We start from the raw sequence: 132,944 nt of genomic DNA, 5'->3' as shown, positions 1-132,944 counted from the left end.
TATATATATATATGTATATATATATATATATATATATATATATATATATATATATATATATATATATATATATATATATATATATATTTACAAATAGTGGTTCGTGAATCGTCGAGAGTAATCGAAGTTCAATTGAATATATGAAACAGTTCAAAATTTTTGAGACTCAACATTATAGACTTTGCTTATCTTGTCGAAATCATATAAAGATTAAGTTTAAATTTGGTCGAAAATTTCTGGATCGTCACAAACACCCCTCCCAATGTTATATTTTTGGAATAACTTTGATCAAAATGAATGTAATAACTAAAATAAGAACTTAATTATAATTACTATCAATGTAATAAGTTAATAATACAATACTTTAGATAGTAATTAGTGGTGATGTAATCATACGTTACACCAGATTCCTATCAAGCAAACAGCAAATGATGCTTAGCTAAAGTATACACAAAAGTCTACCACTCTACACCAAGACAGCCAACACATAACTTTTCTTGATATACTAACAACCACAAAAATTGCAATCATAAATCTAAGAACAAAAGTAAAATGTCATCAAGCCTCTTTTGATATGTTGTACATAAAACAAATGCAACAGAAAATAAAAACTAATCAGAAAGAAACATTCGAATCATTACCTCACCTTAAAAAAATACATGAATGTTGATAAGAGAGCATACATCTTACAAACTTCATGAAGTCCCTGCATTCATCTTCTTAACATTTAATATATGATACGATTCATCTATGAAATAACATTCATTATATGTAATAGTATTAAAAATTCAGTCTAACAAAAAAACATAATTCTAAATCACAAAAAATAACAATAATTTTTTTTCTTTATTTATATTCTACAACTATTATATTAATTTTAACTCATTTTTATTGATCCTGAAATTTCATAATCCGTAATACTCATTATAAATTATAAATACCTACAGTTTTCGTAAATAAAAAATCATCAACTGTATATTACCAATATTCACTATAAATTAACAGTAATAGTATACAAAAATTCAACTTATCGTTTTCGTATGAAGTTTTGTTACCTGAATCTTCATTTGATTTTGATTTTTCTATATTAGCCTCTGTTTCCCCTTTCCGACTGAATCTCCTTTCATATTCATGGTAATCGTAAAAGTTGTGTTGCGAAAATCGATTGTTGTTAGCTTAATCGTTGAGTTAGGAACTAATGATTCTGAAGTTTGATTCTTTGTTAAAGTTTTGAGATGTTGAATTAAGAAAGTAGACCTAATTTTTCCGGCGATCGAACATGAATTTTCCGTTTCTATTCTCTTTAAATTAAAATGGTACAGTAATACGTAATTCCTGGTGAAGATTGTTAATTGACGTAAATACCCCTCCGCGTTTTAACTTCCCCTTCCCCTCAAAACTTTACTTCCCTCTGGATTAGGCCCCTACATCATTAAACATGATATTATTTGCTCTTCTTCTCCGACATTCTACATTCTTCCCATCTTTCACCTCCATACCATTGTCACTGCCCCATCCCTATCGCCTTTTACGCCTATCACAACCACCGTCATTGTTGCCGCCTCCATTGTTAAATTCATTAGGTTTTTTTTTTCACCCACCTGCTGCAAACAATATCCACTCAAATCTCTCCTCTCTCAGCTCTCAAAAATAATATCATGTAGAACTATAAACTATCTCAAAATCTACTTCATTCAAGTTTTTTTATTGATTTTTTCATCTAATATCTCGAGATCCATTTCATTCAACTTTGTGATTGATTTTTCCATCCAATTTCAGAGATAAGAAATTTTAGAGTTTCGAACGAGGTTTTTTATGTATCAATCGTAATACAGAAAAATCATAGAGCGAAATCGCTACCAGGATTCAAACGAGGTTTCCATATATCAATCGGTGCTTCAAGGGTACGTAAAAAAATCGAAACCCTAAATTTGATTTGGTCCATTTTTCATTAACAGTTTCATATAAACTCTACCAATTTCAATTTTTACTGAACTGATTATCTACAGATATATTTATGTGCGTGATTTTTAATGTATATTTTTTTCAACCATGTGATTTGAAAAGGAGTAGTTGATGACGAATTCAAGCATCTGCAACAGAAGTCTCCAATCGGAAAATTTATGCTATCATATGGAGTACACAATTCCGGTACAAGGTATTTTCACCATTTAAACGTTTTGGTTACATATGAGCATTCACTTTAGTATCTTTAGTTTGCGTTATCGGGTGCTATTTTGCGTTTTGTTAAAATAATGTGTTAATATATATAGGCATGTTTAATCTATGTAGAAGTGGGTGATATTGTCAATGATTTGGATACGGAGGATGATGAACATGTCGAAACAACAGGTAACTAAGCAGACTCTATTTCTTTTTTTAGTATCATAATATGTGTATGTTAAAATTTGTTAGTAAGCTTATAGGTTAATAATTATTTGTTATATTTCACGTTTATATTTTATAGCAATATATGTAGGTACATGGAAGCTACTAGAGTACTAGCCACATTTGTTAATATTGGAGATAGCCTTTTTCAACTTTAATGGTGAGCTCATAACCTTTTGCATCGCAAAAACGTCTGCTTCATTTAACATTCATTGCATATGGAGCTCCTACTTTTAGTGAATGTAATGTAAATATATATAATCAAGTTATGTATAAATGTTAGTTATCACTATTATACTCTTTGGATTTATATATGTTGAAGTTTATGCAGCTTATGATCTATGTGTGATTCTATATGTGGAATTGTAGACATAGCAGCAAACGCTATCACTGCTGATGTTTTCTGTTTGATAAGGTTTTGAAAACGAGTTTTGGGAGCTGGTCTTGCAATGGGCAAGAAATGGGTTGTCTCTTACCATAACAATCTGCGGCCATCATGATTCAAATGGAGGTGCAAACTTCTGGTAACCCTTTTATAATTCCCCTTATAATCAAATCGTGTTTAAGGTATATAGACAGTGAACGTAATTCACTGCATCAACACGCGACTACCACTTCACTGTATCAACGCGTAACAACTTCATTATGTTCAGCTTGAGCACAAAGGTACACAGCTGTTTTTATTATTATTTTTTTTAAATACATTTACTCTAACGGGTTGTGTGTATGCGTATGTTCTTTTTGTGCTTTCAATTTTTTTTATATATTGCTACTTCTTTCTATCTTATATTGTTTTAGTTTTGTTGTACAACACAATAATGATTCGTACACCATTATTATGTCGTACGAAACATGGATTGAAATAGGTTGTTTTGGGTTAGTCAAATGGGTCAACAGTTGCTTAAAGTGTATAGAAATGCTTACGACCTCAACGGTATAATAATACTATGATATTTCTAATCAAATCTGATATATTGATTGTTTTCGTAAACTTATATTTACAAGTTCATATGTAGAGCTAATTTAGCATGTTCAAATACGGTATGATTGAGTCGTTTTGCCTTTGCGTATGATGATTTTTATATATTGGGTAGGCATTGTATGTAAGCGACCAACTACCTCTGTTAGCACAACTGACTGCCTCTGTTTCTACGTTTTCTTTGGGGAGTAGGTCCAACCCCTTCAACAACACCATCTGAACAACCTGAACGATTAGCAAGATGGAAATACACTCCCCGATTAGCAACAATGAAAAAACACTCTCGGACAACGAACAACAAAGATTCTTATACCCATCAGAAGATAAACAAAAGTTAGCTTTCTATTCCGATTTCGATGTCAGATGAAGAAACAAGCTCCTCCAAGAAAAAGAAATAATGATGTGGGAAAGTAATGCAGCAACGTATTTACCCTGAACAGGTTTAGTCTACGCTTTTGATCAACGTACCACCCGTAGTTAATCAGTTCTATAGATTTGGTAAGACGCTTTTATGTATTAACCACACCCTAGCGGAACTCAACGGCAGGTATACGCACAACTATCGATGACTCAAGTCATCCCGACGCAACGCGAGGGCCTTTTACTAGTTTTTATCGTTTTGATGAAGTTTCTCAAAATTTTATTAAGTTATAATTATTTTACCCTACAAAATTTTACCGTAATTAGTTTTAACGAGGTTAAAAATACTTGCTTTATTGCAGTATGATTTTGGTCCGTTAACGTTCGGTTAGTTGAGCATCAAAAGAAAAAGGTTAACAACATCAATGCGATTTGGTAAGGTCTTTGGGGGAGTTTACCTAACCTTCAACGGTACTGCCAATATCGTCGGGTTTCCTCCTAACGTGTGTGCGGGTGACAAATGAGAGTATCCGATGTCAATATCGCCGTTCATAAAAATGAATGTTTAAAAAATATAGGAATGAAAAAGGAAGTTCAAAAAATGAAGTTGTTGACTGGTTAACGGCTAGTTAATTTAACGTTTAGAAAAATGTTAACAGTTGGTTAACTGAGCATTTAACAAAATGATTAAACTCTTAATTAGTTGAACAATTAAGATATAAAGAAATAAAAAGGAAGGTGAAAAATGTAAATGGAAAATAGTAGTTGAAAATAATGATAAAAAAATATATCAAATTATCTTCGAAGTTGAGGGTAATTACATGAATAATATTGTGAATAGTATCCTATCATCATCATTCATCATGATCATGATAATAATAATTATAATTGGATAATGATAGTTTTTATTAATATATATATATATATATTACTGCGTAAGGCCATTTCCTATCTTTTCACTAACTGAACTTCTCTCTTCCACATCAGCGTCACATAAGCACAACTTCATTTAACTTTTCTTTAACTAACCACTTCCTATCTTACACTATCACCTCAAACTTTAACTCATTTTTACTATTATTTAAATTACATATTTACAAATATAAATAAAAATAATACTTAACTAAATATAAAAAGAACATTACATTAATTTAAATTCAACATTACATTAATTTAAAAAAAATATTACAATAATTAAAAAAAATTACATTAATAATTTAAATAAAACATTACTGTTGTAATTTAGTAGTTTATAACTACCTTTGGCTTATTTACTAATTAGAGACTTATACATGTAAGTAAGAAAAGAGAGAGTTTATAGATATGAAATATATATCAAAGTGTGTATATTGAAGGCTAACATAGAGGCCTTATTTATAGTGTAAAATATTACTATGCAAGCTATACAAAGTTGACTAAAATTTATCATCCATATGACTTTTTGTACTCATATTATAACACTCCCCCTTGGATGATCAATTTTATTAGAGTGCAACTAGTACTGTCTCATTAAAAACCTTGCTAAAGAAAAACCCAGTGGGATAAAAACTTTAGTCAAGGGAAAAAGAGTGCAGTATAGAGTTGACTCCCCCTCAAGTAGACATCGCTGAGTCGTCACATATTTTGAACTTGCTTCATGCCAATATTGTGAACGTGTGTTCTGAAAACAGTGGCTGACAGTGCTTTGGTATAAAGATCAGCAGAGTTGTTAATTGAACGTATCTCATTTTAATCTGGTTGTCTTATATGAGAAGAATATGAGGTTTTCATCTGAAACTTTATCATCTAAATCTTTTATGTACAAGTTTAGCCCTTGTGACTTGTCTACAGTCTCCTTCATGGTTTGCTTAAACCCTTGTTTCAATTCCTATTCCCTTTTAGTCTTTTCTGAGCCTTACCAACATACCATTCTTTTCCATCAAACTTATGACCGTTTAGACCGTCTATGGCTTTGGCGCCTCGTCAGCATTTATATTTTGTTCTGTCACTTTTGATATTCTTCTTTCATTTGTATTATGCAAGCTGCATTATCTTCATATACAGTTGTTGGTGAAGATAGTTGTTGGTCTTTTATAGCATTCTAGTCCATAAGAATCAATAATGATTTGTGTCATTGATCTCAACCAAACACATTTTCGAGTAGTTTCATATAATGCAATCACTTCGTCATGATTTGATGATGTTGCAACAAGTGTTTATTTTAAGAACGCCATGATTTTGTGGTACCTCCATTTAGGAATACATACTGAGTTTGAGATTTATCTTTATGAGGATTTAATGAATGACCTGCATATACATAATTAACCAAATCTTGTTTTTAAGCGTTAGAATAAAATAATTTTAAATCAGCAGTTCCTCAAGGGTATCAAAATATCTGCTTGATCCTATTTCAATGTCCTTTTGTAGAAGTTGAGCTGAATCTTGCCAACAAATTAACTGCAAGAGAAATGTCACGTCTTGTATAATTTATAAGATACATAAGAACCTCAATTGCACTAAAATATAGAACTTCCGATCTGCTAAGATTTTCATGATCTTCGCAGGGATGAAATAGATCAGTGTCAATATTGAGTGATCTAACAACAATGAGTTTGTTTTTTTTTTAAATGTTTTAAAATCTTTTCGGTATAAGTTGTTTGATGTACAAGTTAACCATTAGGCATATGCTCAATTTGCAATTCAAGGTAATACTTGGTTTTTTCAAGATCTTTCATTTCAAAATAATTCTTTAGAAGTTGAATGATTTCATAGATCTCTTTGTTTGTTCATATGATGTTAAGAACATTGACATAAATAACTACGATATATATCCGATCATTGTTTTTCATAATAAAAACACATGTGTAAATAAGTTTATATGTATACACTTTTCTTATCAAGTAATCACTTAATCAGTTATACCACATACGTCCCAATTGTATAGACCCATATAAAAATCTTTGTGATTTAATAGAATACATTCCCTTGGATTTTGCATTAGATGCTTATGATACCTTAAACCCTTCAGGTATATTCATGTATATCACTATCAAGTGATCCATACAGATAGGTAGTTACAACATCCATGAGATGCATTTAAGTAACTACCAGGTTGATTAAGTATCTAATAAGTAATTGTATTCATTACAGGAGGATAAGTTTTCCTCATAATTCATTTTCGGTCTTTGTGGGAAATTTTGAGTTACAAGTCTAGTTTTGCCTTGTAACTTCATTTCCACATTTCTTTTTCGGATAAAAATTCATTTGTATCCCATATGTTTCACATCTTTAAAAGTGATAACGATTAATCTGAAAACTTTTCTTTTATTGAGCGATTCTAATTCAGCTCGTATTTCTCCTTTCCATTGAGCTCAATCATGTCTATTTTGATATTCAATGACAGATTTTGGTTCTAGATCATCATCTTTATTCATGATGTCATTGTAATATTATATGAAAATATCTCATCAAGATTTTTCATTTCATTTCGGTTCCATAATATCGCATATTTTATCGCAATTTATGTATTTACATTTATCAATATCCTCTGCAGAAGAAATATTGATATTTGGTTCTTCTTGAACACTTTATTTTACCTCATTATCAGCTGATTTTCTTTTCGAGGATTTTTATCTTCGGAACTAATTGATCTTCCACATTTCATGCGTGACAAAGACTCAAGAGTGACATTATTGCCAGCTTTTGGAATTTTAATTCGAGCTGGAGCTTTTACTGTTATTATATATGATTTAGTCACTCTTTTTGTATCTTTAAATGCATCACGTAATTAATTTGTATGTTCTTGCATATGCAACATTTTTGAACTTTTGTTTCGCATTCTTTTATGCGAGTTCCATATACCTTAATTGATGTTCACATCATGAAGCATCTTTTCTTTATTTTTTATTTCTCTCCCTAATTTAGGGAACAATGTTTCATTAAAGTGACAATCAGCAAAACGTGCTGTAAAAACATCACCCTTCATGGGTTCAATATATCTTATGATTGAAGATGTTTCATATCCAACATATATTTCCATCCTTCTTTGAGGAATCATTTTAGTGCGTTGTGGTGGTGCAATTTGAAAATACACTCCACAACCAAATGTTCTAAGATGGAAAATATTTGGCTCTCGACCAAAATTAAGTTGGTAACGGAGAATATTTATGACTTGCACTTGGTTTAATGCGAAGTAATGTCGCATCATGTAAATTTACATGTCCCCATATAAATATTGAGAGTTTTGTACTCATTACCAATTGTCTAGTTATTAGCTGCAAGCGTTTATCTATTGATTCAGCTAAAACAATTTTGTGTATGCACATGACCAACTGGATGTTCAACAACAATCCCCGTAGACATATAATAATCATTAAATGCTTGAGATGTTAACTCACTAGCATTATCAAGTCTCATCCTTTTAATGGTGTAATCAGAATAACGCGTTCTCAATTTAATAATTTGTGCAAGAAACTTTGCAAATGCCATATCATGGCTTGATAACACACAAACATGAGACCATCCGCTAGATGCGTCTATTAGAACCATGAAATATCAAAATGGTCCATGATGGATGAATTGGTCCATATATATAACCTTGAATTCTTTCAAGAAACATTGGTGATTCTTTCTCAATATTTTTTTTCATTAATTACCATATGCGCTTTTCATCATATATCATTTTCACCATATACGCTTTTAATCATATGCGCTGCGCTTTTCATCATATGCACTTTTTATCATATGCGCTTTTAATCATAAGCGCTCTTAATCATATGCGCTTTTTATCATATGCGCTTTTTCGGTGCTACATAGGTATTTCTTATTTCCGGTTATCATTGACTGATAATCATATCCATTATGATATATTTCAGAGAAACTTAACAAATTTATTTTTGATTTGAGAGAAAACAAGACTTTATTTATCAGAAAATTCGTACCATTTGGTAATATGAATTTTACCTTTCTCGTTCATTTTATCAAGTTTGCAATACCTGATATAGTATTTATAATTCCTTCAGTTGATTTCAAATTAATGAAATATTTCTTAGATTTGATCATAGTATGTATGTTACCACTATCTGCAATACATAGGTTTTTACCATTTAATTAATGTTGTATTCCAGCAGGATTTATACTAAAACTTCAAATAAGATAAGCAAATAATGAGTTATATTTCAGCAAGATAATCAAATTATATTACCTGCAAACAAGTTACAATCTGAAGATAACACTTAATAAACATATATGTGTTATGTTCTAAAATTATTTATTTAGGAGTGACATATAACAGGCTAGGCATCTTAGAAAAATCAGATTATTTAAGTTTTAATTTAGCCCAGTGTCTATTTAATCAAGGTTATTCACAAGATTCATCATTCATCACATCATTAGTAGAGCTCTATCTTCATTAATCTCCTTATTTCTACACTTATCATGTATCATACACTTTTAACATTGTGACCATCATCACAAAGCACATTCATACAACAAGATAATAATTATCATCTATATATATATATGAGTCGTTAGATTGAAAACTTTGATTGAAACGAAAGATAAAGAATTACACCTATTTAAAATTTTATATTGTTAATCAAAATTTAAATTTAAATTAAATAATATTATAGGCGAGATTTCCGCAAAGAAACAAGGATGATTGTTTAGTGACCCCAGCTTTCCTTTTTGACAAATTCATTAACTTTACAAATATTCTCAACTTGTCAATTAATTTTTCCTAATCATAGTTACTACTGTACTAGTTATTAAATTAATAATCCAACTTAAATTATAAGTAAGATGAATTATGTAAAACTAATAATATGGATTTAATGGTTATAATAAACAAATTAATCAAATTTTAGGATAAGCCTAAATGAGTGTGCATGTTGGCATATTTGAAAAAGTCAAAAGCTCGTTTTAATAAAGTGATCCTCTAGTACCGTAATTTATGTAATTAAATGCATATGTAGTTTTGAATTATTGCAAATTATTCTGTTACCAATATTAACATTATTCAAATTATATCTTTTTTTTAAAAAAATACGTAATCTACCTATAATAATCTATAATACTCAAGGTTAGTACGTATTATTTTATTTTTGATAACAAAGGCGTTTATCAATTTAAAACAAATCATATGGAGTATTAAAATTTTTCATATTCATATTTTTTTTTTCTTGACAATGCTTCTGCATATTAAAGTATGATGTAAAGATAGTGCGGTTTGAAAATTGGTACATGTATGGCCCACGATCACCGAATTGTAAATAAAATAAGTCTTTTTCATATACATGCGTTGAATTTTGCCCGTTTAAGGAAATATTTTACTAAAAAAAAATTTGCTTCACAAAGGAAGTCTCGAATTCTGCTTCTTTGTTAATTGAAGCCCAAATATGTTGGTCTTTGTTCTCTTACTTCCATTCATTACCAAAACTGCTTAAATTCAAAATGAGTAACAACTTTTCTTTTTGATCTATCTATTTTAAGGACACTAATTTAAAGGTGGTAAATTTGGCACATTCGTCACTATTGTAATAGTCCCAAATAATCCTTTTTAGGAGGCCAATTAAATTTTCCAAAATCCGTTTTGTCCATCAGTCAATGTGGATCAAAAAAGGGATTTAGCTCGTAAAAGTCGGATTTAGTCAGTCAAATTGGTTAAAGTCAAAGTTGGTCAATATTTTTCATAAGGAATTGGTATATTGTAATTACAGAAATATAATTCAGGCGGTATAACCGACCATATATATAACTTAAATAACATAAATATAAATGTTAGTGAAGTTAATAAAAGTTAGATTACATAAATATAATTCAGGCGGTATAACCGACCATATATAACTTAAATAACATAAAAATAAATGTTAGTGAAGTTAATAAAAGTTAGTAAACATAAATGATAGTTAGGCGACAGTGTCGACCATATATAATTTAGGTGGCAGAGCCAACCATATAATAAGAACAATACAAATGCACTAAGAACTTAATAAAATTAGTAGTTCAAAATGTTAGTAGTCCAAAATTTGATATATTCGAGTCTGAAAATTATTAATAATTTCATACCTTGATTAGTGACTCGTGATCGTTTGAGATATCATTTGATTACACTAAGCTCATCGTGCTGATAACGTGTTGTAATTTAGTAGTTTATAACTACCTTTGGCTTATTTACTAATTAGAGACTTATACATGTAAGTAAGAAAAGAGAGAGTTTATAGATATGAAATATATATCAAAGTGTGTATATTGAAGGCTAACATAGAGGCCTTATTTATAGTGTAAAATATTACTATGCAAGCTATACAAAGTTGACTAAAATTTATCATCCATATGACTTTTTGTACTCATATTATAACAATTACATTAATTTTAAAAAGATTATCCATTTTGTTGAATTTTCTTGAAAATAATTTGAGTGGAAAGTGTATTGATTGTGTGGAAAGTGAATTTATTGCGTGGATTGTGTGATAAAAATAAATAAGATGTGTATGTATAGTGGTAATAGAAGTTTATTTTAAAAAAATAAAAATAAATAAATATAGCCGTTTTAACATGCAACGGTCACCAAATTCAATTCACAACATTTTTTTTTTATTAATACCAACGGTTGGAGAATAAAATAAAAGTGAAGCGGATCTCACATATCACTCGGCATCTTCCGTTGCAGGTTTCACTGAAGTGTAAGATAGCTAAATGCTACTTTTCTTGACCATCTCTTAGCCATCCAAAAAACTTCTCACTAACAAGAGATAGGCACTATTATCCGAGGTTCAAACCACTTCGTTCAGATGGATCTCGAAGCGAAACAAAAAGCTTTTCGTTGGTTTGACATCAATGGATACTCAACCCAGGATTTTATGTTGCTAGCTTAAATATTAGAAAAGGAATAGGCTAAGTGTCGCTGTCAGGTCGAGGCACTCTACGTGTATAGTCTCGGTTTTGGTCTCTTGTATATAGCTTTTTATTTCGATCATGGTCTGTAAATTGTAATTGTACACTCGGGTTTTTATAATATATATTTTTGCCTTACTTTTCAAAAAAAAAAAAAAAAAAAAAAAAGGCAATGGGCTAATATGGAGTAGTTAAAATTCTGTGAAATTTCCATTTCCATTTTCATTCCCAAAAATAAAATAAAAGGATTACACTATCTAATGACCGGTCAAAGAACCTCAACCTCAAGATACCTTCTTTTTCATTCAATTCAAAGCATAAAACCATAACAACCCTTCCATCACAATTTTCTGTCCCCCAATTTTAATTTTAGTTTCTTTCATTTACAAATCCTCAAGAAACATCCACCCACAAATTTCTCCTTTTCTTCATCGCTTCATATCCTCAGTAATTACTTTTGTTTCACAAACAATCATGGAAACCCTAATTTCTTCTGCAACAACCATGTATTCAACTCCTACATCCATTACCAATTTTCCTCCAAGATCCAAACACCCTTCTGGAAAAAGACTAACCAGATTCCCAGTTTCTTCCAAAAGTAAGAAAGCTTGCTATACTTTTTTGTTAGAAAAAAAAATATCGTTTTTTTTTTTTTTTTTAAAATAAGAAATAATAAAATAATATTTGTTCTTGTATGTGGTTTCAGGTAATGGTAACGAATCTGATAGGAGATCAGAGTCTAATGATATGAGTATTGTACCGATTTCAACCAATAGAACCTTCTCTAAGGTAAATCATCAATCATCTTACTTGCGAATTTACTTTTTTTTTTTTTTTTTTTTTTTTTTTTTTTTTTAAAGAGTCTTATTCGAATCATCATCAGGTATTTTAAAAAAATCTGAGTGGATTAATATTCTATTTACATGTATAAGTATGCTATTGTATTTTTAAAGAAATTGTTTATTCGAATCATCATTAGGTATTTTTAAAGTTTGAGTGGATTAATACTCTATTTACACATCTAAGTATGTTATTGTATTTAGCTTGTGTAATCTGTAAGCTTTCTGTGTTGTTTGGGTGGTTAGTTCATGGATTTTGTGAGTTTAGTTCTGTTTTATGAGTGTGTTTGGTTTATATTATTAGCAATGCTTGATTTACATTTTTATGCAAAACTGGATACGGTTTTGATATATTTAGGCAATATAATCATATCAAAGGAGAGTAAGGATATGGTTTAAGCATGCTAATAATTGAATTAAAATGTATAATTATGCTCCCAACCCTAACTTTTTGTACACGATTTTATGATTAACCAGTTCAGTTTCTCTGATTTGCAATAAAACACTTTAAAACGTACATCCAAATACCCTAAATCGACAAAAAAAAGAAAAGGGTGGAAGATGAGTGGTGTTGCACAGAAGCTAATTTGATTCGTATGTGGACTGTGATGTTTTTTCGGGGGTTAAAATATGCAGGATGATGCAATGGGACTAGTTTTGAGTGCTGCAAATGTTAGGGGTTGGACTACAGGGTCAGGTATGGAAGGGCCTTCGGTGCCTGCAGGTGGTAGTGAGGAGAAGATTTCAACGTTTCCGTGGTCTCTCTTCACCAAGTCTCCAAGGCGTCGTATGCGTGTTGCCTTCACTTGTAATGTGTGTGGTCAAAGGACAACTCGGGCTATTAATCCTCATGCTTATACTGATGGCACCGTCTTTGTTCAGGTACTCATACTTCTTTACCATTTTTTTCGGTTGAAGTGTTTGAATGCATTTAGATGTTACTAAAGGCTAGTTGTATGCAATTACCTGATTTGTATGTTTTTTTTTTTTCCAGTTGTTTAGAAGTATTATTTATATCCATGAAATCTGTAATCGTTAAAGTCACTAGTGGACTTTCATCTGTGTGTGAATGCTGTAAACGCCTAATTCTTTCATTTGGCTAAAATCATGTGTTGGCTTTTGGCCACTACATAACACTCTTTCCTAGTTTTGATGCTTGCGTCTTGTGCATAATCTTGGTGTTATTTATGGCTGCTTTTCATTTTGAATGCAGTGTTGTGGGTGCAATGTTTTTCACAAACTTGTCGACAATTTGAATCTATTTCACGAGATGAAGTGCTATGTGAATCCATCATTCAAATATCAGGATCCTAATGGGAATCTGGGCAGCCTTGGATTCAAATATCTAGACATGAATGAAGATGATGATAATGACAATATTTTCCCGCTCATATGAGTCAATCACAGTTATCTGCAGAAGGCGTTTGATGTTTCTGATCAGGAGAGCATGCTGCTGTTATTGCTGATGTAAATAGTTTTGGAACTTTTAAAGTACAATTAATAAAGTAGAATGTTATTCTGGTGATGGATTGTGTTGTGAGTTTAGGTAGGAACCAAATGTGATTATATCTAATACCAATATGTTATTATTAATAAAAAAATAATACAACAACAACGATACCCAATCTCGCGCTCGCTAGGTATGGGATGTGAGATCTAGACAACCATTGGTTGCACATGAATGCAGAAGTCATATATAGAGTATATGGTACATACTTCAATCAGTAATTAGATTTTAGCTCACAAATACATCAAATAATAGTATTTATGTTAAACAACTAGGCATAAATTCACGTAAAACTAATGTCAGTTAAAACACTATATAAATGCATAGTTAACGACACACAATATATTGTTTTATTCATTGCTCGAACAATCATAGGAAATTAACAGAAAGTTGCATATCACATAGATGAGTACAGAATATAAAAAAACAGTGATATACCATCAAATGGGTACGGAATCAACAAACAACATTTTGATATACTCTTTAGTGGTCGTACCAGAAAATGTGAGTCCGTCGTTATACCTATATCATTCGACACTTCTTTTGTCATGAGACATCCCTCATTTATATCTTTCCATGAATCCTCAACTATTTTATTGAGCTCGTTAATGGCTTCATTTTCCGGCACGCCATAAGTCTTCATATATGCATCAACACCAGTGGCAGTATGTCCTCTTTTACGCTCAAACTTTATAATAAACAAAATAATTTGATGTTAGAATATACATAATGTTTATGTTGTGGTACTAACAATAATCATGATATATGCTTATGCATCTCAATAAAATACCATTATACAGTTCTTATTTGTAAAGTGGGAACTTTACCTTGTAACTCATGATATCGTCTTGAAGTCTTCCAATCAACTCCGAAGCTTGCAAAATCTTTGGATGACTTTTATGCCAAGACAAAACGTTTTCGCTAACTATCTCACCCATACCAATTAAAGCGGATTTCGAAATAGCACTGTGACAAGATGTGATCAATCCGTTCTTCATATATTCCGAATATGATGGTACGTGTGCGCTGTTTACCCACACAGCCTCTTTGAGGTAACCTCTTGCATTGTTCTGAAACTATACTCCATTGCAGGAAAAACAAAATAAATTAATCGCACAAATTAAGATAATGATTTTCTAGAACAGAATGTATATATAGTACCGCTTCTTTTGAAGTGATAACCGCATTTGCTCGCCCTTCTTTAGCCATTTGTTCTTCAAGTTCAGCATACTCATCTAGTAGAATTTTGTAGAATGGCCTAATGTACTCTGGAATTTGCTTCATAGCAGAAATTTCCCATCTTAAAGTACATAGTAATAAAATATCACTAATTTGTTTGTTTTAACATATAGTAGGTTCCATTTTTCATTGAGTTTTTGTATATATGTCTTGATCATGATTCTTTTGAACGAAGTTATATTGTGAAAATCGACAAAGAAAAAAACTCATGATACAAATAGTAGCTCTGGTACCTATATAATGCATATGTAAAAAGACGATTCTCTTCAATAGTAGCATAAGAGTCATATGTGTCGTCTAAGATGACGAGAAACAATGTAATTTTAGTGGCGATGATTCATGCCAAAGAGTAACGAGGCTCAAAGTATAATCCTAAAATCTGAAAGGACCCGTCCTAATCCATCCGGACGAAGCCTTCAACAACTGATATCATCACGATGAACTGACGTCTAAATGCCATGAACGACTCCATGTAATATCTTTAAAATGAGCAAATGCACAGCGGAAGATTTCTTTCACACCTGAGAATAAACATGCTTTAAAGTGTCAACCAAAAGGTTGGTGAGTTCATAAGTTTATCATAAAACAATAAAATTCATCATTTTGATAGACCACAAGATTTAAATCCTGCATGGTACAAATGAGCCCGAACCCTATACCCACCTGTAATGTACATGCGATATCTTTTAAATACAGTACACTTTTCTCGTGTACGAAATCATCTTTTATATATCTTAGTAACCGTACACATATCTCGTGCACAAAAATAACATACACACAACCTGTGTATAAAATCATTCTCTCGATACATAACATTCATATCAATTGGTGGCAATTATCATGTCCACATAATTCGATGGTGGCAATTATCATGTCCACATAATTCAATAATAATTCGCAGAGCTTCTGTCTGCATAATAATTCATTCGAGGAATGTTTTGCTTGTGTCTATCTCGTCAAACATTTATAAAAGCATTTCATGTATTCGCAGTTCAAACTATCTTTCAAAAACATTTAAATAAGGCAGTTATAAAAACAGCGCATGTATTCTCAGTCCCAAAAATGTAAAGAGTAAAAGGGAGCAAATGAACTCACCTATTGTATTTTGTAGTAAAAGTACATATGGCGACATTAAACAAGTGTAGGGTTGGCCTCGGAATCACGAACCTATATCATTTATGTATATATTAACATACATTTCAATTAATCAACTGATTTTATTTATATTATATTCTGTATTAGGATAAATATGTTTTTATATAACTAATACTTTGGTTGGTAAAATAATATTGATAATAGAAGGTTGTAATATTTTTATAATAATAATAATAATACTAATAATAATAGAAAAAATATATAATAGTATTGATTGTAAAAATAATGATAATAATATATAAAAATCTTGATAAGGATAATATGAATAATAATAATAAGTTATTTTATTTGTATAATAAAAACAATAATATTGATAGTAATACCTAATACTACTAATGATTAATAATAATAATACTAATTATGGTGATAATAATAATAATGATAATAATCCTAATACTCATTTTAATGAATATGATAATAATAATAAGTATAATATTTATATTAATATAATAATAATAATGATAGTAATAATAATAATAATAATAATAATAATAATAATAATAATAATAATAATGAAAATGATAAATAAACTACCTTAAAAGCTTTCCCTAAAAAAAAAATGCTTCAGACAGGGTTTGAACCCGAGACCTCTCGCTTAAAGACCCACACGCTCAACCCTTGCTCTGTCCCAATTTTTCTGATTTATTATGCAACTTAAATCTATTTAAACCGAACCATCGACCCAACATTACATTCGGCCCAACTGCACAATTTATATTCGGCCCAACAGAAGATTAATTGAATCTCGGCCCAACTCATCAAATCCCACTTACTAATTTCGAAAATAGCCCAACATAAATATTAATGATCCACGGCCCAATAAAAAAACAGTCCAACATGCGAAATTCATGGACTATGGTTAGCTGGTATCCTGAATCGCAAATGGCATCAATTATAAGGAGAAAAAAAAAAAATAAACGCATGCCTTAATCATCTTTACCTCATCATCCACTATCATAAATCAACATTATCACCAATATTCTATTCCCTTCCCCAACAATCACAGTCCTTGTTATCTTAATATCACCATCACCTAGGATCTTCAAATTTAACAAAATAATAATCATCTCATGCATGTCGGTCATAAAGGAACGCGAAAGTAACAACAACTTAATTTGATTTAAGTTTATTTAAATACCACGAGAATTTGGAAAAAATTGGGCTATTGTCGAATAAAAAAAAATAGAACAAAAGGTATGCTGGGGACTTCTTCGAATATTAGAAAATTTGGAATTCATAGTGGAGACCAAAATTAGTTGATATCATTACAGCTCACCCATATCCCTTTATCACTTATTTAACTCAACACTATCATTATCCATATATTAACATCATACCTTACCTCATCTCCATCCTGCTTCGTAAAAAAAATATATAAACATACAGCGGTTTAAACAGAAATGGATATGCGAAGTTGCAGCAGTCTGTTTAGGTTTTTTATGGCAGCGTAACAGTAGATTGTTTGTTTTGTTTTTAAGAGAGATATGGAAAAAGATGAGAGAGGGAGAGAGAAAATATTCCAGGTGATAGAAGGAGTTGGCGGTTCCATGGTAGTCGAGTGGTGGTTCGGTGTAACACTCGAACAAGATCATTAGTTCGAATGGGTATTGGCTTGGTTGATAATCGAACAGGAACTGAAACAATCTTTAAAAGGGTTGTCGATCGCAAGGTATAATATGCAACCGTAGTTTCAACTATATCTCAAAGGAAAAATGAAATAGAAGACAGTTTTTAAATAGCAGCAGTTACCTTGATTAATTAACAACATGTTTTGTTGATGGTGGCCGAAGGTTGTAGCATAATCGTGTAATGGTGGGTTGATGATGGTAAGGTGGTGTCATGTTGGTGATTGAAGAAACCAAAGTGAAACATAAGGTGGTGGCGATCGTTGATCAAATAAGTTTGAGGGAGGTTTTGTTTTATCTCCCTTTTTCTTTGTACACTCAATAGAATTAGTGATGTTATAGCTAAGTGGTTGATTATACATTGTCAGAATTTGTCCTCGATTGCTTTGTAGTGAAGAAAATTGTCGACAGGGAATCTCGAGCAGAAGAAGAGTTCAAGAGGAAGAAATAGATGAAAAGACAATGTTGAAGTCGATTGGCAACTGATTTTGTTTGTATTGATAATTTGATATCAACGTATAACAAACTGGAGACATGAAATTTTCATTTGATAAAGAAGTGTAACGGATTCGTACGATTGATATATAAAATGTAAGTAATGGGTTAGTACTGTACTCAGATTCGATTTATAAGGTTTTGTAGTAAAGCTTTGCCGACACCAGATATTCGATTGGTACAAAGAAATAAATAAAAAAAATTAAAAGATGATTATGACTCAACAGAATTGTTTGTGTATGGAATCGTTCAATCAATCCAGCAGGCAAGATACAAAATTAACTACAGCATGAAAGCTATATGCAACAGATTTAGATTCCAGTTCGTACTCCTATAATTTTATATATATAAATAACATTGATATTTATTAATTATAATTATATTTATGATAATTAAACTACTAATATTAATAATAATAATAATAATAATAATATAATAACTATAATTAAACTTGTAATTTATTAATATTACAATTTATTAATTATGTAATATTATCTTATATAATTACATTTATTTAATATTTATATATATATATATTTTTTTTATATTACAAATAATTATAAATCATATATATATATTTATTTTAATGGTATCTTAACTATTTTATTTATTATTTTACCTTTTTAATTCCAATTGATTAATGTGTATTTTATTAATATATCTTTACATATTTATTTACACACAATCGTTCGTGAATCATCAGGCATAGTCAAAGGGTAATTGATTACATGAATATAGATTTCAAAATTTTTAAGACTCGACATTACAGATTTTGCTTATCGTTTTGGAATCATATAAAGATTAAAGTTTAAATTTGATCTGAAATTTCCGGGTCATCACAGTACCTACCCGTTAAAGAAATTTCGTCCCGAAATTTGAGTGAGGTGGTCATGTCTAACAATAAAAATGTTTTCATGACGAATATGAGTTAAATAATAGAATTTTATCATTGCTAAGTATTTGAATAGAATAATTAAATTACTCGGAGCGTATGAGAGAAGCTATCGCAATAGATTTGAATAGAGATTCGTCTTAGCTTTTGACGTAGTCAGGGTTGAATTTAGAAATTCAAGAGATTTAACGATAATCTTTGAAATATATAAGATCTGATTCTTCGGAATTTAAGGAAATTAAGATCTCTTTTATTAATGTGATGATCTGTTCTGATTACTACGTCTGATATTTCCATTATAAATTTACCTCTTCCGTTCCATTAGTTTTCACCACTTCTATACTTAATTCCCAAATTCAAAAGATTGTGAAAATGCTTAATCCAGTTTTAATCCTTGTCCTTATCCTTACTATCACAACAATCATTCTCCTTTTCCAACTCTCACCAGAGGAATCTGCTTTCTTCTACTTCGCCCTTGGGGTTATAGTGTTTTTAATTCTTTCGTGTTTTTATGTTGCGATAAACATTGATATACACGGTTTGTAATTTTTGTGTTGTTATCGGGCTTTATATTCTCCCTTATATTTCGAAGCTCTATGCTTTTGTTTTCTCTTCTCGACTTCAAGTCAAGCGAATAATGTCCCAGAATTTATAAATATAGAGTTTCGAATGATTATAATGTTCTAAGCAGGAAGGAACGTGATAGAACGATTTGATTTTCAAATTTATCAAAATTACAGAAGATAGAACTATCAAGAATACATTTTCTTGATATGTTCAGAAGTTAAGTAGAATGAAAGAGTTATGTAACATGGCACATGATGACGTTATGATCTGTAAATCATCATGTTCCAATAGAACTTCCAGCATGACTTACTGTAATATAATCATGTTGGCCAAGCGCCATTATATTATACTAACTCATGCTTTAATTCCCAACACTTCTCCACAATTCATTCATAATTTATACTTAGATTTTACATAAGTTTCCAACATAATGAAATACAGAAAACACGAAGAGGTAGATAATTTTGGGCAGGAATATTTATGAAAATATCCTCAGAAATATCAAAGATATTTATGATGATATTTTGGAATTGCAAAGTTCGAAAGTTGATGAAGAAAATTTTTTCGCAAGATTTTAATATGACTTCGGAGCAAGATATTCTCTAAAGATTTCATCAGATCCAGAATTACCTGAATTCTTTGAATATAGGGTTTGGTCCTTGTATTTGTCCTTGGTCTCCTTCGTGGTTAGCTCAATCTGTTTTCCAGTTCCAACTTTTCTGAGCTTTTCCAACATAATATTCTTTATCATCAAACTTCCGATGATTAAGGTCGTTTACGGTCGTCTATGGTTTCTGCTGCTTCATTCAGCTTTTTCAACATTTAGAGTATTGATTTGTAGACTGAGTGCTTTTCAAAATTTCATAATGAAGGATCATAATTCTAAGAGATAAATGTTATACATATAACTGTTGATGTAGATATGCTGTGAGTTTCTAAAGTACTGATTGCTGATTACCGGTAATTGGTATGGAAGTTCTCGTTACAAGATGCGGATGAGTATATGATAGGGTTTCAACGAATAAATATAATGATTTATCAGAGAGATTTAAGCCAAGAAGCAACGAGGTTGCTGGTATGTCTACTGGTAACACGAACCGAATCAACTGAAAGGAGAGGAGCGATAGCAACTCACCAGAAAGCAACTAGCTGTCGCCCTGCTTCCCTCTTCCCACTCGATAGAGGGCTAAATCACCTACTTAACACTAACCCAATAGAACCAGGAAAGCATAACACCTTTCGCAGTTCCCCTCGCATGGTGGAATATAAAAGGTTCCCTGGTAACAATAAAAGAGCACGCATATATATCAAGGTTATAATAAGGTTGTTTCGAACGAAAAGTCGATGTTGACTTGTTGGAGCTGTGACAAAATTTGCTACTTTGAAATGGATTTCCAAATTATTTTGGGTAATAATAACACTAAGGAATTAGCATAGCTACGTTTTAAACGTTTACTCAATTGCCAAGAGTTTCTCAGGTGCATAACTATATGCATCAATCTTTTCTTCCGTAGGTAAAGTGCGGTCGGTTTATCATTTCGGTTGAGGTGTTTTCAAGAATCATGAAAGGTTTGAACGTAGATTGTAATCGTCAAGATACAAATGAGGTTTAAGATGAAATCAAATGGCGAACTTGAGGAAATATTTAACTGTAGTAGATGTAATTTATTTACAATCTTTTAAGTCGAAATGTGTTATATTTAATATTTCTTACTCTTTTAATACTTTTTAATTGTCCATAACAGTAGTCCAATAGTTCAATAGTTCAATAGTTCCTACAAAACTAGTATATTTTAAGGAGATAGTCATATAAGAACAGTTAGCTAGGAACAGTTAGCTAGGATTTGGTTGATATAGTTTTAAATTTTTACGTAGTTAATTAATTGGTTACTAATCAATTTTATTTTGTTCATTGTTTTCTTCATTATGCCACTTGTCGAATCTTGACTTGGATTCTGATCGGTCAAAATCCGAATATAAAATTGAATTGGAATGAAAATGGTTATTCGTGAATGAACGAATACGTATATGTGTGGATTTGAGCAGTATTGTTAATGACTGCTGAATCTAAATTGAAGAATGTACAGTGTAACTCATTAATGTGAAATTTAAATATTCCTCGGGTATTACCTACCCGTTAAAATATTTTCATCATTAACAGTTTGTACAAATGAACTTTTAATTACAGTCTTTATGAAAATATATATACATATATATTTTCTTCAGATTTAATCGTGGATTAAATGAGTTAATATAATATTAATCTCATTTGATTTACCGTTAGAATAAGAATATATAATCTCTAAAATATTAGAGATTACAAAATCGCCATGTCGAACGAAGATAAAAATAGCTAGAACGATACGTAGTACGATGATTATATTCGAGGTATAGGATGTGATATTGAGGCATGGATTGTTGATGGTACTGGTGCTATTACTGATGGTACTGTTGGTGCTGATGATATTGCTGAAGCGGGTAAATTTTACACCATATTCTCCTAATTGATTACTCGAGTGCGAAGTTCGTTGACTTCTTGTATTACTCCGAGATGATTGTCGATCGGAACAAGCGGATGAATAAGGTTTATAATTGTAGATAGAATGTAATCGTGTCGAGCTATTCTGGAAATGAGGCTGAAAATGGTGTTTCGGATAGGTTCGCCGGTAAGTGCTTCAGATCCTTCGCCAAGAGGTGAATTTGGTTGGTGGAAAGGGTCGCCTTCTTCCCGTCTCCATTGATTAGGTCGACTACGAACCCATCAGATGAATTGGGGATGGATGATTGGTTGATTCATTCTGGTGACGCTGCTTCCGGAGCTTAGGTGAAACACTATGTCGAAATAGATGTCGGAATAACTATCGGAATAGCTATCGGAATCTAAAGGACTCGAACTGGTTGAGGAATTCATCTCGTACGATCAGTTGAAGGATTTTCGATAAGAAATAGAATAGGATGTAGATTAGTACACTGCAATACATAATTTACATATGCATATGTAATACTAAAATCCCATAAATTACGGAGGAATCTACGGAAGCTGTCAAGCAAAGTCTACAGTAACAGCTACGCTAAGATGTGAATTAGCAGATATGCTAAGATATGAATCTTGTCTTACACTAAACATGCAATCAGTGCAATAAGATGTGTCTAGACTAAGGATGATAAGCAAGTGATTCCCTAAGAATGATAAGCAGGTAATTTTTGACACGAAATGATAAGCAAAACTTTTGACATGTAGACACGGTCGAAGTCCAGACTTACTAATGCATCCTAACGACTATCAGTTAGACACACTAATGCAAGACCTGGTTCACTAAGACCATCGCTCTGATACCAACTGAAAGGACCCGTCCTAATCCATCCGGACGAAGCCTTCAACAACTGATATCATTACGATGAACTGACGTCTAAATGCCATGAACGACTCCATGTAATATCTTTAAAATGAGCAAATACACAGCGGAAGATTTCTTTCACACCTGAGAATAAACATGCTTTAAAGTGTCAACCAAAAGGTTGGTGAGTTCATAAGTTTATCATAAAACAATAAAATTCATCATTTTGATAGACCACAAGATTTAAATCCTGCATGGTACAAATGGGCCCGAACCCTATACCCACCTGTAATGTACGTGCGATATCTTTTAAATACAGTAAACTTTTCTCGTGTACGAAATTATCTTTTATAAATCTTAGTAACCGTACACATATCTCGTGCACAAAAATAACATACACACAACCTGTGTATAAAATCATTCTCTCGATACATAACATTCATATCAATTGGTGGCAATTATCATGTCCACATAATTCGATGGTGGCAATTATCATGTCCACATAATTCAATAATAATTCGCAGAGCTTCTGTCTGCATAATAATTCATTCGAGGAATGTTTTGCTTGTGTCTATCTCGTCAAACATTTATAAAAGCATTTCATGTATTCGAAGTTCAAACTATCTTTCAAAAACATTTAAATAAGGCAGTTATAAAAACAGCGCATGTATTCTCAGTCCCAAAAATGTAAAGAGTAAAAGGGAGCAAATGAACTCACCTATTGTATTTTGTAGTAAAAATACATATGGCGACATTAAACAAGTGTAGGGTTGGCCTCGGAATCACGAACCTATATCATTTATTTATATATTAACATACATTTCAATTAATCAACTGATTTTATTTATATTATATTCTGTATTAGGATAAATATGTTTTTATATAACTAATACTTTGGTTGGTAAAATAATATTGATAATAGAAGGTTGTAATATTTTTATAATAATAATAATAATACTAATAATAATAGAAAAAATATATAATAGTATTGATTGTAAAAATAATGATAATAATATATAAAAATCTTGATAAGGATAATATGAATAATAATAATAAGTTATTTTATTTGTATAATAAAAACAATAATATTGATAGTAATACCTAATACTACTAATGATTAATAATAATACTAATTATGGTGATAATAATAATAATTATAATAATCCTAATACTCATTTTAATGAATATGATAATAATAATAAGTATAATATTTATATTAATATAATAATAATAATGATAGTAATAATAATAATAATAATAATAATAATAATAATAATAATAATAATAATAATAATAATAATAATAATAATAATGAAAATGATAAATAAACTACCTTAAAAGCTTTCCCTAAAAAAAATGCTTCAGACAGGGTTTGAACCCGAGACCTCTCGCTTAAAGACCCACACGCTCAACCCTTGCTCTGTCCTAATTTTTCTGATTTATTATGCAACTTAAATCTATTTAAACCGAACCATCGACCCAACATTACATTCGGCCCAACTGCACAATTTATATTCGGCCCAACAGAAGATTAATTGAATCTCGGCCCAACTCATCAAATCCCACTTACTAATTTCGAAAATAGCCCAACATAAATATTAATGATCCACGGCCCAATAAAAAAAACAGTCCAACATGCGAAATTCATGGACTATGGTTAGCTGGTATCCTGAATCGCAAATGGCATCAATTATAAGGAGAAAAAAAATAAAAATAAACGCATGCCTTAATCATCTTTACCTCATCATCCACTATCATAAATCAACATTATCACCAATATTCTATTCCCTTCCCCAACAATCGTCCTTGTTATCTTAATATCACCATCACCTAGGATCTTCAAATTTAACAAAATAATAATCATCTCATGCATGTCGGCCATAAAGGAACGCGAAAGTAACAGCAACTTAATTTGATTTAAGTTTATTTAAATACCACGAGAATTTGGAAGAAATTGGGCTATAAAAAAATAGAACAAAAGGTATGCTGGGGCCTTCTTCGAATATTAGAAAATTTGGAATTCATAGTGGAGACCAAAATTAGTTGATATCATTACAGCTCACCCATATCCCTTTATCACTTATTTAACTCAACACTATCATTATCCATATATTAACATCATACCTTACCTCATCTCCATCCTGCTTCGTAAAAAAAAAAAATATAAACATACAGCGGTTTAAACAGAAATGGATATGCGAAGTTGCAGCAGTCTGTTTAGGTTTTTTTATGGCAGCGTAACAGTAGATTGTTTGTTTTGTTTTTAAGAGAGAGATGGAAAAAGATGAGAGAGGGAGAGAGAAAATATTCCAGGTGATAGAAGGAGTTGGCGGTTCCATGGTAGTCGAGTGGTGGTTCGATGTAACACTCGAACAAGATCATTAGTTCGAATGGGTATTGGCTTGGTTGATAATCGAACAGGAACTGAAACAATCTTTAAAAGGGTTGTCGATCGCAAGGTATAATATGCAACCGTAGTTTCAACTATATCTCAAAGGAAAAATGAAATAGAAGACAGTTTTTAAATAGCAGCAGTTACCTTGATTAATTAACAACAGGTTTTGTTGATGGTGGCCGAAGGTTGTAGCATAATCGTGTAATGGTGGGTTGATGATGGTAAGGTGGTGTCATGTTGGTGATTGAAGAAACCGAAGTGAAACACAAGGTGGTGGTGATGGTTGATCAAATAAGTTTGAGGGAGGTTTTGTTTTATCTCCCTTTTTCTTTGTACACTCAATAGAATTAGTGATGTTATAGCTAAGTGGTTGATTATACATTGTCAGAATTTGTCCTCGATTGTTTTGTAGTGAAGAAAATTGTCGACAGGGAATCTCGAGCAGAAGAAGAGTTCAAGAGGAAGAAATAGATGAAAAGACAATGTTGAAGTCGATTGGCAACTAATTTTGTTTGTATTGATAATTTGATATCAACGTATAACAAACTGGAGACATGAAATTTTCATTTGATAAAGAAGTGTAACGGATTCGTACGATTGATATATAAAATGTAAGTAATGGGTTAGTACTGTACTCAGATTCGATATATAAGGTTTTGTAGTAAAGCTTTGCCGACACCAGATATTCGATTAGTACAAAGAAATAAATAAAAAAAATTAAAAGATGATTATGACTCAACAGAATTGTTTGTGTATGGAATCGTTCAATCAATCCAGCAGGCAAGATACAAAATTAACTACAGCATGAAAGCTATATGCAACAGATTTAGATTCCAGTTCGTACTCCTATAATTTTATATATATAAATAACATTGATATTTATTAATTATAATTATATTTATGATAATTAAACTACTAATAATAATAATAATAATAATAATAATAATAATAATAATAATATAATAACTATAATTAAACTTGTAATTTATTAATATTACAATTTATTAATTATGTAATATTATCTTATATAATTACATTTATTTAATATTTATATATAAATATTTTTTTTATATTACAAATAATTATAAATCATATATATATATATATATTTATTTTAATGGTATCTTAACTATTTTATTTATTATTTTACCTTTTTAATTCCAATTGATTAATGTGTATTTTATTAATATATCTTTACATATTTATTTACACACAATCGTTCGTGAATCATCAGGCATAGTCAAAGGGTAATTGATTACATGAATATAGATTTCAAAATTTTTAAGACTCGACATTACAGATTTTGCTTATCGTTTTGGAATCATATAAAGATTAAAGTTTAAATTTGATCTGAAATTTCCGGGTCATCACAAAATCCATAAGTAAATTTCTGGCACCCTGTTCCTTGAATAAGGATTAGTATCTTGAAACCTCATATCCTTCCACCACCTGAAAGTAAACTATACAAAGTTAATGTCATAAGTTAAAGACAAAATTTCATTCCTCGTCCCTGAACTTTACATCGATTTTGACTCCTTGTCCTTTTTCTTTTTTTTGTGCACTCCTCGTCCCTAAACTATTAAAAGGGTACATCCCTCGTCCCTCCGTCTAATTTCTGTCAAAACCTGCCGTTACCCCTATCACGTGCAGAGCATGTGGGGGTAAAAAGGTCATTAAACTACAAGGACGAGGAGCGTAATTATGTCTTCTTCTTCAATATTCAAATTAATCCCGAAATCATAAACCCTAAGAATCTTTGTTACCAAATCTTTATCCAGATACAAATATCTGCACAACCTTCAGCATTTATCACACATTCATTGAAACAATCACTTCAATAGATTCAGAAAGTTAACAATTTGAAATGTCCCGTTCTTATTGATTAAAAACGTTCCATATTAATTGATTTCGTTGCGAGGTTTTGACCTCTATATTGTAGTGACCCGAACTTTTCCATGTTTATATATATTAATTGAGATTGATATTTACATGATTAAATATTTCCAACATGTTAAGCAATCAAACTTGTTAAGACTTGATTAATTGAAATATGTTTCATATAGACAATTGACCACCCAAGTTGATCGGTGATTCACGAACGTTAAAACTTGTAAAATCTATACGATGACATATATATGGTTATATATATAGTTAACATGTTTTTATTATAAGTATGTATCTCATTAGGTATTTTAACAATGAGTTATATACATAAAAATGAGACTATTAATTTAAAAAACTCGAAAACGATATATATAACGATTATCGTTATAACAACGTCTTACTAGGTACATATGAATCATATTAAGATATTGATATACTTGGTTAATTATGTTAAATGATAAGTAAATATATTATTAAGTGTATTAACAATGAAATACATATGTAAAAATAAGACTACTAACTTAATGATTTCGAAACGAGACATATATGTAACGATTATCGTTGTAACGACATTTAACTGTATATACATCATACTGAGATATATTATATATCATAATATCATGATAATATAACAATTTAATATCTCATTTGTTATAATAAACAATGGGTTAACAACATTCAAAAAGATCGTTAGCCTAAAGGTTTCAAAACAACATTTACATGTAACGACTAACGATGACTTAACGACTCAGTTAAAATGTATATACATGTAGTGTTTTAATATGTATTCATACACTTTTGAAAGACTTCAAGACACTTATCAAAATACTTCTACTTAACAAAAATGCTTACAATTACATCCTCGTTCAGTTTCATCAACAATTCTACTCGTATGCATCCGTATTCGTACTCGTACAATACACAGCTTTTAGATGTATGTACTATTGGTATATACACTCCAATGATCAGCTCTTAGCAGCCCATGTGAGTCACCTAACATATGTGGGAACCATCATTTGGCAACTAGCATGAAATATCTCATAAAATTACAAAAATATGAGTAATCATTCATGACTTATTTACATGAAAACAAAATTACATATCCTTTATATCTAATCCATACACCAACGACCAAAAACACCTACAAACACTTTCATTCTTCAATTTTCTTCATCTAATTGATCTCTCTCAAGTTCTATCTTCAAGTTCTAAGTGTTCTTCATATATTTTACAAGTTCTAGTTACATAAAATCAAGAATACTTTCAAGTTTGCTAGCTCACTTCCAATCTTGTAAGGTGATCATCCAACCTCAAGAAATCTTTGTTTCTTACAGTAGGTTATCATTCTAATACAAGGTAATAATCATATTCAAACTTTGGTTCAATTTCTATAACTATAACAATCTTATTTCAAGTGATGATCTTACTTGAACTTGTTTTCGTGTCATGATTCTGCTTCAAGAACTTCGAGCCATCCAAGGATCCGTTGAAGCTAGATCCATTTTTCTCTTTTCCAGTAGGTTTATCCAAGGAACTTAAGGTAGTAATGATGTTCATAACATCATTCGATTCATACATATAAAGCTATCTTATTCGAAGGTTTAAACTTGTAATCACTAGAACATAGTTTAGTTAATTCTAAACTTGTTCGCAAACAAAAGTTAATCCTTCTAACTTGAATTTTAAAATCAACTAAACACATGTTCTATATCTATATGATATTCTAACTTAATGATTTAAAACCTGGAAACACGAAAAACACCGTAAAACCGGATTTACGCCGTCGTAGTAACACCGCGGGCTGTTTTGGGTTAGTTAATTAAAAACTATGATAAACTTTGATTTAAAAGTTGTTATTCCGAGAAAATGATTTTTATTATGAACATGAAACTATATCCAAAAATTATGGTTAAACTCAAAGTGGAAGTATGTTTTCTAAAATGGTCATCTAGACGTCGTTCTTTCGACTGAAATGACTACCTTTACAAAAACGACTTGTAACTTATTTTTCCAACTATAAACCTATAATTTTCTGTTTAGATTCATAAAATAGAGTTCAATATGAAACCATAGCAATTTGATTCACTCAAAACGGATTTAAAATGAAGAAGTTATGGGTAAAACAAGATTGGATAATTTTTCTCATTTTAGCTACGTGAAAATTGGTAACAAATCTATTCCAACCATAACTTAATCAACTTGTATTGTATATTATGTAATCTTGAGATACCATAGACACGTATACAATGTTTAGACCTATCATGTCGACACATCTATATATATTTCGGAACAACCATAGACACTCTATATGTGAATGTTGGAGTTAGCTATACAGGGTTGAGGTTGATTCCAAAATATATATAGTTTGAGTTGTGATCAATACTGAGATACGTATACACTGGGTCGTGGATTGATTCAAGATAATATTTATCGATTTATTTCTGTACATCTAACTGTGGACAACTAGTTGTAAGTTACTAACGAGGACAGCTGACTTAATAAACTTAAAACATCAAAATATATTAAAAGTGTTGTAAATATATTTTGAACATACTTTGATATATATGTATATATTGTTATAGGTTCGTGAATCAACCAGTGGCCAAGTCTTACTTCCCGACGAAGTAAAAAATCTGTGAAAGTGAGTTATAGTCCCATTTTTAAAATCTAATATTTTTGGGATGAGAATACATGCAGGTTTTATAAATAATTTACAAAATAGACACAAGTACGTGAAACTACATTCTATGGTTGAATTATCAAAATCGAATATGCCCCTTTTTATTAAGTCTGATAATCTAAGAATTAGGGAACAGACACCCTAACTGACGCGAATCCTAAAGATAGATCTATTGGGCTTAACAAACCCCATCCAAAGTACCGGATGCTTTAGTACTTCGAAATTTATATCATATCCGAAGGGTGTCCCGGAATGATGGGGATATTCTTATATATATGCATCTTGTTAATGTCGGTTACCAGGTGTTCACCATATGAATGATTTTTATCTCTATGTATGGGATGTGTATTGAAATATGAAATCTTGTGGTCTATTGTTACGATTTGATATATATAGGTTAAACCTATAACTTACCAACATTTTTGTTGACGTTTAAAGCATGTTTATTCTCAGGTGAATACTAAGAGCTTCCGCTGTTGCATACTAAAATAAGGACAAGATTTGGAGTCCATGTTTGTATGATATTGTGTAAAAACTGCATTCCAGAAACTGATTTCGATGTAACATATTTGTATTGTAAACCATTATGTAATGGTCGTGTGTAAACAGGATATTTTAGATTATCATTATTTGATAATCTACGTAAAGCTTTTTAAACCTTTATTTATGAAATAAAGGTTATGGTTTGTTTTAAAAATGAATGCAGTCTTTGAAAAACGTCTCATATAGAGGTCAAAACCTCGCAACGAAATCAATTAATATGGAACGTTTTTAATCAATAAGAACGGGACATTTCAGTTGGTATCCGAGCGTTGGTCTTAGAGAACCAGAATTTTGCATTAGTGTGTCTTATCGAGTTTGTTAGGATGCATTAGTGAGTTTGGACTTCGACCGTGTTTACTTGAAAAATGATTGCTTAACAAATTTTGTTGGAAACTATATATTTTTAACATGTGAATATTATGTGATATATTAATCTCTTAACGTGTTTGATATTATGTGATAGATGTCTACCTCTAGAACAAGTCCCATTGACTCACTTAATAATAATGAAGAGTCAAATGTAAATTGGAATGATTCGTGGACTGATTCACAAGTTCCCGAAGAGGAACCGGAAGAAGAGTCGGAACCGGAAGAAGAATCAGAACCGGAAGAAGAATCGGAACCGGATGAAGAAGTAGAACCGGTGGGGGAAATAATAAAACGGTTAAGTAAAAGAAAATCCTCAACCAACCGACCAAGGTTAATTATGGTCAATGGTGTTTCCGCCAAGGAAGCAAAATATTGGGAGGATTACCAATTCTCCGATGAATCGGATTCCGACGAGAATTCCGATGATGTTATAGAAATTACCCCAACTGAATTTAAAAAGGCAAAAGAAAATAATAAGGGAAAGGGCATAAAAATAGAGAAATCTAATTCCAACCCCGATGAACTTTATATGTATCGTCAACCCCCGAAGTCCTTAAGTTGTAACAATGACCCGGGAACCTCTAAACCACCAGGTTTTTCTAAACCGTTGTGGAAAACGACAGTTAGTATTAGGGGAACATCATATATCCCTAGAAACTTGGTAAAACGAACCAAAACCGAAGAAGAAGAAACGAGCGAGTCGGAATAAGATAGTTGTATTCGTGTGGTGTAATATATGTAATATAGTGTTCTTATGCTTTATGATATATGTAAAAATTGCTTGTATTAATAAGTATTTTTTTATGAATCTAACTCTTGTCTATTTTACAGTTTAAAAACACAAAATGGATAGACAACCTAATATTTTAAGAGACCTACCCGGAGACATGATTGATGAAATCTTGTCTAGAGTCGGCCAGAATTCCTCGGCATAACTATTTAAGGCGAGATCAGTTTGTAAGACATTCGAAGAACGTTCTAAGAATGTCTTGGTTTATAAGAGACTTTTGTTTGAAAGATGGGGGATATCACATTGGGAAACCCATAAGTTACGATGTGTTTACTTTGACGCATATATTGCGGGGAACCCAAATGCTATTTTACGCAACGGGTTAAGAAATTATTTTGACTCAATATATCCGAATATTGGACTTCGTGATTTAGAAAAAGCGGCTAACATGCAACATAAAGAAGCATGTTATGCTTACGGATTAGTAATGTTCGCTTCTCACCAAAGTGAGAACAAGAACATCGGGCTACAACTATTAAACAAAACGTTTCCACAAGTGACGGAGTCGGTAATTGGGGTAAGAAATGAGGTTTTTAGATTATTACGGGACTGTTGGACATTACGTAACCCTCGTCCCTTTGACGACGTTACAACACGCTGTCTTATCAACGGCCATAACTGTTATGTTCCACAAGACCAAGGATGGGAAGTAGTCCTAGTAAAACCAGAATGCATGACTTGTTTCTGGACGTATGAATTACGTGTCTTTATTGCCTTTGCTGAACGACTTGTGTACTAGCTAGAATTATCTTCACAACTATCTTGTATCAAAGTTATTGTGTGCTATATTTCATGCTTTATGTAAAATAAGCGGTATTGTAAGTTTGTAAAATATTGTATAAAAGTTTGAACGCGAAATATTATTATAATCAGTTTTTCATATAGAATTGTAGTAGTTGAATTGTATATTAGCTACTAAGTATGAACTTAACGGGTAGGTACTACCCGAATTAAAACTTATAAAACGCTAATATGAAGAAAAAGATTTTATAAATGAGTTCATATTATGCTACGAAATACTATTAACTACTCTTAATATTCTGTATGATTAACTTGTTCCATTTGACTATTTAGAAGGAAATGGCACCGACTACTCGACACACCGTGAATATGAATGAAGAGAAATTTCGTACTTTTCTAGCTTCAAACATAGCCGCAGTACAGGCTGCGCTACATACCAACAATAACCTTGGATCTAGCAGTACAGGAAATCGTGTAGGATGCACCTACAAAGAATTCACTGCCTGCAAACCTTTGGAATTTGATGGAACCGAAGGACCGATCGGATTGAAACGGTGGACCGAGAAGGTCGAATCGGTGTTTGCCATAAGTAAGTGTACTGAAGAGGACAAAGTGAAGTACGCTACGCATACCTTCACAGGTTCTGCGTTAACATGGTGGAATACCTATCTAGAGCAAGTGGGACAAGACGATGCGTACGCACTACCGTGGTCAGCATTCAAGCACTTGATGAATGAGAAGTACCGTCCCAGAACCGAGGTCAATAAGCTCAAGACAGAACTTAGAGGGTTACGAACCCAAGGATTTGATATTACCACGTACGAAAGACGATTCACAGAATTGTGCCTATTATGTCCGGGAGCATTCGAAGATGAGGAAGAGAAGATCTACGCATTTGTGAAAGGATTACCGGAAAGAATCCAAGAAGATATAAGTTCACACGAGCCCGCCTCTATACAACAGGCATGTAGAATGGCTCACAAACTAGTGAACCAGATTGAAGAAAGAATTAAAGAACAGACTGCTGAAGAGGCCAATGTGAAGCAAGTCAAAAGAAAGTGGGAGGAAAACGGTGATAAGAATCACCAATACAACAACAACAACAGCAATTACAACAATAATCGCAACAATTATCCCAACAATCGCAACATCAATTGCAACTACAACAAACGGCCCAACAACAACAACAACAACAACAACAACAGCAACAGCAACTACAACAATCATCCCAACAACAATAATAACCGCAACAACAACAACAATCAGAAGCAACTATGCCAAAGGTGTGAAAAGTATCACTCGGGGTTCTGCACCAAATTTTGCAACAAGTGTAAAAGAAATGGTCATAGCGCGGCGAAGTGTGAGATCTACGGACCAGGGGTTAATAGAACGAAAGGAACAAATGGTGTCGGAACGAGTAATGGCGGAGCAAGTAGTGTCGGAGCAAGTTATGCCAATGTAGTTTGTTATAAATGTGGAAAACCGGGCCACATTATTAGAAATTGCCCAAACCAGGAGAACACGAATGGACAAGGCCGCGGAAGAGTTTTCAATATTAATGCGGCAGAGGCACAGGAAGACCCGGAGCTTGTTACGGGTACGTTTCTTATTGATAATAAATCTGCTTACGTTTTATTTGATTCGGGTGCGGATAGAAGCTATATGAGTAGAGATTTTTGTGCTAAATTAAGTTGTCCATTGACGCCTTTGGATAGTAAATTTTTACTCGAATTAGCAAATGGTAAATTAATTTCAGCAGATAATATATGTCGGAATTGAGAAATTAAACTGGTTAGCGAAACATTTAAGATTGATTTGATACCAGTAGAGTTAGGGAGTTTTGATGTGATAATCGGTATGGACTGGTTGAAAGAAGTGAAAGCAGAGATCGTCTGTTACAAAAATGCAATTCGCATTATACGAGAAAAAGGAAAACCCTTAATGGTGTACGGAGAAAAGGGCAACACGAAGCTACATCTTATTAGTAATTTGAAGGCACAAAAACTAATAAGAAAAGGTTGCTATGCTGTTCTAGCACACGTCAAAAAATTACAAACTGAAGAAAAGAGCATCAATGATGTTCCCATTGCAAAAGAATTTCCCGATGTATTTCCGAAAGAATTACCGGGATTACCCCCACATCGATCCGTTGAATTTCAAATAGATCTTGTACCAGGAGCTGCACCAATAGCTCGTGCTCCTTACAGACTCGCACCCAGCGAGATGAAAGAACTGCAAAGCCAATTACAAGAACTTTTAGAGCATGGTTTCATTCGACCAAGCACATCACCGTGGGGAGCTCCTGTTTTGTTTGTCAAGAAGAAAGATGGTACATTCAGGTTGTGTATCGACTATCGAGAGTTGAACAAACTTACCATCAAGAACCGCTACCCACTACCGAGAATCGACGACTTATTTGATCAACTACAAGGCTCGTCTGTTTATTCAAAGATTGACTTACGTTCCGGGTATCATCAAATGCGGGTGAAAGAAGATGATATTCCAAAGACTGCTTTCAGAACACGTTACGGTCATTACGAGTTTATGGTCATGCCGTTTGGTTTAACTAATGCACCAGCTATGTTCATGGACCTTATGAACCGAGTGTGTGGACCATACCTTGACAAGTTTGTCATTGTTTTCATTGATGACATACTTATTTACTCAAAGAATGACCAAGAACACGGTGAACATTTGAGAAAGGTGTTAGAAGTATTGAGGAAGGAAGAATTGTACGCTAAGTTTTCAAAGTGTGCATTTTGGTTGGAAGAAGTTCAATTCCTCGGTCACATAGTGAACAAAGAAGGTATTAAGGTGGATCCGGCAAAGATAGAAACTGTTGAAAAGTGGGAAACCCCGAAAACTCCGAAACACATACGCCAGTTTTTAGGACTAGCTGGTTAGTACAGAAGGTTCATCCAAGACTTTTCCAGAATAGCAAAACCCTTGACTGCATTAACGCATAAAGGGAAGAAATTTGAATGGAAGGATGAACAAGAGAAAGCGTTTTAGTTATTGAAGAAAAAGCTAACTACGGCACCTATATTGTCATTGCCTGAAGGGAATGATGATTTTGTGATTTATTGTGACGCATCAAAGCAAGGTATCGGTTGTGTATTAATGCAACGAACGAAGGTGATTGCTTATGCCTCTAGACAATTGAAGATTCACGAGCAAAATTATACGACGCATGATTTGGAATTAGGCGCGGTTGTTTTTGCATTAAAGACTTGGATGCACTACTTATATGGGGTCAAAAGTATTATATATACCGACCACAAAAGTCTTCAACACATATTTAATCAGAAACAACTGAATATGAGGCAACGTAGGTGGATTGAATTGTTGAATGATTATGACTTTGAGATTCGTTACCACTCGGGGAAGGCAAATGTGGTAGCCGATGCCTTGAGCAGGAAGGACAGAGAACCCATTCGAGTAAAATCTATGAATATAATGATTCATAATAACCTTACTACTCAAATAAAGGAGGCGCAACAAGGAGTTTTAAAAGAGGGAAATTTAAAGGATGAAATACCCAAAGGATCGGAGAAGCATCTTAATATTCGGGAAGACGGAACCCGGTATAGGGCTGAAAGGATTTGGGTACCAAAATTTGGAGATATGAGAGAAATGGTACTTAGAGAAGCTCATAAAACCAGATACTCAATACATCCTGGAACGGGGAAGATGTACAAGGATCTCAAGAAACATTTTTTGTGGCCGGGTATGAAAGCCGATGTTGCTAAATACGTAGGAGAATGTTTGACGTGTTCTAAGGTCAAAGCTGAGCATCAGAAACCATCAGGTCTACTTCAACAACCCGAAATCCCAGAATGGAAATGGGAAAACATTACCATGGATTTCATCACTAAATTGCCAAGGACTGCAAGTGGTTTTGATACTATTTGGGTAATAGTTGATCGTCTCACTAAATCAGCACACTTCCTGCCAATAAGAGAAGATGACAAGATGGAGAAGTTAGCACGACTGTATTTGAAGGAAGTCGTCTCCAGACATGGAATACCAATCTCTATTATCTCTGATAGGGATGGCAGATTTATTTCAAGATTCTGGCAGACATTACAGCAAGCATTAGGAACTCGTCTAGACATGAGTACTGCCTATCATCCACAAACTGATGGGCAGAGCAAAAGGACGATACAAACGCTTGAAGACATGCTACGAGCATGTGTTATTGATTTCGGAAACAGTTGGGATCGACATCTACCGTTAGCAGAATTTTCCTACAACAACAGCTACCATTCAAGCATTGAGATGGCGCCGTTTGAAGCACTTTATGGTAGAAAGTGCAGGTCTCCGATTTGTTGGAGTGAAGTGGGGGATAGACAGATTACGGGTCCGGATATTATACAAGAAACTACCGAGAAGATCATCCAAATTCAACAACGGTTGAAAACCGCCCAAAGTCGACAAAAGAGCTACGCTGACATTAAAAGAAAAGATATAGAATTTGAAATTGGAGAGATGGTCATGCTTAAAGTTGCACCTTGGAAAGGCGTTGTTCGATTTGGTAAACGAGGGAAATTAAATCCAAGGTATATTGGACCATTCAAGATTATTGATCGTGTCGGACCAGTAGCTTACCGACTTGAGTTACCTCAACACTTTCCACGTCTCGAATTTGAAGAAATGTTTTGCTAAAGAAGATCTCACTATTCCATTAGATGAAATCCAAATCAACGAAAAACTTCAATTCATCGAAGAACCCGTCGAAATAATGGATCGTGAGGTTAAAAGACTTAAGCAAAACAAGATACCAATTGTTAAGGTTCGATGGAATGCTCGTAGAGGACCCGAGTTCACCTGGGAGCGTGAAGATCAGATGAAGAAGAAATACCCGCATCTATTTCCAGAAGATTCGTCAACACCTTCAACAGCTTAAAATTTCGGGACGAAATTTATTTAACGGGTAGGTACTGTAGTGACCCGAACTTTTCCATGTTTATATATATTAATTGAGATTGATATTTACATGATTAAATGTTTCCAACATGTTAAGCAATCAAACTTGTTAAGACTTGATTAATTGAAATATGTTTCATATAGACAATTGACCACCCAAGTTGACCGGTGATTCACGAACGTTAAAACTTGTAAAAACTATACGATGACATATATATGGTTATATATATAGTTAACATGTTTTTATTATAAGTATGTATCTCATTAGGTATTTTAACAATGAGTTATATACATAAAAATGAGACTATTAATTTAAGAAACTCGAAAACGATATATATAACGATTATCGTTATAACAACATCTTACTAGGTACATATGAATCATATTAAGATATTGATACACTTGGTTAATTATGTTAAATGATAAGTAAATATATTATTAAGTGTATTAACAATGAAATACATATGTAAAAATAAGACTACTAACTTAATGATTTCGAAACGAGACATATATGTAACGATTATCGTTGTAACGACATTTAACTGTATATACATCATACTGAGATATATTATATATCATAATATCATGATAATATAACAATTTAATATCTCATTTGTTATAATAAATAATGGGTTAACAACATTCAACAAGATCGTTAACCTAAAGGTTTCAAAACAACATTTACATGTAACGACTAAAGATGACTTAACGACTCAGTTAAAATGTATATACATGTAGTGTTTTAATATGTATTCATACACTTTTGAAAGACTTCAAGACACTTATCAAAATACTTCTACTTAACAAAAATGCTTACAATTACATCCTCGTTCAGTTTCATCAACAATTCTACTCGTATGCACCCGTATTCGTACTCGTACAATACACAGCTTTTAGATGTATGTACTATTGGTATATACACTCCAATGATCAGCTATTAGCAGCCCATGTGAGTCACCTAACACATGTGGGAACCATCATTTGGCAACTAGCATGAAATATCTCATAAAATTACAAAAATATGAGTAATCATTCATGACTTATTTACATGAAAACAAAATTACATATCCTTTATATCTAATCCATACACCAACGACCAAAAACACCTATAAACACTTTCATTCTTCAATTTTCTTCATCTAATTGATCTCTCTCAAGTTCTATCTTCAATTTCGAAGTGTTCTTCATATATTTTACAAGTTCTAGTTACATAAAATCAAGAATACTTTCAAGTTTGCTAGCTCACTTCCAATCTTGTAAGGTGATCATCCAACCTCAAGAAATCTTTCTTTCTTACAGTAGGTTATCATTCTAATACAAGGTAATAATCATATTCAAACTTTGGTTCAATTTCTATAACTATAACAATCTTATTTCAAGTGATGATCTTACTTGAACTTGTTTTCGTGTCATGATTCTGCTTCAAGAACTTCGAGCCATCCAAGGATCCGTTGAAGCTAGATCCATTTTTCTCTTTTCCAGTAGGTTTATCCAAGGAACTTAAGGTAGTAATGATGTTCATAAAATCATTCGATTCATACATATAAAGCTATCTTATTCGAAGGTTTAAACTTGTAATCACTAGAACATAGTTTAGTTAATTCTAAACTTATTCGCAAAAAAAAGTTAATCCTTCTAACTTGACTTTTAAAATTAACTACACACATGTTCTATATCTATATTATATGCTAACTTAATGATTTAAAACCTGGAAACACGAAAAACACCGTAAAACCGGATTTACGCCGTCGTAGTAACACCGCGGGCTGTTTTGGGTTAGTTAATTAAAAACTATGATAAACTTTGATTTAAAAGTTGTTATTCTGAGAAAATGATTTTTATTATGAACATGAAACTATATCCAAAAATTATGGTTAAACTCAAAGTGGAAGTATGTTTTTTAAAATGGTCATCTAGACGTCGTTCTTTCGACTAAATGACTACCTTTACAAAAACGACTTGTAACTGATTTTTCCAACTATAAACCTATACTTTTCTGTTTAGATTCATAAAATAGAGTTCAATATGAAACCATAGCAATTTGATTCACTCAAAACGGATTTAAAATGAAGAAGTTATGGGTAAAACAAGATTGGATAATTTTTCTCATTTTAGCTACGTGAAAATTGGTAACAAATCTATTCCAACCATAACTTAATCAACTTGTATTGTATATTATGTAATCTTGAGATACCATAGACACGTATACAATGTTTCGACCTATCATGTCGACACATCTATATATATTTCGGAACAACCATAGACACTCTATATGTGAATGTTGGAGTTAGCTATACAGGGTTGAGGATGATTCCAAAATATATATAGTTTGAGTTGTGATCAATACTGAGATACGTATACACTGGGTCGTGGATTGATTCAAGATAATATTTATCGATTTATTTCTGTACATCTAACTGTGGACAACTAGTTGTAGGTTACTAACGAGGACAGCTGACTTAATAAACTTAAAACATCAAAATATATTAAAAGTGTTGTAAATATATTTTGAACATACTTTGATATATATGTATATATTGTTATAGGTTCGTGAATCAACCAGTGGCCAAGTCTTACTTCCCGACGAAGTAAAAATATGTGAAAGTGAGTTATAGTCCCATTTTTAAAATCTAATATTTTTGGGATGAGAATACATGCAGGTTTTATAAATGATTTACAAAATAGACACAAGTACGTGAAACTACATTCTATGGTTGAATTATCAAAATTGAATATGCCCTTTTTTATTAAGTCTGATAATCTAAGAATTAGGGAACAGACACCCTAATTGACGCGAATCCTAAAGATAGATCTATTGGGCTTAACAAACCCCATCCAAAGTACCGAATGCTTTAGTACTTCGAAATTTATATCATATCCGAAGGGTGTCCCGGAATGATGGGGATATTCTTATATATATGCATCTTGTTAATGTCGGTTACCAGGTGTTCACCATATGAATGATTTTTATCTCTATGTATGGGATGTGTATTGAAATATGAAATCTTGTGGTCTATTGTTACGATTTGATATATATAGGTTAAACCTATAACTCACCAACATTTTTGTTGACGTTTAAAGCATGTTTATTCTCAGGTGAATACTAAGAGCTTCCGCTGTTGCATACTAAAATAAGGACAAGATTTGGAGTCCATGTTTGTATGATATTGTGTAAAAACTGCATTCCAGAAACTGATTTCGATGTAACATATTTGTATTGTAAACCATTATGTAATGGTCGTGTGTAAACATGATATTTTAGATTATCATTATTTGATAATCTACGTAAAGCTTTTTAAACCTTTATTTATGAAATAAAGGTTATGGTTTGTTTTAAAAATGAATGCAGTCTTTGAAAAACGTCTCATATAGAGGTCAAAACCTCGCAACGAAATCAATTAATATGGAACGTTTTTAATCAATAAGAACGGGACATTTCATATATGAGACGTTTTTCAAAGACTGCATTCATTTTTAAAACAAACCATAACCTTTATTTCATAAATAAAGGTTTAAAAAGCTTTACGTAGATTATCAAATAATGATAATCTAAAATATCCTGTTTACACACGACCATTACATAATGGTTTACAATACAAATATGTTACATCGAAATCAGTTTCTTGAATGCAGTTTTTACACAATATCATACAAACATGGACTCCAAATCTTGTCCTTATTTTAGTATGCAACAGCGGAAGCTCTTAGTATTCACCTGAGAATAAACATGCTTTAAATGTCAACAAAAATGTTGGTGAGTTATAGGTTTAACCTATATATATCAAATCGTAACAATAGACCACAAGATTTCATATTTCAATACACATCCCATACATAGAGATAAAAATCATTCATATGGTGAACACCTGGTAACCGACATTAACAAGATGCATATATATAAGAATATCCCCATCATTCCGGGACACCCTTCGGATATGATATAAATTTCGAAGTACTAAAGCATCCGGTACTTTGGATGGGGTTTGTTAGGCCCAATAGATCTATCTTTAGGATTCGCGTCAATTAGGGTGTCTGTTCCCTAATTCTTAGATTACCAGACTTAATAAAAAGGGGCATATTCGATTTCGATAATTCAACCATAGAATGTAGTTTCACGTACTTGTGTCTATTTTGTAAATTATTTATAAAACCTGCATGTATTCTCATCCCAAAAATATTAGATTTTAAAAGTGGGACTATAACTCACTTTCACAGATTTTTACTTCGTCGGGAAGTAAGACTTGGCCACTGGTTGATTCACGAACCTATAACAATATATACATATATATCAAAGTATGTTTAAAATATATTTACAACACTTTTAATATATTTTGATGTTTTAAGTTTATTAAGTCAGCTGTCCTCGTTAGTAACCTACAACTAGTTGTCCACAGTTAGATGTACAGAAATAAATCGATAAATATTATCTTGAATCAATCCACGACCCAGTGTATACGTATCTCAGTATTGATCACAACTCAAACTATATATATTTTGGAATCAACCTCAACCCTGTATAGCTAACTCCAACATTCACATATAGAGTGTCTATGGTTGTTCCGAAATATATATAGATGTGTCGACATGATAGGTCGAAACATTGTATACGTGTCTATGGTATCTCAAGATTACATAATATACAATACAAGTTGATTAAGTTATGGTTGGAATAGATTTGTTACCAATTTTCACGTAGCTAAAATGAGAAAAATTATCCAATCTTGTTTTACCCATAACTTCTTCATTTTAAATCCGTTTTGAGTGAATCAAATTGCTATGGTTTCATATTGAACTATATTTTATGAATCTAAACAGAAAAGTATAGGTTTATAGTCAGAAAAATAAGTTACAAGTCGTTTTTGTAAAGGTAGTCATTTCAGTCGAAAGAACGACGTCTAGATGACCATTTTAGAAAACATACTTCCACTTTGAGTTTAACCATAATTTTTGGATATAGTTTCATGTTCATAATAAAAATCATTTTCTCAGAATAACAACTTTTAAATCAAATTTTATCATAGTTTTTAATTAACTAACCCAAAACAGCCCGCGGTGTTACTACGACGGCGTAAATCCGGTTTTACGGTGTTTTTCGTGTTTCCAGGTTTTAAATCATTAAGTTAGCATATAATATAGATATAGAACATGTGTGTAGTTAATTTTAAAAGTCAAGTTATAAGGATTAACTTTTGTTTGCGAACAAGTTTAGAATTAACTAAACTATGTTCTAGTGATTACGAGTTTAAACCTTCGAATAAGATAGTTTTATATATATGAATCGAATGATGTTATGAACATCATTACTACCTCAAATTTAGTAGGTAAACCTACTGGAAGTGACAAGAAATGATCTAGCTTCAAAGGATCTTGGATGGCTTAAAAGTTCTTGAAGTAGGATCATGACACAAAAACAAGTTCAAGTAAGATTTTTACTCGAATTAAGATAGTTTATAGTTATAGGAATTGAATCAAAGTTTGAATATGAATATTACCTTGAATAAGAAAGATAACCTACTGTATATAACAAAGGTTTCTTGATCTTATATGATTACTTGGAATGGATTAGAAAGCTTGGAAGTAAATTAGTAAACTTGAAGGGATTTTTGAAGTGTTCTTGAAGTGTTCTTCCTATGATGATTATAGCTTGATTCTTGAAGTGATTTTTGATGAAGATGATGATTAACTACTGGAAAAATACGTTCATAATAGTGTGTGTGTGTTGAGAGAGAATTAGAAAGAGAATTGGAAGTGAAATGGAGTGAATGATGAGTGGTAATTGGTGAGTGGTGAGTGGGGTTAAAAGGAGTTCTAGTTAGTTGACTAGCTCATGGTAGAAGTTAAAATTGATTAGTCATACATGACATAATCAAGAGTGGAATCCCATGCTAGTTCCTATTGGTATATACTCATAGTAAGTACGTTTTGAAGCTGTGTATAATACGGGTAAGAATACGACTAGAATTCTTGATGAAAGAGAAGAATGGAAAAGTAACTGTAACTATTTTCGTTAAGTATGAGTGTTTTGATATATGTCTTGAAGTCTTCCAAAAGTATTTTAATACATCTAAATACACTACTTGTATATACATTTTAATTGAGTCGTTAAGTCATCGTTAGTCGTTACATGTAAGTGTTTTTTTGAAACCTTTAAGTTAACGATCTCAATTAATGTTGTTAACCCATTGTTTATTATATCTAATGAGATGTTAAATTATTATATTATCACGATATTATGATATATTAATATATCTTAATATGATATATATACATTTAAATGTCGTTACAACGATAATCGTTACATATATGTCTCGTTTCGAAATCCTTAAGTTAGTAGTCTTGTTTATATGTATATAACTCATTGTTAATATACTTATGGAGATACTTACTTATCATAATCTCATGTTAACCATATGTATATCCATATATATATCGTCATGTCGTTTTTACAAGTTTTAACGTTCGTGAATCGCCGGTCAACTTGGGTGGTCAATTGTCTATATGAAACATATTTCAATTAATCAAGTCTTAACAAGTTTGATTGCTTAACATGTTGGAAACATTTAATCATGTAAATATCAATCTCAATTAATATATATATAAACATGGAAAAGTTCGGGTCACTACAGTACCTACCCGTTAAATAAATTTCGTCCCGAAAGTTTAAGCTGTTGAAGGTGTTGACGAATCTTCTGGAAATAGATGCGGGTATTTCTTCTTCATCTGATCTTCATGCTCCCAGGTGAATTCGGGTCCTCTACGAGCATTCCATCGAACCTTAACAATTGGTATCTTGTTTTGCTTAAGTCTTTTAACCTCACGATCCATTATTTCGACGGGTTCTTCGATGAATTGGAGTTTTTCGTTGATTTGGATTTCATCTAACGGAATAGTGAGATCTTCTTTAGCAAAACATTTCTTCAAATTCGAGACGTGGAAAGTGTTATGTACAGCCGCGAGTTGTTGAGGTAACTCAAGTCGGTAAGCTACTGGTCCGACACGATCAATAATCTTGAATGGTCCAATATACCTTGGATTTAATTTCCCTCGTTTACCAAATCGAACAACGCCTTTCCAAGTTGCAACTTTAAGCATGACCATCTCTCCAATTTCAAATTCTATATCTTTTCTTTTAATGTCAGCGTAGCTCTTTTGTCGACTTTGGGCGGTTTTCAACCGTTGTTGAATTTGGATGATCTTCTCGGTAGTTTCTTGTATAATCTCCGGACCCGTAATCTGTCTATCCCCCACTTCACTCCAACAAATCGGAGACCTGCACTTTCTACCATAAAGTGCTTCAAACGGCGCCATCTCAATGCTTGAATGGTAGCTGTTGTTGTAGGAAAATTCTGCTAATGGTAGATGTCGATCCCAACTGTTTCCAAAATCAATAACACATGCTCGTAGCACGTCTTCAAGCGTTTGTATCGTCCTTTCGCTCTGCCCATCAGTTTGTGGATGATAGGCAGTACTCATGTCTAGACGAGTTCCTAATGCTTGCTGTAATGTCTGCCAGAATCTTGAAATAAATCTGCCATCCCTATCAGAGATAATAGAGATTGGTATTCCATGTCTGGAGACGACTTCCTTCAAATACAGTCGTGCTAACTTCTCCATCTTGTCATCTTCTCTTATTGGTAGGAAATGTGCTGATTTGGTGAGACGATCAACTATTACCCAAATAGTATCAAAACCACTTGCAGTCCTTGGCAATTTAGTGATGAAATCCATGGTAATGTTTTCCCATTTTCATTCCGGGATTTCGGGTTGTTGAAGTAGACCTGATGGTTTCTGATGCTCAGCTTTGACCTTAGAACACGTCAAACATTCTCCTATGTATTTAGCAACATCGGCTTTCATACCCGGCCACCAAAAATATTTCCTGAGGTCCTTGTACATCTTTCCCGTTCCAGGATGTATTGAGTATCTGGTTTTATGAGCTTCTCTAAGTACCATTTCTCTCATATCTCCAAATTTTGGTACCCAAATCCTTTCAGCCCTATACCGGGTTCCGTCTTCCTGAATATTAAGATGTTTCTCCGATTCTTTGGGTATTTCATCCTTTAAATTTCCCTCTTTTAAAACTCATTGTTGCGCCTCCTTTATTTGAGTAGTAAGGTTATTATGAATCATTATATTCATAGATTTTACTCGAATGGGTTCTCTGTCCTTCCTGCTCAAGGCATCGGCTACCACATTTGCCTTCCCCGGGTGGTAACAAATCTCAAAGTCGTAATCATTCAATAATTCAATCCACCTACGCTGCCTCATATTCAGTTGTTTCTGATTAAATATGTGTTGAAGACTTTTATGGTCGGTATATATAATACTTTTGACCCCATATAAGTAGTGCCTCCAAGTCTTTAATGCAAAAACAACCGCGCCTAATTCCAAATCATGCATCGTATAATTTTGTTCGTGAATCTTCAATTGTCTAGACGCATAAGCAATCACCTTCGTTCGTTGCATTAATACACAACCGAGACCTTGCTTTGATGCGTCACAATAAATCACAAAATCATCATTCCCTTCAGGCAATGACAATATAGGTGCCGTAGTTAGCTTTTTCTTCAATAACTGAAACGCTTTCTCTTGTTCATCATTCCATTCAAATTTCTTCCCTTTATGCGTTAATGCAGTCAAGGGTTTTGCTATTCTGGAAAAGTCTTGGATGAACCTTCTGTAGTAACCAGCTAGTCCTAAAAACTGGCGTATGTGTTTCGGAGTTTTCGGGGTTTCCCACTTTTCAACAGTTTCTATCTTTGCCGGATCCACCTTAATACCTTCTTTGTTCACTATGTGACCGAGGAATTGAACTTCTTCCAACCAAAATGCACACTTTGAAAACTTAGCGTACAATTCTTCCTTCCTCAATACTTCTAACACCTTTCTCAAATGTTCACCGTGTTCTTGGTCATTCTTTGAGTAAATAAGTATGTCATCAATGAAAACAATGACAAACTTGTCAAGGTATGGTCCACACACTCGGTTCGTAAGGTCCATGAACACAGCTGGTGCATTAGTTAAACCAAATGGCATGACCATAAACTCGTAATCACCGTAACGTGTTCTGAAAGCAGTCTTTGGAATATCATCTTCTTTCACCCGCATTTGATGATACCCGGAACGTAAGTCAATCTTTGAATAAACAGACGAGCCTTGTAGTTGATCAAATAAGTCATCGATTCTCGGTAGTGGGTAGCGGTTCTTGATGGTAAGTTTGTTCAACTCTCGGTAGTCGATACACAACCTGAATGTACCATCTTTCTTCTTGACAAACAAAATAGGAGCTCCCCACGGTGATGTGCTTGGTCGAATGAAACCACGCTCTAAAAGTTCTTGTAATTGGCTTTGCAGTTCTTTCATCTCGCTGGGTACGAGTCTGTAAGGAGCACGAGCTATTGGTGCAGCTCCTGGTACAAGATCTATTTGAAATTCAACGGATCGATGTGGGGGTAATCCCGGTAATTCTTTCGGAAATACATCGGGAAATTCTTTTGCAATGGGAACATCATTGATGCTCTTTTCTTCAGTTTGTAATTTTTTGACGTGTGCTAGAACAGCATAGCAACCTTTTCTTATTAGTTTTTGTGCCTTCAAATTACTAATAAGATGTAGCTTCGTGTTGCCCTTTTCTCTGTACACCATTAAGGGTTTTCCTTTTTCTCGTATAATGCGAATTGCATTTTTGTAACAAACGATCTCTGCTTTCACTTCTTTCAACCAGTCCATACCGATTATCACATCAAAACTCCCTAACTCTACAGGTATCAAATCAATCTTAAATGTTTCGCTAACCAGTTTAATTTCTCGATTCCGACAAATATTATCTGCTGAAATTAATTTACCATTTGCTAATTCGAGTAAAAATTTACTATCCAAAGGCGTCAATGGACAACTTAATTTAGCACAAAAATCTCTACTCATATAGCTTCTATCCGCACCCGAATCAAATAAAACGTAAGCAGATTTATTGTCAATAAGAAACGTACCCGTAACAAGCTCCGGGTCTTCCCGTGCCTCTGCCGCATTAATATTGAAAACTCCTCCGCGGCCTTGTCCATTCGTGTTCTCCTGGTTCGGGTAATTTCTAATAATGTGGCCCGGTTTTCCACATTTATAACAAACTACATTGGCATAACTTGCTCCGACACTACTTCCTCCGCCATTACTCATTCCGACACCATTTGTTCCTTTCGTTCTATTAACCCCTGGTCCGTAGACCTCACACTTCGCCGCGATATGACCATTTCTTTTACACTTGTTGCAAAATTTGGTGCAGAACCCCGAGTGATACTTTTCACACCTTTGGCATAGCTGCTTCTGATTGTTGTTTTTGTTGTGGTTATTATTGTTGTTGGGATGATTGTTGTAGTTGTAGTTGTTGTTGTTGTTGTTGTTGTTGTTGTTGTTGTTGTTGTTGTTGTTGTTGTTGTTGTTGTTGTTGTTGTTGTTGTTGTTGTTGTTGTTGTTGTTGTTGTTGTTGTTGTTGTTGTTGTTGTTGTTGTTGTTGGGCCGTTTGTTGTAGTTGCAATTGATGTTGCGATTGTTGGGATAATTGTTGCGATTATTGTTGTAATTGCTGTTGTTGTTGTATTGGTGATTCTTATCACCGTTTTCCTCCCACTTTCTTTTGACTTGCTTCACATTGGCGTCTTCAGCAGTCTGTTCTTTAAATCTTTCTTCAATCTGGTTCACTAGTTTGTGAGCCATTCTACATGCCTGTTGTATGGAGGCGGGCTCGTGTGAACTTATATCTTCTTGGATTCTTTCCGGTAATCCTTTCACAAACGCGTCGATCTTCTCTTCCTCATCTTTGAATGCTCCCGGACACAATAGGCACAATTCTGTGAATCGTCTTTCGTACGTGGTAATATCAAATTCTTGGGTTCGTAACCCTCTAAGTTCTGTCTTGAGCTTATTAACCTCGGTTCTGGGACGGTACTTCTCGTTCATCAAGTGCTTGAATGCTGACCACGGTAGTGCGTACGCATCATCTTGTCCCACTTGCTCTAGATAGGTATTCCACCATGTTAACGCAGAACCTGTGAAGGTATGCGTAGCATACTTCACTTTGTCCTCTTCAGTACACTTACTTATGGCAAACACCGATTCGACCTTCTCGGTCCACCGTTTCAATCCGATCGGTCCTTCGGTTCCATCAAATTCCAAAGGTTTGCAGGCAGTGAATTCTTTGTAGGTGCATCCTACACGATTTCCTGTACTGCCAGATCCAAGGTTATTGTTGGTATGTAGCGCAGCCTGTACTGCGGCTATGTTTGAAGCTAGAAAAGTACGGAATTCCTCTTCATTCATATTCACGGTGTGTCGAGTAGTCGGTGCCATTTCCTTCAAAATAGTCAAATGGAACAAGTTAATCATACAGAATATTAAGAGTAGTTAATAGTATTTCGTAGCATAATATGAACTCATTTATAAAAACTTTTTCTTCATATTAGCGTTTTATAAGTTTAAATTCGGGTAGTACCTACCCGTTAAGTTCATACTTAGTAGCTAATATACAATTCAACTACTACAATTCTATATGAAAAACTGATTGTAATAATATTTCGCGTTCAAACTTTTATACAATATTTTACAAACTTACAATACCGCTTATTTTACATAAAGCATGAAATATAGCACACAATAACTTTGATACAAGATAGTTGTGAAGATAATTCTAGCTAGTACACAAGTCGTTCAGCAAAGGCAATAAAGACACGTAATTCATACGTCCAGAAACAAGTCATGCATTCCGGTTTTACTAGGACTACTTCCCATCCTTGGTCTTGTGGAACATAACCGTTATGGCCGTTGATAAGACAGCGTGTTGTAACGTCGTCAAAGGGACGAGGGTTACGTAATGACCAACAGTCTCGTAATAACCTAAAAACCTCATTTCTTACCCCAATTACTGACTCCGTCACTTGTGGGAACGTTTTGTTTAATAGTTGTAGCCCGATGTTCTTGTTCTCACTTTGGTGAGAAGCGAACATTACTAACCCGTAAGCATAACATGCTTCTTTATGTTGCATGTTAGCCGCTTTTTCTTAATCACGAAGTCCTATATTCGGATATACTGAGTCAAAATAATTTCTTAACCCGTTGCGTAAAATAGCATTTGGGTTCCCCGCAATATATGCGTCAAAGTAAACACATCATAACTTATGGATTTCCCAATATGATATCCCCCATCTTTCGAACGAAAGCCTTTTATAAACCAAGGCATTCTTAGAACGTTCTTCGAATGTCTTACAAACTGATCTCGCCTTAAATAGTTGTGCCGAGGAATTCTGACAGACTCTAGACAAGATTTCATCAATCATGTCTCCGGGTAGGTCTCTTAAAATATTGGGTTGTCTATCCATTTTGTGTTTTTATACTGTAAAATAGACAAGAGTTAGATTCATAAAAAAAAATACTTATTAATACAAGCAATTTTTACATATATCATAAAGCATAAGCATACTATATTACATATATTACACCACACGAATACAACTATCTTATTCCGAATCGCTCGTTTCTTCTTGTTCGGTTTTGGTTCGTTTTGCCAAGTTTCTAGGGATATATGATGTTCCCCTAATACGAGCCGTCGTTGTCCACATTGGTTTAGAAAAACCTGGTGGTTTAGAGGTTCCCGGGTCATTGTTACAACTTAAGGACTTCGGGGGTTGACGATACATATAAAGTTCATCGGGGTTGGAATTAGATTTCTCTATTTTTATGCCCTTTCCCTTATTATTTTCTTTTGCCTTTTTAAATTCAGTTGGGGTAATTTCTATAACATCATCGGAATTCTCGTCGGAATCCGATTCATCGGAGAATTGGTAATCCTCCCAATATTTTGCTTCCTTGGCAGAAACACCATTGACCATAATTAACCTTGGTCGATTGGTTAAGGATTCTCTTTTACTTAACCGTTTTATTATTTCCCCCACCGGTTCTATTTCTTCTTCCGGTTCCGATTCTTCTTCCGGTTCCGATTCTTCTTCCGGTTCCGACTCTTCTTCCGGTTCCTCTTCGGGAACTTTTGAATCAGTCCACGAATCATTCCAATTTACATTTGACTCTTCATTATTATTAGGTGAGTCAATGGGACTTGTTCTAGAGGTAGACATCTATCACATAATATCAAACACGTTAAGAGATTAATATATCACATAATATTCACATGTTAAAAATATATAGTTTCCAACAAAATTTGTTAAGCAATCATTTTTCAAGTAAACACGATCGAAGTCCAGACTCACTAATGCATCCTAACAAACTAGATAAGACACACTAATGCAAAATTCTGGTTCTCTAAGACCAACGCTCGGATACCAACTGAAATGTCCCGTTCTTATTGATTAAAAACGTTCCATATTAATTGATTTCGTTGCGAGGTTTTGACCTCTATATGAGACGTTTTTCAAAGACTGCATTCATTTTTAAAACAAACCATAACCTTTATTTCATAAATAAAGGTTTAAAAAGCTTTACGTAGATTATCAAATAATGATAATCTAAAATATCATGTTTACACACGACCATTACATAATGGTTTACAATACAAATATGTTACATCGAAATCAGTTTCTTGAATGCAGTTTTTACACAATATCATACAAACATGGACTCCAAATCTTGTCCTTATTTTAGTATGCAATAGCGGAAGCTCTTAGTATTCACCTGAGAATAAACATGCTTTAAATGTCAACAAAAATGTTGGTGAGTTATAGGTTTAATCTATATATATCAAATCGTAACAATAGACCACAAGATTTCATATTTCAATACACATCCCATACATAGAGATAAAAATCATTCATATGGTGAACACCTAGTAACCGACATTAACAAGATGCATATATATAAGAATATCCCCATCATTCCGGGACACCCTTCGGATATGATATAAATTTCGAAGTACTAAAGCATCCGGTACTTTGGATGGGGTTTGTTAGGCCCAATAGATCTATCTTTAGGATTCGCGTCAATTAGGGTGTCTGTTCCGTAATTCTTAGATTACCAGACTTAATAAAAAGGGGCATATTCGATTTCGATAATTCAACCATAGAATGTAGTTTCACGTACTTGTGTCTATTTTGTAAATTATTTATAAAACCTGCATGTATTCTCATCCCAAAAATATTAGATTTTAAAAGTGGGACTATAACTCACTTTCATAGATTTTTACTTCGTCGGGAAGTAAGAATTGGCCACTGGTTGATTCACGAACCTATAACAATATATACATATATATCAAAGTATGTTTAAAATATATTTACAACACTTTTAATATATTTTGATGTTTTAAGTTTATTAAGTCAGCTGTCCTCGTTAGTAACCTACAACTAGTTGTCCACAGTTAGATGTATAGAAATAAATCGATAAATATTATCTTGAATCAATCCACGACCCAGTGTATACGTATCTCAGTATTGATCACAACTCAAACTATATATATTTTGGAATCAACCTCAACCCTGTATAGCTAACTCCAACATTCACATATAGAGTGTCTATGGTTGTTCCGAAATATATATAGATGTGTCGACATGATAGGTCGAAACATTGTATACGTGTCTATGGTATCTCAAGATTACATAATATACAATACAAGTTGATTAAGTTATGGTTGGAATAGATTTGTTACCAATTTTCACGTAGCTAAAATGAGAAAAATTATCCAATCTTGTTTTACCCATAACTTCTTCATTTTAAATCCGTTTTGAGTGAATCAAATTGCTATGGTTTCATATTGAACTCTATTTTATGAATCTAAACAGAAAAGTATAGGTTTATAGTCAGAAAAATAAGTTACAAGTCGTTTTTGTAAAGGTAGTCATTTCAGTCGAAAGAACGACGTCTAGATGACCATTTTAGAAAACATACTTCCACTTTGAGTTTAACCATAATTTTTGGATATAGTTTCATGTTCATAATAAAAATCATTTTCTCAAAATTACAACTTTTAAATCAAATTTTATCATAGTTTTTAATTAACTAACCCAAAACAGCCCGCGGTGTTACTACGACGGCGTAAATCCGGTTTTACGGTGTTTTTCGTGTTTCCAGGTTCTAAATCATTAAGTTAGCATATCATATAGATATAGAACATGTGTGTAGTTAATTTTAAAAGTCAAGTTAGAAGGATTAACTTTTGTTTGCGAACAAGTTTAGAATTAACTAAACTATGTTCTAGTGATTACGAGTTTAAACCTTCGAATAAGATAGTTTTATATATATGAATCGAATGATGTTATGAACATCATTACTACCTCAAGTTTAGTAGGTAAACCTACTGGAAGTGACAAGAAATGATCTAGCTTCAAAGGATCTTGGATGGCTTGAAAGTTCTTGAAGTAGGATCATGACACAAAAACAAGTTCAAGTAAGATTTTTACTCGAATTAAGATAGTTTATAGTTATAGAAATTGAATCAAAGTTTGAATATGAATATTACCTTGAATAAGAAAGATAACCTACTGTATATAACAAAGGTTTCTTGATCTTAGATGATTACTTGGAATGGATTAGAAAGCTTGGAAGTAAATTAGTAAACTTGAAGGGATTTTTGAAGTGTTCTTGAAGTGTTCTTCCTATGATGATTATAGCTTGATTCTTGAAGTGATTTTTGATGAAGATGATGATTAACTACTGGAAAAATACGTTCATAATAGTGTGTGTGTGTTGAGAGAGAATTAGAAAGAGAATTGGAAGTGAAATGGAGTGAATGATGAATGGTAATTGGTGAGTGGTGAGTGGGGTTAAAAGGAGTTCTAGTTAGTTGACTAGCTCATGGTAGAAGTTAAAATTGATTATTCATACATGACATAATCAAGAGTGGAATCCCATGCTAGTTCCTATTGGTATATACTCATAGTAAGTACGTTTTGAAGCTGTGTATAATACGGGTAAGAATACGACTAGAATTCTTGATGAAAGAGAAGAATGGAAAAGTAACTGTAACTATTTTCGTTAAGTATGAGTGTTTTGATATATGTCTTGAAGTCTTCCAAAAGTATTTTAATACATCTAAATACACTACTTGTATATACATTTTAACTGAGTCGTTAAGTCATCGTTAGTCGTTACATGTAAGTGTTTTTTTGAAACCTTTAAGTTAACGATCTCAATTAATGTTGTTAACCCATTGTTTATTATATCTAATGAGATGTTAAATTATTATATTATCATGATATTATGATATATTAATATATCTTAATATGATATATATACATTTAAATGTCGTTACAACGATAATCGTTACATATATGTCTCGTTTCGAAATCCTTAAGTTAGTAGTCTTGTTTATATGTATATAACTCATTGTTAATATACTTATGGAGATACTTACTTATCATAATCTCATGTTAACCATATGTATATCCATATATATATATCGTCATGTCATTTTTACAAGTTTTAACGTTCGTGAATCGCCGGTCAACTTGGGTGGTCAATTGTCTATATGAAACATATTTCAATTAATCAAGTCTTAACAAGTTTGATTGCTTAACATGTTGGAAACATTTAATCATGTAAATATCAATCTCAATTAATATATATATAAACATGGAAAAGTTCGGGTCACTACACAATTGTCATTAGAAAAAGAGAGATTCTTCTTCATAACTAGAACTCCTTACATGAACAAAGCCAAGTACAATCAGACTACATCTTACCTAAAACACCACAAAGTTTCAATTAATCCACGATCACCAAAAGTAAGGCGCATACATACAAATACGATTCATTTCATTTCATTCAATAACTAAGCTTTCTTTGGTGATTTAGCCGATTTCGATGGAGATTTAGTAGGTTCCTTTGCAGCTTTTTCATGAGCTTTCTTTGGCAACAGAACTGGATTAATGTTAGGAAGAACACCACCATGCGCAATCGTCACACCAGATAAAAGCTTTCCAAGCTCATCATCATTTCTCACAGCCAACAATACATGCCTTGGTATGATCCTATTCTTCTTGTTGTCTCTAGCAGCATTACCAGCCAACTCTAAAACCTAATCACGATCCCAAAATCACACAAGAACAAATTTCAAAATTCATCTTCATCAACTAACTGATTGTTAGTTGCTGCACAAATTATCATGTAATTTACTTAAACCTACAGTTTTGTTTGAACTTATAACCTAATTTCAAGCAACCAATTACCAAATCCATGTTGTACATATGATCATTTACAATATTGCATAATACCTAATTTCAACTTTGGATCTGAAAATACCTAAATCGAGCTAACCCTAACAAATTCAAACAGATTATCACGAAAATCAAATAATGATATAAATATGTATACGTATACGTATATATGTATATGTATACTAATTATAAAGTTCGACTAAATATATAAGAAATGAACCAGAATTAAACAACGTTAAAAAAAACCCTAATTTTCGCCAATACCTCAGCAGCAGGGTACTCGAGAACGGCAGCGAGGTAAACAGGAGCTCCTGTACCGACGCGCTTAGCGTACCGACCGACCTTAAGATACCGGCCGATTCTACCAACCGGAAATTGAAGGCCGGCTTTGACGGACCGAGTGACAGGTTTTTTTTTTGGACCGCCTGCTTTCCTTCCGGCAACACCTTTTTTAAACTTTCCGCCGGCATCCATAGTAACAGATGAATTAAACTTTTATTAAATCTGGAGGAATTATCAAATTTTGGGATTAATTTGAATATTGAAGAAGATGACATAATTACGCTACTCGTCCTTGTAGTTTAATGACCTTTTTACCCTCACATGCTCTGCACGTGATAGGGGGTAACGGCAGGTTTTGACAGAAATTAGACGGAGGGACGAGGGATGTACCCTTTTAATAGTTTAGGGACGAGGAGTGCACAAAAAAAAGAAAAATGACAAGGAGTCAAAATCGATGTAAAGTTCAGGGACGAGGAATGAAATTTTTTCTAAGTTAAACTAGCACCAAAAGTAGATTTTTGCGAAATAGTTAAAATATAGTTGTTCTACTATTTTTAGGACAACAACTTACTTTGAGACAACGCGCAATTCTTCCTTTTGTTGTAATTGCAAATAGTTGAAATGCAGCTTTGCAAGCTTAAGTAGTGAGCCATGTGTTGAACATTCTTTTTCATAGTTCAACAAATAAAGCCTTGCCTCCAACATTGGCATCCCTTTATGGTACGGTCTCCTTAATGACTGTTTAACCTGTCGTGCAATATCACCTTCTAAAGTGTCAACAATATTCTTAAGTTGAGTTTCAGCGAATGTGACCGCTTCATCTAATATTGATTCTCCTCATAATCTCATTTGTGCAGCTTCATATAAACTTAACATACCCTTCACATCGGTAGTAATGTAACTCTTGAATGTACCAGAGCTAGCATCCTTGAATTTGTTAAACACATCTTCAATATTTGAATACATTCATAGTTACTATTATATATTTAATAAGAAAAATGTCACATTAAAATATTAGATGAAAAGAAGTACCCTTAGTCCCTTACCACAAGGCAATTTGAAACCAAGGTGTCGAAAAATTTGAAAGTTTGTTGAAATAGTATACAGATCTAATTCAACATAATCTTGCAAGTTAAACCCCTTAAAAAGGTTGTCAAGCTGGCTTTTAATCTCTTCCAAAAACATATATGTCAAACCAATACGGTGCGTTGAATAGATCAAACTCAATTTGTTATTTGAATCCATTGATGGATCTACTATCAATCTTCTCAAATCTTCTTTTGACTCCTCCATGGATTTGGTATAGCGTTTAAATTCCTAAGAAACAAACAATGTATTAATTGTACAATATTAAAAAAAGAACAAACCGAAGCACTTTTGTTGTGTGCCACGTAATATTACTTATATGCTTAGTCTTACCGAATCATTCAAAGAGAAGTCTAGGAAGTAATCACCCAACACAGTGCCGGATCTAGGATTTATACTCAGTGGTGTCACTAATTAAAAATTAAATTTTTTTTACTACACAACTTATTTGAAATAAGTCATCTAGTAAAAAATAAAAGCTTTTTTAAAACTATTAATACGTTATTATTATGGAAAAACACTTCATCTTAATATTTTTATTTAAAAATTTAAATAATATCATTGAAAGTATAGATTCTCTAATCTATATCTATATATAGAATATAAAATAGGGTTGCTGCATTTTTACGGAATTTAGAGGTTATATAAATATAAAAATACATTAATACTTGAAAATATTCCGTTCTGTTGTGATGCAGTTAATGTGAATGACAATAATGTCTATAAGTACTGTGTCAACTACTTCATTTATTGGAGTCAAAATATGTACAGTAAATTATGTATTATAAATACCCCATCAAATGTAATCATAAGGATACACTTGAATAAAAATATCACTCATATCTTTCTTATCTAATACTACATATAGTAATCTAATATCAAGAATCAAGCCAATAAAGGTAGTTATATACTGCTATATTATAACACGTTATCAGCACGAAGTGCTCCGTATAATCAAGGTTTATCTAAGCAAGCACAAATCACTAATCAAGGTAATAATAAAAAAATTCTTTAACGATATCTTGTATTGTTTATTAGTTATGTAAATATTATTATCATCATAACTAACATTTGTATTTATGTTATATATGGTCGGTTATACCGCCTGAATTATATTTCTGTAATCTAACTATTATTAACTTCACTAACATTTATATTTATGTTATATATGGTCGGTTATACCGCCTGAATTATATTTCTGTAATCTAACTATTATTAACTTCACTAACATTTATATTTATGTTATATATGGTCGGTTATACCGCCTGAACTATATTTCTGTAATCTAACTATTATTAACTTCACTAACATTTATATTTATGTTATACATGGTCGGTTATACCGCATGAATTAAATTTTTGTAATCTAACTCTTATTAACTTCACTAACATTTATATTTATGTTATCTAACATTTATAATTACTTATGCAATTAATCATTATTTATTTATGCATAATATGTTTATTCTCTTAATCTTCATATTTATACTAAACGTATTTATACTAAATGTATTTTATAGTAATCATATTTATACTAATAAAATTCTTTTATTAAAATTCTTTTAATACAACGGCAACATAACGATCGTTAACATTAATTAACAACGTTACAACGGTCATATATACATAACGGTTGTTAACGTCGATTGACGACGTTACAACGACTATATTTTTCAAATATAAATTAAACATCCCCGTTTTCACATTTTCACAAATCAATCTTCATTTTCTCAAATTACTACTCTCAAATTTTTTTAAAAAGATGATTAACTCAAGGATGATTTTTCATACTGTATTGGTCATAATAGCTATCATCCTTGTTGCTTGTACACCACTAGATGAACCTATATTTTATCCTTCCCTTATGGTTTTATTATTTGTAATCATACCATTATTCCTTTGTTTGCTACTTATGAATCTAAACTAATTCTAATTTCATGTCGTTATTTGTCTATTAAAAAAAAATTGATTATGATTTATGTTGTTCATCTTTCTGAAAATAGAAAATGTCAAACTTATTAAAGCTTGAGTTTGATGCCTTAGACGTATCGGGAACAAACTACACATCATGGGTCATGGACGTAGAAATAAATCTTGGATCACTGGGTATTCTAGAAACTTTAAAAGAAAACAATACTTGTTCCGATCAAGATAAATTAAAAACAATTGCTTTTATTCGCAAACATATTGATACCACCTTAAAACATATGTTTCTCACTATCAAAGATCCACATGTTTTATGGAAAAGTATCAAGAGTAGATTCGATAATCAAAAGGAAATATTACTTCCAGCTGCGAGGGAAGAATGGAGAAATCTAAGGTTCCAAGATTTCAAAAAGGTAAGTGAATACAGCTCGGCCATGTTCAAGATTCGTTCAAAGCTTCAATTCTGTGGTCAAGAAATAAGTGATGCTGATATGATGGAGAAAACTTTCTCCACAATGCATTCTGCAAACATAATTGTGCAAGAAAATTTAAGATTGCAGAATTATAAAACTGTTTCCAAACTTCAAACTTATCTCTTAGTTGCAGAAGTTAATAAAGAATTACTGATGAAAAATCAAGAATCTCGTCCTACCGGTGCGCTAGCATTTTCTGAAGCTAATGCTATTAACAATAATAATAATAATAAAAGAAATGTACATGGACGAGGGCGTGGACAAGGTCGTAGCCATATTGGCCAAAACATCATCATGGAAATTATCATAACAATAATAAAAAGCATAACTATGTTCGAAATCACCCTTATGGTAATGGTCGTGGTGGTGGTCGTGGTCGTGGTGGTCGTGGTCGTGGACAAAGAAATAATAATCCACAAAATTATAAAATCCAAACACCATACAATCCCACAAATCACAATGTTGAAGAAGGCTCTTCAAAGAATGTTGAAGATTCTTGTTACCGATGTGGTAAAATTGGCCACTGGTCTAAAAACTGCCGAACAAATCAGCATTCTGTTAATCGGTATCAAGAATCCCTAAAGGAAAAAGGAAAAGAAGCAAATCTTGTGGATGACCTTGATACAAAAATCACTGAGCCAACTTGTGACTACTTTAATGAATAAATTTCTAATATCTATATATATATAGATATCCTATTATATGTTCCCGTTAAATAAATGGTTGTAGATTTTCAATCTACACCATATCTAGTTTACTACATATTTCCTTATTATGTGCTATCGTTTGTAACATGTTTTGAATGTAATATATTGATGAATTATGTACTTATTATTTGTTTCTCATATTTTTTTTGAAGTTCATGATGTATACTGCTGGAGTAAAAAATCAGTCAAATGGTGGAGATATTTGTATTGCAGACAGTGGTGCCACTCACCCCATACTCAAATCTAAAAAATATTTCACAGACTTGAAAGCAACGGAAGGAACTATACATACTATATCAGGTCCTGTGGACTTAATAAAAGGAATGGGAAAGGCAAAATTCATGTTACCAAATGGTGCGAATTTTCTGATAAATAATGCCTTATTTTCTCCCATGTCGAAGAGAAATTTGTTAAGTTTCTCTGACATATACCAAAATGGATATGATTATCAGTCAGTGACAACAGAAAATGAAAAATATTTAAGTATCACTGATAAGAATCGTGTAATTGAAAAACTACCAAGACTTCATTCTGATTTACATTATACACATATAAATGTACCTGAAGTAAATGTGGTAGTTAAAGAAAAATCATGTGATCCTGTAATGATCAGTTTGTGGCATGAGAGATTAGATCACCCAGGTTCAACAATGATGAAAAGAATAATACAAAATACACATGGACATCCATTGGCGGATCAAAGGATCCCTCATGATGCACTTATCCCATGTACATCATGCTCACTTGGAAAGTTAATAATAAGACCATCACCTCTTAAGGTTGAAAAAGAATCACCAATGTTTCTTGAAATAATTCAAGGTGATATATGTGGACCAATTCATCCGTCATGTGAACCATTTAGATATTTCATGGTTCTAATAGACGCATCTAGTAGATGGTCTCATGTTTGTCTATTATCAAGTCGAAATGTGACATTTGCAAAATTTCTTGCTCAAATTATTAAATTAAAAGCACATTTCCCTGATTATACTATTAAAAGGGTGAGACTAGATAATGCCGGTAAGTTTACATCTCAAGCATTTAATAATTGTTACATGTCTATTGGGATTGTTGTTGAACATCCTGTTGCCCATGTGCATACACAAAATGGTTTAGCTGAATCATTAATTAAACGATTGCAGCTAATAGCTAGACCATTGATAATGAGAACAAAACTCCCAGTATCTGTATGGGGTCATGCAATATTGCATGCTGCATCATTGATTTGCATTAGACCAAGTGCAAGTCATACATATTCTCCCATGCAACTTGTTTTTGGCCATCAGCCAAATATTTTCCACCTTAGAACATTTGGTTGTGCGGTTTATGTCCCTATCGCACCGCCACAACACACTAAAATGGGTCCTCAAAGAAGGATGGGAATATATATTGGATATGAAACATCTTCAATAATAAAATATATTGAACCCATGACGGGTGATGTTTTTACAGCACGTTTTGTTGATTGTCACTTTAATGAAACATTGTTCCCTAGATTAGGGGGAGAAATGAAAAATAAAGAAAATGATATTTCATGGTGTGAACCACAATTAATGTATCTTGATCCTCGCACAAAAGAATGCGAGACTGAAGTTCACAAAATAATGCATATGCAAGAACTTGCGAATAAATTGCTCGATGCATTTACAGATACAAAAAGGGTGACTAAATCATATATACTAGCAGCAAATGCCCCTGCTCGAATTGAAATTCCAAAAGCTGACAATAAAGTCACTCTGGAGTCTTTGCCACGCCAGAAACGTGGGAGACCAATTGGTTCCAAAGACAAAAATCCTCGAAAAAGAAAATCAGCTGATAATGAGGTAAAAGAAAGTGTTCAAGAAGAACCACAAATCAATACTCCTTCTGCAGAGGAGATTAATGATGTAAATATGGAAATTGCAATCAATTATGCACACTCAAAAATAATATGGAACCGAAATGAAATGAAAAATCTTGATGAGAAATTTTCATATAATGTTGCATATGACATCATGAATGATGATGATGATCCAGAACCAAAATCTATCATTGAATGTCAAAATAGACATGACTGGGATCAATGGAAAGGAGCAATACGAGCTGAATTTGAATCACTCAATAAAAGAAAAGTTTTCAGATCTATTGTTCTCACACCTAAAGATGTGAAACCTGTGGGGTATAAATGGATTTTTGTGCGAAAAAGAAATGAGAAAAATGAAGTTACAAGATATAAAGCCAGACTTGTAGCTCAAGGTTTTTCTCAAAGACCAGGAATTGATTATGAGGAAACTTATTCTCCTGTTATGGATGCAATTACTTTTAGATATTTAATCAGCCTTGCCGTTTCTAAAAATTTAGAAATGCATCTCATGAATGTTGTTACTGCTTATCTATATGGATCACTTGATAGTGATATATATATGATACCCGAAGGATTTAAGGTATCAGAAGCATCAAATGAAAAACCCAAGGAAATGTATTCGATTAAATTACAAAGATCTTTATATGGGTTGAAACAATCGGGACGTATGTGGTATAACCGATTGAGTGATTACTTGATAAGCAAAGGGTATACAAATAACCTTATTTGCCCTTGTATTTTCATTAAGAAAACAACATCCGGATATGTGATTATAGCTGTTTATGTCGATGATCTTAACATCATAGGGACAAATAAAGAGATCAATGAAGCCATTCAACTTCTAAAGAAAGAATTTGAAATGAAAGATCTTGAAAAAACCAAGTATTGCCTTGGTTTGCAAATTGAGCATATGCCTAATGGTTTACTTGTACATCAAACCACTTATACCGAAAAGGTTTTAAAATGTTTCAATATGGACAAGGCAAAACCATTAAGTACTCCTATAGTTGTTAGATCACTCAATGTTGACACTGATCCATTTGGTCCCCGTGAAGAACATGAAGATGTTCTTGGTTCAGAAGTTCCATATCTTAGTGCAATTGGAGCTCTTATGTATCTTACAAATTGTACAAGACCTGACATTTCTTTTGAAGTTAATTTGTTAGCAAGATTCAGCTCAGCTCCTACCAAAAGACACTGGAATGGGATCAAACACATATTTCGATACCTTCGAGGAACTACTGATTTAGGATTATTTTATTCTAACAATTCAAAATAAAATTTAGTTGGTTATGCAGATGCAGGTTATTTATCTGATCCACATAATGCTAAATCTCAAACTGGATATGTATTCCTAAATGGAGGTACCGCAATTTCATGGCGTTCTCAAAAACAAACACTTGTTGCAACATCATCAAATCATGCTGAAGTGATTGCATTACATGAAGCTATTCGAGAATGTGTTTGGTTGAGATCAATGACACAACTCATCATTTATTCTTGTGGGCTATATCGCGATAAAAGTCCAACAACTATCTATGAAGACAATGCAGCTTGCATAGCACAGATGAAAGAAGGGTATATCAAAAGTGATCGAACAAAGCATATACCTCCCAGATTCTTTTCATATACTCAAAATCTTATTAAGGACAACCAGATTGAAATGAGATATGTTCAATCCAGCAACAACTCTGCTGATCTTTTCACCAAAGCACTTCCAACTGCTATTTTCAGAAAATACGTTCACAATATTGACATGAGGCATGTTCAAAAGATGTAACAACTGAGGCAATGTCTATTTGAGGGGGAGTCAACTATATGCTGCACTCTTTTTCCCTTAGCTAAAGTTTTTATCCCACTGGGTTTTTCTTTGGCCAAGGTTTTTAACGAGGCAGTAATTTATAGTCGATATCCGATCTAATAAAATTGTCATTCAAGGGGGAGTGTTGTGATGCAGTTAATGTGAATGACAATAATGTCTATAAGTACTGTGTCAACTACTACATTTATTGGAGTCAAAATATGTACAGTAAATTATGTATTATAAATACCCTATCAAATGTAATCATAAGGATACACTTGAATAAAAATATCACTCATATCTTTCTTATCTAATACTCCATATAGTAATCTAATATCAAGAATCAAGCCAATAAAGGTAGTTATATACTGCTATATTATAACACGTTCCCGTATTTACTACTCCTATAACTTACTATATTATATTATAAGTTGAAGGTTCAAAATAAACTTTTCACTAATATGAAGGGTAGTAGATGTAAAGTTTTAATAAATGCCAATAGAATGGTACGTCACTTCTTCCCCAACCCTTCTTCCCCAAGTACTGTGTATATTTTTTCACCATTGACAAACACAATACCTTTAATTATGTTCTTTTTCTTTTATTTTCAATTGTAAACTTAAGTTAACTGAACTCATAACCTGATGCACCATAAACTTTGATGCCCTGTGCCGTCGAGCTCTTTTCACTGGTGTCACTAGTTAAAACCCCCAAATTTTTTTCACTAGACCGCGTATTTCACTGGTAGCACGTGCTACCGGTCGGGACTATATATATCCGCCCTTGACCCCACACCGAAGGAGGAAAATTCGCTAGCGGACGTATTGAGTCCATGGTGGTTTTGAAATTTGAATGAAGCGCGCCAAATGCTTCAACTTCTTCCATTAATTCTTAAAGTAGTAAAGTTTTTGGTATGTTGATTGAAGATGTTTGGATTAATAGAACAATGTTATGGGTATTTATAGAACATGCACTCTTTGTGCTATTCTAGTTTATTACACAATTTCTTTTTATAGTTTTCGTGAAAATTCACATTTCTGGCGTGTTTCCTTAAACGAAATTTTGATTACTTAATTAATCATCCAGTCGTGGAAATGAATAGGTGTGTTAAAATAGTAATGTTTTTCTAGTTTATTCTAGAATTAATTAAATATAGTTAGTAGATTATTAATTAGAAGAAACTAGAATTAGCTAGTAAATATTAGATACTTAAGAAGTATTAACTAGAAGATAGGAGAATATGTAGAACTTACTAGAGGGAGTTGATCACCGACATTTGAAGCCTATAAATAGGCCAAGATGTATTTCAAATCAAATGTACTCAACACACAAACAAATCAACAATTCTCAATAAAGATTCAAACTTTCTAAATACCAAGTCTTCATATTTCTTTTACTAAACATCCCCTCATAAATTTAAATCAATATTAATCAACTACTAATTAATCTAAACTAAAACTACAACAATTCTAACAAGTGGTATCAAGAGCCATATTAGGCGTTATTCGAGTACACCATGATTACCGTTGGTGCGTACAATATTCCTGTCCCCATCTTTGATGCCGACAACTATGATTTTTGGAGTATCCGAATGAAGACATATTTTCAAGCACAAAGCTTGTGGGATATTGTCGAAGTTGGGTTCACAACTCCAAAAGACGTCGGAACTCTGTCCGTGGAAGAACAGGAAAAATACAACAAAAATGTAGTCAGAAATGTTGTTGCTCTAGGCTACATTCAACAAGCCTTGACACCATCTATCTTTCCACGGATCATGGGAGCTACGACAGCTAAAGAGGCGTGGAAGATCCTTCAAGAAGAATTTCAAGGAAATGTCAAGGTGAGATCCGTCAAACTACTAACTCTAAGACGTGATTTTGAAAACTTAAACATGAAAGAGATCGAGATGGTAAAAGATTACTATTCTAGAATTAAAGAAATAGTAAATCAAATGAGAGCCTATGGAGATTCTATAACTGATAAAAGGATCGTAGAAAAAATACTTATTAGTATGACTGAAAAATACGATCATGTCATTAATGCTATCGAAGAGTCGAAAGACATCGAGACTCTGTCGGTACCAGAATTAATTGGCTCTCTTGAAGCATACGAGGCTAGACTGAGTCAGCGTAATGAAAACTCACTCGAAAGTATGTAACATCCCGCCTTTTTTCGTTTACTTTTCTGTTTAATGATTTAAATTCCGTTATATGTTTATGACATCCCTCGTTAATACGCGTTTTAAAAATATCTCGTTTAGGTAATTCACGCACCCGCAACCAAACTCGAGGGACTAGTTTCGCCAAAGTGCCAAGGAGGTGACTAGCTTTTGACTAGTCAACCCCACCTCCCATCTTTTTCATTTCATTTCTCTTTTCTTTCATTACTTCCTTATTTTCTTTCAAATCTCCATTACAAGAATCATCATCTAATTCCAATCGAGCAAGCTTCAATCAAAACAAATTACATATTTGGAATCCTTGCAACTTCCTCTTCGATTCCATACTGATTTCATTACATTTGGGTAACTTTCTAAAATCACTAGATTTTGTGTTCTTGATGTTTTTAACTTATAAAGTTGTTAATTAGTGTCTATGGCTCAAGTCTAACATGAATATATGATTTATATGTTCGATCTTGTTATTTTTGATAACTAGCATGAACTTGAAAGTTTGGTGTGTTTGATTGGTGATTTGATTGCTTAAATGTTGTTAAATGTTATAAATGCATGTATTAAATGTGTTCCTAACATCACTAGCTTCAATTTGATGTGTAGGTTGTTTTAGAAAACTTCATAAACATGATTACCAATATTGATACAACCTATTTGTTTAGGTCAAGACTAGCATTGTTCTTTGTTCACGTTACTTGTCGAAGTACTTATTACTCGTGCACTCAAGGTGAGATCATAGTCCCACTTTTACTCTTTTGAACTTACATTTGGGATGAGCAAACATAAACGTTTCTTTTTACTAAGTGAACACAAGTACATGAAAACAAACATTCTACATACGAGTTTGAACAAAAATCCTCAATTCGATTATCATTAGTTACACTTGCCGGGTGTAAGCGAGAACTTATGTTATATGGCCATATGGGTTTGACAAACCCTCATTCAAACGGTTCGCTACCATTTACGAATGAAATATAATTTCGAGAAACAGTGTATGTTCTAACACTATTGTGATGGGGTTCTATGGAAGGGATGTTAAGCATTGATAATTGGGTGCTCGTGAAACAAACTTTTGGAATGTATTACTATTATATCAATGTTACAAATCTTGTGGTTCACTTGTACTTACTTACTTAAACCTATGATTTCACCAACGTTTTCGTTGACAGATTTCTATGTTTTTCTCAGGTCCTTGAACGTTTTGTGATACATGCTTCCGCTCATTACTTTTGATACTTGCTTGGATGTCGAGTATATACATGCATACATGGAGCATCTTTTGGCTACTTTTAAATCGTGTCGCATAGATTTCAATTGTACTTATAACTTTGTAACGTAACTTTTGGATGAACGATTTTTGTAAACGTGGGAACAAATCTTAACTTTTGAAATGAATGCGACATATTTTTGGTCAAACGTTATTTAAAGACTTATGACCACGTAATGGGACCTAAGTAGTTGGCGCTGTCAAACATGATTTGGTCGGGTCGCTACAGATGGTATCAGAGCATTGGTTGTAGGGATTTAGAGTTCATTGGTGTCAACCCCGAGTCATAGGGTACATTAGTGAGTCTAGACTACAACCGGCATATAGACTTGAAGTAGGAATTACTTGACTACTTGTGCATTTATACTCGAACGTTTCTACTCATATCTACTCTTATTTCATCTTAATCTCACGTTGTTTAATTTGATTGACACGCCACCTTGACTTAGTGAAATAATGTCGAATGCACATATGAATTAGGGTAATATAATTTCCGGGATTATATTACGGTGACTCATATGAACGTTCCGACATTATGGCATAAAGAATTTAAGGCGAGTCAAGGAAATTTTTTCCCTCTATCCTTATTCCATATCATGATTAGTATTATTGAAAATACTAATCAACGGTATTCTTGTGTTTTGAAGGAACAATGCCTCCTCGTCGTGTGCCACGCCATGAGACTCCCGAACAAGCTCTACAACGAATGATAGCCACCGCCGTGGATGCGGCCATGGCCGGTCACTCCTCCAACAACAACAATAACAACAACCACAACAACAACAATCAAGGAGCCGGTAACTCAAGCGAGGGGTGCTCCTATAAAGCCTTCATGGGGTGTAAACCTCATACTTTTGATGGGACCGGGGGACCGGTTACTCTCACTCAATGGTTCGAACAAACGGAGGCCGTCTTTAGCATAAGCGGTTGTCGGGACCAAGATAAGGTCAAATACCCCACTCACACTTTCGCCGGTGTCGCCCTCACATGGTGGAACACCTATGTACAATCGGTGGGTACCGATGAAGCTCACGCCCTCTCTTGGGCCGACCTAAGGGAAAAGATGATCGTCGAATATTTCCCTCGTGTAGAATCCCGAAGGCTCGAACAAGAGCTAAGAACTTTGAAATCGGTCGGAAACGATCTCAAGGCTTATAATCAACGATTTTCCGAACTAGCCTTGATGTGCCCAAACCTTGTGAACCCCGAAGCTTTAAGGGTTGAACTTTATATGGAAAGTCTTCCAAAGAGCATCAAACACGGGGTAATGTCATCCAAACCCACTAATCATCAAGAAGCTTTGAAAATGGCCCGCAAGTTGATAGAAACGGTGGACAAAATTGTAGTGCCGGCACCTAGAGCCGAGGATAAATCGGGTAACAACAAAAGAAAATGGGAATCCCCTCAATCAAGCAACAACAATTTTGCCAAGAAGCCTTTCACCTCCGACGGCAAGAAGGGTTATGCCAGAAACCTACCTCTTTGCAACAAATGCAACAAACATCACTTTGGTGAATGTGGCAAGCTAATTTGCCATCGGTGCCAAGGAGTTGGTCATAAGGCCAATGAGTGTAAAAGTGTCGCCCCCATCGCTCGAAAGGGGCCCAATGCACCAAAAACGGGCACTTGTTACGAATGTGGTCAAACGGGCCATTATAGAAATGCATGCCCGAAGAAGAAAGATAACCTCAATACGCGCGGCCAAGCTTTCAACATCAACACCGAGGAAGCCCGAGATGACAATGAATTAGTCACGGGTACGTTTCTTCTCAACAACACTTATGTTACTTGTTTATTCGATTCGGGTGCCGATAAATGTTGTGTATCCAAGCCTTTGATTCATTCTTTTAGCACTCCACCACTCCCACTAGATATCACTTATACCATTGAAGTGGCCAACGGGAAACTATTGAGTGCCGACACATATTACCGGGGGTGTACGTTAAACATTTTGGGTAATGAGTTTGAAATTGACTTGATACCCATGGAACTAGGAAGCTTCGATGTAATAATCGGTATGAATTGGCTAGCCAAAACGAAATATCACATCCTTTGTGATCTTAACGCAATCCGGATTCCTATCGAGAATGGTGAACCTTTGATTGTTTATGGCGATAAGAGTTGCACCGGACTCAACCTCGTGTCATGCATTAAAGTTAGAAAACTGCTCCGTAAGGGTTGTTTTGCGATCCTTGCTCACGTTAAGAAAGTCGAGTCCGATGAGAAGCGCATAGATGATGTGCCAATTGTTAGTGACTATTCCGATGTATTTCCCGATGAATTGCAGGGTCTTCCACCTCACCGACCGGTTGAATTCCAAATCGATCTTATTCCAGGAGCTGCACCCATAGCACGTGCACCATATAGACTCGCTCCATCCGAAATGCAAGAATTGCAAAGTGTGACGATCGCTCCAAATCCATATGGACGAACACATCATTCATCGATTTCATTGCGAGGTATTTGACCTCTATATGATACGTTTTGTAAACATTGCATTCTTTTGAAAAGGCACACCATAAATGAATATTTAAATCAAAGGTTTTCAACATCTGATGATTTCTACATATAGACAATCACCGTAAATAATAGTTTACAATAGTAATTCCATTGACAATGCAGTCAAAATAAGATACATGGTGATGATTTGGTGAATGCAACGTTTCCTTGATAAATATGCCATGTAAGACTCCATGCACATAGCTTGTCTAACATATAAGCAAACAGCGGAAGACTTCTAGGGAACCTGAGAATAAACATGCTAACAAGTGTCAACACAAAGGTTGGTGAGTTCATAATTTTAGTGTTTCGCATAATCTGTATATAAAGGTGGATCACAAGATTTCAGTTGTTTCATCCGAAACGTTTATCAAAATATTCTACAAAATTGAGCACCCTGGTAACTAAACTTAACGTATATATAATTTATACCCTTTGTATAATCATCTTAATAATACACGCAAACCAACGTGTACGCTTCTCAAATAGCATACGTCCGTTAAAAGGCTAGTGCTCTAGCTCAGACGGGGATATCAAGCCCTATGGATCCATAATCAACTACTCGCGCCCACCAGTTCTTATAACTGGCAGTTACTAGTTACCAAAGCTAAGGGATTTTCGGTTCAAACTCAATGTAGAATTTAGTATGTACTTGTATCCATTGCGTTTAAAATAAAGTGCATGTATTCTCAGCCCAAAAATATAGATTGCAAAAGCAATTAAAAAGGGAGCAAATGAAACTCACCATAGCAGCACATAAAGTTGTTCATCGTAATATGGCCGAAACTCGAAATATCAAATAATCGTAGATCTCAACCTAGAGAACATATGTTGGTCAATAAATGTCTATCAAGCTAGGTCATGTCATAGTGTATCATAATCCTAATGCTCGAGATCGACATACAAAAGTTATCCAAAGTCGTTTCAAAAAGTCAATTTTGACAGTTGTTTAACAAAATGAGACGTACCTTATATAAGGATTCATTTACTCGGTTGGTAATATTCAAAAATCCAATTTATCAATCTCGTAAACAAGTTGTTTAAATCTTAATTGCAGATTCAAAAGCAATTTCAATTAACGTCAATCATAATTCAGTTGATCATATCTTTTAATCCGTTCATCGAAACTATTCGATATCTAAATGAAAAGTCATTGATTTTTCGCCAGCTTTCCAAAAACATGCATATCATATACCTTTTACCAGTAATATATGTATTTAATTCGTGATTCATCATAAACTGTTTAATGACGAAATTTTGCATACGAGCATGCATAAATATATATACTCGAGCACTAGACATGGATACACTATTAGTATATAAAAGATAAAATATAAATGCTTACGTATCAATATTGTGATTCAATATTGCAGAAAAGTACGTAGACGCAACATAGATGATAACAGTAGGTTTGACTTGTAAATAATACCCATGAACATTACCCATAACCTTCATAGCTATAACCTATAATTTCCTTAACTTTATCCCGCTCAAAAACCCATTTTTGAAAGTGACACGCTCATAACCTCGTCGTAGTATTTTATGTATATTACTAATTAATAATTAATAATACTAATAATTAATAAGATTAATAATAATATTAATCTTAATAATAATAATAATAATAATAATAATAATAATAATAACAATAATAATAATAATAATAATAATAAAATTAATAATAAATATTTTTTGTATTTATATGCTTGAGAGATCGAGAGAAGTGAATTGTGTGTGCAAAACTGAACCGAATGATTGAGCTTTATAATGTGGCCTGATTCTGATGCCCATGCGATCGCATGGGTTTTATGCCTATTTCTCATGCGATCGCATGGCCATCAGATCCAGCTCACATATTTTTTGTTTTCTTGTTTGTCGACATAATTAAATATAATATATATAATATATATAATTTAAATAATTAATTATATATTATATTAAATTCATGTGCATAGTTGACTTGTAATTTTCATTCCGATGACTCGTACGTTGTCACTCGACTTATGTCCCGGTTCCGGTTTCTCGAACGCATTTTCGTACGCTTAGAAAACTCGCAATTTACGTTTTGTGACTCGTACTTTTGTCAAAATATAGTCTTAAATTATCAATACACTATATCATTCAAAGTGTATCTTAAACTTTTGAGTGTTTTGGTCATTTACTTCTATAAATCATTGTCTCGCTATTTGTTAATATATATATATATATATATATATATATATATATATATATATATATATATATATATATATATATATATAATAACAAATCGTTTTATGACCAAGTTAATATATATTTTCAACATACATAAACACGTTTTAAATATACGTCGTAAGTTATTCATACAATTAATATTCTAACTTATCATATATATTCAAATAAATATTTAAACCAATAAGTTTAATGTACGGTATAAAAAAAATTAATACATTGTTACGTTTTCAAGTTATAGTATATATATATGTATCTATATACATATAATTGTTCGCGAATCGTCGAGAACAACCGAAAGGTATCTGAATATATGAAAATAGTTCAAAAATTTTGAGATTCAGTTTTACAGACTTTGTTTATCGTGTCGAAAATGTTACTCATACAAAGATTAAGTTTAAATTTGGTCAGAAATTTCTGGGTCATCACAGTACCTACCAGTTAAAGAAATTTCGTTCCAAAATTTGAGTGAGGTCGTCATGACTAACAATAAAAATGTTTTCATGCCGTATATGTGTTGATAAATAGAGTTTTATCACCGTTGAATAATATGGATAAAATAATCTGATTATTCGAAGCGTATGAGAGAAGTTATCGTAAAAGAGTGAAATGGAGAATAGAGATTCGTCTTAACTCTTGACGTATTAACGATTGATTTCCGTAATTTAAGGAATAGAAAATCTTCATAATCTAAATAAGATTTGATTCTTCAGAATTTAAGGAAATTAAGATTTCTTTTGATTAAATGCGTAATTTTCCTCGATTACTATGTTTGATATTTCGCTATAAATTAACCTCTTCCGTTTCATTATTTTCATTACTCTTACATCTTCTTCCTCATTTCCCATTTTCAAAAAATTGTAAAAATGCTTCATCCAGTTCTGATTCTTGATATACTCCTAACTTTCATATCTGTCATTCTTCTTTTTCATCTACCACCGGAGAAAGTTATTTTCTTCTACCATTACCTTGCGGTTATAGTGTTTTTCATTCTCCCGTGTCTTTATATTGCTATACACATTGATATACACGGTTTGTAATTTCTGGGTGGTTTTTGGGTTTTATATCTTCACTTATATTTCGATGTCTCTGCTTCTGTCTTTCCATAATCATTGACATCCACAGTTAATACCCTCTCTCCAATTTACTGTGATTTATATATACTCCCATTGATATTTTGAAGCTTCATGCTTTTGTTTTATCTTCCCGACTTTAAATCAAGCGAATAATGGTCCAGAATTCGTAGGTATGAATTTCGGAATGAACATAATTAATGTTCTAAAAAAACAGTAATAGCACAATCTGACTTATCAAATTACCAGAATACCTCGAAAAAGACCGAATCATTAAGAAAATATTTTCTTGATAGTTTAGAGGTTAAATAGAATGAAAGAGTTATGTAACATGGTTTATAATGAGGGTATGATCTGTGAACCTTTATCACATTCCATTAGAAACTCAGCATGACTTACTGTAATATAATCACGTTGAACAAGTGTCATTATATTATACTAACTCATGCTTCAGTTCCCAACACCACTTCAAAAATATTCATATTTTAAACTCGAAGGTTTCAGAATTTAGAAACTAAAATAGTTTCTTTTATGATGTTATACAGATATCGCAAGGAGAAAATTGATTTCCGATGAGAATGATTATGGAATTATCTCCAGAAATATGGAGGATATTTATAATGAAAGATACGATAATATCTTAGAATTTCTAATATCAGAGGATGATGAAGAATATTGTCCGCAAGGGTTTAGATTCGGAAGCAAGGTATTCGTTAATGGCTTCAGGAGATACTGAATAATTTGGATTCTTTGAAGGCAGGTTTAGTCTTTGTGATTTATCCACAGCCTCCTTCATACTTTGCTCAATCCGTTTTCCAGTTCCAAACCTTCTCTTTTTCTGAGCTTTACCAACACACTATTCTTTATCATCAAACTTTTGGCTGTTAAGGTCGTTTACAGTTTTTGCTGCTTCATCAGCATTCAAAGTTATCATAACCGAATCGTTGGTTATTAATCTGAGGTGTTTTCAAAAGTTTGAAGGGTTTGCATGAAGATTGTAATTGTCAAGATACATATGATGTTCTAGAATTTTGAACGATACAATTTTTTTTTCTTTTTTTTTCTGGGTTTATGAATAGAAGTGATGTTCTAGCACAGTTTTGAAGTCAAAGTATAGCATTTGAAAGATGTAAGAATCTAAGAGTGATGTTTACTGTTAAATCTTGGCTTGGATTCTGATTTTTCAAAATCAGAATATGTAATTGAATTTGTATGGAAACGATTGTATATCGCTGTGAGCATAGTTAATAATTTTTGAATCAAAGTTGAAGAATGTAAAGTATAACATATTAATTGTGAACTTATATATTTCCCGAGTATTACCTACCCGTTAAAGATTTCACAATTAATACTTTGTACAAAAGAATTTTTTTATTACCGTCTTTATGAAAATATATGTATGTATATTTTCTTCAGATGTAATACAGATTTGATGAGTTAATATCATATTAAGCTCATTTGATTTTTGAATTGAATGAATAATCTCTAAAACATTAAGGATTACATAATCTTCGCGGAGTATTTCACTAATGAAATCAATACTTCATTATTTATTCTTATTCCTCGGTGAAGGATGTTGATGCTCGTGGAATTCTTATGAACTTCATAAGATATAAATGATGTTTTCTAGAAAGTTTCGAGTACATCGAAGATAAAAGTGTAAAATCAAACATGTAATTGATTAATACACTAAGTTCATTATGAAATGGAATTCATTGAGTTGAAACAGATATTTGTAGTTAACGATGGTTAAGTTGTTAACGAAGGATGTACATCATAGCATATTAATAATATGAATTAACCGAGTAGTATCTACCCCTTAAAATTCACACGTAATAGCTTAGTACGAAAAATTCATGATGGTTTTAAAATTTATATATATAAGATATACATATAAATTCTTTAGATGAATTGAGTTATTACTTCATAACTCATTGATACAATATACTCGTTGTTGACTCGTAATGATGTCCACGGTGCTTTCTTGAACTGACGGAGCTTGTGATGTTAGAGGTGCTGCTGTTTCTGACGATGTTGACAGTACTGACTGTGCTGGTGAGGCTAAGGGTACTGTTGATGCTGTTGGTAAAACAAGTCTAGCTTGTATCTTACACCATTCGGATAAGGGTTTCTACTCTATCTGATTTAGGGTTAAGGCTAGAATAGATAATCTCTAAACTTTAGAAATTACATAATCGTCGTAGAATGTTTCTCCGATGAAGTTATGAATCCATACTTCATCATTTGTCTTTTGCTGGTACTTCTTGGTACCTATGGTGCATATGATGTTGATATCCGAGGTACAAATTGTGATGTTGAGGTGTGTGATGCGGATGTGGTTGTGGGTGGTGGTGTTGATCCTGTTGGTGTGGATGATGGTGGTACCGGTTATGCTGCGGGTGCTGCTGCTGGTGTTCGTAACCCTTGCACCATATTCTCCAAAGCCACTACCCGATCACGAAACTCGTTGACTTCTTCTATTATACCGGGATGATCGGTGGTTCGGACGATCGGATAAATAAGATTTATAATATGGGATAGTATATAATCATGATGAGATACTCTGGAAATGAGAGAGAAAATAGTATTACGAATAGGTTCGCCGGTAAGTGCTTCAGGTTCTTCGCCAAGAGGTGAATGTGGTGGATGGAAGGGATCACCTTCTTCTTGTCTTCAATGATTAAGTAGGCTACGAACCCATCCCCAATTCATCCAGAATAGGTGATGGCTGATTGGTTGATCCATTCCGGTTACACTTTCTTCAGAGTTCAGGTGAATATCCATATCGAAATAGCTGTCGGAATTTTTGAACTAGATACGGGATCCATCTTGTATAATTAGAGAGATAATTTTTGATATGAAATAGAATATAGAATTTTATTGGTACTCTTCAATACATAATTTACATATGTATATATAATACCAAAATCCCGTAAATTACGGAGACATTTTCGGAAGATGAAAGTCAAAGTTTACTGTAATAGATATGCCAAGATATGAATTTTGTCTATACAATATCTATGCAATCAATGCAATAAGACGCGTTTAGACTTAAGATGATAGACAGGTAATTTCTGACAAGAAATGATAAGTAAAACTTTTGACATGCAGACACAGTCGAAGTCCAGACTTACTAATGTATCCTAACAACTATCAGTTAGACACACTTATGCAAGACCTGGTTCACTAGGACCAACGCTCTGATACCAACTGTGATAACAGTTGGGGACCACGTCCCACCCAGTGCCTGTCCTTCGGTAACCACTGAGTGTACCTCAGACACTGATTTTACGGCCCGCGTCTTCGCAGTACAGCCAACCCTAACAGGGACCGCGAGGAGTAAGAGCCAATGCTTCGTCACAGGTAACACTGTGAGAACCCCCTCTACGATTAACCCGCTAATAAACGGTATTAAACCAGCTCTGATACCAACTGTGATGATCGCTCCAAATCCATATGGACGAACACGTCATTCATCGATTTCATTGCGAGGTATTTGACCTCTATATGATACGTTTTGTAAACATTGCATTCTTTTGAAAAGGCACACCATAAATGAATATTTAAATCAAAGGTTTTCGACATCTGATGATTTCTACATATAGACAATCACCGTAAGTAATAGTTTACAATAGTAATTCCATTGACAATGCAGTCAAAATAAGATACATGGTGATGATTTGGTGAATGCAACGTTTCCTTGATAAATATGCCATGTAAGACTCCATGCACATAGCTTGTCTAACATATAAGCAAACAGCGGAAGACTTCTAGGGAACCTGAGAATAAACATGCTAACAAGTGTCAACACAAAGGTTGGTGAGTTCATAGTTTTAGTGTTTCGCATAATCTGTATATAAAGGTGGATCACAAGATTTCAGTTGTTTCATCCGAAACATTTACCAAAATATTCTACGAAATTGAGCACCCTGGTAACTAAACTTAACGTATATATAATTTATACCTTTTGTATAATCATCTTAATAATACACGCAAACCAACGTGTACGCTTCTCAAATAGCATACGTCCGTTAAAAGGCTAGTGCTCTAGCTCAGATGGGGATATCAAGCCCTATGGATCCATATACAACTACTCGCGCCCACCAGTTCTTATAACTGGCAGTTACTAGTTACCAAAGCTAAGGGATTTTCGGTTCAAACTCAGTGTAGAATTTAGTATGTACTTGTATCCATTGCGTTTAAAATAAAGTGCATGTATTCTCAGCCCAAAAATATAGATTGCAAAAGCAATTAAAAAGGGAGCAAATGAAACTCACCTGTGACGACCCGGAAATTTCCGACCAAATTTAAACTTTAATCTTTATATTATTCTGACACGATAAGCAAAGTTTGTTAAGTTAAATCTCAAGAATTTTAAACTGTGTTCATACATTCATTATAACCTCGACCAAATTCCGACGATTCACGAACCGTTATATATAAATAGATATGTATATGTATATATATATTATAACTTGAGAATATTAATAAAGTATTAAACGTATAATACTTTACACGAACGTATTTGTTTCAATATGATTTTTGACGAAATTAAAAAACAATATATTAAATGATTGAATTATCAGAAATATTGAAGTATGATTACAAGTCTCTGTTGAGAGGTCCACTATGATTTGAGAAAAATCTATTCCTCTTAACGATATTCAGAATAATTTGTAAAGCTATTTATAAATAAAAACAAAAAGTGTCATTTACGAAAGTTAGACAAAAGTTAGTGGAGAATTGGTTTTCATAATATTCTATTAATCTATTTTCAAACGTACAAAGACGTTTTCAGTTTAAAAAGAATTTTATTATTAAAACTTATATAACTTTTATAAATATCTAGAATCACTTTTGACAACTCATTACTTAACCAGTATAATAAATATAACGATATTTATATTTTATTTCATTAAATATATATAACGATTTAAATTAATATTATATATTTTTATACGCGTATTATACATACATAGTTTTTATACTTTTACTATACTTTAACTTTACCTTTACTTTACTTTTACTTTACTTTAACTTTAATAATTCACTTTAATAATTCATACTTTAATAATTCACTTTAATAATTCATACTTTAATAATTCACTTTAATAATTCATACTTTAATAATTCACTTTAATAATTCATACTTTAATAATTCATACTTTAATAATTCACTTTAATAATTCAAAAATCTATTATAAATAGGTTTCATTATTTCATAGAAACTTGAAAATATATTTCTCTAAACTCTCTCAATCGATTTATATATATATATATATATATATATATATATATATATATATATATATATATATATATATATATATATATATATATATATATATATATATTTGCTCTGTATTATTTCAAGATATTAGTATACATAAAATATTACGACGGAGTGATGTCCGAGTGATTTCAAAATAGTTTTTTTTGAATGAGTCGAAGCTAAGGAAATTATGGGTTATAGCTATGGAGGTGATGGGTATGGTTCATGGGTATGCTCGTGAGGTCAATCTAGTGTTTATCATCTCCGTTGCGTCTACGTACTTTCCTGCAATATTAAATCTCAATATTGATACGTTCGTGAATTCGAGGCCAACCTTGCACTTGTTAAATGACGTTATATGTATTTTTACTACGAAATACAGTATTGTGAGTTTCATTTGCTCCCTTTTTAATTGCTTTGCAATTTACATTTTTGGGCTGAGAATACATGCGCTGTTTTATAACTGTTTTATGAAATGAATACAAACACTAAAACTGATTTTGCGTGAGTTTCATTTGCTCCCTTTTATATATATTTTTGGGACTGAGAATACATGCGCTGTTTTTATAAATGTTTTACGAAATAGGCACAAGTACTAAAACTAATTCTACGTGGGTTTAAACCAGAAATATACCCTTAGCTTGGTAACATTAAACTACTTGTCTATGTACGGTAGGCGCGAATCCTAAAGATAGATCTATTGGGCCTGACAAACCCCATCCTGACTATGGGATGCTTTAGTACTTCGAGGTTATTTTAAACACACCTGATCTGGTGTACTTCAGAGGGTAAAACATGAACGTTAAGGCTTGTTACCGGGTGCCTACAACTTATAGAATACTTTTATACACTTGCGAGTGTACATATATTTATAAACGGAAATCTTGTGGTCTATTAATATATTGAAATGATTGTTATGATAAACCTATGAACTCACCAACCTTTTGGTTGACACTTTAAAGCATGTTTATTCTCAGGTATTAAAGAAATCTTCCGTTGTGCATTAGCTCATTTTAAGGATATTACTTGGAGTCATTCATGACATATTTTGAAAGACGTTACATTCGAGTCATTGAGTTCATCAAGATTATTATTAAGCCAATTATAGTTGGATGTATTATGAAATGGTGTGCATGTCGTCAACTTTCGTTGTAAAGAAAGTTTGTCTTTTAAAAACGAATGCAATGTTTGTAAAACGTATCATATAGAGGTCAAATACCTCGCGATGTAATCAACTATTGTGAATCATTTATAATGTATATGAACGCGTCCTTTCAGTTGGTATCAGAGCGGTGGTCTTAGCGAACCAGGTCTGCATTAGTGTGTCTAACTGATAGTCATTATGATGCATTAGTGAGTCTGGACTTCGACCGTGTCTGCATGTCAAAAGTTTTGCTCATTATTTTTGTCAGAAATTACCTGCTTATCATTCTTAGTCTAGACACATCTTATTGCATTGATTGCATGAATAGTGTATAGACAAAATTCATATCTTAGCGTATCTACTAATTCATATCTTAGCGTATCTGTTACTGTAAACTTTGCCTGACATATTCCGTAAATTCCTCCGTAATCTATGAAACCTTTTGCTCTATATAATTAGAATACCACCTGATAGCTGGAAAATCATTTCATATCAAAAAATTCTTTATTCAATCGTACGAAATGAAATTCGTCATTAGTTCAAGTCCCTCGAATTCCGAAATGGAATCCCACTCAAGTTCCGAAAGCAGTGTGACTGGAATGGATCAACCAATTAGTCATCATCTATTCTGGATGAATTGGGGATGGGTTCGTAGCCTCCTAAATCATTGGAGACAAGAAGAAGGTGATCCCTTCCATCCACCACATTGCCCTCTTGGCGAAGAACCTGAAGCACTTACCTGCGAACCTATCCGAAACACCATTTTCTCTCTTATTTCTAGAGTATCTCGTCACGATTACATACTACACCAAATTCTAGATTTTATTTATCCGCTCGTCCGAACCGACAATCACCCCGGTGTAATAGAAGAAGTCAACGAGCTTCGCGCTCGGGTAGTGGCTTTGGAGAATATGGTGCAAAGGTTACAAACACCAGCAGCAGCACCAGCAGCATAAACAGTACCACCATCAGCAACACCAACAGTACCATCACCACCACCAACAACAACATCCACATCCCACACCGCAACATCACAATCTGTATCTCAAACATCAACGTCATACGCCCTGTAAATATCCAGGAATATTAACAACAACAAACGATGAAGTATTAATTCATAAACTTCATTGAAGAGATATCTCTGCGGCAGTTATGTAATCTCCAAAATCTTAGAGATTATTTAATTCTGACCGTAAATCGGATGAGTGAATGGAGATGGTAGAGTAGAAACTTTGATCGAAAATAGTGTACGATTTACAAGCTAGAATTGTTTTACCAACAGCATCAACAGGACCGTAGCATCATCAACACAGTCAGTGCCGTCAGTATCGTCAGAATCAACAGCACCTGTAACATCACAAACTCTGTCAGTTCAAGAATCATTGTGGACATCATTACGAATCAACAACAAATATATTGTATCAACGAGTTATGAAGTATTAACTCATTTCCAATCGAAAGATTTATATGTATATTTTATATGTATAAATTTTTAAACCATAATAAATCTTCCCGTACTAAGCTATTATGTGTGAATCTTAACTACTCAGTTAATTCATATTACAAATATGCAATGATGTACTTCCTTTGTCCGCAACTTAACCATCGTTAATTACAATCTCTGTCTCAATTCAATAAAAATTCAATTCATAATAAATGAAGTGTATTATTCGAATATATGTTTGATTTTACACTTTCATCATCGATGTACTTGAAACTTTTCAAATAACATCATTCGTACCTTGTGAAGTTCACAAGAATTTCACGAAAACCAACAAATAACAAAGTAATGATTCATAATTTCAATATTATTGAAGAAATACTTATGCAATTTATAAAGTTTTAGGGATTACTCAATTCTAGTTCCAACCATAAAACAAATGAGTTTAATTTAATATTAACTCATTAAATCTATATTACATCTAAAGAAAATATACACATATATTTTCATAAAGACTGTAATAAACTACTTTTTGTACAAAATATTAACTGTGAAATTTTTTTAACGGGTAGGTAATACCCGAGAGATATATAAATTCACAATTAATATATTACATTTTTCGAAACTGATTCAGCAATCATCAACTATACTCCCTACTTTCACAACAATATCCATTCTTTCATATAAATCAAAACAATCATACTCATTCAAATTCAATTACATATTCTGATTTTGAAATCGCATAATTCAATTAGAAATATAACCAGTATCATCACTCTTAGATTCCTATATCTTTCAAAGCTATACTTTGACTTCAAAACTGTGTTAGAACATCATATGTATTAACGGTTACAATATGTGCTCAAACCCTTCGAAATTCCTGAAGACACTTCAACTAAGGAACAATCGAGATGATGATCCAACCACATGTTACCCACAGTTATACACCTGAAAAAAACTCTCAAAACCCAAGTCATAGTTCGACACGTATCCGTGTTAGACCCTTTGGCCTTTACTAGCTAAAATAACTTTTCAATTCCGTTTCAAAATAGACATTTTTGTCACAGCTCCAGCAAGTCAACTTCGACTTCTCAATCAAAACAGTCTTATTATAACCTCGATAGATACGTTGCCCTTTCGCCAACGTTACCGGGGAATCGTTTATATTCACCACATTAGCAATAAACTTACCAACAACTTCACTGATCTTTGACTTTTCAAAAAAAAAAATCATTATAATTATCGAAACCCTATCATATACTCATTCATACCTTATAACAAGAATTGTCATACCAATTATTGAGAATCAGCAATCAGTATTTTGAAACCTCGCAGCATGTCTACATCAACAATTACATATACACACAACGTCTACCTCCAAGACTTACATTCTTTGAATGAGAAATTTCTGAAAAACACCCTAAATTGCGAACCAGTTCTCGAAATTTTGAAAAAATGCTGATGAAGCAGCAAAAACTGTAAACGACCTTAACAGTAAAAAGTTGGATGATAAAGGATAGTATATTGGCAAAGCTCAGAAAAAGAGAAGCTTTGGAACTGGAAAACGGATTGAGCAAAGTATGAAGGAGGCTGTGGACAAATCACAAAGGCTGAACCTGCCTTCAAAGAATCCAAATGATTCAGTACTTGCTGAAGTCATTAACGAATACCTTGCTCCTGACTCTAAACCCCTGCGGACAATATCCTTCATCATCCTCTGATATTAGACATTCAAAGATATCATCGTATCTTTCATTATAAATATCATCCATACTTCTGAAGATATTTTTATAATTATTCTTATCTGAAATCATTTACCTCTTCGCGCTATCTGTATTATATCATAAAAGAAACTATTTTAGTTTCTAAATTCTAAAACATTCGAGTTTAAAATAGGAATATTCTTGAAGAAGTGTTGGGAGCTGAAGCATGAGTTAGTATAATATAATGACACTTGATCAATGTGATTATATTACAGTAATTCATTCTGAGTTTCTAAATGGAACATGATGATTCACAGATCATAACGTCATCATGTGCTATGTTACACGACTCTTGTATTCTCTTTGATCTCTAAATATCAAGAAAATATTTCTTGATGATTCGGCCTTTTCCGAGGTATTCTGGTAATTTGACAAGTCAAGATCGTGCCATTACAATTTCCTTCCTAGAACATTAACAATGTTCATTCAAAATTTATATCTGCGAATTCTAGACCATTACAAGCGGTGCTTAATCGCAAGAAGAAGAAACGAAAGGACAAAGCTCCGAACTAGAAATGGGAGTATAAATCATAGCAAATAGAAGAAAGCATTAACTGTGGATGACAATGATTATAGAAGAAGCAAGGACTTTGAAATATAAGGGAAGATATAAAATCCAACAACAACCCAGAAATCACAAACCGTATATATCAATGCATATAGCAATATAAAGACACGGGAGAACTAAAAACACTATAAAACCAAGAGTATAGTAGAAGTAAATAGATTCTTCTGGAGGTAGATGAAAAAGAAGAACGACAGATATGAAAGTGAGGAGTATATCGAGAATCAGCACTGGATGAAGCATATTGATGAATAATTTTAAAGTAAGAATTGAGGGAGAAAGAATAGAAGGTGTGAATTAAAAGGAAACGAAGGAGGTGGATTTATAGTGAAATATCCGACAGAAAAATCGAGATGAATCATCGCATTAAATCGAAGAGGATCATAATTTCCTTAATCACCGAAGAATCAAATCCTATATAGATTACAAAGATTTTCTTTAATCCGGAGATCAACCGTGATGACGTCAAAAGATAAGATGAATCCCTATTTTCTCATTTCATTCATTTAGGATAACTTCACTCACACGCTTCGAGTAATCGAATTATTTTATCCATGCTTCTTGAACATGATAAAACTCTATAATCGTTATAATAACATTCTCATTGTTAGTTATGACGACCTCTATCAAATTTCGGGGACGAAATTTCTTTAACGGGTAGGTACTGTGACGACCCGGAAATTTCCGACCAAATTTAAACTTTAATCTTTATATTATTCTGACATGATAAGCAAAGTTTGTTAAGTTAAATCTCAAGAATTTTAAACTGTGTTCATACATTCATTATAACCTCGACCAAATTCCGACGATTCACGAACCGTTATATATAAATAGATATGTATATGTATATATATATTATAACTTGAGAATATTAATAAAGTATTAAACGTATAATACTTTACACGAACGTATTTGTTTCAATATGATTTTTGACGAATTTAAAAAACAATATATTAAATGATTGAATTATCAGAAATATTGAATTATGATTACAAGTCTCTGTTGAGAGGTCCACTATGATTTGAGAAAAATCTATTCCTCTTAACGATATTCAGAATAATTTGTAAAGCTATTTATAAATAAAAACAAAAAGTGTCATTTACGAAAGTTAGACAAAAGTTAGTGGAGAATTGGTTTTCATAATATTCTATTAATCTATTTTCAAACGTACAAAGACGTTTTCAGTTTAAAAAGAATTTTATTATTAAAACTTATATAACTTTTATAAATATCTAGAATCACTTTTGACAACTCATTACTTAACCAGTATAATAAATATAACGATATTTATATTTTATTTCATTAAATATATATAACGATTTAAATTAATATTATATATATTTATACGAGTATTATACATACATAGTTTTTATACTTTTACTATACTTTAACTTTACCTTTACTTTACTTTTACTTTACTTTAACTTTAATAATTCACTTTAATAATTCATACTTTAATAATTCACTTTAATAATTCATACTTTAATAATTCACTTTAATAATTCATACTTTAATAATTCACTTTAATAATTCATACTTTAATAATTCACTTTAATAATTCATACTTTAATAATTCATACTTTAATAATTCACTTTAATAATTCAAAAATCTATTATAAATAGGTTTCATTATTTCATAGAAACTTGAAAATATATTTCTCTAAACTCTCTCAATCGATTTATATATATATATATATATATATATATATATATATATATATATATATATATATATATATATATATATATATATATATATATATATATATATATATATATATATATATATATATATATATTTGCTCTGTATTATTTCAAGATATTAGTATACATAAAATATTACGACGGAGTGATGTCCGAGTGATTTCAAAATAGTTTTTTTTGAATGAGTCGAAGCTAAGGAAATTATGGGTTATAGCTATGGAGGTGATGGGTATGGTTCATGGGTATGCTCGTGAGGTCAATCTAGTGTTTATCATCTCCGTTGCATCTACGTACTTTCCTGCAATATTGAATCTCAATATTGATACGTTCGTGAATTCGAGGCCAACCTTGCACTTGTTAAATGACGTTATATGTATTTTTACTACGAAATACAGTATTGTGAGTTTCATTTGCTCCCTTTTTAATTGCTTTGCAATTTACATTTTTGGGCTGAGAATACATGCGCTGTTTTATAACTGTTTTATGAAATGAATACAAACACTAAAACTGATTTTGCATGAGTTTCATTTGCTCCCTTTTATATATATTTTTGGGACTGAGAATACATGCGCTGTTTTTATAAATGTTTTACGAAATAGGCACAAGTACTAAAACTAATTCTACGTGGGTTTAAACCAGAAATATACCCTTAGCTTGGTAACATTAAACTACTTGTCTATGTACGGTAGGCGCGAATCCTAAAGATAGATCTATTGGGCCTGACAAACCCCATCCTGACTATGGGATGCTTTAGTACTTCGAGGTTATTTTAAACACACCTGATCTGGTGTACTTCAGAGGGTAAAACATGAACGTTAAGGCTTGTTACCGGGTGCCTACAACTTATAGAATACTTTTATACACTTGCGAGTGTACATATATTTATAAACGGAAATCTTGTGGTCTATTAATATATTGAAATGATTGTTATGATAAACCTATGAACTCACCAACCTTTTGGTTGACACTTTAAAGCATGTTTATTCTCAGGTATTAAAGAAATCTTCCGCTGTGCATTAGCTCATTTTAAGGATATTACTTGGAGTCATTCATGGCATATTTTGAAAGACGTTGCATTCGAGTCATTGAGTTCATCAAGATTATTATTAAGCCAATTATAGTTGGATGTATTATGAAATGGTGTGCATGTCGTCAACTTTCGTTGTAAAGAAAGTTTGTCTTTTAAAAACGAATGCAATGTTTGTAAAACGTATCATATAGAGGTCAAATACCTCGCGATGTAATCAACTATTGTGAATCGTTTATAATGTATATGAACGGGTCCTTTCATCACCTTAGCAGCACATAAAGTTGTTCATCGTAATGTGACTGAAACTCGAAATATCAAATAATCGTAGATCTCAACCTAGAGAACATATGTTGGTCCGAATGATTGTGTGTGCAAAACTGAACCGAATGATTGAGCTTTATAATGTGGCCTGATTCTGATGCCCATGCGATCGCATGGGTTTTATGCCTATTTCTTGTAGTGACCCGTCCTAATCCATCTGGACGAAGTCTTCAACAGTTGGTCCCATTGCGAGGTTCTAACCTCTATATGCCATGAACGACTCCATGTAATATGAGCAAATACACAGCGGAAGATTTCTTTCATACCTAAGAATAAACATGCTTTAAAGTGTCAACCAAAAGGTTGGTGAGTTCATAAGTTTATCATAAAACAATAAAATTCATCATTTTGATAGACCACAAGATTTAAATGCTGCATGGTACAAATGGGCCTGAATCCTATACCCACCTGTAATGTACATGCTATATCTTTTAAATACAGTACACCTTTCTCGTGTACGAAATCATCTTTCATAAATCTTAGTAACCATACACATATCTTGTGCACAAAATAACATATACATAACCTGTGTATAAAATCATTCTCTCAATAGTTAACATTCACATCAATTAGTGGCAATTATCATGTCCACATAATTCAATGGTGGCAATTATCATGTCCACATAATTCAATGGTGGTAATTATCATGTCCACATAATTCAATGGTGGCAACTATCATGTCCACATAATTCAATAATAATCCGCAGAACTTCTGTCTGCATAATAATTCATTCGAGGAATGTTTTGCTTGTGTCTATCTCGTCAAACATTTATAAAAGCTTTTCATGTATTCGCAGTTCAAAATATATTTCAAAAGCATTTAATAAAGCAGTTGTAAAAACAGCGCATGTATTCTCAGTCCCAAAAATATAAAGAGTAAAAGGGAGCAAATGAACTCACAATATTGTATTTTGTAGTAAAAATACATATGACGACATTGAACAATGCAGGGTTGGCCTTGGATTCACGAACCTATATTCCATTATGTATATTAACACATATAATGGCAATCGAACAAATTTATATATGTATTTATTTAGTGATATCATTTTAGAACTCATATGTTCTATTAAAATATTAATCTAGTTATATCATATGTATTAGGTTTATTTTTGTATAATTTTATTTGTTTTTAAATAATAGTTATAATAATACTAAAATATTGATGATAATAATAATAATGTTAAAAATAATAATATGAATATTGTTAATTCTAATAGTAATAGTAATAATACTGATAATAATAATAATAATAATTCCCAAAAAAATGATAATTTTCATAAAAATGATAATTTTTAATAAAAATACTTTTGTTAATAATAATAATTTTGAAAATGATAATTTAATGGTAATACTTAGTAATAATATTATTAATAATATTAATAGTAATGATAATCATTTTAATAATAATAATAATAAGTATAGTATTTATATTAATAATAATAATAATAATAACAACAACAACAACAACAACAACAACAACAACAATAATAATAATAATAATAATAATAATAATAATAATAATAATAATAATAATAATAATAATAATAATAACGATAATAAGTAAAACTACCTCAAGAAAAAGTTCCAAAAATAATGCCTATGCCCAGGCTCGAACCCGAGACCTCTCGCTAACCCGACACACCCCTTAACTGTAGTGACCCGAACTTTTTCATGTTTATATATATTAATTGAGATTGATATTTACATGATTAAATGTTTCCAACATGTTAAGCAATCAAACTTGTTAAGACTTGATTAATTGAAATATGTTTCATATAGACAATTGACCACCCAAGTTGACCGGTGATTCACGAACGTTAAAACTTGTAAAAACTATATGATGACATATATATGGATATATATATATATATAGTTAACATGATACTGTGATAAGTAAACATATCATTAAGTATATTAACAATGAACTACATATGTAAAAACAAGACTACTAACTTAATGATTTTTAAACGAGACATATATGTAACGATTATCGTTGTAAAGACATTTAATGTATATATATCATATTAAGAGATATTCATACATGATAATATCATGATAATATAATAATTTAAAATCTCATTTGATATTATAAACATTGGGTTAACAACATTTAACAAGATCGTTAACCTAGAGGTTTCAAAACAACACTTACATGTAACGACTAACGATGACTTAACGACTCAGTTAAAATGTATATACATGTAGTGTTTTAATATGTATTTATACACTTTTGAAAGACTTCAATACACTTATTAAAATACTTCTACTTAACAAAAATGCTTACAATTACATCCTCGTTCAGTTTCATCAACAATTCTACTCGTATGCACCCGTATTCGTACTCGTACAATACACAGCTTTTAGATGTATGTACTATTGGTATATACACTCCAATGATCAGCTCTTAGCAGCCCATGTGAGTCACCTAACACATGTGGGAACCATAATTTGGCAACTAGCATGAAATATCTCATAAAATTACAAAAATATGAGTAATCATTCATGACTTATTTACATGAAAACAAAATTACATATCCTTTATATCTAATCCATACACCAACGACCAAAAACACCTACAAACACTTTCATTCTTCAATTTTCTTCATCTAATTGATCTCTCTCAAGTTCTATCTTCAAGTTCTAAGTGTTCTTCATAAATTCCAAAAGTTCTAGTTTCATAAAATCAAGAATACTTTCAAGTTTGCTAGCTCACTTCCAATCTTGTAAGGTGATCATCCAACCTCAAGAAATCTTTGTTTCTTACAGTAGGTTATCATTCTAATACAAGGTAATAATCATATTCAAACTTTGGTTCAATTTCTATAACTATAACAATCTTATTTCAAGTGATGATCTTACTTGAACTTGTTTTCGTGTCATGATTCTGCTTCAAGAACTTCGAGCCATCCAAGGATCCATTGAAGCTAGATCCATTTTTCTCTTTTCCAGTAGGTTTATCCAAGGAACTTAAGGTAGTAATGATGTTCATAACATCATTCGATTCATACATATAAAGCTATCTTATTCGAAGGTTTAAACTTGTAATCACTAGAACATAGTTTAGTTAATTCTAAACTTGTTCGCAAACAAAAGTTAATCCTTCTAACTTGACTTTTAAAATCAACTAAACACATGTTCTATATCTATATGATATGCTAACTTAATGATTTAAAACCTGGAAACACGAAAAACACCGTAAAACCGGATTTACGCCGTCGTAGTAACACCGCGGGCTGTTTTGGGTTAGTTAATTAAAAACTATGATAAACTTTAATTTTAAAGTTGTTATTTTGAGAAAATGATTTTTATTATGAACATGATACTATATCCAAAAATTATGATTAAACTCAAAGTGGAAGTATGTTTTCTAAAATGGTCATCTAGACGTCGTTCTTTCGACTGAAATGACTACCTTTACAAAAACGACTTGTAACTTATTTTTCCGACTATAAACCTATACTTTTCTGTTTAGATTCATAAAATAGAGTTCAATATGAAACCATAGCAATTTGATTCACTCAAAACGGATTTAAAATGAAGAAGTTATGGGTAAAACAAGATTGGATAATTTTTCTCATTTTAGCTACGTGAAAATTGGTAACAAATCTATTCCAACCATAACTTAATCAACTTGTATTGTATATTATGTAATCTTGAGATACCATAGACACGTATACAATGTTTCGACCTATCATGTCGACACATCTATATATATTTCGGAACAACCATAGACACTCTATATGTGAATGTTGGAGTTAGCTATACAGGGTTGAGGTTGATTCCAAAATATATATAGTTTGAGTTGTGATCAATACTGAGATACGTATACACTGGGTCGTGGATTGATTCAAGATAATATTTATCGATTTATTTCTGTACATCTAACTGTGGACAACTAGTTGTAGGTTACTAACGAGGACAGCTGACTTAATAAACTTAAAACATCAAAATATATTAAAAGTGTTGTAAATATATTTTGAACATACTTTGATATATATGTATATATTGTTATAGGTTCGTGAATCAACCAGTGGCCAAGTCTTACTTCCCGATGAAGTAAAAATCTGTGAAAGTGAGTTATAGTCCCACTTTTAAAATCTAATATTTTTTGGGATGAGAATACATGCAGGTTTTATAAATGATTTACAAAATAGACACAAGTACGTGAAACTCTATTCTATGGTTGAATTATCGAAATCGAATATGCCCCTTTTTATTAAGTCTGGTAATCTATGAATTAGGGAACAGACACCCTAATTGACGCGAATCCTAAAGATAGATCTATTGGGCCTAACAAACCCCATCCAAAGTACCGGATGCTTTAGTACTTCGAAATTTATATCATATCCGAAGGGTGTCCCGGAATGATGGGGATATTCTTATATATGCATCTTGTTAATGTCGGTTACCAGGTGTTCACCATATGAATGATTTTTATCTCTATGTATGGGATGTGTTTTGAAATATGAAATCTTGTAGTCTATTGTTACGATTTGATATATATAGGTTAAACCTATAACTCACCAACATTTTTGTTGACGTTTAAAGCATGTTTATTCTCAGGTGAATATTAAGAGCTTCCGCTGTTGCATACTAAAATAAGGACAAGATTTGGAGTCCATGTTTGTATGATATTATGTAAAAACTGCATTCAAGAAACTGATTTCGATGTAACATATTTGTATTGTAAACCATTATGTAATGGTCGTGTGTAAACAGGATATTTTAGATTATCATTATTTGATAATCTACGTAAAGCTTTTTAAACCTTTATTTATGAAATAAAGGTTATGGTTTGTTTTAAAAATGAATGCAGTCTTTGAAAAATGTCTCATATAGAGGTCAAAACCTCGCAACGAAATCAATTAATATGGAACGTTTTTAATCAATAAGAACGGGACATTTCAGTTGGTATCCGAGCGTTGGTCTTAGAGAACCAGAATTTTTCATTAGTGTGTCTTATCGAGTTTGTTAGGATGCATTAGTGAGTCTGGACTTCGACCGTGTTTACTTGAAAAATGATTGCTTAACAAATTTTGTTGGAAACTATATATTTTTAACATGTGAATATTATGTGATATATTAATCTCTTAACGCGTTTGATATTATGTGATAGATGTCTACCTCTAGAACAAGTCCCATTGACTCACCTAATAATATTGAAGAGTCAAATGTAAATTGGAATGATTTTGTGGACTGATTCACAAGTTCCCGAAGAGGAACCGGAAGAAGAGTCGGAACCGGAAGAAGAATCGGAACCGGAAGAAGAATCGGAACCGGATGAAGAAATAGAACCGGTGGGGGAAATAATAAAACGGTTAAGTAAAAGAAAATCCTCAACCAACCGACCAAGGTTAATTATGGTCAATGGTGTTTCCGCCAAGGAAGCAAAATATTGGGAGGATTACCAATTCTCCGATGAATCGGATTCCGACGAGAATTCCGATGATGTTATAGAAATTACCCCAACTGAATTTAAAAAGGCAAAAGAAAATAATAAGGGAAAGGGCATAAAAATAGAGAAATCTAATTCCAACCCCGATGAACTTTATATGTATCGTCAACGCCTGAAGTCCTTAAGTTGTAACAATGACCCGGGAACCTCTAAACCACCAGGTTTTTCTAAACCAATGTGGACAACGACGGCTCGTATTAGGGGAACATCATACATCCCTAGAAACTTGGCAAAACGAACCAAAACCGAAGAAGAAGAAACGAGCGAGTCGGAATAAGATAGTTGTATTCGTGTGGTGTAATATATGTAATATAGTGTTCGTATGCTTTATGATATATGTAAAAATTGCTTGTATTAATAAGTATTTTTTTATGAATCTAACTCTTGTCTATTTTACAGTTTAAAAACACAAAATGGATAGACAACCCAATATTTTAAGAGACCTACCCGGAGACATGATTGATGAAATCTTGTCTAGAGTCGGCCAGAATTCCTCGGCACAACTATTTAAGGCGAGATCAGTTTGTAAGACATTCGAAGAACGTTCCAAGAATGTCTTGGTTTATAAGAGACTTTCGTTTGAAAGATGGGGGATATCACATTGGGAAACCCATAAGTTACGATGTGTTTACTTTGACGCATATATTGCGAGGAACCCAAATGCTATTTTACGCAACGGGTTAAGAAATTATTTTGACTCAATATATCCGAATATTGGACTTCGTGATTTAGAAAAAGCGGCTAACATGCAACATAAAGAAGCATGTTATGCTTACAGATTAGTAATGTTCGCTTCTCACCAAAGTGAGAACAAGAACATCGGGCTATAACTATTAAACAAAACGTTTCCACAAGTGACGGAGTCGGTAATTGGGGTAAGAAATGAGGTTTTTAGATTATTACGGGACTGTTGGACATTACGTAACCCTCGTCCCTTTGATGACGTTACAACACGCTGTCTTATCAACGGCCATAATGGTTATGTTGCACAAGACCAAGGATGGGAAGTAGTCCTAGTAAAACCAGAATGCATGACTTGTTTCTGGACGTATGAATTACGTGTCTTTATTGCCTTTGCTGAGCGACTTGTGTACTAGCTAGAATTATCTTCACAACTATCTTGTATCAAAGTTATTGTGTGCTATATTTCATGCTTTATGTAAAATAAGCGGTATTGTAAGTTTGTAAAATATTGTATAAAAGTTTGAACACGAAATATTATTATAATCAGTTTTTCATATAGAATTGTAGTAGTTGAATTGTTTATTAGCTACTAAGTATGAACTTAACGGGTAGGTACTACCCGAATTTAAACTTATAAAACGCTAATATGAAGAAAAAGCTTTTATAAATGAGTTCATATTATGCTACGAAATACTATTAACTACTCTTAATATTCTGTATGATTAACTTGTTCCATTTTACTATTTTGAAGGAAATGGCACCGACTACTCGACACACCGTGAATATGAATGAAGAGGAATTCCGTACTTTTCTAGCTTCAAACATAGCCGCAGTACAGGCTGCGCTACATACCAACAATAACCTTGGATCTAGCAGTACAGGAAATCATGTAGGATGCACCTACAAAGAATTCACTGCCTGCAAACCTTTGGAATTTGATGGAACAGAAGGACCGATCGGATTGAAACGGTGGACCGAGAAGGTCGAATCGGTGTTTGCCATAAGTAAGTGTACTGAAGAGGACAAAGTAAAGTACGGTACGCATACCTTCACAGGTTCTACGTTAACATGGTGGAATACCTATCTAGAGCAAGTGGGACAAGACGATGCGTACGCACTGGTCAGCATTCAAGCACTTGATGAACGAGAAGTACCGTCCCAGAACCGAGGTCAATAAGCTCAAGACAGAACTTAGAGGGTTACGAACCCAAGGATTTGATATTACCACGCACGAAAGACGATTCACAGAATTGTGCCTATTGTGTCCGGGAGCATTCGAAGATGAGGAAGAGAAGATTGACGCGTTTGTGAAAGGATTACCGGAAAGAATCCAAGAAGATATAAGTTCACACGAGCCCGCCTCCATACAACAGGCATGTAGAATGGCTCACAAACTCGTGAACCAAATTAAAGAAAGAATTAAAGAACAGACTGCTGAAGAGGCCAATGTGAAGCAAGTCAAAAGAAAGTGGGAGGAAAACGGTGATAAGAATCACCAATACAACAACAACAGCAATTACAACAATAATCGCAACAATTATCCCAACAATCGCAACATCAATCGCAGCTACAACAAACGGCCCAACAACAACAACAACAACAACAACAACAACAACAGCAACTACAACAATCATCCCAACAACAATAATAACCGCAACAACAACAACAATCAGAAGCAGCTATGCCAAAGGTGTGAAAAGAATCACTCGGGGTTCTGCACCAAATTTTGCAACAAGTGTAAAAGAAATGGTCATAGCGCGGCGAAGTGTGAGGTATACGGACCAGGGGTTAATAGAACGAAAGGAACAAATGGTGTCGGAACGAGTAATGGCGGAGCAAGTAGTGTCGGAGCAAGTTATGCCAATGTAGTTTGTTATAAATGTGGAAAACCGAGCCACATTATTAGAAATTGCCCGAACCAGGAGAACACGAATGGACAAGGCCGTGAAAGAGTTTTCAATATTAATGCGGCAGAGGCACAGGAAGACCCGGAGCTTGTTACGGGTACGTTTCTTATTGACAATAAATCTGCTTACGTTTTATTTGATTCGGGTGCGGATAGAAGCTATATGAGTAGAGATTTTTGTGCTAAATTAAGTTGTCCATTGACGCCTTTGGATAGTAAATTTTTACTCGAATTAGCAAATGGTAAATTAATTTTAGCAGATAATATATGTCGGAATCGAGAAATTAAACTGGTTAGCGAAACATTTAAGATTGATTTGATACCAGTAGAGTTAGGGAGTTTTGATGTGATAATCGGTATGGACTGGTTGAAAGAAGTGAAAGCGGAGATCGTTTGTTACAAAAATGCAATTCGCATTATACGAGAAAAAGGAAAACCCTTAATGGTGTACGGAGAAAAGGGCAACACGAAGCTACATCTTATTAGTAATTTGAAGGCACAAAAACTAATAAGAAAAGGTTGCTATGCTGTTCTAGCACACGTCGAGAAAGTACAAACTGAAGAAAAGAGCATCAATGATGTTCCCGTCGCAAAAGAATTTCCTGATGTATTTCCGAAAGAATTACCGGGATTACCCCCACATCGATCCATTGAATTTCAAATAGATCTTGTACCAGGAGCTGCACCAATAGCTCGTGCTCCTTACAGACTCGCACCCAGCGAGATGAAAGAACTACAAAGCCAATTACAAGAACTTTTAGAGCGTGGTTTCATTCGACCAAGCACATCACCGTGGGGAGCTCCTGTTTTGTTTGTCAAGAAGAAAGATGGTACATTCAGGTTGTGTATCGACTACCGAGAGTTGAACAAACTTACCATCAAGAACCGCTACCCACTACCGAGAATCGATGACTTATTTGATCAACTACAAGGCTCGTCTGTTTATTCAAAGATTGACTTACGTTCCGGGTATCATCAAATGCGGGTGAAAGAAGATGATATTCCAAAGACTGCTTTTAGAACACGTTACGGTCATTACGAGTTTATGGTCATGCTGTTTGGTTTAACTAATGCACCAGCTGTGTTCATGGACCTTATGAACCGAGTGTGTGGACCATACCTTGACAAGTTTGTCATTGTTTTCATTGATGACATACTTATTTACTCAAAGAATGACCAAGAACACGGTGAACATTTGAGAAAGGTGTTAGAAGTATTGAGGAAGGAAGAATTGTACGCTAAGTTTTCAAAGTGTGCATTTTGGTTGGAAGAAGTTCAATTCCTCGGTCACATAGTGAACAAAGAAGGTATTAAGGTGGATTCGGCAAAGATAGAAACTGTTGAAAAGTGGGAAACCCCGAAAACTCCGAAACACATACGCCAGTTTTTAGGACTAGCTGGTTACTACAGAAGGTTCATCCAAGACTTTTCCAGAATAGCAAAACCCTTGACTGCATTAACGCATAAAGGGAAGAAATTTGAATGGAATGATGAACAAGAGAAAGCGTTTCAGTTATTGAAGAAAAAGCTAACTACGGCACCTATATTGTCATTGCCTGAAGGGAATGATGATTTTGTGATTTATTGTGATGCATCAAAGCAAGGTCTCGGTTGTGTATTAATGCAACGAACGAAGGTGATTGCTTATGCATCTAGACAATTGAAGATTCACGAACAAAATTATACGACGCATGATTTGGAATTAGGCGCGGTTGTTTTTGCATTAAAGACTTGGAGGCACTACTTATATGGAGTCAAAAGTATTATATATACCGACCACAAAAGTCTTCAACACATATTTAATCAGAAACAACTGAATATGAGGCAGCGTAGGTGGATTGAATTATTGAATGATTACGACTTTGAGATTCGTTACCACCCGGGGAAGGCAAATGTGGTAGCCGATGCCTTGAGCAGGAAGGACAGAGAACCCATTCGAGTAAAATCTATGAATATAATGATTCATAATAACATTACTACTCAAATAAAGGAGGCGCAACAAGGAGTTTTAAAAGAGGGAAATTTAAAGGATAAAATACCCAAAGGATCGGAGAAGCATCTTAATATTCGGGAAGACGGAACCCGGTATAGGGCTGAAAGGATTTGGGTACCAAAATTTGGAGATATGAGAGAAATGGTACTTAGAGAAGCTCATAAAACCAGATACTCAATACATCCTGGAACGGGGAAGATGTACAAGGATCTCAAGAAACATTTTTGGTGGCCGGGTATGAAAGCCGATGTTGCTAAATACGTAGGAGAATGTTTGACGTGTTCTAAGGTCAAAGCTGAGCATCAGAAACCATCAGGTCTACTTCAACAACCCGAAATCCCAGAATGGAAATGGGAAAACATTACCATGGATTTCATCACTAAATTGCCAAGGACTGCAAGTGGTTTTGATACTATTTGGGTAATAGTTGACCGTCTCACCAAATCAGCACACTTCTTGCCAATAAGAGAAGATGACAAGATGGAGAAGTTAGCACGACTGTATTTGAAGGAAGTCATCTCCAGACATGGAATACCAATCTCTATTATCTCTGATAGGGATGGCAGATTTATTTCAAGATTCTGGCAGAGATTACAGCAAGCATTAGGAACTCGTCTAGACATGAGTACTGCCTATCATCCACAAACTGATGGGCAGAGCGAAAGGACGATACAAACGCTTGAAGACATGCTACGAGCATGTGTTATTGATTTCGGAAACAGTTAGGATCGACATCTACCGTTAGCAGAATTTTCCTACAACAACAGCTACCATTCAAGCATTGAGATGGCGCCGTTTGAAGCACTTTATGGTAGAAAGTGCAGGTCTTCGATTTGTTGGAGTGAAGTGGGGGATAGACAGATTACGGGTCCAGAGATTATACAAGAAACTACCGAGAAGATCATCCAAATTCAACAACGGTTGAAAACCGCCCAAAGTCGACAAAAGAGCTACGCTGACATTAAAAGAAAAGATATAGAATTTGAAATTGGAGAGATGGTCATGCTTAAAGTTGCACCTTGGAAAGGCGTTGTTCGATTTGGTAAACGAGGGAAATTAAATCCAAGGTATATTGGACCATTCAAGATTATTGATCGTATCGGACCAGTAGCTTACCGACTAGAGTTACCTCAACAACTCGCGGCTGTACATAACACTTTCCACGTCTCGAATTTAAAGAAATGTTTTGCTAAAGAAGATCTCACTATTCCGTTAGATGAAATCCAAATCAACGAAAAACTTCAATTCATCGAAGAACCCGTCGAAATAATGGATCGTGAGGTTAAAAGACTTAAGCAAAACAAGATACCAATTGTTAAGGTTCGATGGAATGCTCGTAGAGGGCCCGAGTTCACCTGGGAGCGTGAAGATCAGATGAAGAAGAAATACCCGCATCTATTTCCAGAAGATTCGTCAACACCTTCAACAGCTTAAAATTTCGGGACGAAATTTATTTAACGGGTAGGTACTGTAGTGACCCGAACTTTTCCATGTTTATATATATTAATTGAGATTGATATTTACATGATTAAATGTTTCCAACATGTTAAGCAATCAAACTTGTTAAGACTTGATTAATTGAAATATGTTTCATATAGACAATTGACCACCCAAGTTGACCGGTGATTCACGAACGTTAAAACTTGTAAAAACTATATGATGACATATATATGGATATATATATATAGTTAACATGATACTGTGATAAGTAAACATATCATTAAGTATATTAACAATGAACTACATATGTAAAAACAAGACTACTAACTTAATGATTTTTAAACGAGACATATATGTAACGATTATCGTTGTAAAGACATTTAATGTATATATATCATATTAAGAGATATTCATACATGATAATATCATGATAATATAATAATTTAAAATCTCATTTGATATTATAAACATTGGGTTAACAACATTTAACAAGATCGTTAACCTAGAGGTTTCAAAACAACACTTACATGTAACGACTAACGATGACTTAACGACTCAGTTAAAATGTATATACATGTAGTGTTTTAATATGTATTTATACACTTTTGAAAGACTTCAATACACTTATTAAAATACTTCTACTTAACAAAAATGCTTACAATTACATCCTCGTTCAGTTTCATCAACAATTCTACTCGTATGCACCCGTATTCGTACTCGTACAATACACAGCTTTTAGATGTATGTACTATTGGTATATACACTCCAATGATCAGCTCTTAGCAGCCCATGTGAGTCACCTAACACATGTGGGAACCATCATTTGGCAACTAGCATGAAATATCTCATAAAATTACAAAAATATGAGTAATCATTCATGACTTATTTACATGAAAACAAAATTACATATCCTTTATATCTAATCCATACACCAACGACCAAAAACACCTACAAACACTTTCATTCTTCAATTTTCTTCATCTAATTGATCTCTCTCAAGTTCTATCTTCAAGTTCTAAGTGTTCTTCATAAATTCCAAAAGTTCTAGTTTCATAAAATCAAGAATACTTTCAAGTTTGCTAGCTCACTTCCAATCTTGTAAGGTGATCATCCAACCTCAAGAAATCTTTGTTTCTTACAGTAGGTTATCATTCTAATACAAGGTAATAATCATATTCAAACTTTGGTTCAATTTCTATAACTATAACAATCTTATTTCAAGTGATGATCTTACTTGAACTTGTTTTCGTGTCATGATTCTGCTTCAAGAACTTCGAGCCATCCAAGGATCCATTGAAGCTAGATCCATTTTTCTCTTTTCCAGTAGGTTTATCCAAGGAACTTAAGGTAGTAATGATGTTCATAACATCATTCGATTCATACATATAAAGCTATCTTATTCGAAGGTTTAAACTTGTAATCACTAGAACATAGTTTAGTTAATTCTAAACTTGTTCGCAAACAAAAGTTAATCCTTCTAACTTGACTTTTAAAATCAACTAAACACATGTTCTATATCTATATGATATGCTAACTTAATGATTTAAAACCTGGAAACACGAAAAACACCGTAAAACCGGATTTACGCCGTCGTAGTAACACCGCGGGCTGTTTTGGGTTAGTTAATTAAAAACTATGATAAACTTTGATTTTAAAGTTGTTATTCTGAGAAAATGATTTTTATTATGAACATGAAACTATATCCAAAAATTATGATTAAACTCAAAGTGGAAGTATGTTTTCTAAAATGGTCATCTAGACGTCGTTCTTTCGACTGAAATGACTACCTTTACAAAAATGACTTGTAACTTATTTTTCCGACTATAAACCTATACTTTTCTGTTTAGATTCATAAAACAGAGTTCAATATGAAACCATAGCAATTTGATTCACTCAAAACGGATTTAAAATGAAGAAGTTATGGGTAAAACAAGATTGGATAATTTTTCTCATTTTAGCTACGTGAAAATTGGTAACAAATCTATTCCAACCATAACTTAATCAACTTGTATTGTATATTATGTAATCTTGAGATACCATAGACACGTATACAATGTTTCAACCTATCATGTCGACACATCTATATATATTTCGGAACAACCATAGACACTATATATGTGAATGTTGGAGTTAGCTATACAGGGTTGAGGTTGATTCCAAAATATATATAGTTTGAGTTGTGATCAATACTGAGATACGTATACACTGGGTCGTAGATTGATTCAAGATAATATTTATCGATTTATTTCTGTACATCTAACTGTGGACAACTAGTTGTAGGTTACTAACGAGGACAGCTGACTTAATAAACTTAAAACATCAAAATATATTAAAAGTGTTGTAAATATATTTTGAACATACTTTGATATATATGTATATATTGTTATAGGTTCGTGAATCAACCAGTGGCCAAGTCTTACTTCCCGACGAAGTAAAAATCTGTGAAAGTGAGTTATAGTCCCACTTTTAAAATCTAATATTTTTGGGATGAGAATACATGCAGGTTTTATAAATGATTTACAAAATAGACACAAGTACGTGAAACTATATTCTATGGTTGAATTATCGAAATCGAATATGCCCCTTTTTATTAAGTCTGGTAATCTATGAATTAGGGAACAGACACCCTAATTGACGCGAATCCTAAAGATAGATCTATTGGGCCTAACAAACCCCATCCAAAGTACCGGATGCTTTAGTACTTCGAAATTTATATCATATCCGAAGGGTGTCCCGGAATGATGGGGATATTCTTATATATGCATCTTGTTAATGTCGGTTACCAGGTGTTCACCATATGAATGATTTTTATCTCTATGTTTGAGATGTGTTTTGAAATATGAAATCTTGTGGTCTATTGTTACGATTTGATATATATAGGTTAAACCTATAACTCACCAACATTTTTGTTGACGTTTAAAGCATGTTTATTCTCAGGTGAATATTAAGAGCTTCCGCTGTTGCATACTAAAATAAGGACAAGATTTGGAGTCCATGTTTGTATGATATTATGTAAAAACTGCATTCAAGAAACTGATTTCGATGTAACATATTTGTATTGTAAACCATTATGTAATGGTCGTGTGTAAACAGGATATTTTAGATTATCATTATTTGATAATCTACGTAAAGCTTTTTAAACCTTTATTTATGAAATAAAGGTTATGGTTTGTTTTAAAAATGAATGCAGTCTTTGAAAAATGTCTCATATAGAGGTCAAAACCTCGCAACGAAATCAATTAATATGGAACGTTTTTAATCAATAAGAACGGGACATTTCATTAACCACTCCTCTGGTTCGTTTTATCTGATTTAAATCACAAGTTTATTTTATTTATCCCGTAACAATCTGTTTCCTTTTTCTTCTTCCCCTTCTCAAAATTTAACCGAAACAATATGCAGCTCGTCACCACTCTTTTGTTGGGCCAGAAGTATTATTTGGGCTTAAATTAATCTATGTTGGACCTTAGCTTGTATAATGGACTGGAAAGTAAATAGGATGGCTGTTTCTTTTCTTGTATACTCGACAGCCATATCCCAAAAGAGGAAAGAAAAATACCAGCCGAACTATTATCCATTTTCTTCGATAACTTGTCACTTTTTCTTCCATATTCCTAATCATTTGCTTTACACAATCATCATCCATTACTTTAACAAGAAAAATGGTACGTCACCTTTTTTTTAAAGACCCAAGTTGCAGCCTATTTCCATTAAACAAAAAGAATTTAATTTGCAATTGTTGTGGGTTCCTATAATCAGAAACATAGGGTACCGAAAAGAAGTAGGACACACAAAGTGTACAGCGTACCAGCTCCAAAAGAAAAAGAATTGTTTTCATGATTCGAAAGGCATTATGGTGGTTCAACCAAACTTATTTTCTTTATTTTAATCCAAGTAGCAATCAGCATGCGAATAAGTTAAGTCAAGTAGTTGATTACTTCTTGTCACGTTTGGGGGTTGCAGCCGTAGGTGACCCACTTGGGTTTGCTTTCGGTCGAGTTTTTAAAACAAGGAGCAGGATGTGTTAGTTTAAGTGGGTTCCACGACAAAGAAAAAGAAGAAAAAAAAGAAGCAAGTTAATTTGTGGTAGTGTATTGGGTGGCCACGTGAATTGATTTGTCCCCCATATATTCGTTTAACAGGGAATTCGATAGGCATCAAAGATTAGGATATTCTCCACTAGCTATTTAATAATCTTCGTATGATAATACTCTATAAGCAACTTGACAAAACCCCTATTAAATATGTGATACCACTTCTTTCTTCTTTTGTTTCATGACTCAAATAACAAATATACTCATTTCTTGTTTCATTGTGTGAACAAATAAAAAGGAAGTAGTAAGGTTGCAGCAGGTACACGGGTTTTAAGGATGACCGTTAATTGACTATGTAGAAACAAAAGTTGCATCTTAACAGTTAGTTGCCATCAGCTGTGCCACCACTTTGTTTATAGCAGTTCCCGAAATGAATGATGGTGGTAGTTTTGATGTTAGTTTGGTTGTTTTCAAATGGTAGTTTCATGGTGGTGGTTGTCGTGATAATAGAGAGGAGAAGAAAGGTGATAGGGTGTTTGTGTGTTCTCATGGTTACGAAAAAAAATACAACTGTAGCAAGCACAGTGGTGGTCCTAAGTGGTGACGGGTTGTTGGTTTTGATTGACGAGAATAAAGAAGAAAGGAGAGAAAAGGTGATTGTGGTTCAATGGTGTTTGAGTTCGATGGCGGGTGAGTTTGTAGTTTGGAACCGAGAAGTATAATGTGGTGTTGGATGAAAATCTATAATTCTTTCCTTCTATGTGCTTTGTATATGTAAGTATATATGTATTATGTGAGAGATACAACAATAATAATTGATTAAGTTATTGTTTTGTAAGGTTGATGGTGGTCGACAGCATCTCTTGTACAGGAGGAACGAAACAAAGAAAAAAGAAGAAAAACTTAAAAAAAATGATGGAGACTTGCAACTAATTTTGTTTTAGTTCTGTGTTAGATCTTTAATTTGTTAACAGATGAATCAATAGTACAAAAGGAAATATATAAAAATATAAAAAGCTGTAGGGGGTTGTTAGAGAATTGGATTCATCCTAGTGTTTGAATTCCTGATTAGTACGAATTTGAAGATTGTGAATCAATCTACAACAGGTTGAAAACGATATGCAACAGAATACGGATTTACTGTATTTGTGTACAGAGTATATATATTTTATTGTATTTACACATATATACATATATATCTGAATAGATATTTGTATATACCGTATATTTATATAATTATCCGTATTTGTATTTATATATAAATATATAATTGTATTATATATATATATATATATATATATATATATATATATATATATATATATATATATGTATAAATCTGTTTTTTTCTATGTTTGTATATATACATTCATAAATTTTTATAATTAATAAATATATTAATATTATTAATAATACTATTACTAATATTATCTATAATAATAAATTTATTAAATAAAAAGACTAGTAATAATAAATGATAAATAATAATCTGATAATATTAATAATAATAATACTTTCAATATTAATAATAAAAATAATAATAATAATATTAACAATAAATATAATGACCATTATTAATAAGTTGTATTATAATAACATCAATAGTTATACATTGAAATCATATAGATATTCATATATATTTACATTTTTATTTACATATAAATGTTCGTGAATCGTTGGGAGTAGTCAAAGGTCAAATGATTTCATGGAACAGTTCATAAATTTTTGAGATTCAATTAAATAGACTTTGCTTATCGTGTCGAAATCATATAAAGATTAAGTTTAAATTTGGTTGGAAATTCTCGGGTCGTCACAGTACCTACCCGCTAAAGAAATTTCATCCCGAAATTTGAGTGTGGTTGTCATGGTTAACAACAAGAATGTCTTCATGTCGAATATGAGATGATTAAATAGAATTTTATTACCATAGAGTAATATGGATAACATGATTCGATTACTCGAAGAGTACAAGTGAAGCTATCACAAAAGAGTGAAATGAGGAATTTTAAGATTTGTCTTACTTTTGACGTGGTCGTGTTTGAATTTAGAAAATAAGGTGCGCCTTAACTTTTGACGTTGTCTTGATTGAATTCCAGAATTCAAGGGATATAAAGAAAGTCTTCGAAATCTAAAAGATTTGATTCTTCGGCGAATAAGGAAATTAAGATCTCTATAATTAAATACGGTGATCTATCTCGATTACTCTGTCTGATATTTCCATTATAAATTAAGCTCTTCCGTTCCATTATTCTCACCATTCCTATGCTTTCTTTCTTAGTTCATACATCTAAAAGATTATGAAAATGCTTAATACAGTTCTAATCCTTGATATTTTCCTAATTATCATTTCTATCATCCTTCTTTTCAAGCTTCCACCAGAAAAATCTGTTTACTTCTACTATTGCCTTGGGGTGATACTATTCTTAATTATACCATGTCTTTATGTTGCTATTCATATTAATATCCATGGTTTGTAACTTCCGTGTTGTTATTGGACATTATATTTTCTCTTATATTTTGGAGCTCTTTACCTTTTTATTATCCTCCCGACCTCTAGTAAAGCGAGTTGTGATGACCCGGGAATTTTTGATCAAATTTAAACTTTAATCTTTATATGGTTCTGACACGATAAGCAAAATCTGTAATATTAAGTCTCAAAAGTTTTGGAAATTTTATTCATGTAATCAATTACCCTTTGACCATTCTCGTCGATTCACGAACAATTAGTTGTAATTAGATATGTGTGTGAGAAAATAAATATTTAAGTAAAATATAAGCGCATATATTAAGTTGAATGAATATTATACCATTTAATCATTTGAATTAAAATGTGTAAAGTAGTATACAAAATAAATGAAATGTCATCGAAGAAATATATATATATGAAATCTGTATACAATTAATATTACATGTATATTCTAATATATATATAATATATATACAAATATTAAATATGTTATCATATAATAATAAGTATTACATAACTAATACTATGTAATATTATGTTAAATGTAATTATAAGTCAAAACATAGCATTATAATAATATTTTCAGTGCTTTCGTTATTACAATTAATATTGATATAGTATTATTATCTTTAGTATTATTATTGGATATTAATATTAAGAATTATTATTATAAATTATTATTATTATCATTATTATTATAATCATTAGAAAACAACACAATTTATTATCATTAATAATGTTATTATGATTATTAATATTATGATTATTATTATATTTATGATTATTATTATTATTAGTATATTTATTTATCTGATAAAACCGAATATATATAAGATATAGATACTGATATATATATCGTAGATTCAGTTCCAACTTTTCAAAACAACTGTATGTGATTGATTGAGAGTACAAATTATGAACAATTTTATCCAAATTCAGTTGAATGTCTAATCTTCTTTATATTCTTTTTGTTTTCATCTCTTTGGCCCGAATCTATTGTCGACTGCTTCCAAATTTTCATATTGAGTTGATTAACTTGTGGTTATAAGAAATTCATTCCACCATCACCACTCTTACTTCTGATTGTTTAAACTAATAACACATTACAAACTCATTTCTCTTCTTTTGCTTTTGACCTCACCCATGAGACAAAATAAACCAATACTACCTTGTTATTGTTTAATCACCAACCCAATACCATTCCACCTTCGTGATCATTTTTGCTCGATAATTATGACCACCAAACTCACGATCACCACCTTCGGTTATAACCACATAATCATATGAACAAAATCACAACCAACGACAACCCTATCTCTATCTATCTATCTCTCCTTCCGCTCTTCTTCTTCTGTTTTGGTCACTCAAGAACCGCCCTTTTTGTTCCTTCTGTTACAACTTTATGTTGTTGTTAATTCTATTCAAACCAAACAAGAATCGAATATACCTAGTACACGTTGATACAACTACTGCTGCTGCTGCCATTTTCCCGTTTCTATTTAGTAATCACTTTGATCACCATCGAACCACTTTCAACATCATCATTCAAACGAAACTGCTGCAGTTTGTTTCCTAAACATTTTTCTTTTCCTGTACGAATTACGAACTCCACCTTTTAGTTAATCGAAAATCACCTCAAACCCTCTTTGATCACCACAACCCGCCACCCTTTAGTTATAGCTTCAGTTTCTTTTTGGTTACGGCAGGCTACAACCCAACACACCATTTAGATATCTTCTGTTTACCTCTCGAAATTTCTGTTACTACTGCTACCGTATATTAACACTCACACAAACTGCAGCAAGACAACGATATTAATATAAAGAGGGAAGGTTATAAAGATAAAGGTTAGTGGTAAGTGAGTTGGAGATAAATTAAATGATTAAAGTGATAAGGGTGATACTAGTTATCATACTTAAATATTCATTTGTGTATTACCGGTAGCCTGTTGGATTTTGATTATAATAATGGCATGAGGATGAGGTTGTGATGATGAGAAATCAAGAAAAGTCTCGACCAAACCATGTACAGCTTATTATAAAGATTAGTGGGATATTATTTGGATGTTGTGGCCAACTATCACGATTAGAGTTTTTTGACAAATGGGATTATTATATTATGCTTTATAAAAGCCTTAGACAATTGTTAGTGCATATGGTGAGACAATCCATCCTTTTGTAGGTCGACATTTGTAGGTAGCAAAATAGATACATAGTGGTAACATAAGATAACGAATTCTATGTTGATATTTTCCTTCGGTGGTGGTGCGAGGGAAAGTTAGGGTAGCTGACAAACTAGATTGTTATACTTGGATCAAAACTTTCAGTATTGGAGTTCGATTATTCCTTGTGTTTTTTTTCTCTTCATACCGAAACAACTAGGAAAGACCATGCTGAACTTCTTCGAATTATCATAAGCCCATCTATTTCTGTTTTTATGTCTTGCTGTACAAAACCCAACCCAACATAGTCCACATGAGAAATAGACCCATTAAAGGTATTGATGGATCGATTGTTGCGTAATGATGATGAATTGAAAATGAAGCCTGGTGATGATAGATGTAATATGTACGAAGTAGGGATGAAAGTGGTACAATATGATCACAATAATGAAGTGTACGTAATGCTACATGGTGATGAACATGATTATTTTAGATCATGATGAGACGATGATGATCTAGATGCATAAAATGATAATGAGGAGCGACGGTTAGGATAATATGATCGTGATTTTTGGAAAGGGATGTTGTTTATATTGATAGAAAATGTGATGAAGATAAACAGTCGGACAAAATAAATAATTAATCGATCCAGTCATTACAAGAAAAACACTACGGTTCAATGGTTAGGAGTTTGGGTATTGTAGCGAGAGGTCTCAAGTTCGAGCCCGGGTAGCGACATTTATTTCTCTTTAAAGCCTGGATACATTAAGGTAGTCTTTTTATTATAGTTTTATTTTTGTTATTATTATTAATATTAGTATAAGTGTCATTTTATAATTAATAATATTATTATTATCATTTTTAACATAAGTATAATTATTACTATTAGTATTGTTATTATTAAAATTATTAACGTTATTACAACTCTTTATTCATTATCATTACTAAAGTCATTTTACCAAACAAATACTTATACATAGAATATATATATATATATATATATATATATATATATATATATATATATATATATATATATATATATATATATATATATATATATATATATATATATATATATATATATATATATATATATAACAAGTGAAATAATATATAAACTTATTCGATTACAAGTATATGTATTAATATATATACTTGCTATAGGTTCGTGAATCCGAGGCCAACCCTGCATTGTTTAGTTGTTCAATATCGTCATATGTATTTTTACTGCAAAATACATTAGGTGAGTTCATTTGATTCCCTTTTACTCTTTACATTTTTGGGACTGAGAATACATGCGCTGTTTTGATAAATGCTTTATTAAATGCTTTTGAAATATATTTGAATTGCGAATACATGAAATACTTTTATAAATGTTTGACGAGATAGACACAAGTAAAACGTTCCTCGAATGAATTATTATGCAGACAGAAGTTCTGCGGATTATTATTGAATTATGTGGACATGAAAATTGCCACCATTGAAATATGTGGACATGATAATTGCCACCATTGAATTATGTGGATATGATAATTGCCCCATTGAATTATGTGGACATGATAATTGCCACCAGTTGATGTGAATATTATATATCGAGAGAATGATTTTATACACAGGTTATGTGTATGTCATTTTTGTGCACAAGATATGTGTACGGTTACTATGATTTATGAAAATGGTTTTGTACACAAGAAAGATGTACTGTATTTAAAAGATATAGCATGTACATTACAGGTGGGTATAGGATTCGGGCCCATTTGTACCATGCAGCACTTAAATTTTGTGGTCTATCAAAATGATGAATTTTATTGTTTTAAGATAAACCTATGAACTCACCAAACTTTTGGTTGACACTTGAAAGCATGTTTATTCTCAGGTATGAAAGAAATCTTCCGCTGTGCATTTGCTTATTTAAGGACATTATTTGGAGTCGATCATCGCTCTGAGATCAAATGTTGATGACCTCGTCCAGATGGATTAGGACGGGTCTTTACACGAGTAACGGTCCAGAATTCGTAAGTATAGAATTTCGGATAAACATCATGTTCTAAATAAGAAAGAATGTATTAGCACGATTTGATTTGTCAAATTACCAGAATCAGTGAGGATAGAACTATCAAGAATATATTTTCTTGATATATTCTGAGGTTGAACAGATTGAACGAGTCGTGTAACATGGCACATGATGATGTTATAGTCTGTGAATCATCACGTGTCATTAGAAACTCAGCATGACTTACTTTAATATAATCACGTTGATCAAGTGTCATTATATTATACTAACTCATGCTTCAGTTCCCAACATTACTTCAATAACATTCATATTTTAAGCTCGAAAGTTTACAGAATATAGAAACTAACAGTTTCTATGTGATGTAACACTGATAGCACGAAGAGATTAATGATTTCAGATAAGAATAGTTATGAAAATATCTTCAGAAATATGGAGGATATTTATAATAAAAGATACGATAATATCTTAGAAATTTAGAATTGAGTTGTGACGAAGAAATTCATTCACGATGATTAAGGAGTAATGTATTCGTTAAAGATTTCATCAGAAACAGAATCATCAGATTTTGATGCTTTATCAGCTTTCTCAAAATTCAAAGAACTGATTCGTAGACTAGAGTGTTGTTCAGAATTTCAGAATTGAAGTTCAAAATTCCAGGGGTTATACGTTATATATAACTATTGAAGCGAAAACGCTGTGAGATTCGAGATTGATGATTGATGATTCCCGGTAATTGATGTGGAAATTCTTGTTATAAGATATGGATGAGTATATGAATAAGTTTTAATGAACAAATATATTGGTTCTTCAGAGAGACTTAAGCCAATGAGTAATAAAGTTGCTGGTAAGTTTACTGCTAATGTAAAGGGATATAAACGGTTTCCCGATAACGATGACGAAAGGCAACTTAGATCTCACGGTTATAATAAGGCTAATCCAAATGAAAAGTCGAAGTTGACTTGCTGGAGCTGTGACAAAATTGGCTAATTTGAAAAGGGATTGCAAAGTTATTTTTGGTAATAACAACACCAAAGGAGCTAGCACAGATATGTGTTAAACGTTTACTCAGGTTCCGAGAGTTTTTCAGGTGCATAACTATATGCGTCAATCTCTTCTTCTGTAGATGAAGTGCGGTTGGTTCATCCTCTCGGTTGAGGTATTTTCAAGAATTATGAAAGGTTTGAATCGCAGATTGTAATCGTCAAGATACAAATGAGGTTTAAGATGAAATCAAGTGGCAAACTTGAAGAATTGTTTAGTTTCATATGTTATAATCAGTATTTTAATTCATTTTAATTGTTCAATGTTATTAGTCCACAGTCGATAGTCCATAGTTTAACAGTCCAATAATTCATATATAATTTAATATATAATATTCGAATTAATTAATACGTATCGTGACCCGTGTACATGTCTCAGACTCGATCACAACTCAAACTATATATATTATTGTAGAATCAACCTCAACCCTGTATAGCTAACTCCAGCATTACTGCATATAGTGTCTATGGTTATTCCAAATAATATATATAGATTCGTCGATATGATATGTCAAAACTTTGTATACGTGTCCCGATATTTAAAGTGCGTAAAATAAATAACAGAAATTAAATGACGATAAATAAAATTGCTAGAATTAAAATTGCGAGAAATAAAATGCGATAAATAAATTGCTATAAATAAAAGGTAATACGGAATTAATAGTTAGCTAGGAACAGTTAGCGTGGATTCTTAACAATTTTTTTTCTCATAGTTAATTTGTCTGTTTCTAACAAATTTTATTTTGTCAAATGTTTTCTTCATTATGCCACTTGTTGGATTCTGATAAGTCAAAATCCAAATATGAAATTGAATGAAAATGGTTTTTTTTTGTGGTGAACGGATTCGTATATCTGTGGATGTAAGTAGGATAGTAAATGACTGTTGAATTAGATTCGAAGAATGTACAGTGTAATTTAATAATATGAAAACTAAATATTCCTCGGGTATTACCTACCCATTAAAATATTTTCACCATTATTAGTTTGTACGAAAGAATTTTTAATTACAATCTTTATGACAACATATATACATATATATTTTCTTCAGATGTAATCATGAATTTAATGAGTCAATATGATATTAAACTCATTTAATTTACCGTTAGAATAAGAATATATAATCTCTAAACATTAGAGATTACATAATCGCCATGTCGAATGAAGATAAATGATTTATAATGATATGTAGAATGCTAATTATACTCGAGGTACAGGATGAGATGTTGAAGCATGGATTGTTGATGGTACTGGTGTGGATTGTTGATGGTACTAGTGCTGTTACTGATGGTACTGTTGGTGTCGATGATGTTGCTGAAGCTGGTACGTTTTGCACCCTATTCTCCAAATTAATTATTCGAGCGCGAAGTTCGTTGACTTCTTCTATTATTCCGGGATGATTTTCGGTCGGAATGAGTGAATGAATAAAGTTTAGAATTTTAGATAGAATTTAATTGTGGCGAGGTATTCGGGAAATGAGAGTGAAAATAGTGTTTCGGACTGGTTCGCCGGTAAGTGCTTCAGGTTCATTGCCAAGAGGTAAATTCGGTTGGTGGGTGGAAAGGATTGTAGTGACCCGAACTTTTCCATGTTTATATATATTAATTGAGATTGATATTTACATGATTAAATGTTTCCAACATGTTAAGCAATCAAACTTGTTAAGACTTGATTAATTGAAATATGTTTCATATAGCCAATTGACCACCCAAGTTGACCGGTGATTCACGAACGTTAAAACTTGTAAAAACTATATGATGACATATATATGGATATATATATATATATAGTTAACCTGATACTATGATAAGTAAACATATCATTAAGTATATTAACAATGAACTACATATGTAAAAACAAGACTATTAACTTAATGATTTTTAAACAAGACATATATGTAACGATTATCGTTGTAAAGACATTTAATGTATATATATCATATTAAGAGATATTCATACATGATAATATCATGATAATATAATAATTTAAAATCTCATTTGATATTATAAACATTGGGTTAACAACATTTAACAAGATCGTTAACCTAAAAGTTTCAAAACAACACTTACATCTAACGACTAACGATGACTTAACGACTCAGTTAAAACGTATATACATGTAGTGTTTTAATATGTATTTATACACTTTTGAAAGACTTCAATACACTTATCAAAATACTTCTACTTAATAAAAATGCTTACAATTACATCCTCGTTCAGTTTCATCAACAATTCTACTCGTATGCACCCGTATTCGTACTCGTACAATACACAGCTTTTAGATGTATGTACTATTGGTATATACACTCCAATGATCAGCTCTTAGCAGCCCATGTGAGTCACATAACACATGTGGGAACCATCATTTGGCAACTAGCATGAAATATCTCATAAAATTACAAAAATATGAGTAATCATTCATGACTTATTTACATGAAAACAAAATAACATATCCTTTATATCTAATCCATACACCAACGACCAAAAACACCTACAAACACTTTCATTCTTCAATTTTCTTCATCTAATTGATCTCTCTCAAGTTCTATCTTCAAGTTCTAAGTGTTCTTCATAAATTCCAAAAGTTCTAGTTTCATAAAATCAAGAATACTTTCAAGTTTGCTAGCTCACTTCCAATCTTGTAAGGTGATCATCCAACCTCAAGAAATCTTTGTTTCTTACAGTAGGTTATCATTCTAATACAAGGTAATAATCATATTAAAACTTTGGTTCAATTTCTATAACTATAACAATCTTATTTCAAGTGATGATCTTACTTGAACTTGTTTTCGTGTCATGATTCTGCTTCAAGAACTTCGAGCCATCCAAGGATCCGTTGAAGCTAGATGCATTTTTCTCTTTTCCAGTAGGTTTATCCAAGGAACTTAAGTTAGTAATGATGTTCATAACATCATTCGATTCATACATATAAAGCTATCTTATTCGAAGGTTTAAACTTGTAATCACTAGAACATAGTTTAGTTAATTCTAAACTTGTTAGCAAACAAAAGTTAATCCTTCTAACTTGACTTTTAAAATCAACTAAACACATGTTCTATATCTATATGATATGCTAACTTAATGATTTAAAACCTGAAAACACGAAAAACACCGTAAAACCGGATTTACGCCGTCGTAGTAACACGGCGGGCTGTTTTGGGCTAGTTAATTAAAAACTATGATAAACTTTGATTTAAAAGTTGTTATTCTGAGAAAATGATTTTTATTATGAACATGAAACTATATCCAAAAATTATGGTTAAACTCAAAGTGGAAGTATGTTTTCTAAAATGGTCATCTAGACGTCGTTCTTTCGACTGAAATGACTACCTTTACAAAAACGACTTGTAACTTATTTTTCCAACTATAAACCTATACTTTTTCTGTTTAGATTCATAAAATAGAGTTCAATATGAAACCATAGCAATTTGATTCACTCAAAATGGATTTAAAATGAAGAAGTTATGGGTAAAACAAGATTGGATAATTTTTCTCATTTTAGCTACGTGAAAATTGGTAACAAATCTATTCCAACCATAACTTAATCAACTTGTATTGTATATTATGTAATCTTGAGATATCAAAGACACGTATACAATGTTTCGACCTATCATGTCGACACATCTATATATATTTCGGAACAACCATAGACACTCTATATGTGAATGTTGGAGTTAGCTATACAGGGTTGAGGTTGATTCCAAAATATATATAGTTTGAGTTGTGATCAATACTAAGATACGTATACACTGGGTCATGGATTGATTCAAGATAATATTTATCGGTTTATTTCTGTACATCTAACTGTGGACAACTAGTTGTAGGTTACTAACGAGGACAGCTGACTTAATAAACTTAAAACATCAAAATATATTAAAAGTGTTGTAAATATATTTTGAACATACTTTGATATATATGTATATATTGTTATAGGTTTGTGAATCAACCAGTGGCCAAGTCTTACTTCTCGACGAAGTAAAAATCTGTGAAAGTGAGTTTCATTCGCCCTTTTTTACTCTTTACATTTTTGGCCTGAGAATACATGCGCTGTTTTTATAACTGTTTTACGAGATGGACACAAGTAATCGAAACTACATTCTATGGTTGGATTATCGAATCGAATATGCCCTTTTTTTTATTAAGTCTGGTAATCTAAGAATTAGGGAACAAACACCCTAATTGACGCGAATCCTAAAGATAGATCTATTGGGCCTAACAAACCCCATCCAAAGTACCGGATGCTTTAGTACTTCGAAATTTATATCATATCCGAAGGGTGTCCCGGAATGATGGGGATATTCTTAAATATATGCATCTTGTTAATGTCGGTTACCAGGTGTTCACCATATGAATGATTTTTATCTCTATGTATGGGATGTGTATTGAAATATGAAATCTTGTGGTCTATTATTATGATTTGATATATATAGGTTAAACCTATAACTCACCAACATTTTTGTTGACGTTTTAAGCATGTTTATTCTCAGGTGATTATTAAGAGCTTCCGCTGTCACATACTTAAATAAGGACGAGATTTGGAGTCCATGCTTGTATGATATTGTGTAAAAACTGCATTCAAGAAACTTATTTTGTTGTAACATATTTGTATTGTAAACCATTATGTAATGGTCGTGTGTAAACAGGATATTTTAGATTATCATTATTTGATAATCTACGTAAAGCTTTTTAAAACCTTTATCTATGAAATAAAGATTATGGTTTTTTTTAAAAATGAATGCAGTCTTTGAAAAACGTCTCATATAGAAGTCAAAACCTCGCAACGAAATCAATTAATATGGAACGTTTTTAATCAATAAGAACGGGACATTTCAGTTGGTATCCTAGCGTTGGTCTTAGAGAACCAGAATTTTGCATTAGTGTGTCTTATCGAGTTTGTTAGGATGCATTAGTGAGTCTGGACTTCGACCGTGTTTACTTGAAAAATGATTGCTTAACAAATTTTGTTGGAAACTATATATTTTTAACATGTGAATATTATGTGATATATTAATCTCTTAACGCGTTTGATATTATGTGATAGATGTCTACCTCTAGAACAAGTCCCATTGACTCACCTAATAATAATGAAGAGCCAAATGTAAATTGGAATGATTCGTGGACTGATTCACAAGTTCCAGAAGAAGAACCGGAAGAAGAGTCGGAACCGGAAGAAGAATCGGAACCGGAAGAAGAATCGGAACCGGATGAAGAAATAGAACCGGTGGGGGAAATAATAAAACGGTTAAGTAAAAGAAAATCCTCAACCAACCGACCAAGGTTAATTATGGTCAATGGTGTTTCCGCTAAGGAAGCAAAATATTGGGAGGATTACCAATTCTTCGATGAATCAGATTCCGACGAGAATTCCGATGATGTTATAGAAATTACCCCAACTGAATTTAAAAAGGCAAAAGAAAATAATAAGGGAAAGGGCATAAAAATAGAGAAATCTAATTCCAACCCCGGTGAACTTTATATGTATCGTCAACCCCCGAAGTCCTTAAGTTGTAACAATGACCCGGGAACCTCTAAACCACCAGGTTTTTCTAAACCAATGTGGATAACGACGGCTCGTATTAGGGGAACATCATATATCCCTAGAAACTTGGCAAAACGAACCAAAACCGAAGAAGAAGAAACAAGCGAGTCAGAATAAGATAGTTGTATTCGTGTGGTGTAATATATGTAATATAGTGTGCTTATGCTTTATGATATATGTAAAAATTGCTTGTATTAATAAGTATTTTTTTTATGAATCTAACTCTTGTCTATTTTACAGTATAAAAACACAAAATGGATAGACAACCCAATATTTTAAGAGACCTACCCGGAGACATGATTGATGAAATCTTGTCTAGAGTCGGTCAGAATTCTGCGGCACAACTATTTAAGGCGAGATCAGTTTGTAAGACATTCGAAGAAAGTTCCAAGAATGCCTTGGTTTATAAAAGGCTTTCGTTTGAAAGATGGGGGATATCACATTGGGAAATCCATAAGTTACGATGTGTTTACTTTGACGCATATATTGCGGGGAACCCAAATGCTATTTTACGCAATGGGTTAAGAAATTATTTTGACTCAATATATCCGAATATTGGACTTCGTGATTTAGAAAAAGCGGCTAACATGCAACATAAAGAAGCATGTTATGCTTACGGATTAGTAATGTTCGCTTCTCACCAAAGTGAGAACAAGAACATCGGGCTACAACTATTAAACAAAACGTTCCCACAAGTGACGGAGTCGGTAATTGGGGTAAGAAATGAGGTTTTTAGATTGTTACGGGACTGTTGGACATTACGTAACCCTCGTCCCTTTGACGACGTTACAACACGCTGTCTTATCAACGGCCATAACGGCTATGTTCCACAAGACCAAGGATGGGAAGTAATTCTAGTAAAACTAGAATGCATGACTTGTTTCTGGACGTATGAATTACGTGTCTTTATTGCCTTTGCTGAACGACTTGTGTACTAGCTAGAATTATCTTCACAACCATCTTGTATCAAATTTATTGTGTGCTATATTTCATGCTATATGTAAAATAAACGGTATTGCAAGTTTGTAAAATATTGTGTAAAAGTTTGAACGCGAATATTATTATAATCAGTTTTTCATATAGAATTGTAGTAGTTGAATTGTATATTAGCTACTAAGTATGAACTTAACGGGTAGGTACTACCCGAATTTAAACTTATAAAACGCTAATATGAAGAAAAAGCTTTTATAAATGAGTTCATATTATGCTACGAAATACTATTAACTACTCTTAATATTCTGTATGATTAACTTGTTCCATTTGACTATTTTGAAGGAAATGGCACCGACTACTCGACACACCGTGAATATGAATGAAGAGGAATTCCGTACTTTTCTAGCTTCAAACATAGCCACAGTACAGGTTGCGCTACATACCAACAATAACCTTGGATCTAGCAGTACAGGAAATCGTGTAGGATGCACCTACAAAGAATTCACTGCCTGCAAACCTTTGGAATTTGATGGAACCGAAGGACCGATCGGATTGAAACGGTGGACCGAGAAGGTCGAATCGGTGTTTGCCATAAGTAAGTGTACTGAAGAGGACAAAGTGAAGTACGCTACGCATACCTTCACAGGTTCTGCATTAACATGGTGGAATACCTATCTAGAGCAAGTGGGATAAGACGATGCGTACGCACTACCGTGGTCAGCATTCAAGCACTTGATGAACGAGAAGTACCGTCCCAGAACCGAGGTCAATAAGCTCAAGACAGAACTTAGAGGGTTACGAACCCAAGGATTTGATATTACCACGTACGAAAGACGATTCACAGAATTGTGCCTATTGTGTCCGGGAGCATTCGAAGATGAGGAAGAGAAGATCGACGCGTTTGTGAAAGGATTACCGGAAAGAATCCAAGAAGATATAAGTTCACACGAGCCCGCCTCCATACAACAGGCATGTAGAACGGCTCACAAACTAGTGAACCAGATTGAAGAAAGAATTAAAGAACAGACTGCTGAAGAGACCAATGTGAAGCAAGTCAAAAGAAAGTGGGAGGAAAACGGTGATAAGAATCACCAATACAACAACAACAGCAATTACAACAATAATCGCAACAATTATCCCAGCAATCGCAACATCAATCGCAACTACAACAAACGGCCCAACAACAACAACAACAAAAACAACAACAGCAACTACAACAATCATCCCAACAACAATAATAACCGCAACAACAATAACAATCAGAAGCAGCTATGCCAAAGGTGTGAAAAGTATCACTCGGGGTTCTGCACCAAATTTTGCAACAAGTGTAAAAGAAATGGTCATAGCGCGGCGAAGTGTGAGGTCTACGGACCAGGGGTTAATAGAACGAAAGGAACAAATGGTGTCGGAACGAGTAATGGCGGAGCAAGTAGTGTCGGAGCAAGTTATGCCAATGTAGTTTGTTATAAATGTGGAAAACTAGGCCACATCATTAGAAATTGCCCAAACCAGGAGAACACGAATGGACAAGGCCGCGGAAGAGTTTTCAATATTAATGCAGCAGAGGCACAGGAAGACCCGGAGCTTGTTACGGGTACGTTTCTTATTGACAATAAATCTGCATATGTTTTATTTGATTCGGGTGCGGATAGAAGCTATATGAGTAGAGATTTTTGTGCTAAATTAAGTTGTCCATTGACGCCTTTGGATAGTAAATTTTTACTCGAATTAGCAAATGGTAAATTAATTTCAGCAGATAATATATGTCAGAATCGAGAAATTAAACTGGTTAGCGAAACATTTAAGATTGATTTGATACCAGTAGAGTTAGGGAGTTTTGATGTGATAATCGGTATGGACTGGTTGAAAGAAGTGAAAGCAGAGATCGTTTGTTACAAAAATGCAATTCGCATTATACGAGAAAAAGGAAAACCCTTAATGGTGTACGGAGAAAAGGGCAACACGAAGCTACATCTTATTAGTAATTTGAAAGCACAAAAACTAATAAGAAAAGGTTGCTATGCTGTTCTAGCACACGTTGAGAAAGTACAAACTGAAGAAAAGAGCATCAATGATGTTCCCATTGCAAAAGAATTTCCCGATGTATTTCCGAAGGAATTACCGGGATTACCCCCACATCGATCCGTTGAATTTCAAATAGATCTTGTACCAGGAGCTGCACCAATAGCTCGTGCTCCTTACAGACTCGCACCCAGCGAGATGAAAGAACTGCAAAGCCAATTACAAGAACTTTTAGAGCGTGGTTTCATTCGACCAAGCACATCACCGTGGGGAGCTCCTGTTTTGTTTGTCAAGAAGAAAGATGGTACATTCAGGTTGTGTATCGACTACCGAGAGTTGAACAAACTTACCATCAAGAACCGCTACCCACTACCGAGAATTGACGACTTATTTGATCAACTACAAGGCTCGTCTGTTTATTCAAAGATTGACTTACGTTCCGGGTATCATCAAATGCGGGTGAAAGAAGATGATATTCCAAAGACTGCTTTCAGAACACGTTACGGTCATTACGAGTTTATGGTCATGCCGTTTGGTTTAACTAATGCACCAGCTGTGTTCATGGACCTTATAAACCGAGTGTGTGGACCATACCTTGACAAGTTTGTCATTGTTTTCATTGATGACATACTTATTTACTCAAAGAATGACCAAGAACACGGTGAACATTTGAGAAAGGTGTTAGAAGTATTGAGGAAGGAAGAATTGTACGCTAAGTTTTCAAAGTGTGCATTTTGGTTGGAAGAAGTTCAATTTCTCGGTCACATAGTGAACAAAGAAGGTATTAAGGTGGATCCGGCAAAGATAGAAACTGTTGAAAAGTGGGAAACCCCGAAAACTCCGAAACACATACGCCAATTTTTAGGACTAGCTGGTTACTACAGAAGGTTCATCCAAGACTTTTCCAGAATAGCAAAACCCTTGACTGCATTAACGCATAAAGGGAAGAAATTTGAATGGAATGATGAACAAGAGAAAGTGTTTCAGTTATTGAAGAAAAAGCTAACTATGGCACCTATATTGTCATTGCCTGAAGGGAATGATGATTTTGTGATTTATTGTGACGCATCAAAGCAAGGTCTCGGTTGTGTATTAATGCAACGAACGAAGGTGATTGCTTATGCGTCTAGACAATTGAAGATTCACGAATAAAATTATACGACGCATGATTTGGAATTAGGCGCAGTTGTTTTTGCATTAAAGACTTGGAGGCACTACTTATATGGGGTCAAAAGTATTATATATACCGACCACAAAAGTCTTCAACACATATTTAATCAGAAACAACTGAATATGAGGCAGCGTAGGTGGATTGAATTATTGAATGATTACGACTTTGAGATTCGTTACCACCCGGGGAAGGCAAATGTGGTAGTCGATGCCTTGAGCAGGAAGGACAGAGAACCCATTCGAGTAAAATCTATGAATATAATGATTCATAATAACCTTACTACTCAAATAAAGGAGGCGCAACAAGGAGTTTTAAAAGAGGGAAATTTAAAGGATGAAATACCCAAAGGATCGGAGAAGTATCTTAATATTCGGGAAGACGGAACCCGGTATAGGGCTGAAAGGATTTGGGTACCAAAATTTGGAGATATGAGAGAAATGGTACTTAGAGAAGCTCATAAAACCAGATACTCAATACATCCTGGAACGGGGAAGATGTACAAGGATCTCAAGAAACATTTTTGGTGGCCGGGTATGAAAACCGATGTTGCTAAATACGTAGGAGAATGTTTGACGTGTTCTAAGATCAAAGCTGAGCATCAGAAACCATCAGGTCTACTTCAACAACCCGAAATCCCGGAATGGAAATGGGAAAACATTACCATGGATTTCATCACTAAATTGCCAAGGACTGCAAGTGGTTTTGATACTATTTAGATAATAGTTGATCGTCTCACCAAATCAGCACACTTCCTGCCAATAAGAGAAGATGACAAGATGGAGAAGTTAGCACGACTGTATTTGATGGAAGTCGTCTCCAGACATGGAATACCAATCTCTATTATCTCTGATAGGGACGGTAGATTTATTTCAAGATTCTGGCAGACATTACAGCAAGCATTAGGAACTCTTCTAGACATGAGTACTGCCTATCATCCACAAACTGATGGGCAGAGCGAAAGGACGATACAAACGCTTGAAGACATGCTACGAGCATGTGTTATTGATTTCGGAAACAGTTGGGATCGACATCTACCGTTAGCAGAATTTTTCTACAATAACAGCTACCATTCAAGCATTGAGATGGCGCCGTTTGAAGCACTTTATGGTAGAAAGTGCAGGTCTCCGATTTGTTGGAGTGAAGTGGGGGATAGACAGATTACGGGTCCGGAGATTATACAAGAAACTACCGAGAAGATCATCCAAATTCAACAACGGTTGAAAACCGCCCAAAGTCGACAAAAGAGCTACGCTGACATTAAAAGAAAAGATATAGAATTTGAAATTGGAGAGATGGTCATGCTTAAAGTTGCACCTTGGAAAGGCGTTGTTCGATTTGGTAAACGAGGGAAATTAAATCCAAGGTATATTGGACCATTCAAGATTATTGATCGTGTCGGACCAGTAGCTTACCGACTTGAGTTACCTCAACAACTCGCGGCTGTACATAACACTTTCCACGTCTCGAATTTGAAGAAATTTTTTGCTAAAGAAGATCTCACTATTCCGTTAGATGAAATCCAAATCAACGAAAAACTTCAATTCATCGAAGAACCCGTCGAAATAATGGATCGTGAGGTTAAAAGACTTAAGCAAAACAAGATACCAATTGTTAAGGTTCAATGGAATGCTCGTAGAGGACTCGAGTTCACCTGGGAGCATGAAGATCAGATGAAGAAGAAATACCCGCATCTATTTCCAGAAGATTCGTCAACACCTTCAACAGCTTAAAATTTCGGGACGAAATTTATTTAACGGGTAGGTACTGTAGTGACCCGAACTTTTCCATGTTTATATATATTAATTGAGATTGATATTTACATGATTAAATGTTTCCAACATGTTAAGCAATCAAACTTGTTAAGACTTGATTAATTGAAATATGTTTCATATAGCCAATTGACCACCCAAGTTGACCGGTGATTCACGAACGTTAAAACTTGTAAAAACTATATGATGACATATATATGGATATATATATATAGTTAACATGATACTATGATAAGTAAACATATCATTAAGTATATTAACAATGAACTACATATGTAAAAACAAGACTATTAACTTAATGATTTTTAAACGAGACATATATGTAACGATTATCGTTGTAAAGACATTTAATGTATATATATCATATTAAGATATATTCATACATGATAATATCATGATAATATAATAATTTAAAATCTCATTTGATATTATAAACATTGGGTTAACAACATTTAACAAGATCGTTAACCTAAAAGTTTCAAAACAACACTTACATGTAACGACTAACGATGACTTAACGACTCAGTTAAAATGTATATACATGTAGTGTTTTAATATGTATTTATACACTTTTGAAAGACTTCAATACACTTATCAAAATACTTCTACTTAACAAAAATGCTTACAATTACATCCTCGTTCAGTTTCATCAACAATTCTACTCGTATGCACCCGTATTCGTACTCGTACAATACACAGCTTTTAGATGTATGTACTATTGGTATATACACTCCAATGATCAGCTCTTAGCAGCCCATGTGAGTTACCTAACACATGTGGGAACCATCATTTGGCAACTAGCATGAAATATCTCATAAAATTACAAAAATATGAGTAATCATTCATGACTTATTTACATGAAAACAAAATAACATATCCTTTATATCTAATCCATACACCAACGACCAAAAACACCTACAAACACTTTCATTCTTCAATTTTCTTCATCTAATTGATCTCTCTCAAGTTCTATCTTCAAGTTCTAAGTGTTCTTCATAAATTCCAAAAGTTCTAGTTTCATAAAATCAAGAATACTTTCAAGTTTGCTAGCTCACTTCCAATCTTGTAAGGTGATCATCCAACCTCAAGAAATCTTTGTTTCTTACAGTAGGTTATCATTCTAATACAAGGTAATAATCATATTAAAACTTTGGTTCAATTTCTATAACTATAACAATCTTATTTCAAGTGATGATCTTACTTGAACTTGTTTTCGTGTCATGATTCTGCTTCAAGAACTTCGAGCCATCCAAGGATCCGTTGAAGCTAGATCCATTTTTCTCTTTTCAAGTAGGTTTATCCAAGGAACTTAAGGTAGTAATGATGTTCATAACATCATTCGATTCATACATATAAAGCTATCTTATTCGAAGGTTTAAACTTGTAATCACTAGAACATAGTTTAGTTAATTCTAAACTTGTTCGCAAACAAAAGTTAATCCTTCTAACTTGACTTTTAAAATCAACTAAACACATGTTCTATATCTATATGATATGCTAACTTAATGATTTAAAACCTGAAAACACGAAAAACACCGTAAAACCGGATTTACGCCGTCGTAGTAACACCGCGGGCTGTTTTGGGTTAGTTAATTAAAAACTATGATAAACTTTGATTTAAAAGTTGTTATTCTGAGAAAATGATTTTTATTATGAACATGAAACTATATCCAAAAATTATGGTTAAACTCAAAGTGGAAGTATGTTTTCTAAAATGGTCATCTAGACGTCGTTCTTTCGACTGAAATGACTACCTTTACAAAAACGACTTGTAACTTATTTTTCCGACTATAAACCTATACTTTTTCTGTTTAGATTCATAAAATAGAGTTCAATATGAAACCATAGCAATTTGATTCACTCAAAACGGATTTAAAATGAAGAAGTTATGGGTAAAACAAGATTGGATAATTTTTCTCATTTTAGCTACGTGAAAATTGGTAACAAATCTATTCCAACCATAACTTAATCAACTTGTATTGTATATTATGTAATCTTGAGATACCATAGACACGTATACAATGTTTCGACCTATCATGTCGACACATCTATATATATTTCGGAACAACCATAGACACTCTATATGTGAATGTTGGAGTTAGCTATACAGGGTTGAGGTTGATTCCAAAATATATATAGTTTGAGTTGTGATCAATACTAAGATACGTATACACTGGGTCGTGGATTGATTCAAGATAATATTTATCGATTTATTTCTGTACATCTAACTGTGGACAACTAGTTGTAGGTTACTAACGAGGACAGCTGACTTAATAAACTTAAAACATCAAAATATATTAAAAGTGTTGTAAATATATTTTGAACATACTTTGATATATATGTATATATTGTTATAGGTTTGTGAATCAACCAGTGGCCAAGTCTTACTTCTCGACGAAGTAAAAATCTGTGAAAGTGAGTTTCATTCGCCCTTTTTTACTCTTTACATTTTTGGCCTGAGAATACATGCGCTGTTTTTATAACTGTTTTACGAGATGGACACAAGTAATCGAAACTACATTCTATGGTTGGATTATCGAATCGAATATGCCCTTTTTTTTATTAAGTCTGGTAATCTAAGAATTAGGGAACAGACACCCTAATTGACGCGAATCCTAAAGATAGATCTATTGGGCCTAACAAACCCCATCCAAAGTACCGGATGCTTTAGTACTTCGAAATTTATATCATATCCGAAGGGTGTCCCGGAATGATGGGGATATTCTTAAATATATGCATCTTGTTAATGTCGGTTACCAGGTGTTCACCATATGAATGATTTTTATCTCTATGTATGGGATGTGTATTGAAATATGAAATCTTGTGGTCTATTATTATGATTTGATATATATAGGTTAAACCTATAACTCACCAACATTTTTGTTGACGTTTTAAGCATGTTTATTCTCAGGTGATTATTAAGAGCTTCCGCTGTCGCATACTTAAATAAGGACGAGATTTGGAGTCCATGCTTGTATGATATTGTGTAAAAACTGCATTCAAGAAACTTATTTTGTTGTAACATATTTGTATTGTAAACCATTATGTAATGGTCGTGTGTAAACAGGATATTTTAGATTATCATTATTTGATAATCTACGTAAAGCTTTTTAAAACCTTTATCTATGAAATAAAGATTATGGTTTGTTTTAAAAATGAATGCAGTCTTTGAAAAATGTCTCATATAGAAGTCAAAACCTCGCAACGAAATCAATTAATATGGAACGTTTTTAATCAATAAGAACGGGACATTTCAAGGATCGCCTTCCTCTCGTCTCCATCGGTTAAGTCAGCTACTAAACCATCAGATGAATTGGGGATGGTTGATTATTTGATTCGTTCTAGTGACGCTGCCTCCGGAGTTTAGGTGAACATCCATGTCGGAATAGTTGTCGGAATAACTATCGGAATAGCTATCGAAATCTGATGGACTCGAACTAGTTGAGGGATTCATCTCATACGATCAGATGAAGAATTTTCGATAAGAAACGGATTATAGGATGTAGATTAGTACCCTGCTATACATAATTTACATATGCATATATAATACTAAAATCCAATAAATTACGGAGGAATCTACGGAAGCTGTCAGGCAAAGGTAACAATAGTAGATACACTAAGATATGAATTTTGTCTATACACTATTCATGCAATCAATGCTGCAAGGAGTGTCTAGACTAAGAATGATAAGCAGGTAATTTCCTAAGGATGATAAGTAGGTAATTTTCGACACGAAATGATAAGCAAAACTTTAGACATGCAGACACGGTCGAAGTCCAGACTCACTAATGCATCTAAACAACTATCAGTTAGACACACTAATGCAAGACTTGGTTCGCTAAGACCACCGCTCTGATACCACCTGTAGTGACCCGTCCTAATCCATCTGGATGAAGTCTTCAACAGTTGGTCCAATTGCGAGTTTCTGACCTCTATATGCCATGAACGACTCCATGTAATATGAGCAAATGCACAGCGGAAGATTTCTTTCATACCTAAGAATAAACATGCTTTAAAGTGTCAACCAAAAGGTTGGTGAGTTTATAAGTTTATCATAAAACAATAAAATTCATCATTTTGATAGACCACAAGATTTAAATGCTGCATGGTACAAATGGGCCCGAATCCTATACCCACCTGTAATGTACATGCTATATCTTTTAAATACAGTACACCTTTCTCGTGTACGAAATCATCTTTCATAAATCTTAGTAACCGTACACATATCTTGTGCACAAAATAACATACACATAACCTGTGTATAAAATCATTCTCTCAATACTTAACATTCACATCAATTAGTGGCAATTATCATGTCCACATAATTCAATGGTGGCAATTATCATGTCCACATAATTCAATGGTGGTAATTATCATGTCTACATAATTCAATGGTGGCAACTATCATGTCCACATAATTCAATAATAATTCGCAGAACTTCTGTCTGCATAATAATTCATTCGAGGAATGTTTTGCTTGTGTCTATCTCGTCAAACATTTATAAAAGCTTTTCATGTATTCGCAGTTCAAAATATATTTCAAAAGCATTTAATAAAGCAGTTGTAAAAACAGCGCATGTATTCTCAGTCCCAAAAATATAAAGAGTAAAAGGGAGCAAATGAACTCACAATATTGTATTTTGTAGTAAAAATACATATGACGACATTGAACAATACAGGGTTGGCCTTGGATTCACGAACCTATATTCCATTATGTATATTAACACATATAATGGCAATCGAACAAATTTATATATGTATTTATTTAGTGATATCATTTTAGAACTCATATGTTCCATTAAAATATTAATCTAGTTATATCATATGTATTAGGCTTAGTTTTGTATAATTTTATTTATTTTTAAATAATAGTTATAATAATACTAAAATATTGATGATGATAATAATAATAATGTTAAAAATAATAATATGAATATTGTTAATTCTAATAGTAATAGTAATAATAATGATAATAATAATAATAATAATAATTCCCAAAAAAATGATAATTTTCATAAAAATGATAATTTTTAATAAAAATACTTTTGTTAATAATAATAATTTTGAAAATGATAATTTAATGGTAATACTTAGTAATAATATTATTAATAATATTAATAGTAATGATAATCATTTTAATAATAATAATAATAATAAGTATAGTATTTATATTAATAATAATAATAATAACAACAACAACAACAATAATAATAATAATAATAATAATAATAATAATAATAATAATAATAATAATAATAATAATAATAATAATAATAATAATAATAATAATAATAATAATAATAATAATAATAATAATAATAATAATAATAATAATAATAATAATAATAATAATAATAATAATAATAATGATAATAAGTAAAACTACCTCAAGAAAAAGTTCCAAAAATAATGCATATGCCCAGGCTCGAACCCGAGACCTCTCGCTAACCCGACACACCCCTTAAACACTCCTCTGGTTCATTTTATCTGATTTAAATCACAAGTTTATTTTATTTATCCCGTAACAATCTGTTTCCTTTTTCTTCTTCCCCTTCTCAAAATTTAACCGAAACAATATGCAGCTCGTCACCACTCTTTTGTTGGGCCAGAAGTATTATTTGGGCTTAAATTAATCTATGTTGGATCTTAGCTTGTATAATGGACTAGAAAGTAAATAGAATGGCTATTTCTTTTCTTGTATACTCGACAGCCATATCCCAAAAGAGGAAAGAAAAATACCAGCCGAACTATTATCCATTTTCTTCGATAACTTGTCACTTTTTCTTCCATATTCCTAATCATTTGCTTTACACAATCATCATCCATTACTTTAACAAGAAAAATGGAACGTCACCTTTTTTTTTAAAGACCCAAGTTGCAGCCTATTTCCATTTAACAAAAAGAATTTAATTTGCAATTGTTGTGGGTTCCTATAATCAGAAACATAGGGTACCGAAAAGAAGTAGGATACACAAAGTGTACAGCGTAGCAGCTCCAAAAGAAAAAGAATTGTTTTCATGATTCGAAAGGCATTATGGTGGTTCAACCAAACTTATTTTCTTTATTTTAATCCAAGTAGCAATCAGCATGCGAATAAGTTAAGTCAAGTAGTTGATTACTTCTTGTCACGTTTGGGGGTTGCAGCCGTAGGTAACCCACTTGGGTTTGCTTTCGGTCGAGTTTTTAAAACAAGGAGCAGGATGTGTTAGTTTAAGTGGGTTCCACGACAAAGAAAAAGAAGAAAAAAAAAAGAAGCAAGTTAATTTGTGGTAGTGTATTGGGTGGCCACGTGAATTGATTTGTCCCCCATATATTCGTTTAACAGGGAATTCGATAGGCATCAAAGATTAGGATATTCTCCACTAGCTATTTAATAATCTTCGTATGATAATACTCTATAAGCAACTTGACAAAACCCCTATTAAATATGTGATACCACTTCTTTCTTCTTTTGTTTCATGACTCAAATAACAAATATACTCATTTCTTGTTTCATTGTGTGAACAAATAGAAAGGAAGTAGTAAGGTTGCAGCAGGTACACGGGTTTTAAGGATGACCGTTAATCAACTATGTAGAAACAAAAGTCGCATCTTAACAGTTAGTTGCCATCAGCTGTGCCACCACTTTGTTTATAGCAGTTCCCGAAATGAATGATGGTAGTAGTTTTGATGTTAGTTTGGTTGTTTTCAAATGGTAGTTTCATGGTGGTGGTTGTCGTGATAATAGAGAGGAGAAGAAAGGTGATAGGGTGTTTGTGTGTTCTCATGGTTACGAAAAAAAATACAACTGTAGCAAGCACAGTGGTGGTCCTAAGTGGTGACGGGTTGTTAGTTTTGATTGACGAGAATAAAGAAGAAAGGAAAGAAAAGGTGATTGTGGTTCAATGGTGTTTGAGTTCGATGGCGGGTGAGTTTGTAGTTTGGAACCGAGAAGTATAATGTGGTGTTGGATGAAAATCTATAATTCTTTCCTTCTATGTGCTTTGTATATGTAAGTATATATGTATTATGTGAGAGATACAACAATAATAATTGATTAAGTTATTGTTTTGTAAGGTTGATGGTGGTCGACAGCATCTCTTGTACAGGAGGAACGAAACAAAGAAAAAAGAAGAAAAACTTAAAAAAATGATGGAGACTTGCAACTAATTTTGTTTTAGTTCTGTGTTAGATCTTTAATTTGTTAACAGATGAATCAATAGTACAAAAGGAAATATATAAAAAATATAAAAAGCTGTAGGGGGTTGTTAGAGAATTGGATTCATCCTAGTGTTTGAATTCCTGATTAGTACGAATTTGAAGATTGTGAATCAATCTACAACAGGTTGAAAACGATATGCAACATAATACAGATTTACTGTATTTGTGTACGGAGTATATATATTTTATTGTATTTACACATATATACATATATATCTGAATAGATATTTGTATATACCGTATATTTATATAATTATCCGTATTTGTATTTATATATAAATATATAATTGTATTATATATATATATATATATATATATATATATGTATGTATAAATCTGTTTTTTTTCTATGTTTGTATATATACATTCATAAATTTTTATAATTAATAAATATATTAATATTATTAATAATACTATTACTAATATTATCTATAATAATAATATTATTAAATAAAAGACTAGTAATAATAAATGATAAATAATAATCTGATAATATTAATAATAATAATACTTTCAATATTAATAATAAAAATAATAATAATAATAACAATAAATATAATGACCATTATTAATAAGTTGTATTATAATAACATCAATAGTTATACATTGAAATCATATAGATATTCATATATATTTACATTTTTATTTACATATAAATGTTCGTGAATCGTTGGGAGTAGTCAAAGGTCAAATGATTTCATGGAACAGTTCATAAATTTTTGAGATTCAATTAAATAGACTTTGCTTATCGTGTCGAAATCATATAAAGATTAAGTTTAAATTTGGTTGGAAATTCTCGGGTCGTCACATTTCTCATGCGATCGCATGGCCGTCAGATCCAGCTCACATATTTTTTGTTTTCTTGTTTGTCGACATAATTAAATATAATATATATAATTTAAATAATTAATTATATATTATATTAAATTTATGTACATAGTTGACTTGTAATTTTCATTCCGATGACTCGTACATTGTCACTCGACTTATGTCCCGGTTCCGGTTTCTCGAACGCATTTTCGTACGCTTAGAAAACTCGCAATTTACGTTTTGTGACTCGTATTTTTGTCAAAATATAGTCTTAAATTATCAATAAACTATATCATTCAAAGTGTATCTTAAACTTTCGAGTGTTTTGGTCATTTACTTCTATAAATCATTGTCTCGCTATTTGTTAATATATATATATATATATATATATATATATATATATATATATATATATATATATATATATATATATAAAATAACAAATCGTTTTATGACCAAGTTAATATATATTTTCAACATTCATAAACACGTTTTAAATATACGTCGTAAGTTATTCATACAATTAATATTCCAACTTATCATATATATTCAAATAAATATTTAAACCAATAAGTTTAATGTACGGTATAAAAAAATTAATACATTGTTACGTTTTCAAGTTATAGTATATATATATGTATCTATATACATATAATTGTTCGCGAATCGTCGAGAACAACCGAAAGGTATTTGAATATATGAAAATAGTTCAAAAATTTTGAGATTCAGTTTTACAGACTTTGTTTATCGTGTCGAAAATGTTACTCATACAAAGATTAAGTTTAAATTTGGTCAGAAATTTCCGGGTCATCACACAAAGTCAAATCCAAGAACTACTTGATCGTGGTTTTATCCAACCTAGCCATTCACCTTGGCGTGCTCCGATTTTATTCGTTAAGAAGAAAGACGGATCCCTACGAATGTGCATCGATTATCGTGAACTAAACAAATTGACGGTTAAGAACCGATATCCTCTTCCGCGCATCGATGACCTCTTTGATCAATTACAAGGATCACGTGTATATTCAAAAATCGATCTCCGCTCGGGTTATCATCAATTAAGGGTTAAGGGGGAAGATGTCTCCAAAACTGCTTTCCGAACTCGTTATGGTAGTTATGAATTCTTTGTTATGCCATTTGGTCTCACTAACGCACCGGCGGTATTCATGGACCTTATGAACCGCGTGTGCAAACCGTATCTCGATAAATTCATCATTGTGTTCATCGATGACATCTTGGTCTATTCTAAAAGCGAAGAAAAGCACGAACAACATCTCCGACTTGTGCTTGAACTCTTGAGACAAGAACGACTCTATGCCAAATTCTTCAAGTGTGAATTTTGGTTGAAGGAAGTTCAATTTCTTGGTCATGTTGTAAGTGATCAAGGTATTAAAGTCGATCCATCAAAAATTGAAGCCATTAGTAAATGGGAGACTCCTACTACTCCTACTCACATTCGTCAATTTTTGGGTCTCGCTGAATACTACCGTAGATTCATCAAGGATTTCTCTTTGGTTGCTCGTCCTCTAACCGCGTTAACTCACAAGGGAAAGAAATTCATTTGGGCGACCGAACAAGAATCCGCATTTCAAATCTTGAATACGAAGCTAACCACCACTCCTATCTTGTCACTTCCCAAAGGCAACGATGATTTTGTTGTGTATTGCGACGCCTTGAAACATGGTTTTGGGTGTGTGTTAATGCAACGAACGAAAGTCATTGCTTATGCCTCTCGACAACTCAAAATTCATGAACGGAACTATACGACACATGATCTCGAACTCGGAGCCGTTGTCTTCGCACTTAAAATGTGGAGACACTATCTTTATGGAACCAAAAGTACTATCTTTACCGATCACAAAAGCCTTCAACACATCTTCGATCAAAAGCAACTAAACATGAGACAATGACGGTGGATTGAAACATTAAACGATTATGATTGTGAGCTTCGTTACCATCCCGGGAAGGCAAACGTAGTAGCCGACGCCTTGAGTCGAAAAGAAAGAGCGGTACCTCTTCGTGTCCGAGCTTTAAACATCACCATTCACACCAACCTCAATAGCCAAATTCGTGTAGCCCAAGACGAGGCTCTTAAGGATGAAAACATCTCTCTCGAACACTTGAACGTCCTCACCTCTCGATTCGAAGTTAAGGAAACCGGACTCCGATATTTCGCCGGAAGAATTTGGGTGCCTAGTTATGGGGACTTGCGAAGCCTTATTTTAGACGAAGCCCATAAGTCAAGATATTCGATTCACCCCGGTGCCAATAAGATGTACCATGATCTTAAAGAACAATATTGGTGGTCGAACATTAAAAAGGACGTTGCTACTTATGTTGGAAAATGCCTAACTTCCTCCAAAGTCAAAGCCGAACACCAAAGACCGTCCGGGTTACTTCAACAACCCAAAATCCCGCAATAGAAGTGGGAAAGAATAACAATGGACTTCATCACCAAGTTACCAAAGACAACGGGTGGTTATGATACCATTTGGGTTATTGTTGACCGTCTCACCAAATCCGCACACTTTCTCGCTATGAAAGAAATCGATAAAATGGAGAAACTTGCACAACTTTACATTAAGGAGATCGTAGCCCGACACGGTGTACCTTTATCGATTATCTCCGACCGAGATGGCCGTTTTGTTTCTAGATTTTGGCGTACCTTGCAAGAAGCGTTGGGAACGCGTTTAGACATGAGCACCGCATATCACCCTCAAAGTGATGGACAAAGCGAATGCACAATTCAAACCTTGGAGGACATGTTACGAGCTTGCGTGGTTGATTTTGGAAAAGCTTAGGACAAGCACTTACCTCTCACCGAGTTCTCTTACAATAATAGTTATCACGCGAGTATTAACGCCGCCCCATTCGAAGCTTTATATGGCCGAAAATGTCGTTCGCCTCTTTGTTGGGCCGAAGTAGGTGACACACAAATCACCGGACCCGAACTCATTCACGAAACCACCGAGAAAATCGTTCAAATCCGAGATAGGCTTAGGATGGCCCGAAGTCGTCAAAAGAGCTATACCGACAAAAGACGCTACGACCTCGAATTTCAAGTCGGTGACCGAGTAATGTTAAAAGTCGCACCTTTAAAGGGGTAATCCGTTTTGGGAAACGCAGGAAGCTAAATCCGTCGTATATTGGTCCTTTCGAAATCTTGGAGCGTATTGGAACCGTTGCTTATCGTTTAGATCTTCCACCTCAATTGAGCTCTGTTCATCCTACCTTCCATGTGTCTAACTTGAAAAAGTGTCTTGCCGAACCCGATATCGTCATCCCTCTTGAGGAACTTACTATTGATGACAAACTTCATTTTGTGGAGGAACCGGTTGAAATTGTGGACACCACCATCAAGACATTGAAACAAAGCCGAATTTCGATTATTAAAGTCCGTTGGAACGCCAAAAGGGGACCCGAGTTTACTTGGGAAGGACAAGATCAAATGCAAAAGAAATACCCTCACCTATTCCCGGTTCCAGAAACGCAAGATTCTGAGGAAGAAACAACGACTCCTACGCCTACTTAAATTTCGGGACAAAATTTCTTTTAAGGAGTAGTTAATGTAACATCCCGCCTTTTTCCGTTTACTTTTCCATTTAATGATTTAAATTCCGTTATATGTTTATGACATCCCTCATTAATAAGCATTTTAAAAATATCTCGTTTAGGTAATTCACGCACCCGCAACCAAACTCGAGGGACTAGTTTCACCAAAGTGCCAAGGAGGTGACTAGCTTTTGACTAGTCAACCCCACCTCCCATCTTTTTCATTTCATTTCTCTTTTCTTTCATTATTTCCTTATTTTCTTTCAAATCTCCGTTACAAGAATCATCATCTGATTCCAATTGAGCAAGCGTCAATCAAAACAAATTACATATTTGGAATCCTTGAAACTTCCTCTTCGATTCCATACCGATTTCATTACATTTGGGCAACTTTCTAAAATCACTAGATTTTGTGTTCTTGATGTTTTTAACTTATAAAGTTGTTAATTAGTGTCTATGGCTCAAGTCTAACATGAATATATGATTTATATGTTCGATCTTGTTATTTTTGATAACTAGCATGAACTTGAAAATTTGGTGTGTTTGATTGGTGATTTGATTGCTTAAATGTTGTTAAATGTTATAAATGCATGTATTAAATGTGTTCCTAACATCACTAGCTTCAATTTGATGTGTAGGTTGTTTTAGAAAACTTCATAAACATGATTACCAATATTGATACAACCTATTTGTTTAGGTCAAGACTAGCATTGTTCTTTGTTCACGTTACTTGTCGAAGTACTTATTACTCGTGCACTCAAGGTGAGATCATAGTCCCACTTTTACTCTTTTGAACTTACATTTGGGATGAGCAAACATAAACGTTTCTTTTTACTAAGTGAACACAAGTACAGGAAAACAAACATTCTACATACGAGTTTGAACAAAAATCCTCAATTCGATTATCATTAGTTACACTTGCCGGGTGTAAGCGAGAACTTATGTTATATGGCCATATGGGTTTGACAAACCCTCATTCAAACGGTTCGCTACCGTTTACGAATGAAATATAATTTGGAGAAACAGTGTACGTTCTAACACTATTGTGATGGGGTTCTATGGAAGGGATGTTAAGCATTGATAATTGGGTGCTCATGAAACAAACTTTTGGAATGTATTACTATTATATCAATGTTACAAATCTTGTGGTTCACTTGTACTTACTTACTTAAACCTATGATTTCACCAACGTTTTCGTTGACAGATTTCTATGTTTTTCTCAGGTCCTTGAATGTTTTGTGATACATGCTTCCGCTCATTACTTTTGATACTTGCTTGGATGTCGAGTATATACATGCATACATGGAGCATCTTTTGGCTACTTTTAAATCGTGTCGCATAGATTTCAATTGTACTTATAATTTTGTAACGTAACTTTTGGATGAACGATTCTTGCAAACGTGGGAACAAATCTTAACTTTTGAAATGAATGCGACATATT

General features: G+C 33.0%; 2 protein-coding genes and 1 pseudogene across 2 annotated transcripts; 1 reads left to right on the top strand and 2 right to left on the bottom strand.

Moving 5' to 3' along the window:
• Positions 1-11,853: 11,853 nt before the first annotated feature.
• On the top strand, positions 11,854-13,961 carry LOC139858592 (uncharacterized). Its single transcript, XM_071847427.1, has 4 exons — positions 11,854-12,197; positions 12,306-12,388; positions 13,075-13,320; positions 13,652-13,961. Exons 1-4 carry the CDS (start codon positions 12,074-12,076, stop codon positions 13,832-13,834), a joined length of 636 nt encoding a protein of 211 aa, XP_071703528.1. The 5' UTR covers positions 11,854-12,073; the 3' UTR covers positions 13,835-13,961.
• A 424-nt stretch (positions 13,962-14,385) lies between these two features.
• LOC139858581 (germacrene A synthase short form-like) lies at positions 14,386-63,733 on the bottom strand (annotated as a pseudogene).
• LOC139858571 (probable histone H2A.1) lies at positions 54,309-55,213 on the bottom strand. The gene is made up of 2 exons (XM_071847413.1): positions 54,996-55,213; positions 54,309-54,592 (listed from the first exon to the last, which is right to left on the bottom strand). The coding sequence occupies exons 1-2, from the start codon at positions 55,203-55,205 to the stop codon at positions 54,347-54,349; spliced, it is 456 nt and encodes a 151-aa protein (XP_071703514.1). The 5' UTR covers positions 55,206-55,213; the 3' UTR covers positions 54,309-54,346.
• Positions 63,734-132,944: the final 69,211 nt, after the last annotated feature.

Source organism: Rutidosis leptorrhynchoides, chromosome 1 (assembly GCF_046630445.1).
Source record: "Rutidosis leptorrhynchoides isolate AG116_Rl617_1_P2 chromosome 1, CSIRO_AGI_Rlap_v1, whole genome shotgun sequence".
Classification (NCBI taxonomy): Eukaryota; Viridiplantae; Streptophyta; class Magnoliopsida; order Asterales; family Asteraceae; genus Rutidosis; species Rutidosis leptorrhynchoides.
The sequence above is the reverse complement of the archived record's forward strand: the minus strand, read 5'-3'. Positions and strand labels throughout refer to the sequence as shown.

Bases quoted from the DNA above. Each gene is read 5' to 3' on its own strand.
- LOC139858592 (XM_071847427.1), top strand. From the start codon at position 12,074: ATGGAAACCCTAATTTCTTCTGCAACAACCATGTATTCAACTCCTACA. The intron at 12,198-12,305 runs GTAAGAAAGCTT...ATGTGGTTTCAG, and splicing joins ATTCCCAGTTTCTTCCAAAA to GTAATGGTAACGAATCTGAT. The intron at 13,321-13,651 runs GTACTCATACTT...TTTTGAATGCAG, and splicing joins ATGGCACCGTCTTTGTTCAG to TGTTGTGGGTGCAATGTTTT.
- LOC139858571 (XM_071847413.1), bottom strand. From the start codon at position 55,205: ATGGATGCCGGCGGAAAGTTTAAAAAAGGTGTTGCCGGAAGGAAAGCA. The intron at 54,593-54,995 runs GTATTGGCGAAA...GATCGTGATTAG, and splicing joins TCGAGTACCCTGCTGCTGAG to GTTTTAGAGTTGGCTGGTAA.